Source organism: Dicentrarchus labrax, unplaced genomic scaffold (assembly GCF_905237075.1).
Source record: "Dicentrarchus labrax unplaced genomic scaffold, dlabrax2021, whole genome shotgun sequence".
Classification (NCBI taxonomy): Eukaryota; Metazoa; Chordata; class Actinopteri; family Moronidae; genus Dicentrarchus; species Dicentrarchus labrax.
In genome coordinates, this window is record NW_026136721.1 from 31158198 (window position 1) to 31298475 (window position 140278).

At 40.6% G+C, this 140278-nt stretch overlaps 5 protein-coding genes and 1 long non-coding RNA gene across 7 annotated transcripts; 4 read left to right on the top strand and 2 right to left on the bottom strand.

Moving 5' to 3' along the window:
• Nucleotides 1-2376: 2376 nt before the first annotated feature.
• Nucleotides 2377-8331, bottom strand: LOC127355585 (fascin). The gene is made up of 5 exons (XM_051386634.1): nt 7353-8331; nt 4727-4883; nt 4492-4613; nt 4127-4297; nt 2377-3827 (listed from the first exon to the last, which is right to left on the bottom strand). The coding sequence occupies exons 1-5, from the start codon at nt 8182-8184 to the stop codon at nt 3622-3624; spliced, it is 1488 nt and encodes a 495-aa protein (XP_051242594.1). The 5' UTR covers nt 8185-8331; the 3' UTR covers nt 2377-3621.
• A 28-nt stretch (nt 8332-8359) lies between these two features.
• On the top strand, nt 8360-10789 carry LOC127355620 (uncharacterized). Its single transcript, XR_007881791.1, has 2 exons — nt 8360-9312; nt 9427-10789. It is a non-coding gene; the product is annotated as an uncharacterized LOC127355620 (long non-coding RNA).
• A 4145-nt stretch (nt 10790-14934) lies between these two features.
• Nucleotides 14935-30911, top strand: iqce (IQ motif containing E). The gene is made up of 22 exons (XM_051386598.1): nt 14935-15388; nt 16808-16849; nt 17178-17220; nt 17323-17472; nt 18301-18402; nt 18555-18625; nt 19037-19150; nt 19234-19284; nt 19377-19447; nt 19535-19607; nt 19977-20017; nt 20668-20819; nt 21538-21593; nt 21707-21936; nt 22199-22306; nt 23170-23443; nt 23574-23660; nt 24505-24632; nt 24800-24891; nt 26086-26184; nt 26411-28516; nt 28653-30911. The coding sequence occupies exons 1-21, from the start codon at nt 15317-15319 to the stop codon at nt 26533-26535; spliced, it is 2181 nt and encodes a 726-aa protein (XP_051242558.1). The 5' UTR covers nt 14935-15316; the 3' UTR covers nt 26536-28516; nt 28653-30911.
• A 2203-nt stretch (nt 30912-33114) lies between these two features.
• ttyh3b (tweety family member 3b) lies at nt 33115-57779 on the top strand. 2 transcript variants are annotated; one of them, XM_051386622.1, is made up of 15 exons: nt 33115-33402; nt 34655-34842; nt 41566-41762; nt 45926-46037; nt 46148-46368; nt 46634-46729; nt 46885-46957; nt 47094-47169; nt 48087-48142; nt 48281-48373; nt 48568-48660; nt 48758-48894; nt 50771-50944; nt 52748-52823; nt 54587-57779. In XM_051386622.1, the coding sequence occupies exons 2-15, from the start codon at nt 34717-34719 to the stop codon at nt 54719-54721; spliced, it is 1665 nt and encodes a 554-aa protein (XP_051242582.1). In that variant the 5' UTR covers nt 33115-33402; nt 34655-34716; the 3' UTR covers nt 54722-57779. The 2 variants fall into 2 exon arrangements, with proteins under 2 accessions (XP_051242582.1, XP_051242583.1); XM_051386623.1 differs by lacking the exon at nt 33115-33402 and adding an exon at nt 33825-33907.
• Nucleotides 57780-61282: 3503 nt separating this feature from the next.
• LOC127355596 (beta-1,3-N-acetylglucosaminyltransferase lunatic fringe) lies at nt 61283-71183 on the bottom strand. Its single transcript, XM_051386647.1, has 8 exons — nt 70667-71183; nt 66837-66885; nt 65920-66022; nt 65680-65833; nt 65021-65106; nt 64775-64934; nt 64571-64656; nt 61283-63582 (listed from the first exon to the last, which is right to left on the bottom strand). Exons 1-8 carry the CDS (start codon nt 71033-71035, stop codon nt 63516-63518), a joined length of 1074 nt encoding a protein of 357 aa, XP_051242607.1. The 5' UTR covers nt 71036-71183; the 3' UTR covers nt 61283-63515.
• A 34208-nt stretch (nt 71184-105391) lies between these two features.
• LOC127355573 (neuropeptide Y receptor type 2-like) lies at nt 105392-111872 on the top strand. The gene is made up of 3 exons (XM_051386618.1): nt 105392-105876; nt 106483-107869; nt 109152-111872. The coding sequence occupies exons 2-3, from the start codon at nt 107001-107003 to the stop codon at nt 110146-110148; spliced, it is 1866 nt and encodes a 621-aa protein (XP_051242578.1). The 5' UTR covers nt 105392-105876; nt 106483-107000; the 3' UTR covers nt 110149-111872.
• The last annotated feature ends 28406 nt before the right edge of the window (nt 111873-140278 follow it).

Below are 140278 nucleotides of genomic sequence, written 5' to 3' on the forward strand. Positions count from 1 at the left end.
GCTACAGTCCATATGTACAACCCTGTAACCCACAAAAACAAAGAAAAAGTAGGAAGTTATTATGCCTAACGTATTTAATATGTGTCAATGAGTGACTGCCTCTAAGCCTAATCAAACTGGTTCGGTCATAACGGTTCATGACATTTGAAACAGTAATTTAACTTTATTTAATTTGTTCAGTGCTGAAGTTCATGATCAAATACCTGCAAAACTGATGACACTCATGAATTATAGCTGTCGCTTAGTGCTAATTAGCATATGTTAGTGTGCTAATCTTTGGTGCCCATTGAGCCTATTAGCTTCTAAACATCAGCATGTTAATGTTATGAGCATGGTGCCATAGTAGTATTAGTATTTAGCACACAACACCCCTGTGTCTAAATATAGCCTCTCAGAGCCGTCAGCGTGGCTGTAAACTCTTTTTAAATGGTTCATTTAGTCCAAGAAGAACAATTTTCACAACTCCTATATGAAATTACTGGTGTTATAACTGTTCCTCTGAGAAATTTTTAATCACCAAATTTGAAGGTTCATCAATGGTTTTCACTGGAGAGCGACAATATTCTCCTGCAAGTTGTGCCACATGAACTTTTACTTCCAAGCAGAGTTTGAATAAGCTCTTCTTTCACTCTTTAAACTGTCAGAGACTCACAACCTCGCTCAGGACTCTCCTCTCACATAGGGGGAAAAGATCTGCCCTACTTCTCATGCTCAGCATGAATCTTTTTGCTGCACATCTTCTTCATCATCTGTCTCATTCATTTCCCGCTTTCTTCCTCCTCTGCTCATTGTTCTTCCCTTCTTCCACTCAAGTACCATACTAAGCTTTTTCTGGCAGGGAGAGCTGGCAGATCTGGCAAGACACTGCCATGTGTTTTCTCTTACAGATGATAGGTTTTGCACACACAGCACACAAACACAGACTAACTGAAAAGACGTGGGAGTGGGAGTATTATTGTATCAGTGTGAGCACAGTGAAAGCTCCAATTCATTTAGGGCACTATCACATGTCTGCGCTTATCTGGAAGTTTTTATTTAGACCTCTTTCAGTCACTGAGTATCAGAAGTGCCAGAGAAACTGTATCTGTACTTACAGATTTACACAAATACAAGGTTTATTAAGATTATCGTGTGTCTGTTAACATCTCCAAACATTCATCCTCCTCAATCTTCATCCTTGCCATCACTTGTTACCATGGCAACACGCAGAAATCCTGCAGTGGAGAATGAAGGATGCTTGTTGGTCTGTCTGTATCAAAACACACATGTGAAGTTTAGCACACATTAGAATGACTGTGGGTTTTTTTTTTTATAAAGAGAGGAGTTGAGTTTCCTCTGCAGAAGGACGGAGAAAGTAGAGTAGGTTACCTCCCTCTACCCTCGCCTTCATTCTCTTGAACAGTTTTGGCTCAGTGAAATCTCTAGGGGACATGATGCATGCGCTTGCTTCCTTCTCCCACACAAAAACAGCATATTGCGAAAAATCATGACAATGGCTTTTCTTATCAGAGCAAGATAGTTGCCACGTTGGGTAAATTAAACAAATTGAGGTGATGCTGTGATGCTCAATTTCTATTCAGGTTTCAAGGGAAGGAACGTGACACCTAGTGCAATAGTGTGGCTCATTGATGTGTATTTAATAGTTTCTGGACAACAATGGAGCTCTATGGCACAGTGGAATAAGATACAATGAATTAAGCTTAATATACACAGACACTATTGTAGCATCAGCTCTTCATTGGTTTTAGTATTTTCATTCGATTTAATGACAATAAGGAAAATGTAAATTATCAGCAGAACCATAATTATTATGTCATTATTGTTTTATGTGTTGTCAGGTGACGCCAAGATGGCAATCAAAGAACCTCTGCAGCCTGATCATACTATAACAATACAACAGAGCCTTTTAAGTATCAGTTCACCCAAATTACAAACAAGAGTTTCCAGCCACGCCAGCAGCTCTGTGAGGCTCTACTTTGATTTAAATGTTAGTAAGTAATGTGTACCATCTTGGTAATTCATGGAAATCTATTAAATTGTATTCACTCAGAAACCATAATGTAAACCTCATGGTGGAGCTAGCAGAGACGTCTGGGGATAAAAATCAGTAGACTTTGTTCTCTGGGCACCATAGATATATCTGTTCTGTGCCGGTCCATTTGGATGAGATGTTTCAATCTTGATTAAAATGGTCGAGCAACTGACTGACTATCATTCCCATCCCTTGAGCCAAGTAGCTACTTAGGAGGTTACTCTGGATAACATAGTTTTCTTAGAACTCTTTATTCAGTAGAAAGTAGATCCAATGAACTTTTGCCAGGTCTGTGAAACATATAGTATGATAAATGAAAAATAAATGAAGGAGAAAATCCACTGTTGAGAGGGAAATCTTTATTGGGGGTTTGTACTTCATTCAGTTCAAATGTAAGGACATGAAAAAGACTAAAATGCTCTATGGAAGGCACAGCCACAGTAACAGCCAGAGAGATGACTGACTCCATCGTTGTGTTTACACACCAGCAGCAGCACCCAATCTAAGGCAGACATTTTGTCACAACAAACATGTGCTTTTAACTTCTTGCAGTTGGAAACTACATAATTGTGCAGATTTAGTATCACAGTTGGAATTCATGTATCTACGACTGCATATTTGTAATGTATTTATGTGCATCTGAATGTGTTGTAACTAGGCCTTACCCACCGCCTCCCTTTCACTTCTTGTAAAAGAAAGGATGGTCATAAACAAAGACAGCACCTTTGCTCTCCATTTTTGTTTGTTTCCTCCTGAAGTATAATTGAGAACCTTGCACTTATCGGAGGAACCAGAGAGAACTGAGTGAAACCTTTCTGTAGATGCATCTGTCTATATACAGATTTTGTCTAGCTGCACATCTAAGCACAAGGAGAGGAGCAGTGAGAAACATACAGGCAAAGAACTGGTTATATCAGCCACATCCCATTTCTTTCTTTACATCCTCGGCATACTTTTGCACTCAAAGTTTCCTATGATTACTATGTTTTTGAAGCATTCAGTGACAATGAAAGCCTTATTTACAGCAAAAAACATGTAAATCAGTAACATCCCTTTATCTGATGTGTGTTATGCTTTATAGTTCGAAAGAGAGCAGGAGATGAAAGCAGCGCAATAGAGCCAGCAGGACATTTAGCAGGAGAAGGTTAGATATTGTAAGTCATGAGTTATAGCATTCGACATGTTTGTTACACCAGTAGTTACCACAGATAGGCACAACTAATAACAGTAATCACCCTGATATTTCTCAGGTACAGCTTGTGTAAATTTGACTGGAAGTGAAACAAATAATGTGCAACCACACTATGATTCATTCAGTAAGCAACAGTCATTGTAAATCCTAATCTCCAGTAAAAAGCCCAGTAACAAGAGTTTTAATGATAATAATACAAAATAAAAACACCTGTAGTGCTTTGGTGCCATGACTTCCAGTTTTTCAGCTTCACTTTCCATCACACATCCATCCAGACAAATTCACAAGTACACACACACACAGGCACACATACATATGCAAAAAAAACCCAGCTACCTACAGTATCTATCAATAGTTTGAAGCTTTGTTACAGACAGTGAAGTCCAGCTGTGCTTTCTCAGTATTCCCAGAGGGTGGCGCTGTCCAGGGAGTCGGCGCTGGCCTTTAGCCCTCCAGCATGGTCTCCTTTAAGGTACTTCCCCCCCACAGCACAAATGGCCATCTTGTTGAGGTCACAGAACTCAAACAGGAACTGGACAGGCGTTGGGCTGCTGCACACCACCGCTGTGTCGTCTCCAACACACCAATACTTCCCCTGGGAGTCTGGACAAACAACACATACTTAATGAAGCCTGACTCACACACAGTGCATAAAGCGCTGGATGCCATGTTTATGTATTCAGTGTGACAGGTTAAAGGACCAGTGTGTGGGATTTAGTGGCATCTAGCGGTGAAGTTGCAGACTGCAACTAACTGAACACTGCTCACGTCTATATTTTACGACTTGGAAATGAGAACAGGGGAGGTGTGTTGGGGAGACTGCGGCAGCCTCAAGGGCTAGTATCATGCAATGACACCACAACAGTCCTGTAAACTCATTATCTTTTTCAACGATTGCCTACCTTTAAGGGAGTAAGCACCGTTGTTGAACTCCAGCTGGAAAACATCGTATGATGCTCGGTTGGAGTCCAGGGTCGCCATTCCGGCTTTACGAGCCCCGATGAAACCATGCTCCCCACGAAGGACGATGATTGGACGGTTGATCAGCTTCATCAGGAACTGTTCTGCCTCCCCTGATGAGACAGGCTGATTAGGGCTGTGTCAAACAGCTGTGGGCCTTGTTTCTAGAAAGTCTGGTTTAATCTTGAAGCTCAGATAATCATAGCCCAAAGACATACATGGGTTCTAGGATTATAAACTTAAAGATGATTTTGAGAAATTGGGTTCTTGCTGTGTTATTTTTCCTCTTTAGGGATGGACAGAGTACCTGCATTGTCAACAGTAGCGGCTAGCTGCCCGTTCTTCTTAGCGACCACATATTTGCCGTTAGCTGCACGCACACACACACGACCCTCATGCCACTCCAGTTCGAAGAAACAGTTGGCCGACCTGTGACACACACATTAACAAACTCAGTGACGGTGAAGAATGGGTGTGTGAAGTCAGGTGTGTGTGATTTTCAACGTGTGTGTGTGTGTGTGTGTGTGTGTGTGTGTGGTTACTTGGTGGAAGCAGTGGACTGAAGTCCTCCACTTGCTGACAGAGTCCAGTATTTGCCGGCAGCGGTTCTGAAGGCACACTTCCTGTCTTCACGGCTCATCTCCATCTGGAAGACTTCCTGGTCTCCTTCCTCGTCCTGATTGGCTGACAGGTCCATGCCTAGAAAAGTGGGGCAGTCTGCTGTCAGCTTTCATTTGTCTCTGGAGGTTTTCCTCCTTGTCTGAAACTCTGCAACCCTCTAATTTATGAAGTTCCCCAGATAGACTCTTAAAGGGACAGAACACCCTGAACTCTCTGTGCCCAGCTGTTAAAGGTGTGTATTATGATACCCACACACTGTAGAGGGGATGTTCCAGTCCTGAAAGGGACTGAGTAAGGGGAGGGGAGTTACGGTGAAAATAATAGCGGAACAGCAAAAATGATCAGTCAAAAACGCAACTTGTCCTGTGAGTGCATTGCATTCTGGTCTAATGAAGATACTGTGGACAAATTAACATCTCTGCTTCGCCCATGGTAAATATCTGAACTGTAGACTTGAGATTTCCCTCTATAAAGACTTGATATGAGACTTTAAACCATTTAAATCTCAAGTGTTAAACTGTGGAATGTAAAAATATAAATAACAAATAAGACTTGCATAACCAAATTTTTGGGGGGGCTTTTTGTAAATTTAAATATTTATTGTTAGGCCTATGCATTAAAATAAGAGAAACACTGACATATCATCACCTTATAAAAGTTTATAAAGTTAGCAAACAGTTGCCCTTTTACACATCCAGCAGATATGCAGCAACATTAACATTCATTTGGAGTCAGGTTTGAAATTCCCATCACTTTAAGCTCTGTTTTGGTCTACACCAACTCCTGAGGGAAATATCTTTAGCTGTTAAATACACCACTATATTCCGCAGCCATTTTTACATGTAATAGTAGGGTAAACACAGGTGTTACCAGTGATATTAATTAGTGTTCTGTTCCATTCAGGTCAGACAGAGTCAGGGTGCTGCTATTGTGCACGTTGGCTCACTGGAAAGACCGGAACAGAACCTTAATTAGCATCACTGGTAACACTTGTGTCTACCCTACTATCTCATGTAAAAATGGCTGCTGTGAAGAAGGTCTATAACTGTCTGTGTCCCTTTTGGTGCTGAACAGGTAGCGTACATCGGATTATCAGAGCTTTGTCACTAAAAACAGCTGCTTGCTGCCTCTGAAGACAACGCTGATGAAAAGATGTGGGCTCCCCCTTGTTCAAAACATATCAGGAAATCAATGAATGCCTGTAAGCTGGCGAGCTAGACGGCTTGTTCAAGTCAAGCCATGTGAGGATATTCATGATTATCCCGATTATCACCATCATGGAAATTCGCCATGATACATTTATCTTTGTGGTTTTCATCACGATAATGTTGTCCCATCCCTAACTACGAGACACACCTTTTACATTACATTCATACACTGATTACATTCATTTGACCCATTTTTTAACAAAATCAGAGACTGGAAAGCATCTTGATCTGAAATAAAGACTTGAAACTTGACTCAGACGTCTCACAATGACTTAAAATCAGCTATGGATTTCTCCACCGAGGAGTTCAGAAAAAAAGCTTTTGCTCTTCATTAAGAGGACACAAGACTGACACAAAGACCTAATTTTTACCGTTCAGCTACTGGCTAACAAAATGCCTGTGCAGACCAACACCGGGTGGTCTTTTAAAAATGTTTGAATGCATACATCTCCTTGCTCTACTCCATGTGTGTTACTCCTCTGTCTTAAATGGCCACAACTTCAATAAAAGACCAGGTCACATGTCAGGGCCCTACATTGACCTCATTTAAACAAAGATGATCTTCCTTCTGCTTCCACAATCTATCTGTCCTGGAATTCACGCACACACACACATGCTATTTCTGCATGATTAAACTATATTGACACTAAACTACTGTCAATGATCAGTCCCATGTGCCCAGCAGCACAGTGTGAGACAGAGTGGCAACTAGACAAAGAGGTTTCATGTGGCACAAAGATCCACATTCAGCAAGGACTGTCTGAGTCACACCTCCCTCTTTGTAGCCTATTTTCTCTGCCTCTCCTCCATTTTATGTCCTTTTGTCTCCTAAATAAATCCCTCCTCGTTTTCTGTGTATCCTCCGTCTATTCTGAGATAAATAATGATGGATAGCCTAACTGTAGACTGAAGCTGACCCTGAACCAGCAGCCACAATGCAGGGGTAGAATTACTGCAGAAAAATGTTAAGCTTAGGCAGAGACTGGCCAAAAAAGAGGGAGGAGGTGGGGGAGAGAAAGTGAGAGCATGATAATGAAAAACACATGGTGTGAGGAAAATGAAGTAACAGGAGTCTCTAATTCTGTTCTGCTCTCTGTCACACACACACACACACACACACACACACACACACACACACACACACACACACACACACACAATCACGCAACAGCTGCCTCTGGTGTGTGCCCAGTTATGCAGTGACTTCATCTGTACGGTGAAATGGGATTTTTCTCTCTCTCTCTCTCTCTCTCTCTCTCTCTCTCTCTCTCTCTCTCTCTCCCTCCCTCCCTCCCCTCCCTCCCTCCCTCTCTGGCTCTGTGTGACTGCAGAGCCTCACCTTGCCTCGTGGAGACGTTTCTCTCGTTGCCTGCAGTCAGCACGACCTGCGCGTGGCTGCGCTCCAGGCCAAACAGTTCATCCTTCCCCACCCGGGTGCTTTTCCCAGACTTCATTGTGCCGGTGGGGCCCACGGGCGCCAGGTAGCGGCCGTTGCAGTCGCGGAATGCCACTTTTCCGGAGCGGAACTCCAGCATGTAGCCGGTATCCTTGTCCGTGGTAGTGGACAGGCTGCCGTCATTGCGCAAGAAGCGGTTGTTCGAGGTCTCCAGGTGGTAGCGCTGGTCACGGTAGACCAGGGTCACGAGAGAGTCGAAGCCCCAGGGGATGTCGCGGTTTATGGACACCTCTTGCCGCTCCCCCTGCGCGCTCAGGTGGGCGAAGCGTTTGCGCGCAAAGCTGTACAGGTTGACCTGCGGGTGCACAGCCAGGTGCACGCTCCATTTCTCTGCCGGGGAGGCTGTCTGCGCAAAGCAGGTGATCCGGTCCTCGCTGCCGCCGAGGTACCGGCCATAGGGCTCGGACTGCAGAGACCACCGCCCGTCTTCGTGCGCGGTGATGACGAAGCGGCAGTCCCGGCCGCGCGTCTCGCTGTCCGCGGTAACGTTGCCGTCTTTGTCCGTGGCGAGGTAGCGGCCCAGGTGGGAGTGGAGGAACACGACGCTGCCGTCCTCCCCGGTCTGCTCCAGTGTCCAGGTCTGCTTCTTCTTCAGGCTGCTGGCCGAGGCGTTGATTTTGAAGCCGAAAGTCTCCGCAGTCAGATACTTCCCCGCGCTGTTGATGAGCCCCAAAGGGATCTGCAGCATGTCCCCGTCGGCACCGTTTGCGGACATGATTGCCGTGTGTCAAGAAAGGGGAAAAGAAGAGAGATGCTGTGCTTGTTTAGAGTAGGACAGAGGGAGTGAATGTGGGGGTGTCTGAGGGAGGGACAGAGAGAGAGAGAGAGAGAGAGAGGGAGAGAGAGCTGCTCTTTGCTGACTGATGATGATGAGTGTCCCCTGACTGCAAATCCAGACTGCCTCGCTGGAGCTGCAGGAGTTGCAGGACTGGGAGTTTTGTTTTATAACGGCAGCACACGCCCCAGATACAGGCAGAGGAGCTGGAGGGAGATAACTGCAATTTTGTCAAACCACCCCACCCCTGTTCACCTACACACACACACACACACACACACAGCCACACACACACACAGCCATTATATAGTATCATCCTGACCATTACTGTATTAAAATGATAGTAATAACTAATTCTCCTCCACATTTCCCCCTACTTTCCCTCCTTCTGCTCACCCCCAGTTCCACATGGATAGAGCCATTCACCAGCTGACAGAACAGTGTTTGTCCTCTGGGCTGTGTGTGTGTGTGTGTGTGTGTGTGTGTGTGTGTGTGTGTGTGTGTGTGTGCGTGCGCTGCGATGGCTATGAAGATATTGAGGTAAAGTTTATCAGATCTAGCTGATTTACATGAGGCCTAAAGCACTTTTGTGTACTTTTGTTCTGTGGGTTTTCCAGGTGTGTACTATAAGCCCCCTTACAATTGAGTTACATAGACAATAGTGTGCTTTCAACTTTGTGTGCAAGAGTTTAAGGAAGGCCCTTTACTTTTTTAACATAATGCCCTCATATACAATAAAGAAATAGTTCCCGAGTTTGGTGTGCGGAGAGTCCTTACCAATCCAACACCTCTGTGATGGAAGAGATAGAAATACACCAGACTACACAAGGTCTCCCCGCCTGCCTCTTGTCTCTTTCTCTCTCCTCTCTTTGCCTTTAATTGCCCCTGGTGACATCTTGTCATGGTAACGTATGTATGTTGTAGGGTGAGAGGGTATGTCTGTTATAACGTTTTTCTCCCTCCCCCCTTCTTTCTCTCTTTGCCTTACACACACAAACTCTACAGTGTATGATGATGCACACTATACCACCAACCACAAAACATGTCAGCATTGCATTAGAAGCCCCGGTGAGTTTTTCTATAGTTTTACTATATTCGCAGCAGTGCAAGCAATGAAAAATATTGTGTTTTGAAATACATGCATGGAAATCAGACGTCCACAGTGTGTGTTTCCGTTATTAGCTTCAGTTGTTTCCTGGCCTTGTGATTCTACCCGTTTCCACCTGCTGGTCTGGTCAGGCCTGCCTGCCTCTTCCGTCCTCCTCCCCTGGGCTCTGTCATGACTCCTGCCTGCACATCCACCTTTATTTATACTGGAGAGAGTATTACTGGGTGTGTGCTTATCCTTTCCTCACACCTAATACAATAATATTAGCAAGGTAATGAATATCCCCATGAGAAGCCAATTTATCCAGTTAAGCCTTTTAGAGCTGTTCTGTTTCTTCCCCCCGCGGCAGCTCTTAACAATGAATGTGATTATGTTGATATGGTGTTTTGACTGTACTGAAATATCTGATTAGGAGTTATCTGCCTCGTTGGAATAATGCAGGTGGAGTGGTGCTTAACATACTTAACCACACTGTTGTGTCCATCCTCCTCAACCTACAAACAAATTACTTTGTGTATTCTCTGGAGGGTCAGAACTCCTCCGTAAAACTAAAATAAGTTGCACACTGTGGAAACAAAGCATACTTTCTGCCTGTTTTTCTGTTAGTGGAAATGCTACACAGGTCAAAGATGGGAAGGTTCCTTCAGAGCAGGTTTATTTGCATAAGTTTGCATGTAAATGTTTTCATCAAGTTGTCAGTATATGCAAATTATTGTTTTAAAAAGCCAGACAGAGAAGAGGCCTGTTTAACGTACAGAGGCAGATCATTCCATAATTTAGGAGCAGACACAGCAAAGGCACGGTCCCCTCTGAGCTTCCGCTTAGTTTAGGCACACTCAGGAGCAGCTGATCATCTGACCTGAGAGAGCGGACGGGTATATTGGGGTGTAGAAGCTCAGAGAGGGATATGTGGAGAGTGTGTGTCAATCAACTGAAACTTCTTAAGCGACAATAGTGATGATTTACTAACTGTTTAAGTCACATATAAAGTGAAAATAACTAAAGCCTGGTAAGAGCTTAGTAACTTTTTGCTTTCAGGTCAGTGCAAATTGAACACTTTGTTTTTTTATGGTGGTCTAGAACGGCTGTGCTTGCAATTCTTTATTTGAATGCCTTTATCTCGAGATCACAAGTTCATTATTCGTATCTCAAGAAAACAAAGGGGGGATTTCTCGAGATAACAAGATAATTCATCACGAGAAAACAAGTTTCATTTATTCAAGAAGAGAAAAATGTGTGTCTGGTTTATTTGATCACACCTGATTTCAGCATTCAAGATCACTGTCATGACTGTTGGGGAAGATTCATAACTGAACTTAAAAGAGTTGTTACCAGAATGTACATCTACTGAGAGTTTAAAATGTTTATTTCCTGGCAATGTGATGCAATACTGACAAAATATATCAAAATGAGATTTATTAAATGAGCTCAAAGATCCCTGCAATGTCCAGATTCTTTTCATGCATTCTTTCCGTATGAAAATTTAACATTAACTGTCATTTTGAGGAATGTCATTCCTCCATGCAATGTCCATTATGTTGAACCAATGCAACAAATTCAGGCTCGCATAGCACTCCTAATCTCTGATAAACATTATAAGAAATAAGAGAAAACAACCTTTTGTTTTCTCGTGATAACGGGTTGATTATCTGGTTATCTTGAGATAACAAAGCTTGGATTCTTGAGATAACAAAATAATTAACTCATTATCTCGAGATAAAAGCATTTGAAAAAAATAATGGCATGGCCATTCTCAGCATCTGTAGTTTATGACCGCTATCCAGACAAAATAAACAATTCTACCTCATTGCTTTGGGCTCAGGTAAGATCAAGTATTTGACATTACTTCTGATGATTTGATTAATTATATTTTAAAAAGGTAATTTAATAATTCAAATACTTGTCAATTGCAGCCCTTGCATGTCAACTGGACAGTCCAAACTAGAAAAAGGGGTAGCAACAGAGAAAAGCATCCCATGACCCCAATTTGACCAAATCCTTGATGAATGAGTTTAAAGCCTGAATGCAAGAGCTGATTGAAACATTTAATTTGTCTTTATAGATCAGTGTATGGATAAAATATCACCTGTAGAGGAGCGATACAAAACACCTTGTAGCCTACAATTAGTCAGTGACGTAATGAGGAAGGACACGGGGGATGGAGGAGCATGTACTGAATAATAAAATGTTTTAATAAAACATGGACTAATTAATTTTAGAGAGAAGAATGATGGGTGTGGAACTGACAGCTCAAACAGGTCCGGGCTCTGAACAGGACTGGAGTTTGGGAGTAGGACTTGGCCTTTGCTTGGAGAATCTGGTGGCGGACAGGACATGAAGACTGGGCTGGGACTGAGATTGTGGAGGAAATGTGGAGGTGGGGCAAACAGCAAAGATTTGCTTTGGGCTGCTCGATGCTGGATACCACTGAACCCAGACAACATCGCCCCCACCTGGGCCTGCAGGGAACAACAGCAAGGATGTGGATCTTATGATAGGAGAGAAACTTGTTATCAAACCCAAATACAAACCGAGACTAAATGATAGACTTTGGGTGTTTTTCCTCACCAGCTCAAGAGGAGAGTCACACTCTGCCTTCCACCGCAGGCAGATTATCAGTGTGTAGGAACTTGGCTTGGGAACTGGACGGTTGCTAGTTCAAGTCCCACAAACCACAGTATTGAGTGTGGACTGGTAGCTGAAGAAGTGTGGGTTACCTCCTGTGAGCAAGACACCTAACCCCTAACTGTTCCCCGGGCACCTACAGCTGCCCACTACTCCTAATGTATATAGTACTGTATATAGGATGGCTCAAATGCAGAGGAGAAGTTTCATTTTTATGTTTGTAAAGGATGTATAAACTATGACAATGCCTTTATCCCTTGAGCAAGGCACATATTCCACTTCTTTGATGTCCTCAACACCATATAGGCCTTCTTCACAGCAGACATTTAGACTTGTCACAGAAGGAAAATGTTAAAATGTTAAGCTCATTAAGCTCTGTTTTATTCAGGTGTTCCAGTAAACCATGAAAGTGAACCAGCATGCACAATACCAGGACCAAGAAACTAAAGCAAATAATTCATTTTATTATTTACACCTGTGTTTTTTCTACTGTGACTGTGTCAAAGTGTCTTCCATGGAAAGTATCTGTCAATGTAAATGAACAGTGTTATGATTTTATGTAGTCTACTGACATCTTTATTGTATATATTCATTTAATGAATTGTGGTTTACATTATATTAATTCTGTAAGTTATATCATAGTTGTGATATAGTTTAATTGGTGGGTGTGGAGACAGGACTGTCAACCAGTGAAACCAGCAATAAAACTGTAAATAATACTTAAATAAAAGCAGTAAAAAAAAAGGGCAGGATGTTCACTGTGTTGTGTAAATATAAACATAATTTGCTCTAAATGGGCTAAAACAGCAACAAATCTGGCATTGACATTAAAAAATAATAATAATAATTCATTTTAGGAGTATTTGATTCTACCTCAGCCTTCCTCTAAATTTAAAGAGTTTAAATTACTGAAATTCAGTTATGACTAAAGTTATGGCACATCTGCAGACCACACTAAATCCTTGCTGCTGTCCTTCCAGGTTGTCTGACCTCTAGGAAACATGATGCAGTGCAGTTGAAGCTCACTAGGTGGCAGACATGGTGTCTTTGCAACATTTTACACACAACACATCCAGTACAGCATATGGCCTACATGCACAGACAAAGGCTTTCTTCCATATAGTCGGCAACAATGAAAAGAGAGACGTAACGCTGGGTAGGAGAGCACCTGAAGGAAGATTTTATGTGTGTGGTGATTGGGCTTGTGTGATTTTTCCACATTAGGTAAGTTACACAGAAATAGAAACCAAATCGACAATACAACTGAAACTCACACTTTCCACATTATTAGGTGTTGATTTTGCAGTAACAACTGAGGACACAAGCGTTGATTGGAGTGTTGTTTGGTAGGTGTGGACCTTTTATAAAACACTTTTTTTTTTTTACTGTGATGACAATGACAAGTTAAATTTGTATTAAAAGCTCATTGATGAAATCATGTTTGTTCAGTGTCATATTCCCATCATCTCTGTGGATATGGTCAAAAGAAATGATCGATTGTGTTCCAGTAAAGCGCTCTCTAGCCAGAAGTCACTTCTCTGGCATTAAAAAACAACAGTTAAACCAGTTAGAAGAAACTGTATGTCTTAGATGAGATCTGCGATGGGTTTGTTTGCCCATGAACAAAACTATGCTGGTTTGCCTGCTTTGCGGCTCTGGGGGTCCACCACCTGTGTAAACAGTGTGGATGAGAATATGATACAGTAACAACAGGCCACTGAGTTCTCTACAGAGTGTAGGAGAAGAGGAGAGTGTGAAGAACGATGCAAAAGGAGAGAATTAGAGAGTGGAAGAAGTTCATTCACATTTCTATTCATCCACATATACTGTACATGCCCGAATGTAAACAGCAATGCAGACCTTACCTGTGCTGACATCCCTTCTCTGACTTTATTTAACTCCCTGTTTCTACATGAAAAGGATGCTGCTACTTTATATTGGTTTTTAGGACAAGAGATCCATGCAGTCATAACATACTCTGAGTATCATTGCTTGAACCTCTCTTTATTAGTTTGTATTATGCTGCTATTTCTTACCTTCCAGAGGACCAAAAGGGAAGCTGGAGTGATGAGAAATGCAGCATGGAAAGCAAGATCCTGGAAGTAGAAATGAATGAGAACAGAAGATGAACATCAAGTAGCAGATAATCAGGAGGAAGGAAAAAACAGAGGGAAGATTTACACGCAGGAAATTTGATTCCAAACTCAAGCTTTGCTGAAAAATTATTAACTAACTATTACAATATGTCGAATAAGATACTGCATTTGATATGTATTTCAGAATATACTGAGATTATAAAATAGGGGGGAAAATGCAGGAAGATTTAAAGCTATTAGGATACGATCTTTGGTTTGGTAAATAAGTTGTCACCTATGTATACAAACTACTAAGTATTTTTTCCATGCAGGTTATGGTTTTTTTTATCATGTTATATAACGTTACTGTACAACATATCGATCTGCTGTGGTCAGAAGCCAACAAGCAGAATGGGGAAACACTGGATGAGTCCCAAAGTCTCCTTTACCTTCCCCTATGCTCGTCTCTTTCCGTGCTGCTCATTGGAGGAAAACACTTTAATGCCCTCCTTTTAGCACCGCTCCACCAATGAGCATAAGTGAGGAAATCAGTGAGACGCAAGGAGGGATGGGAACTCTTTACACTCATCCCTGTGCTGCAGCTGAGTTACCAGCTCTGTCAAGCTAATCAAAGCTGAAAATGCACAACCGGCTTACATTTTCAAAATAAGAATTTTATTGAAAAACGCCTGGTCATATTCTTTAAAATCATACATATATTTGCCCTATTTCGAAACACACTCGATGAAAAATATGTAATAAACTATAACATACCGAACTAAACGCAACTTGACACGTTTGTGTAGTTTTTTTATTTCCTCTTCATGCTTATATTTTGAAGGCGAACCTCACGTAGTTTCCGGTTCGACTGTGACTTTTTCCATCTAGCTTAACGCAGCTCATTAACAGCTGCCTGGTTGCTAGACGACTCTATCTGCAACACTGATGTGAAAACAGCAACCCCCCCCTTCTCCGTGGAAAGAAAACAACATTTTAACGGGGTTTTTTTTCGGAAGCTATGGTCAACAGTGTCTTTCTTTTTTAAAACGTGGAGAAGCCGCTTGTGTTGTGGGGCGGAAATACGAGTGGTGTGGCACACAGCTAGCGTCTCTTTTGTAGCCCCATGTTTTTGTTTTTCACCAAGTAACGTTAGGAAGAAAAAAGAGGGGGCAACCTGAAGTGCGCTGTGTGAAAAGAAAAATGAGAGGATTAAACACGGACAAAGTCAAGTTTTCCAACTTAACGTAACATTTGCTTGCCAGCTATGTTTAGTTCAGCGGCTAAGATGTCTCTGGAGGCGAGTGATGTTCAAACTGATGAAGACTATGAAGAGCTGGTGAGTCCTTTAGCTTTGGTGCACTGTGTCCCTTCATGCTGTAAGTTAGTTATTTATTTTTTAAGCCTGTTGTGGTGATATTTATCACAGCTTATGTCAGTTTTCTTTTCCTGATGTGTTTCATGGATATTTCATATTGTATTCAATGTATAACAATAACAGTACACAACAGCTGATAAACTGTACACAATGATAATAACTGCAGGAAGGTGATACATTTTGAGCAGATTATTTCCTGTGAATATTGATCAGAGGTTAGTTTTCCTGATATTTTGGGGAATTTTTACAATACTGTCTGTAATATGTAGTTTTTTCTATTTTTAGACAATCAAAATTCCTATAAATATTTGCTTTTTTTGGATAAATTATGTGTTTTCTTCTCATTGTTCTGTTTGTTTGAACTTTTCTTATGCAGGATAAGGTTGTTTAACAAAAGGTATACATATCTTGTGTTCAGATCATCTAAAATAAATATCTAAACTATAAAAATAATAATTTCTATTTAGTTTTATACACAGCACAGAATGAAATGCCAAACTATTGGCCCACTTTTCTGTTTGTAAAAAAGTTTTCTTACACCCCTTGAATTTAAAGAAGGTCTTGTGACCCCGTTTAAGTTTGGGCAATCCCTAGTGGGGGGGAACCAATGATTTATGGCAATTGTTCCCAACACTTTTACAACCATTAAAGGTGCGTAAGATAAAGTGATGTTTACTTGACTTAGTTTGAATGAGAACATATCAGTTAAATCCTTCTTGTGTATTTGTCTATTTTCTCATTTTAAAGACTTTCAGAGATTTGTCTTTTCACATGTATTAAACAAGAAAAAAACAATCATAAGAAAACAATTGAATTGTTTTATTTGCTAAAACTTATAAACTTATAAACTCTATATTCTGGCAGTAGTACAGGTGAGCTGTGAAAAAATCAGGTTCCTCTGGTTTGTTGTAGGGCTCATAATAGCATTTCCACCAGGTCTGGATAAAAAAAACCAACTAATTGAAACCAGGAAAGATAGTTAATTTTTGAGGCTGTAAGATACAGACACTTTGGGACTCTGGTAATGAGCCTTCAACCCTTTCTCTCCTCTGATTGGTTGCTTTTGTCCAGGCCCGGGGAATTCTTGTCGTTAGGAACGTTAGGACGAGCCAGTAACCCGAGTAACCGGATTTTTTTTTCACAGATGATCTGTCTCATGTACTTGTAAAAGTTAGCTGCAGCTTTAATCACTGTAATCATACATCCTCTTAGATTTATCAATGAACCCCTACAGGTTCAATCACTCAGGTTGGGAACAATTGGTTTATAAGGGTTAACTTAGTGGACACAAATTAAACATAGACTAAACATTTAAAACTCAAACTTGCATTTTTAAATCGCAGATAAATGTTTTTTCTCTCTCTCACTGACACACACTAGGTTGAGGATGGCTTCTCTTTCTCTGCCGATATTCTGGAAAAGGTAAACAAATGATCTGTTAATGATGAATTTCATCTGTGGCAATGCATGTAGTTTATTGTTATACCCTTGTTTTTCTGTTTGGGCTAATGTGTGATAGTTATTGACCGATATTGGTTGTTCAATAGCCGATGCTGATATTTCGAGAACAGGGCTGCCAATGGCCGTCATGTATAATTATGTTCTATTCTATAGCAATTACAGGCATATGTTTACAGCAGGATGCATGAGAGTTAAAGTACAGGACTCAAAACCAACTTTTGCCTTATGGATTTAGTTTGATTAATAAACCTTTGCTCTGCTTTATCGCCTTTTATTTGTTCAATATCAGAGTACAAGGAGAAAGAGACCTGGCAAACCTCCTCCCTCTCCAAGTAAGACATGCTCAACTGCTCTGTCGGAAACTTTTGCAGATACTGTAACAAATCCGCTTTCCAAATTCCACGATTGTTTATATGCAGTATGTATATTTGTAGGGTCTCCATACCTCTCCAGTATGAATGTGAACCCCAGAAGAGTAGCAGTGGCAGCCTGGAGACTTCCAAGGGCCTCCCTGGGGGACACCAGAGGGGACACACCTGGGGAGAGTGGTTCAGCTCGCCTCACATCCCTCAGTAACGGCCATGGTAGGCACCGTACAAACATACAGCTGAAGCTCTCCTCGGGAGGGATGGCTTTGTAGGTGTCCGGCTCAGCACTGCTGACTTTGGGAAACTGATGATAAGCAGCTCTGCAAGTGTTACAACAATATTACATTTGGCTTTGTCTTTCTGGGATTTCAGTAAAAGAAAATCAGTTCTCTACTTTTTAAAGGTACAACAACCTTGTACATATTTTGGTTTTACAAAGTTTTTATGCCATTACATTGTTATAACATGTTAGCAAATACACTTAGTCGCCAGTTTATTTTGCACACAGAGCTAAAACTAAGCAGTCTAATACAGCAGTTCTGCATTCAATTCTACCTTTATGAAGGTTATAATGTTAATGTTTTGTTGAAACTGTTTTAGAGGGGTGTTGATGGTGTATGATCACTATACATCATTGCATTATACTGACAGGTGTTTTTGTTATTTAGCCTGCGCTCATTGATATAAATGGGCTGGACAAAATAATAGAATCACTACAGTGTGTTTATTAGCGTTCATCACCTGCCTGCTTCTGGAAATTAATCATTAATAGTGGAATTTGCTGGCTGCTCAGATTAAAGAGCTGAAATATGCTTAAAAACTCCGTAGAGTTGTAGATGATCTATGGCTTTGTTACTTCATCATTTCTGTACTTCACTATTGCGTTATGCATTCTTGTTATTTTATCTTTTGTTATACCAAAAATTGGACTAGGGGAGCCTGAGGGAGCGTCTTCTCAAGGGGTGTTAAATTCACAAGTCAGATGGAGTATTGATTTTTTGTTGGGAAATATCTTGAACCTCTCCCTGTCTGCTTCTTTTTCAGATGCATCCCAGACGCTGAGATCAGAGTACGATGTCACACCAGAGCTTCTTAAACAGACCTTGAGCATGAAGAAACACAAACATCTCAACTCTGGATCCAATGGTGAGAGAATGTATAGGTGTGTCAGAAAGTGGAGACGGGCGAAGTTGGACGTCAGATTTTGTGCTAAACAGAGTGGATATGTTGATGAGAATGTGAGTGACTGTGTTTGTATGATTATGTACCATCTCCCTTCTTGTCCCTGTGTGTATCAGGGTTCACCTTCAGCACAGGTGACTGCAAAGGAAAGGAGGACATGTATGATGAGATCATTCGCCTCAAGAAGGTAAAAGAGATACAGAATGCATATTGTGTTCAGCTTGCTCACGAATTTATGTTAATGCATTCAGGAAGAAACCCCCACTGATGGATCACATTGTGCATCAGGGTAGTGCTGTCTGTCGTAGTGAGGCGGGAGATTTTTCTTCTGCAGGAGAGTGTAACATGACGTGTGCATTTCAGGTCTGCTTAAATGGCCTTGAACAAGGCATTGAATGTCTACCAGCTCCAGTGTGCTGTTCTGTCGCTGACTCAGATTTTTTTTTGTCTGCAGAAGGCAAAAGGGGGGTTTAGACACTTTTTTTCCCCCTACACAGATTAAAGCTTTATTTAGATTTGGCACCTCAGGATGTCCATATGCTCTCTGTATGTTGAACTTTCTTCATGTGTGATTAATCACTGGTGCTGTTCTGTGCAGAGTCTCCAGGCGCAGAAGTCTGACAACCAGCAAATGAAAGCCAAACTACGCCGCCTGGAGGAAGATAATGCTAAAAGAGAGAAACAGATAGAAGAACTGTTGGATCCCACTAAAGTATGATCACTTAATTGCTTTAATTTTTGTGTTAAGAACTTTGAACAATAGACATATTTTAAAACCCTTTTCCCCCCCTAAAGGGATCTGAATATACTCGTAGTTTGGTGGATAAGAAAAAAGAAGGGAGTGTGGTAAGTATATACAGTCTGTTGATGAACATACCAGAGATTATTTTTAGGTTTGATCTTAGACAGATTTTGTCAAATGGATTATTTCCATCAAGGTCCTCAATGGGTTGAAACAAAGAATCCTGAAGCTGGAGCAGCAGTGTAGAGAGAAAGAAAATGCCTTAAGGTAAAACACTCTCTCACCTTTTAATAAGTCCATTTTGATTCTGTGTGAAGCAGCATAATCTTCAGGTGATTCTCTCTTTTCTTCCAGTAAACTACAAAGTGAGCTGAGAACCACCAACCTGGAGGAGCTGAAGATCACAGTAGAAACCTACTTTGATGAGGTAAAATATATGCCTCCAGATACAAAATGCCTGCTTTTCCACCTGAATGTTAAAGTAAAACATATTTTGACATGTTACCAGATACAGATTTTATACGGATACAGGAGAACACCTGAAGCAACAACCAAAGGAATGAGAAAAAAAAACGTCTACTTTTATAGTTACAGTTACAGTTATACAGGAACTTAGTTGAAGTGACCATCCTATGAGACAACAATACCAGCATTGGGCCCAAGCCAATTTGAGTTTGAGACCCCTGTTGTTATAAAAGATGTTTTCATCACGTTTACTTTGGTTGCAGAGAACAAGCTCAGCTATGGAAAAGGAACTCAACTTGTAAAGTGTATGTTTGTGTGCCTCATCTTTCAGATCCAGAGGCTGAGGATGCTTCTAGAAGCTGCAGAGAAAAGGTATGCATCTGCTGCTACTGCTTTCAGCCGATACAGTAAGCTGGAATAAACTTGTGTTTGTGTCGGGTCATCAGATGTGGGTCCAGTCCAATGCTTAGGTATAAATGTGATCCTGGGCTTCTATCTTATACTGGTAATAGCTTTTTAATTACTATAGAGTTTCTATTGAATAATTATAGGATAACTGTATCCCTTTAGTTGATTTTGGCTGTAACTTCGTGTCCTCAACTGTTCTTTATCTTATGAGTACTTGAGTAGGTTGTTGGGTGACTCATGGTCTTTTCATGAGGCTACCAAATCATCAACAGAAATCCTGTAAATATATCGTCCCTTGCTTGCAATGTCACATTGGAATTACAGTGTAAATGTTGCAGATGTCACTTCACAGAACTGAAATTGGACAATGGTTTTTAACAAATATAGGTTTATTGATCAGGCACAAAGGATCAAATCAGTCACTTTCCTTCTCCTTCACCTACATTTAGGGAGGGAGAGTGGATTAAAGGAGTCCTTTAATCTGAAACGAGTTGTTAGAGACTTGGATGTCCTGGATGCCCACAGAGATCATTTAAAGGTTGCAGGATTTGTGGTGAATGTTCAAAAATACTCTCATCCCTGCATTTATTATCTCTGTCTTTCTCCCTCTACAGTAGCCGAGCAGAGAGTAAATGCTCCCAGAGACAGCAGAAAGCTTTAAACTCTGTGGTTCATCGTCTTTCTGAGAACCTGAAGCAGGTCCAACAGGAGAATACAGCGCTCAGAGAGGAGCTCAACACTGACAGTCCTGCAGGAGGAATCAAAGGTCTTTTCTCACACTACAAACCCACGCTGACACCCTTGTCCCAGTGCTCCTAAAACAGATTAAAAGACATTTACCTTATTTATTCCATTCATCAATTTCTAATGTTACTGCTGTACCTCTTCTAGATGTGACACTTTTTACTCAGGTCACTCCAGCATTATTGGTTTACTTTCTTCCTTGTTCTGCTGTGCATTTGCAGTGCATGTGCAGAGTTTGAGGTTAGGTTAAGTGTCATCTTACTTAGAGAAATATACTCACATTTATTGATTGAATGAGTTGATAGTTGATTTGTGATTTACCACATAACAATCTTGGTATAAACGGTATTAACTATTGCTAAATTTGTATTAATTTGTGTACAGTTCCTTGTGTTTACTCTCTCTCTCTCTCTCTCTCTCTCTCTCTCTCTATATATATATATATATAGAGTGCTATATAAAGAGCACTGCAAACTAAAATAAGAAAATAACATAAATGATGAAAATAAATATGTGGAATCAATTACAGAAATGAATGAAACATAATGACTAATCATTCATCAATAGCAAACAATAGCTAAATATGAGGAAATGTAGCGCTTTCAAAGTCCTATAACAGTCGTTTAATTAATTTTATATAGTTAAAATGGTTGTAAAGATTTATCATCTAAAGTTGCATTAATTCCAAACCCTGCAGTAAAGGATTAAACACCATTGTGTTATTGTATTCTCTCTCCAAGGTTACAGAGAGTGGAGTAAACAGAGACTGTTGAGAAGGCTGTTGGAGGTGGAGAAGGTGAGATAAAACTGTAACTAGTTGCCCATGTAAACACATGCAGTCATCTGTGTCGGATCGTCTTACACAGATAGCAGCTTCATCACAGACCAACTCCTCTCTCCTCCTATCAGAGGCTGGAGGGCAGCAGAAAACACACCCAGTCAGCAAAGAGCGGTGGACGGTTGGATCGGGAGGTCCAGGCCACTCCCACCGAGATTCTGGGCTTTACCATGGCAACAGAGGCAGTGGTCTCTGTGGGAACAGTCACTGAGGAAGGGGAGGAGGTTTCTGATCTGAGAGAACGCCTCAGCCAATTGGAGAAGGAGAGGGCGGAGCTTGAAGAGACTCTGTCAAGTAAAGAGTGAGTGAGCAGCAACCGGAGGCCACTCGGTTCACACACAGCCTTTATAAATAATACCCAGTGTATCCATCTTTTTAAGCTACAATAAATGTTCATTATCTAAATTCATGACATACACCAGAGGGAGAAAACAATTTAAAGTTGGTTTACCAGACTATAAGTGGAGCTGCACCTTATTATTACATCAGTGACTGTTGCTATAGGCATAAAGCCATTGCATTTTGTACTTGAGACTGAATCTGTGTTGTGTTTGTGTTTTCAGTTATGAGTTGAGACAGTTGAGGACAGAAAGAGAAGAACTGGAGAAAGAGACAGAACGGTGGAGAACTGAGCAGACAACAGTATGGGAAAAGGAGAGAGAGCAGCATAAGTATGTTTTAGTTTTGACGTGCCACTGAAATGATTCAACCTATCATCTATTTATAAACATATGTCTACTATTTATGAGCTTGAGATTTATAAGATTTTAAAAGTTCTGCTTGTTTTTACCAAAATGCATCCATATACATGTACATATTCTTTGAATGTATGGTGTCACTTAAAAGGACTGTCACTGACTGCTGTTGGATTTACATCTGAAACAGTCAATTTCTACTAGTTGTTCCAAATGCACAGATCACAGTTGATGCCTGTCATACAGATGCTTTGTAGTTGATTCAAAAATGTCCCAGCAAACACAGTTGGCATCATCATAAAGATTCACTGGAGAATTGTCTATATGTAAATAATAATCTATATCTATATCTATATCTAAATATATAACAGCCAGACAAGAAACAGTGAAAGAGATTTGGCAGTGTGGGCGATGGTCAAATAAGTATTATAAAGGAATTATTAAGAAGATGTAGTTTACAGATGTAGTTTGCTCTTACAGACTAACCACTAGTCTTCCAGTACTGCCAGCTGGAAAGACAGCTTTTTTTAACAGCTGGTTTAACCTAAACAAAATAACAAGTCTAGTCAGTTGGCAAAGAAACTGATATTAATTAATATCTAATATCCAAGATGTGTTAACTAGTGCTGTAACTACCTAAAATCAAATATGATGAGTGTGACAAATTAGCTCCCTCTCAGAAAATTAAATGTATATTCATCTCAAAACCGAAGTTATTGGTTTGGCAAGCCACAGATAACAATTGTTATTGTTAACTCCACTACCTCCGACTCAACTATGGCTGTCGAGTGTTTGCATTGTTTATGTATTATTCAGGCATGTGAGTTTGTGCTTCTTAGACAGGAGTTGGACCAGTTGTGGATGAGGATCCAAACTCTGGAAGATGGAAGTAAACCGGCACCAGCTGAGCTCTGCTCTCTCTCTGGAACATCACCAGAGGACAAGGACAGTCAGACTGGAGCATGTCTAGAAGAGGGAGGAGAGAGGGACGCTGGAGGTAAAGAACAGAGGGAGGGGGAAGGAGATGAAGAGTTGGGTACAGATGCTGAGCAGAAGGAAGAAGAGAAAGCAGCATTGGTCATCCAGACAAACTGGAGGGAGCACAGAAATAGGGTATGTAACACACTGCAGTTATGTAAAAGAAGCTATTTGTGTGTGAGGAAAAATATTATATAAAAAATGTCCAGACACTTTGTCTCAGGTTTCCTCTTTCTGTCTTCATCTCTCTGCATTCTATCTTAAGGACATTGTGATGTTGCAGTCAGCATTAAGGGGCCACCTCCTCAGACAATCACAGCTCAAGGACCTGCTGAAAGACACACAGAATAAGGTTACACACACACACACACACACACACACACACACACACACACACACTCATTCTCATCCTCAATCTGTAAAGCACCAAAAAACATATCAGAATCGCCATATTCAAGTGTTTTTTGTGCATCATTTGAATCTTAGTATCAATATCACATTCATTCTTTAAACTATTGGCACATGTTAAATAGAGAAAAAAAATATTAATAGATATGCTTAAATAATTCTTAAGACCAGTTTGTAATTCTGGGTTCACAGTATTACACAACAGTTTGCACTTACAGTCCACTAAGTAGTCAAGTCAATTTTATTTGTATAGCCCACTATCACAGGTCATACATTTGTCTTAAGGGGTTCTGCAATCTGTACAGCATATGACACCCTCTATCCTTAGACACTGTTTGAATAAAGAAAAACTACCCCCAAAACCCTTTAACATTGGAAAGACGGTGGATGAAACGGTGGTAGAGCCACAGAGGAGGGGTCCCTCTTCTAGGACTGAGTAGATGTTGAGGGTACAGAATATACCAAGATAGTGAATTTACAGTATGTATAATCAGGATAAAAATATGGATTGATTGTAAACGTGTAGAAAACATATACACGGGAAGCAGCGTCATGGCATTGAAAGAGAGTAAAGGATGTGAAAATGAAAATTTAATTGTACATTCACATGTATGCCCGGAACAATACTGCTAGACATCATTATAGACGGACTCAAGCTGAAATACACAAGATGACTAAAAAGCATTTTCTTCATCCCCATCTGTCTCATCTCATACATGTTTTCCTGCCTCGTCCCTTATACGTCTTTTTCCATTTTGCTTGGTCTTTTCCTCATCTCCTCTTTTCAGGCTGTAGAAGCGACAACCCGCAGTGATGTTGTGTCCTCTGTAGACGGGGAGGTGGATGTGGTTGCCTTGACGATGGTACAGTCTGCATTCAGGGGACACCTGGCTCGCTGTAGTCTTGCAATAGAGAGGTGACTTATGTTTACACAGAAAAATGTTAAAAGACCAGATCCAGTCAAACATACAGTGCATTCTGCTACATTATGTGTGTGTGTGTGTGTGTGTGTGTGTGTGTGTGTGTGTGTGTGTGTGTGTGTGTGTGTGTGTGTGTGTGTGTGTGTGTGTGTGTGTAAATTAGCTCAGGGTTCTCTGCGCCTTCTCTAATGGCAAACAATTTGCCCATGCTGGTACCAAGAAGAGCTCGCTCAACACACACACCCAGCAGAACAGGTGAGGTTCACACAGACTTTTTTAAAGTATACATGAACAAACAAACAAACAATGAGAAAACAAACAAACAACATGACTTACAGTCATTATGAACAGAATAGGGTCACTTGTGTTTTGGCTGCTGATAGGAGACTTCTTTACGCTATACAACCAGAGTGTTTGTTGAGTATGCAGCACTGTGGCATTGCCCCGCTCTCAACCTCAATATTGCTCGTTATGTCTACCCTGACGCCTTTTATGAGTAGTGATGGATCTCACTGGCACACTGATCTAATTCCAGGGTGCCTGTCTCCTGTGCCCCAGACAGAGCTTTGACAGCCTCTTATCAAAGACAGATGAGGATACTCCGCAGCCCTGTGATACCAGTAATGTTGCTGCCTCACATAACCCCTAAATTTGCCACTGTTCGAGAGCCCTGTCCTACGTTTCTGCGTAACCACCACCTTTCCACATCACTTTCCCCTCCATCTCGGTGACTTTCTAATAGGCTGACAGCTGATGGGTGCATTGAGCGGAGCAGCGTTGTCAGCGTTTTATTTTCCTGCATGCTTACAAGACTACCCCTGCATTTGATGTGCAGTGGGATTCACTGAGAGATTTTGGACTGTGCCAGTTTTAGCTTTTGTTCCTGATGTTTGGCTTTTCGGCTTCTTTCTTACGTTTTGCAAGAATACGTTTGTTACAGTTTGGGTTAAAAACATGCCAACACAAAAAGGATATATATGTGGAATATGAATTAAAATAATACTTTAATTCAAACATGACATGGCAAGGTCCACATTTTGGTGCTTACTGTTGAAGGTCCGGTGTGTAACATTAAGGAGGATCTATTAGCAGAAATGGAATAGAGCTATGTTTTCATTAGTGTATAATGACCTGAATATAGGAGTCGTTGTGGTTTTGTTTCCTTAAAATGAGCCGCCGGTCTCCTTTCATAGAAACTGCCATGTTAAACCGCCATGTTTCTACAGTATCCCAGAACTGACAAACCAAACACTTTGCCCCATAGTTTCTCCTGCACATTCCCAGGTCATCAAATGTAGACGATAGCTGTGTACAGTTCAACTTCACCACTAGACGCCACTAAATCCTACACACAGTACCATAGCTGCATTACCTATGCATATATTTGTGAGGATGTGTCTGAATTGTGCCTTAATGGCTGGTTACTGAATGTGTTATTTTGTTGCCAAGGTGCTGCATCCTTCCATAAAGATGATGAAAAGCAGGGTGAAGAAGAAGAACCCTGGCTCACCTCTAACACTCACTCCTCCAGGATGACACCCATAACAGGTTAGAGAGAGATGACACATGAAATTACAAAAACTCACCAGATCTTTGGTTCAGCCACAGTTTTATATGTATAAATACTTCATACTAAAAAACGATTTGTTCTACCTTGATGCAATAAAGGACTTCTAATTCTACTGAATGCACCTTCTATCACGTGTTGAATTAATTAATAAATTGAATGATGTCTATGCGATTAAGCACAATTATCCCTGTATATCTCCTGCAGACCAAACAGAGCTTCATTGCACAGCTGAGTCTGGTGGCACCGCTGCAGTTGATTCGGATGACTCTGATGACATAATCGTGTCTCCATCCCGTCCTCTAAGAAGCAGAGAAGTCTTAATCTTATAGACCTTCTGGGTTGTGTGTGTGTGTGTGTGTGTGTGTGTGTGTGTGTGTGTGTGTGTGTGTGTGTGTGCTGTGTAAGTGTGAGGGAAGAATTTCTGCCTGTGTTTCTACTCAGAGCCTGTATGTCAGAGACTTGCACAGTCATACGTACCAAATCATTATGGTTTGGGTTCTTACTGAACCTGCAAATGATAGCTGGGATATTCCAGTATTCGTCAGGATAACATTGAACATACACAATATTTGCTGTCTGCTGAATTGTCGCCTGTATAAGCGCATTTTGTTTCTACAGTAATAACCAGAATATTCTGGCAAGTTGGGTGCAGGGTATTTTATGACAGGAAGTTAAGAGGCACATAAACACCTCACTTTGATCATGCTCTTATTTAGGATAATGTCAAAATACAATATGTAGATGCAGTGACGTATTGACACGAGACTATAGGATATTCTCTTTCAGCGTAGAAGAAAGCACTCACTCAAACATGAAATGGACATCGCCTTTAATTCTAAGCTATTATTCTTGTGGTTTATCATTTCAGCCAAATTTGAATTAGTCCTATGTTTTCTCAATGATTGTTTTGTTTGCCAAAGTGCCTACTGCATGAATATTCAAATTAAAATTGTTAATAAATGTATTCATTTCTCTTAACCCAACTGGCCCAAGTGAGCCACATCACTATAAATTCCTCTGGACTTCACAGGCTTGAAATGATTAATGAAATATATTTCTACACGACTGATTTGTAACACTTAAATGTCATTACACTTAATTTTGTCATGTGTGCTTAAATGATGGCTGATTCCGAGATATGATTCTCAACCGATGCACTATTGAGTTAAACTGTGAATAAATTATAGATCAGTATGCTGCAATACTAAAACACACGGTCAGAACAGTGGAGGATACACAGGGAGTATGTCTAATGCCAATAATGTTTGTGCTCTGAACCAGACAAATGATAACCCAGAGGGAGGTCAATAAAGAGAATGGACGAGAGCAGTTTTCTCCACATGATGTGTGTAACTTAATTTCTGAGACATTCAATAAAATGCTGTTTTTATAATAAAACCTCTTGTGTCTGTTAAGAAAAGCGATGGTGGATATGTATATTTACTATACAGTGTACAATTCTGAGGAACATTTCCAAGGTTCATTTATCCTTTATACTTCACTACACTAACGCTTCAGAAGGAATTATTGTACTTTTTTACTCTACACGTATTGACAGCTATAGTTACTAGCTCCTCTTTAGATTATAAACGTTAGGTAAATCATAAACCTATGAAAAACAGTACACTGTTGAAGATTAAACAAGCTGTTTCCAACATTTACATATACTCCAAGCAACATCAACCCTAGTGTTAATAGTGCACACCATAATAACTTATTTTATCTATTTATTTAACAGAATACGGTGATAATATAAAAACACATTCACATTAAATCCTAAAGATAGAAGCAAATACCCATAATGGTGTGGGAGCATCCAGGTTTTCGTGATGAACTGCGCATGCGTACAGGTGAACATGTTAAACTTCTGGCATCCAGCTTTAAGTGAAAGGTGTCTCCATCTTATATATATATATATATATATACTGTCAATGGTCTCCACTGAAAAATTCTAATTCTTTTTTCTTTAAAAATGCCAAGCGGAACAAAACAAACCAACAATTCCACCGTCGGAACTTAACAGTGTAACACGTCGATCGGAAGTAAACAGCCGCCATTCGCGTTACCCGCATGGATTCATTCAGTTCACACAAAGTGGTTTTCGTCCATCAGTAGAACTTCTTTGTAAGTCAACAACAATGTATTCAGTCGAGCGTTTCAGAGGGTTTGTCAACGAGCGACTCGCCGCTGCTGTGGAGGAAATAATGGGAGTGTTTAAAAGAACAGTGTCAGAGTACGAGGAGGAGATCAGCCGGCAGAACAGACTGCTGCACATAGCCTGGAAACCCGAAATAAAGATACACAGGATAGGTGTGTACAGATTAATCACTGGAATTACAGAAAACAAAAGGAATAGATTCTAATCCTGATAATTAGTGCTAATTTGCTCGTATTGTTTCCCTTATAATCACAGTAGTATCTTATCCCTGTTGTTCTGTCCCTCCAGAGCTCCCACAGCAACATGTCTATGAGGAGGAGGAGGAGGAGGAGGAGGAGAAGGTTCAGCTCTGTCACCAAGAGAGGAGCTCCAGTCTGGACCCAGAGCCTCCACAGTTTAAAGAGGAGCAGGAGGAGCTCGTACTGAAGCAGGAGACTGATACCTTTATGTTGACTGCTACTTATGAAGAAGATGATCAGACTTTGTGCCTGCGTCCCGGTGAAACTGTGTGTGCAACCGAGAAGGAGTCCGTAGTCGTCACATCACTAAGAAGCAGCTCCGTGGTATCCGAAGGAAAAAGTGACTCTTGTGTAGCTGAGAGACGAAATCAGAAAGGGGGCAAGCGTGGAGATTCAGGATCGACTAGACACGGGGAACCAAAAGCAAAGAAAAAACGTAACAAAACAAGAAGTCACACTAACAATGTAAATAACTCTCAATGTAATATCCACACAGGTAAAAAGCCCATAGTATGCGACACGTGTGGGAGAACTTTTATGTTTAAGTCCCAATGGTACATACACCAGAGAATCCACACAGGTGAGAAGCCATATTCCTGCAGCTTCTGTGGCCGAGGATTCAGTCAGAAGAACTCACTGAACACTCACAGGAGAATGCACACAGGTGAGAAGCCATATTCCTGCAAAATCTGTGGGAGAACCTTCAGTGATCCATCAGGCGTGAGTTATCATAATAAACTGCACGCAGGGGAGAGGCCATATGCGTGCAAAGTGTGCGGGAGTGCTTTCATAAGTCGCTCGGACATGGTGATCCACCTTAGAGTACACACGGGTGAGAGGCCGTACATTTGCAACATATGCGGGAAAAGTTACGCCCGGAAGCCGTGCTTGAAAAGGCACAGCAGAACTCATGCGGGGGAAATGCAGCAGGTTTAATAGTGACTTGACAGTCTGATGTGTCTCGATTGGGAAAGCATGTAAGGTCACGTACGAGCAAGTAGCTTTGTTCTTTTGTGCGAGACCATTCAGTTATAGTGGTTCGATAGTCAAAACACAGAAGAAACCGCATAATTGAGCAGTTGTGGGAACTTGGGAGTTTTACTCAAATCACAAACCTGAAAGCAGGATCAATACACACAGCAGAGAAACCTTGAGCTTAAGTGTCCATCCATTCATTATCGCGGCGGCAGGTCGTGCCAGACGTATCCAGACGACCTTTCCCAGGCCAGATGAGATGTATGATCCTTCCAGCGGGTTCCGGGTGTCCTCCCAGTTGGACATGCCTGGACCAACCTCCTATGGAAGGCACCCAGGAGGCATCCTGATCAGATGGTGGAACCACCTCAGCTGGACCTCAGTTCCTTCTGGCTACGTTCAGGCTTCAGGCCAAAGCGAGCCGAATCTGGATCACATGTTTTCATTATAGTATGAACAGCATAAATCACATGGGATCTGATGTTTTCAATTCAGATTCAGGCCACTTTCATACGTGATCCAAGTCAAAATACAGATCTGATTTCTTTTACAGTGGGACCTCAGTGTGAACAGACATATCAGAACTCATGTAACTTATTGACTGACATTCATCATGCGGCCCACTTCGGGACACTGAAATCTGATATTGGCCACATTTAAAAAGCAAAGCGAACAACCAATCTGAGCAATAAATCTGAGTTGAGTGTTGAGGCTTGCAGTTTGAACAGAGCCTTTGATGCGGAGAAGCAGCAGCTCCCTCCGGATGTCCGAGCTCCTCACCCTGAGCCCGGCTGCCCTATGGAGCAAAGATGAGATGTCAATATTTTGATGTAAAGATATCCTTCATATAACTATAACAATAATAAGTTAACAATAACTGTTAACTTATATATTCTTGTGCTCTATGAACCTCCTAGAACCCTTAGTACATCTGGGACTAGCTTACTGATTTGTTCCAAGAACCAAATATGGTGAAACATCATTCTGTGATCATGCAACACAAGTAAACTCTGTCCACTTTAAAGTCAAAGCTAAAACAAATGTCCTATTTAACACTGCTTATTCTAGCCAGTAATGGCAAAAAAACTAGCTTAGTTTAGCTTGTAAGCAGCCTTAATGTGTGTTACATAAATTAGTTTTAAATAAAAAAATTTTAATTGTGCCTCTAAATGTGGGAATATTTAGTTTTTGTATTTTCAACAGATTAAAACTTCACTTGTTCTTCAAATTGGAAATCTTTTCTCTTTGCTGTACTTTTATTACCCTGTAAAAGCTAATTGAATTGCCCTGTTGTATGAAATGAGGTAAACAAATAAAGTTGCCTTGCCCATTATTACTTACTGTTATTCATATTTCCATGGCAACAGTATTAACTTGAAACAAGCAGATGTGAAATGTTAGTTGCACAGTGAAAGTAGTGGCTGTTCAAGTAACGGTGTGATGTTGATGGTGTTTGTCTCTTTATGAAGCATCTTGGAATCACAAGTTTAACAAGGAATTCATGTCCATGTACCTCAAGTAGTATTTGATAGTTTTATATGAAGCCTCCAACACATCATCTGAGTGAGTAACATCACTGCTTTACATTACCATAAGAACTCATATTAAAGGTCCAGTGTGTAACATTTGGTAGAAATTGAATGTAAGGTTTGTTTTCATTAGTGTAATAATCACCTGAAGATAGGAATCGTGAACCATATTTCTACAGTAGCTCAGAACGGACAAACACTGGCTCGAGTGTCACAGCCACCTTAGTTTCGGCTGAGTTGTATTCAAATGTTTGCAATCTGCAACTTCACCACTAAGATGACACTAAATCCTACACACTGGTCTTTTAAATGTGAACATGCCTTCTTTTTTCTATTTTTATTTTTGCTTGATAAATAATGACAAGGGTCCAGGTTGAGCTATATTTTGATACTGTATATAGCTGCTGGAGGTTAAGTAAATGTAAAAGTAATTGTAATCTGAACAGTGGAGAAAAATTGGGACGCATGTTGCAATACTCTTAGGCATTTGTTTGTTTAGGCATCCAGTGTGAATAAAACCACATTATTTGCAGTGTTCCAAGTAACTTTACCAAAAAGGCACAGGATTATAAGGCGTTAATTCAATGGTTGTGGAGTATACCTACTTATGGTATGACGGTCTTGGGTATCCACTAAAATATATTCTAGGTTTTTATGCCTTTATTAGATAGGACAGATACAGCTTGACAGGAAAGGGGAGATAAAGAGAGAAAGGGGATGACATACAGCAAAGGGCTGCAGGTTGGAATTGAACCCGGGGCTTCTGCAGCAAGGATTTACCCCAGGGTATTCGGTGGTGTTCTGCAAGCTGATTTCTCCCCCCTAGAATGGCGAAGGCATGACATAGTTGTTCAATTTTTCATGAGTGGATGAAAAAAGGAATACTGAACTCAAAATGCATAAATATGTAGTCGTATCAACCGTCTCTGGGCCAGTATTTATTGCCAAATCTGCACCTCTCCTGTGTCTAATGTTAGTTACATAATGATCTATCCTCCCTGAAGGCCAGCAGCAGAGGTTAAGCAACAGTGTGCAAATACTACTGGAATTAATGATTTATGTCCACCTGAGTACCCTTACTTCTTATTGAGTACAACTCTGATGTCACCAAGGTCTGGACCACAGTGTTTTTTTCCAAGGAATATACAATAAAAGATGTGAAATAATGGCCTAAAAATCACAACTCTAATGCGTTGATACCCCCCCAAACCCCTGTAGCAAGTTCAGTTTTTGCAGAAATACTGGTGAGGTACTTCTAAACGCCTGCGTCACTGCGCTTCCATGTAAACACATAACCACATTGTTATAATAATTAAAAAAAACATTAGGGGTTATGTTGTGTTTAAGGGTTAGGGCTGTGGTGCATTAGGGTGCTGGCACCTTTTTTTTTTGGTCCAACTCAGGCACTGTACTGGCCCATATTTTGGGTGAACTAAATATAATAATTATAATACATGGTGTTTAAAATATTTTGGGGGGAGCATAAATTAAAGAGTATACCCACTTAGCCAGACACCACCACACCACTGGGTACATTTCACTCTAACCACACAGCTTGAGAAAAAAGAAGCTCTCCAGCCTACATGTACTACCATCATTTCAACGTTAGGGGGCGCCCTCTTTGCGCGTTTGCTCTCCCTCCCTCCCTCTCTGTCTCCCTCTCTCTCTCTCTCCCTCACACACACACACACACACACACACACACATACATTTGCGGAGCCGGAGCTGCCGCAAAGCCCCGTCCTCCAGGGCTTTTTAAACACCGTGTTTGCTTCACGCTCCAACAATATCATCCAATTGAAGAGCCGCAGCGTTGGACGCACTGAACCGACGGTCATCGTGGGAACGGGCGCCGAGGAGCGCACACCCGTTATGGTCTAACGGAGGGAGAATAACGAACATCGTAGAAAACTGTGAATATATATATATAAATATATATGCAGATACTGGGTTGCGGGTCAACGAGTTTAACCCTTAATTTGCCTTAACGTCGTTGCTCTCGGGGGGGAGGTACTCAGTTAAAAAACAACAACAACAACAACAACAACGAGAACAACAACCAGGCGTCTCGGTGAAATGTGACCGTTATATTCCGTTACTTTCGATGTGGTTGGGGCTGCAGCCGAGTCGGTCGTTGCAGCTAGCAGCTCGGTGCGGCCGCGTTGATGCAGCAGGCTGTGGGGTTCAAATCCACCACCGGATCTGGGAAGACAATAGGTGAAATATACGCCGGCCCTGGACTCCCCAAGACTACACCGAAACGAGAGTCGTCTGCATCCGCTTTGGCTTCACTAGGTAGGTTGTAACACGGTTCCTACTAACCCCCCCACCACCACCTCCAAACACGGAGGCTTTGATGTCCACAGACACGAAGCCCCGAAGCGAATTCTTGCCGTTTCTCCTCCTCGTTGCCTTGACGACTGTGTGAGACTGCGGTAGTTTTTAACGGACAAAGCGGCGTTAATGCTAGCTAATCCGGGCAACAATTTATTGACTCTACGGATAAGAACAAACAAAAGCGTTGGGGCTTGAATATGTGAGGATATCACCCGCGACTGGGGTTGACCTACATGTGTTGGGTACAGTAAAGTGTAATAAATAATAATAATAAAGGAGTTGTGGCCGTGTGTGTGTGTGTGTGGGGGGGGGGGTTGATATAACGGCCATTTCTTCCTCCACAACCACAGTTTGTCTCACGAAGCCTGTGTTTTTGCCGTATGGGCGTAAATTGGGTGAAGCGAGGTAGCTGTCAGCCATGCTATTGTCGGGCTGTGCTTCGTGTACAGTATGTTCAGATACAGTAAGAGCTCACAGGTTTGATATCTGCTTCAATTTGGCGATTTAAAAATGACATTTTAGGACTAATATTCCCTCTGTAGCTATATTTAATGCTTTGTTTGTGATTGAGGTGGGAATGACAGCCAGGTGTGATGTTTAATGACACTAATGTTTTTATGATACATTGCATATTAGAAGGCAGTAGTTCTTAATACATCAGCAACTGTGAAGGGAAACAACCCAAAATGATCATATTTATCCAATTCATTATGAGAGACTGAATTTTTTAAAGCAAACTGAAGTGAATGTCATATTGCAGTATCCTTTTTGACCCCCACAAAAACAGCATAATGCACAGGTTTGTCACTGATAGGGTAAAGACAGATCTAAGTAATAAAAAAGGGAAATTACTATGTGAAAGTTATAGGACATGATCTTAATAAAAACAAGAGTGCGTTCTATGTATTGGCATGTTTTATGTCTCATCCCTGTTGGTGACTAATCACCGATAACTCATCACATCGGTCTTATGATAATGTCAGTCATCTGTAATTACTCCACTCAGTAGAAGGAGGTTTTTGAAGCTATGATGGTAAACAGTATCAGCAGGAAGGACTGCGGATACTGAATCATTTTGCTTAATTTGTTTGGTGAAAAGGCACCAATACGGCCGATTTCTTGCTCTGCCTGTCACGACAGGTAGTGTGAATTGTGCATTAAGTCATTGCCGTGCCCTGTTAACCCACAACGGTCGTGAATTTCTCTGCAGTGTCCGCGTGAGGAATCCGAGTTAAGAGAGTGAAGTGACAGCCGGCAGGTAGCTGTATCAGGATGGCGGCCGTAGTGAACTACTCTCCGCCTTGGTGGGTGAACCTGCTTCACCGGTTGCCCCATTTCAACTTGGAGTTCCAGGTTGTGAGCAGTGACTTTAGACCGGAGGATTCAGAGTACCAGAAGGTAAGACAAGTACGGGGGAATAATTACCTCCCACTCAGAATTCATCATCCCACCTCCTGCCACCTGCCCACACTGTAATTTCACAGCAGAGTGGCCAAGTGGTGACTGAGGCTGTCCTGCAACTAGAGTTGTGGATTCCCTCCCTGCATCGATCAATGCTGTGTGTGTGTGTGTGTGTGAGAGAGACTGTCATTGAATCAAGACACTGATCCACTCCATTATTGGTATGGATAAATGTTGTGCAGAAACTATTAATCGATTGGTCAGGTGGTTCCCAACCCTAGGAGGTCAGGACCCATTATGGCGGCAATATAAATCTGAGGAAATTGCAAGATTAATAGCAAGATGGGAAAGAAAAAAGAGCATTTCTTCTCCACAAAAGAGTCTTGCCTCTTAGGAAAATATTTAAAATATGAGAAGGAAACATCACTCCTTCCATAAACTGCTGCAACATCCTAGACATATGAAATCTGTGATGAGGGGTAGTGAGTAGGCATTGCTTGCCTGCCTTTCCAAAGGTCATAAGACAAGAAGCGTAGCAATCTGTGGTTTACTCAATTGACAGAAAATTATCTGCAAATATTTTGATAATAGATTACAAGTTTGAGTAATTTATAAAGCCAGAATGCCAAATATCCTCTGGTTCCCGTTCCCTAAATTTGAGGATTTTCTGCTTGTACATCATTAAAAATGTAATACCAACAGGCTCTGGACTGGATTGGTTGGAGAAAACAATCCATTTGAAGACACCTTCTTTGGAAACTTATGATGATGATTTTCATGTTCAGGCATGAAAACAATCAGAATCAGTTAAAAGAATAAAACTAATTGCAGTCGTTCTGTGATAAAACACTGTCTGAGTCAGCAGCGCTGCCTCAGAGAGGAGCTCAATCTCAAAGAGGGGCTTTGGCCCAGTTTTGCTGCATTTCATTTGAATCCTCAAACAAGGTGACTTTCAGGTCTCTGCACCAGAAAACACAGCGGACCCACATAAAACCAAGGCACCTCGTTTAGAGCCCCACATTTCATGCGCCGCAGTCAACCCCATAATGTAGTTTGCTGACATGTTCGGGGAGAGAAGGGAGGGCGTGCAAGTTCAAGAGCTGAGCGTGGGAAGGCACCCACGGCCATGGACAAGGGAGGGAGATGGGAACTGGAGAGAGAAGCAGGGAGGGAGGAGGAGTGAGTAAGATAAAAAGAGACTGATTGGAGGCGAAAGGAGAGAGAGAAGGCTCGATGAGCCATGGGAGGTGCTTCTAAATTGCCAAATAGCCACTTCCTGCGAGCTATTCAATGTTCAACTAAGGGCCTTTGTGTGTGTGTGTGTGTGTGTGTGTGTGTGTGTGTGTGTGTGTGTGTCAATGTGTGTTACCACTGGAATTTTAAGGACCCCTCTTTTTTAGACTAATTACATCCCGACATATTTTCGCAGACGGGGCTGTTTCTATGTCACTGAGCAATCTGCACTCTGATCATATGTTTGTTTGTACATTATTAATATGTACAGTAGCTGTGCATATTGTTCTGTATAGTATATATGTCACATGCAGCATATTCACATTCTGTGTCAGTGCGTATTTAGCACTTAGTGTTGTTTGTCGAGGTGAGGTCACAGATCTCCCCCAGGGGTTGTGTGTGTTATTGTGTGTGTATGTGAGGGAATATAGGGGTTCTATTCAGGGTGAAATTGTTAATTCTGGCTAGACGGGGGAAGGGATAGAGGGTGAGAAGAACAAGAAGAAGGAGGTTGAATTGGATTCGGGGAAGGAGGGAGGGAGGGAGGGAGTGAGTGAGGGAAAGAGGGGGTAGAGAGAGTGGGAAGGGGAGGGCTGTAGTCTGTTGTGAAAGAATGCTCTCTTTCTTTCTTTCACTCTTTCACTGAAGCCCGTCTTTAGATTGGCTCAGTATATCTGTCTCAAAGGCTTTCATGCATCCACTCATCCAGCTGAGAAACGCACAAACACACACACACACACACAAACAAGGTCCTCCACAGTGTCCTTTAGTCCGTCACCACAACACAACACACACTCACACTGTGTCACACACTCACAACACAATAGAGAGAGATTCTTCTGTGTAGTGTTTTTCTTTCTGATGTGATTTGGCACAGGTTCATTTGTATTCAGCTCTTGAGGTCTGAAGTTGCTCAGAACTTTCTTCTTGCACAGTGTCTTTCACTCACTCACTCACTCACTCACTCACTCATGTTCTTGTCCTCCCCTATTCAGAAGTTTTTTCTCTTACACAAACTAAATAAATACAACTGTTCAGCATTCATTCACAAGAGCAGTTGGTCTCTGATGACTTTGACTGTATCGGGGATGCTGACTCCGTGGCTTTCTGCAAGAAAACTTTTATTATTTTTTTTTCCTGAGGAGTTGAAATAGGAGCTCTTATCCTGAGGTTCTACAACGCATTGGGATAGCTTGTGTGTCTATCTGAGTGTGTGTGCGTGCGTTCTTCTGTTTGTATTATGGTAGAATCGCAGAGTCAGCTACCAGCCACAGTTAAACAGCTGCAGAACATTACAGAGGAATCATGTGACCTGTAATAACACACACATATATTCCCAGCTGTGGAAAGTAAGACCGTAATTGGTATTTTGAATAGTGTGCTACAGTTTGCACAGTGGAAGACATTATTGAATCATAGCATTTTGAAAAGGATCACAGTGGATCAAACACCAAAGGTGCCACTCTTGAATCTTTTTTTAAAGTGTTTAAAGATCAAAACACAAAGGCCGTTTTCTGAATATAGATTTTGCCGTTAGTGTTTTGGTTGCAGAATGAGCCTGAGGTCAGTCACCGCCGCAGGAAAGAAGTTGAGAGGATAGAAGGCAAGGCCAGACTAGAGAGGAGCACACAGGCAGGGAGAGTGCAAGGACAACTTACTGAAGTGGAAGTGATTGATCCTGTCAGCTTAGACACACATTCACAGGCGCGCGCACACACACACACACACACACACACACACACACACACACACACACACACACACACACTGAAATGGACAGATTGAAAGTAGATCACTGTGCCTGGGCGTTTAACATTTAGCCCCTCCTCCAGCCTGCAAGCTGATCTCCAGCAGCGTAGATGTGCACATACACACACTTACATCTAAGTACACACACACACACAGCGAAGCTCACCATGCTTATTAGTAGCTAATTGATCCATGCTTAATCTGCTCTGATGGTTTGTCAGCCCGACAGCTAAGCTAGGGACCATTATACGCAGAGGGAGAAGAGTGAAGTGGCTGCAGAGACCTGGTCCTCAGTCAGATTTAATATTAAGCCCATATACAGTTTAACATTAAGCCCGTATACCAGACATTAGCAGTCGTGACTCAGTTGTTCTTGCTTTATATGCACATGATTAGTTGAATTTTAGTGTCAAGTAGTTGTTAAAATCAAGCATAAATGAGAGACAGTCAGCTTCTCAAATGTAAGCATGCCCTGCTTGTCTTCATTTTTTGGTAGTCAGATAAAAAACAAGCAATCTGAAGACATCGTGTTTTTTTTTTTACGAAATTGTGATGGGAACTGTATTCACTCAAAGAATAAAAAAGTTTTGATTAATGGACTAAAACAGTCTTATAGGGCTGCAGCCAACAGTTCCATTATTGATTAATTAATTAGATTATTTTCTTGATGATCCATTTGAAATAATGCTGATTTTAATATCCCAAAGCTAAAAGTTATGTTGTTTTAACGAATCAGTTTAATTTCATATATGACAGAAAAAATGCTTGATTATCTAGGCTAGTGTCCAGTTAGTTTTCTGTTGATATACTTATCGATTGACAAACTGTTTCAGCTCTACAATTCAATTCATAATGCAAATATCACACTTTCTCTATCATATCACTTTCCTCGTTATCCCTGTATCTGTGTCATCCCGTCATCGTTGTTGTAGCGTGATTTATGATGGATGGCTGTCATGGAAACATCCATTGTTATATAGCGTGAGATTTCATTCTCATTCTGCAAAGCTTAATGCATCTTACTCTATATGGTTTAAGCCCTAACGATAAATTTAAAGGCACAAGAGATCAAACAATGCATTAGTGGACCACTGTACGCCTTAATCATAGCACAACGTCTCTAGCACTAAGCCAGCAGATAATAACATAGGATAATACCAGAGAAAAGGAATCTACAGAGCTTATCTCCCCCCCTCCTATCCCATCAGGATCTTTACCTCCCATCCTCTGCTCATCTTCTTTAACCTGTTGGAGAAAAGCAGTCTGGGAAAAAGCAATCAACTGATTTCCTCCCACTCAGCCCTGCTTTACCAACTGCTTTCCCATGAGAAAGCAATACCGCCGTATTCCTTTCTGATTGTTGTGAACATTGTAACTCAGGTTGTAATGGCAGAGAGCAAGAGTCACTTTAGTGTGAACATTTTAAGTTAATTGTAATTCTTGTAATTCACCTCACCTAGCTGTAGGCTTAGAGACCTCATACAATAGAAGCACACTGATGCCTCAGCAGGGACTCAGATTTGTAGTTTGAACTGCTGTTCAAAAATTAGCCCTCCTTTCTCCCTTCAGATGTCACATTACACCACTGCAGATCACATCCTATCATGTTTCATATTGTACTGTGGTGTTCTAGTGACCCACTGGCCTGCTCAGATTGGCCTCAGCCTTCCAGATCTGATACGGTGCCCTTTGCTGGCCTGGTTATACATCTGCCACAGTTCACACTTTACTTGGAAATGCTGACCTTATTAGGCTGCATTGTTTTTCATTGTGAAAAGAGATTTGTGCCTTTGAAGACAAGCTAGTGTCAGCGTATCAGCTGGCTCTGGTGTGACTGGTTACTCCGAACAATTATTTCTTTGATGTTTCTGCTTTTGGAGAATTTCCTTGGAAAAACAACAAGCAAAATCAGGCCACAGGGATAAGAAGACATTTCAGATAAACAACAGATTACATTCCCAAATTGTTGGAGATATATCAGTGTTTATGTTTTAGCTATTGTAGCAACAATCCTCTTGGGATCGCAGTGTGGGTCAGTTGGTTGGTTGGGTCCACCACTTCGGTCTGTTATAGCTCAACGACTATGAGATGGTCTCTACAGGATGCACGGTAACAACTTTGGTGATCCCTTTTGGTTTATGGCTAAATGCCTTGACAACTAATGACACCCCCATTAGCTTCAGCTGTACGATGTTTGCATGCTATCACACTGCAATGGTGAACCTGGGAAACATCATCATATTAGCATTTTTGTACATCCGGCTGTAGACTCTTAGTGTTGTTAATCCTAGAGCAGGGGTTCCCAACATTATTTGCTTGTGATCCTTCAAAATGAAATATTGTCAACCCATCATCAATGACTGTATATGTCTACTGACTGTGACCAGTTGACCAGTTCTGTTTAGCTTTTTCCCTCATTCCGTCCTCCCTAAATAAAGAATTAATAAAAGAACAAAAGATTAGTGGAAAATCTGAAAAAAATCTAAATGATTTTGTATGGCAGAAATGTTTTTCTTCATTAGCTAGCAACCCCACAGATTTATCTCGGTGTGTCCTGACCTTCAGGTTGCCCCAGAATATTAATGTTTACAAGATCACATTACTGATATATTTTAAGAAACAAAAATCATCATATTTAATGCGTTGTTAAAGATGATGTCAGTTTTGGCACATAGACACTATAATACATGTGCTTATTTACAGTAGAGGTGCATAAATTGCCTCAGGGTGAGGAAATTGTTGGCTGGCAGTGAGGAAAAATTGAGGTCAGCACAAGAAATCAGCAGTTAAGAAGCCTGAGAAGCCAGGAAGTCTGTGAGGATCTTAGAGGTGGAGACAGATTTTGTTATCATCCTCGGAGGAGTCCCCAGAATCACACTGTTGCTGTTTCTGACCGAGCAGAACTGCGGCAGAAATCCTTTGTCTATTGTAAGTAGTCCAGCAGGTGGAGATTTTGGTTCTCCAGGAACGTGCCTTTGTCTCTCCACGGTCCTGCAGTGCAATGACTTTTCCAGACACTCCAGAGGGGAAAAACTAACATTGCTCTGTGTGTGTGTGTGTGTGTGTCTGTGTGTGTGTGTGTGTGTGTGTGAGCTAAAAAAAGATTTCATCAGTTCCAGGCAAATTGCTGTAAGAGCCCCCATCTCTGTCTTTATCCATCTCTCCCTTTTTAGTGTTCAGTTCAGTCATCTTCTTTCACATCTTCTTCCTTTTCTTTCTCTCCGGTCTCTTTTTTTTGTTTCAAATTTACCCCACCCCCCCCCACTTCCTTCTGTCTGCCCCCAACACCCCTTCATTCTTTTACACTTCAAAGCTTTTAGAGGGTGTGTGATCTGTGTGGTGGGTCTCTAGCGCACACAGCTCCCCAACAGCATCGCTTCCGCTCACTCCATGGAGGTGTGCGTGTTTGATGGTGTGCAAATGTGTTTTTCATGGTATCCATCAAACACCCCTTTTAACAGACACTATTTTCCTGCCTCAAATAGCTGGAGAGAGGAACACAATTTGTGTATCTGCGTGCGTCTGTCTACACAGGAAAACCATGTGGTCTGTCTATGTATCTGGTTTCTGCTCCTATCAGCTAATTTGCTTCCTGTATATTTAACCCAGTTCCTAAATCTTCCCCTTCCCTGTGATAAGGACAACTCTCAAACTCAATACATTTGTGTACTGAATCAACCAAGTTCAAAGTATAACATAAATCCTGTTATGAAATCATACATTTCTTGTTCTCCCCAGTCCATTTTGCTGCTCGGCGCCGTGGCGTTGCTGTGTCTGGGCCTGGACCTCCTCTTCCTCCTGTTCTACTCATTCTGGCTTTGCTGCCGGCGACGCAAGAGTGACGATTCCTCGCACTCCCATTCGCACTCCCAGCAGCCCAGTGCTGACTGCTGCTGCACCGCCTGGTGCGTCATCATCGCCACACTTGTCTGCAGGTGAGAGGGTTATCCCCATAAGAGTAACACCTCCATATACTAATGATAAAGTCACGTGTATTTAAAGAAAGTTTAAGCCCCTTTTCCCCTGCAACCACAGGGGAAAATATTTGTGTTATTAAGAATGCTTGAGTGAGTAAATGTTGATATATTTAACCATTCTCCTCCAATTAAAGGATTTGCCCTCTAGCCTACACTGGAGACTGTAGCTATTTTCACTGGGGATTAATATGGGAGTTTTCTGGCTCTGTACATTAGAGCCTGTTGCTGTACATCTGTAGACCATCACTAAAAATACACAAGACAGACACTATGTTTGAGTCACACAATTACCCATGTTAACTGCATGTACGCTCATTGTACTGTAAATGTCTTTTAATTCATGGTCATGTTTCCTTCTACCTGTTTTTACGATTCTTTTTACCGTCGGCTATGGTTGAAATGTTGGTATGCTGAAAAATGTGATAAAGGCTGATGGAAAGAGCTTCTGCTTCTTCTGCTGCAGACAAAGCGCCCATTTCACTGTTACATGCTAGGCCCAGATGGGCACTATTGTTTTATGTCACTCCTGTCTCTATCACCATAGCAGCTGATAAAAAGACTGCATTTAAAGGTGGATTATGACAGACATATTCATTCTAGAAAAGGAAATGGCATAGCTTGGAAATAGCAATGAAATGCAATGATATTCTAGAGTTACTGGAGCTTAATTAATTAATGATTAACTTCCTGACCCCTTTTTCGTGCAAACATGCACTGATTCACATTTTATTCAACAGAAATGTGCTGAAAACCTGTCCAACATTTTAATAATTAACCATAACCAGTCTGTCTGATCTACTGTAAACTGCATATTGCAATTATGGTGTGAAACCATAATATTTTGAACTCAGTAAAAAGGTGATATACTCCTCTGTTAGTTTGGAGAAGAAGGGGATGATAAACAGTTTGATAATGTCAAAAATGTACTACAGGGTTTTCACTAAACAGCTGCCATATGTACCGTACATAATGACGACGAGGTAAATCTACCTACCTTCAGACCACTCGTTCTCGTTTGAACGAGAAAGCCCATGTGGTGTAATTGGGAGCCAGCCAGGTGGTTATGCTCCACTGTTTGTGTTTATCTGACCCTAAAAGGTGTGTGTACACTCGGAGATCTTTCCCCTAAGTGACCCAGCAGCTGGGTAGAGTGCATTTCGACCACAGATACTGAGGCTGTGTGGACTCTTTTTGGTACACGAATGCACACACTCTCTCAACACTTTTCTGCTTATCCTCTCCTGACATTTTGGACCTCTCTACCCCCTTTCCTCATCTCTGTTAGTCCCCCTCTGCTATTTATTATTTCTTTCTGTTCTGCCTTCTCCCTGTCCTAGAAAGGTTGCCATGGAGACAGAAGCAGATTTGATGCAGAGACGAGAAATGAATTATACAGTCAGGGGGAGCTATGTCTGTGTCTGTCTGTGTGTGTGTGTGTTCGCGTGACTCAGTGCTGAAGAGTGTTTTTGCAGGTTTTAATATTTTATGATTAGCTATAATATTTCTTATTGAATATTTGATCTGAGTGTATGTGTGTGTGGTGTGTGTGTGTGTGTGTGTGTGTGTGTGTCTGGGGGGGAGGGGAGGCGCGCTCTCGTGTTTCTTTGTCCACAATTTAATATGACATCATATGTTATTTTTGGAACAACCCCAACCACATGTGGACTTCCTCCATTTGTGTGCAGGTGCAGTGTGTTTTTAGAAGCTGTATCTTGTATTAGGTTGTTTACTATTGTGCTATGCGGTGCTGAAAGGATGAGTCAATTAATGGATTACTTAAGCTGCAGAGAATCAAATAATTTTTATAGTCAATTATTAAAAAAGCCCACATTCCAGCATTTGCCAGAATAAATAAAATATTTTCAGTACATAATTAGAAGATGTGACCAGGAGCATTTTTCTCAGTTTTTCGGACATTTCATAATAAGAATGATTCCTTTTTTAATCTAAAAAGTGATTGATTACTAAATAACAAACATAATTGTGGGTAAATCAATACAACTTTTTCCAATTCAGAGTATCTGCCATATCTGCTACTCCAACACCAGTGCTCACTCCCCAAATTTAAAATCTATACATCACACTGCTTTGAACTCATTGTAATACTCAGTAAGGTGAGATGAGGCCAGGGGATGTCTGTTGCACCAACAACTGACTCTGCAGACTGACAGCTCTAACACTGAATTTTATTATTACAATGATATAGAAACTAGTTCAAGTTATAATTCTTAAGATTTGGCGACCACTGTGATTACTGGTGGTGCAAGTAAGGAATAAATAATGAGTAGTGATCAAAGCACGGGAATGCTAATTAAAGTCAGTGTGAGAGCCAACACAGATTGGATTGGTGCATACCTAAAAATAATCATCAGTATGCTACCCTAGTCTTATATCGCTGGTAATATTTACATTTATATTTATATTTATATGGGACAGCAGGTTGTGTATTCAGGATGCACTATGTATAAAATAAGACATATCATATTGGCTGTACCATTAATTGGATGCATGTATTTTGGATTTAGGTGAATCATTTTGGTTTGGACTTGAACTCATCGTGGACCCGGTTTTGACTGAATACAGACAGACATTTACTATCTCATCTACTGAGCTCCAGCTGAGTGCATTTTAGTGTGCCCATCTAGGTTCTGCAAATCATTTTTAGTGTTAAGATGTCAGTCCATTTCAGCTGAAAATGGACTGAAGCAGTGACTAAACGGACACTCTTATCTTTCTGAGTTAGCATCCTTCAGAACAGGTTGCTGGTCCTAAAATAAAAAGATGTATCAGTAATTTACAGTACGCATGTTTTTCTATTTTGGAGCTTTTTTTTTAATCAGAGCTAAGCTGGCCAGTGTTTGCTGTCATTTATTTGACGTCTAAACTTTTGCCTCACTGTCTTTTATGTCTCATATCCTAAGCAGTTGCTTAATGAAGTTATGAAATCCCCTGATAGGAGCAGCAGGTATTAAACCAGCAAGATAAAACCCACTGGAGAGAGGAGGACAGAGGAGAGGATGGATGAAGGGAACTGGAGAGAAGAAGAGCATGAGTAAACAGGAGTGAAGGGAGATGATTTACAGTTAAAACTGAGATGACATGGAGTCTGGAGTAAGATGGTGAGGGGCAGGGATTGGTGGGGAAACAGATAAGAGAAGGTATTTTAATAAACATACAGATCACATACCAGTAAATGTGTCTCCGTTCCTGTATTCATCTTTATTTTATTCCTCTTGTCAAGCCTGTTTCCCTCTGTATCTGTTGTTTTATGTCACATGTACACATAAAGTCCACTGTAAAGCTCTAAACCACGCACACACATACTTACACAATGTGTGTGTAAACCCGCTGTAACATGGGGCTGCTCAAGATCTAATGGTCTAGAATGAATTGCCTTAACAATGGCCATAAATTTCCCTCTACAAATCTGTCTGGTGTTAGTGTGCAGACAGAGCCATCATCAATACAGTACAGTCATACACACACATGCACACATACAGTACACAAAGAGAAAGGCTTACAGGCTGAGGGTGAGGGAGGGGCTATGTGGAGGGGGGAGAAGGGGTTAGATGTTATGAAGAAGAAAGTGTTAAGGAGATTTCTTTGGAGGTGGTGGGGCTAGTGGTGGTGTTGGGTGGGCGATTTGTGATTTGAACATGATTAAGGAGGGTTGGGAATAAAGGGTGTTAGGGCAAAGAACCTCAGATATTGTAGCATGTGTCATGTGTGAATGTGGATGCAGGGCTGCAGAAGGATCATATTATGTGCGGTCTGGTGACCCAATTATTGTGTAGACTCTGTGTGTGTGTGTGTGTGTGTGTGTGTGTGTGTGTGTGTGTGTGTGTTAATCATTCCTAGTAGTCCTGTGCTTGCCTGAGGCCTGGGGGTGACACCAAATCAAAGAACATAGAGCTCAGCGCCGCCTGTTGCTGGTTAACAATGGAACTGCACTTAATAACTTCACTGTCTTAGCTGTGGTTTTGTTGTGTGTGTTTGTGTGTGACTGAGAGAAAGGCAGAAATCATTGAACTCATTCATCTATATTGATTAATTTGATGCCATCTGATGCTTGAATTAGTCATTGTGTTAACACTTGGCACTTCCTGTTTTCTGCCTCCCAGTGCTGGCATCGCTGTAGGATTCTATGGGAATGGGGAGTCGAGTGATGGAGCCAATCGTTTGGCATACTCCCTCCGTCATGCCAACCGCACCGTATCTGGGGTGGAGAAACTGGTGAGTTACCTGCATGGTTACCAAACACGCATGGTTACACTTTTTTCTCATAATCCAATAAAAAAATTCAAAAAATTCAAATGAATGTCTCTTTTTCTGTGAATGTGCAGGTGTCAGACAGCGCCTTAGCCTTAAACCAGACAGTGGAGGAGAGCTTGGTCCAGTTGGAGACAGCCTTCCAGGAGCAGACAGACTACGTGTCCATCGTCCAAAAGCTGCAGGGACAACTGGACGAGTTGGTGAGGCTGATGGTGGATGTTCCCTTCTGGACCAATACTGACATTTCCCTGGAGGACTTGGCCCGCAAAACGGAGGCTTTCGACTTTTACAGGTCGGTACTAACAAGTAATGGTGTGTGTTTTGTAATGCAAATGTGTTGGCTGGATCAAACTAAAACTGAGCTTTAGTAGAAGAGTCCAAAATGCTTTTAAAAAACGCAAGTGATCAGATTGTGGTATATGTGAAATGTCCTACATGGTGTATGTTAAAGGATTAATAAGCTCAGTCTCAAAAGACCTACCACCCTCTCTTGGTGTATTGAAAAATGGAATATCCTTTGTTTGTATGAAACATGAAGTCATTTTGTATATGTGCAGGTGGTTGGGGTACCTTGGCCTGCTGCTGTTTGATGTACTCATTTGTCTTCTGGTGCTCTTCGGCCTCATACGCAACTCTAGAGGCACTCTGATTGGGTAAGGTACTTCACGTCATAGCCCAAAAGTTGCTCCTATTGGACGAATCAAATCCTTTCTAGACTCTGAAACTGTGTCTGTTAACGCTGTGTAATGCATGCCATGTTGGTAAGCTGAGACTTGACATAAAAAATATGTAATTTTTTGTCCTTCAGAGTGTGTCTGCTTGGGGTTCTGACTCTGATAATCAGCTGGGGGTCTCTCGGTCTGGAACTGGCTGTCGCTGCTGTAAGTGTAACCATGGCAACATCGCAGAGCTCTCTGGCTCTGCAATGATGTAATCTTTTCCCCACTGCTCGAGCGAGCGTTTTCAGTGTGGATGTTACTGTAGCCCGATGTGTCATGTGTGCTTACCCTCTTACAGTCAGCCAGCGATTTCTGCGTTTCCCCGGATACCTATGTCACCAGGGTAACCAAGGAAAACGCTGTCATCAACCAAGGTACGCAGACAAGAACATACAGAACCAGTGAACTGGTAGAAGCCATTTTTCTGGTGTTTGTGCGTGAAAACAGTGTTTCCAAACCTTGTGGGCTTGTGAAAACAAAGCAGTGTCTACATGCAAACTCACAAGTTAAAGTCCATTTGTTGTGAGCAGCTCAACCAAAGACTATTTTTTACTTCTCAGGGTATTTTACTTTAATATCTTTAGAGGCTGAGATGATTGGTCAATGGACTGCTCCTAGGCAGATACTGTAGGTTGACAAATAAGCAGAAACGTCTTGAATAAACTGTAGTTTCCACCCTGACAGTTGAATCTCACCCTGACAATGTTGCTTCTATTTTAAGACACAAGTGTGTGCGTTTGTGTTTGTACGAGTGTGTATCCAAGGGGATTGTGTTTGACTGACACTCTGGTATCTAAAAGCTCTTCCCCTCTCTCTCTGCTGACTGCAATGCATCAGCAATCCCGCACCCCATCTCACTCTTCCTCCTGTCTGTCCCAGATGTAAAAAAAAAGAAAAATTCAGAGCACACTTTTGCTTTTTCACTTAGGATCATTATCTGATTTGTTCTCTCTCTTCATCCTTTTATATCCCTCTTTACCTCTCAATTGCTCCCTTTCTTCCTCTCCCTCCCTCGCTTCCCTCTTTTCACTCATCTAATGAGTTCTGTTGTCTGTCAGTTGTTTCCGCTCTGTAGAGCACAGATGTTGCCTCTGTAACACACACACACACACACACACACACACACACAGACACACACAGTAATGCTGCTAACATGCCTCCATAGAGAGATACTGGGCTTAGAAAGTCTTGTTATATACAGTCAGAGTGTTTGTCTTTCCTTCATTAAACTGCATATTTTCAGTGTGTGTATTATTATTCTGTTGATATGTATTCCTTGGTACATTCCCAGATATCCTGCAGTATTACCTGACGTGCAGCTCTGGCCAAATTAACCCCTTCCAGCAGGTAACATCACCCTCTTGTTGGAGTTCATCTTTTGCTTTTTATAGAATAGGCTTCTCCTGGTTTAAGCAATTAAATAACCAAAAGATGTGTTTGTGTTTGTGTGTTTCTTTCGCTGGTCTCTCTCTGTATGTTTGGTAGAGGCTGTCAGGGAGTCACAAAGCATTGGTGGAGATGCAAGATGATGTGGCAGAGCTACTGAGATCAGCAACACGTGATTATGCCAACACCAAGGTTTGTGTGCTTGTGTGTGCAATGATCTGTAGGTCTTTATCGTCACAGATGAGTGGATTTGCATTAGTGGGAGCGCGATAAAAGTGGCAGTTACAAAAGTGCCAGCGCAGACGTGTTTATCTGGTGCGTGTGGATGTACTAGAAGGTGGATATCTATATTTGAGCATGTGAAAACCTTTGCTTTGTGTGTGCAGGGGAGTCTCGAGCAAATCCAGTCTGTGCTGAATTCCACCGAGGTTGGTCTTCACCAGCTGACTGCTCTGGTCGACTGCCGCAGCCTACACATGGTGAGTCACTTTGTGTGCTGTGTTAGAGAGGAAAAAAGTCCTCAAATCCAAGACTTCCTTAACAACTGAACTCCTCTCCTCTTTCTTCTCCCCGTAGGACTATGTTCAGGCGTTGACTGGACTGTGTTATGACGGGGTGGAGGGTCTCATTTACCTGGTTCTCTTCTCCTTTGTCACTGCTCTGATGTTCTCCTCCATTGTGTGCAGTGTGCCACATACCTGGCCTGGCAAGAGGTAACACACACACACACAGTCTCTCTTACAAACACACACGAGACCTACACAAGCTTTTACATTCCTACACCTATCTTCTTAGTTAATCTGTACACTAACAGCTAACATGTTACTAGTTCTAACGTCTTAATTGTCTAACTAAATTCATCTTATGACCTGAACACAGTGGAAAGACCCATAAAGAATCTATTCGGTGCCCATGCATGTCATTCTTTAAGTGTATTTGCCTCCTGAGCTGTTGTATCCTACGTCTTCCTGCCTGTCTTTGCATCCATCCAGTTTTCTCTGCAAGTTTTGTTTATTTTATTGTTTGCCGTTAGCACTGCCAGTCTGGCTGATTGTTTGTTTCTATGTTTGTACATATCCCTCATTTTCTTTTCTCCGCTGTGGACTTGGAGCACCATTGTTGTGTTAGATTGTGTATCACCACGTTTTTTTTTCTGTGCCCCACTTCCTCCTTCTGTTCCGTCCCTTCCTCCTCTCTCCCTGTCCTGATTTGGAAATGCTTTGGGCTTCAGCGAATGATGGTGGATATTGAGGAAATTAAACGACCCTATGGTCTGATAAACGGCCCGCTCAAATAGCCAAACAACCAAATTATTTTTTGTTAAAATCAGTGGAAAAGAGCTCTAGAATGTACATGCAGTGACAGATTTCACTCCGGTGAATGATTTGAATAGTGAAACACTGCTGTGCCATAATAGTGGTGTTTTACGCTTGTTTGTTGGGTGTGAATTACCAGCAATGCTAAAGTATGGCCCAGCAGGTATTAAACAATAATCCATAACGTCCCCGAATTCAGCAAGAATAACTGCTCATGGGGTTGGTTGCTTACTCAGGCCGACTGTCCTGCAAGTGCTGAGTCTGTTTGATGGGCCACACAGTTTAGCTCTTTTTGGGTTGCCTGGGTGAAACACCTCCATCTGGTGGCCAGTCAATGAAGTAACCTCTCTTGTGCCTTTGGTCTCTGTTAACACCAGCTCCCTCTCTCTTTACTTCTTTGAAACCAGCTTGATGGGACTGCTAGCATGTTGACAGCTGGTATAGACTTTCCAAAAACAACAAAGAAAAAAACAAAAAAGTCACAATAATAGGGTCTGCATATGCACATTTACATGTACTTTGTGGTTGACATTGTAGAAGCCAGTACATTTCTGTAGCCAGAGATCCAACTTCCAAATCAGCACATATCTTATTTGATGCCTCATTCTGTTACGTTGCTGGCCGTTTTACATTTTTGACCATTTTATGTCTGAAAATGGTTTGCCCAAACCAGCCATATTATCTCCTTTTTTCCTGATGTTTTTGCTTTAAGTTTCATGGAGCACTCAGTGATGCATGAAGTACCTTAAAGAAAATAGATTTTTGAAAATTTGATTTTGTGAGGACAATTTTAAATGGACAGTAATTACCAGGTGTGAATCCTCTAGAGAGGTTGGCTGCATGAAGAAAAAATTACTGCATGTTTCTACGTATTAAGAGAACTCTAAGGAATATCGAAGAGTCTACTATCTTCATACAGTTTAATATTGTGTAACCTCACACAGCAACAAAAAACTGCTTCATGGGTCCACTCTGGGCTGTGTAGTAATATTAGAAACCTGTACTGTACTTGTAGTGGATCTGTATAATAGATGAATGCTGCCCATGTTCCTTTTCTTCTTGTTCAGCTGCTTTGGGGCTGACGGCATGGCCTTACCCAGTCTTTTGTATCAGGGGACGCCACATAGTACAAGTACACCTTCCCCTCTCCTAACCTCCTCTTCAACCACTTGTTTACACTCTGTTGTCTCTCTCGGATCTCCCTCCCCTCTACCTTTTCCCCTCCTATCCATCATGCCCTCTCGTGCCCTGCCCCTACCCTGACCAATTGAAGGACGGATGAGGAAGACGGAGAGGACGAGTCGGGTGCCTCACGGGGCGGTGTGCACGATAACCTGTACCGCGTTCACATGCCCAGTCTCTACAGCTGTGGCTCCAGCTACGGTAGCGAAGCTAGCCTGCCCGCTACAGCCCACACTGTCAGCAATGCCCCCGTCACTGAATACATGTGAGTTAGCACCCACCGCTAGCTAGAGGCTAGCAGGATCAATACACTGCCTGCCATAGGTAGCTGATGCTTGTCCCCCGTGACCCAGACTAGCCGCATAGCAACGCTCACTGCCTGCAATACGATAAGGTAGAATAGCTAGTGTTTTTGCTATGTATGGCTCGCATGTCCTTTGTGACCCTCTGTCAGCAATATTAGTTAGAACCCTTCACTAGCTTTCCCTTTGATGCTGATAGAAAAATGGCTACCTGCTGTATCAGCCAGCCTGCCTGTTTCAGTCCACAAAAACCCTATAATTCAGGTCTGCACTTGCCATATGTTAATAATTTCACCCTGCTTGCTACATGTTACAGTTTGCCACAGGACTGCTTGTTCTGAATACACTAAAAATATAGAAGAGAAATAAGCATATATTTCTCCAGTCTGCCACTGCTTGCTACTATTTTAGGCTACTCAAGTATGTGATTTTTGCTGCCAAGGAAATAACTGTAACTGCAGCAAGAAATAAGATAATAGACAAAACATGTATTCTGAAAGTTGTGGCATTTTGACTTTTTTGGACCATCAAAGGACCATGTGTTTCATGTTTTGGGCTAATCAACAAACCCTGTATGCTTAACAATAATGATGACAATTTGCCAAAGCATACATACATAGCTTTTTAGAGTGATTCATTTCCTTCCATGTAGCCAGAGAGTCAGTTTTGGTTCATACCAGAATGCTATTACACTTAGTCAGACACAAAATAAGTACTGCCCCACAGTGAGTGTTTGGTCATATTTGCTTTGTAGTCAAAGTTAAGCTGTCATTGAATGATTTTACAGTTTCTAGCATATATCTTTCCTTGTTGTGCTTGTGAAATTTCACATTCAAAAACAAGAGTCAGACTACCAGCTGCCTGTTTCAAGGACCAGTTTCATTTAATCCTAATAAATTAGTTCAGTAACTTGCAGTAGACCTATACTTAATAAATTAATGAACTTAATACATATGGCTGTAATGTAAACGATATATTTATAGTTAATGGACCAAAACATAGAAAACCATTTATTTGTCCTTCATGTATAAAGTGCTTATATTTTATTTTAAATGGAAACAGCTTTAAATACTACAATGATTAATGTGTTTATATCAAGCTACCTGGGTGAAATTACATAGTTTAAAAGCTTTGGACTGTTTCAGGTACTTTTGATTTATTTTTCTTGTGGGGACTATGGTGTTCTCCCATTCATATCTACCTAAGGTTTGTAGGTGTCTGACTGTTATCATTTATCATCAGTGATCATTTGCACTGTTGTAGTTAATATACCAGAGATCAAGGACATAGCTACTATTTGGCTTTCTATTAAATTGTGCTTCTAAGGGAAATTTAAAGCTTAATGAACTAATATTTTATGTTTAAAGTCTTATTTTTTTATCCTTTAATAGCTGAAATGTTGGTTTAAAAATCACCAATATATATTTTTTTAAATATGCACCTAAGGCTGGTTTCCTGTGGGCCCCCACACGGATAAAAGTACTATTTTATTGAGCCAGTGTCCCACTGTGGGACTAACTGTTTGTCTTTTGTGCATTGTTAAGAAAAAACATTAACTATGTTGGACTGTGGCAGAGGTGTTTAACCCCTGGCTCTATGGTACCATCAAGCTTAAGTCCCTGACTTGTTATTATTACTGAGGCCATTTGTCAGAGAGTCATTAAGTTGTAATCGAATAGGAGCAGACCACAGATCAGCAACAGATCAACAACTGAGCCCCAGTGGCAGGGTGACCACATGCAGTAACCTCTGATTCTATAATGCAGGAGCCAGAACGCAAACTTTCAGAACCCTCGGTGTGAGAACACCCCCCTGATTGGCAGGGAGTCCCCTCCACCCTCTGTAAGTGCACATTTTCTAGAACACACTCTCCCTCCACTATCTTCCAATACCCACAGTGCAGCTGGGAAATACTCAAAACCGCAGTACCCACAGAGATGGCATTTTACAATTTCAGAATGTAATGAAGGAAGCATGGTGTTGATAAATGTACTTGTATCTTATGTCTGATGCTAGTGTGGATATTGGAAGGTAGTCCCCTATCCCTACACCACTGCAAGTGTACTCTGTGCTCAAACTAGAGCGTGATCATGGATCGCCTTTTAAGAAGGTCATTTTGGCAGCCTGGGATACCTGGAAGTTTGAAGCCTGTTGTTAGTAGGATTTGCACTTGCATCAAAAGAGAGGCTTGTCTCTTTTGATAAGTGTAATTGTTTGGTCATGTTAGACACAAAGTTGTCCTCTATTTCTGATGTAAAAAGTCTGGTGTTGGTTTCTCTGTGGCTGTCACTGCCATGTGAGGAGAACTTGTAGACCAGCTCAGAGACATTATTGAGAGAACCTCAATATTTAGAACTGTAGTGAACCAAGCTTTTTCTTCAATACCAAAAGACATAATTCTGCCAGTCTTGCAGATGTCTGAACTGCACCTCTCGTTTTAACTATTTACCCTAAACAAGTTGACTATTCTGGCTTTGACAAGGTGCTGCTGGGCCTGTACTTGTGGATGTTGTACCATGAAGTATCAACTGTATACATTTGGGGCTACAATACCGTGGACTGACAAAATTAAACCAACAAATCCAGCATTATTACTTCTGAACACCTTTTAGGATACATCCCTTTCTGCGTACTTATGCAGTGAAGCTGAAAATGTTTGACAGTTCTGCCCCTGAGTAAACTCGAGCCCAAACCTCTAAAATTCCTGCTCCCCCTGTTCCCACAGTGTGTCTATGTGTGCATTTTCTTGTCGAGGTGTATGTGTCCTCTGTTTCTGTGCCCCTTCACCCTTCACCATTAAACAGTCACAGGAGCACATGTTTCCCACCTCCACTGTTGAACCGTAGCAGCCACCAAAATGGCCACGATTCATCATTCTTAGGCAGGGCTGTCGACGGGGCCGCCGTCCTGTGCCAGAGTGCTCACCTGTCATCAGCGTCTGCAGTGATGTGGAAACCGGAGAACCTCCGACAGTAACTAGCTAGACGCTCACAAGAGACCACTAACTCATACCAGGCTAACCTACTACATCAGAACTAGAGCACTAACTACAAACCACTGACAAAATGGACCACATCTGCTAATTTACAATAACATCATCCAGACTTAATCAGCTGTTATATAATGAATGACTGTTGTAATCAAACCCCCGGCTGTCCAAATGACTGGTCAAAGTATTTCTGCTGTAGCTATTTCTGTTTGTTTGCCCCATCTATCTATCTATCTATCTATCTATCTATCTATCTATCTATCTATCTATCTATCTATCTATCTATCTATCTATCTATCTATCTATCTATCTATCTATCTACCTATCTATCTATCTATCTATCTATCTATCTATCTATCTATCTATCTATCACATTTCCTGATATGATGTACATGATTTCACTGTTGTTTCTATATGACTCTCTCCTTATGTGTCAATACGGCTTGATTGTGATCCATACGTTTTCCTCTTGTTGTCTTTTTTTCCATATTCTAATTGTTTCCCACTTCAATTTCTCCCTCTGGTTCTCTTCTTTCCCGACATTTTTTCCCTCTTTGCTCTTTCTCTAAACCCCTTCGTCCTTTTTTTCCCCCCTCGCTGTCCTCCATCTCTCCAGTACACCTCCAGTATGAGAGCAAAGTACCTGGCCACCAACCGACCGGACCAGAACCGACGCTCCGTTCCCAACGACCAACTGGACCCGGCTAGCCGGCCTAACCCCGCAGCCCGACCACAGTCCTCAGTGCACTAGAAACCAGTTCCGCACCTGTCCACCCCAGTACTGCCTGAATCCAGTTCTCACAGCCAATAACAAGATCCAACGCGACGCTCACCAGAGCTTAAAAGCACCAACAGGACCACAGTTTGTCAAGGAACTACACCGACACCGACCGGTTCACCAGAAACAACACACCAAGCCAGGACTCATCAACCAAGCACCTCAACAAAGGACTGCACTTTGAAGGTCAACCTCTACTTCTCACCCACAATTACCAAAAAGGAAAAATCCCAGAAGATCATAAGTTCTACTCCTCTGCTTAGAGGACACACACCCCGAGCTGCTCGTTTCCACCACTGCCGTGATGGATCAGCCCATATACCCACAATGCACAGCAGTTAAAGCGCCTTGGCTCCGTCTCCAGTTTGTTCTTCCACTCTTCAATGCTCTCCTCCTCCACTGGGATCCACACAGTGCCCTCCAGTGGGATCAGCTACGCCACTCTCACAATCCAATCCCGTCACACTCTGACACTCAGACCACACACACACACACAGCCAAGCCCACACACACATGCATACACACACTGTACAGAGCTGTAAATAGTAAACATGTGCTTTACTCTGATTTCATGAAAAGTAGACTGTTGAATCATAACTTGTAAATGTGGTGTGCTGCGTGTTTATCATGGAAGTTTTTTGCTGTATCTCTCAAACACACGCACACACACACACACACACACACACACACACACACATACACATACACACACACGCACACACACACACACACACACACACACACACACACACACAAATCGGCGGACACATCTGTATAAATAATAAGCCAGTGAATCAGAAAGCCATGTTTATAGGTAGAAACAGTACCAACACATCCATATTCTCTTTAGCTTAACATTGTCGTCTAACTAAGACTTGAATCGTGAGCTTGAAAAGTGTGTCCATGTCTCTCTCCATATTTGTTTACGTGCACATACAGTACAGGCGTCGATTGATGCATTTCGAATATGAGCCAGGAATCCTGTTGGGGAATAACTGTTTGGAATTTTGGGGAATTGGAGCGTGAGACGAGGGGCATGAGAAGGCTCAACCTGTGCCAAAAAACTCTGAATAATGAGGGATGCCTGATTCTGTCCTCTTCTCCAACTGCCTCCAGATGTGTCGGAAAAAGGGAAGAAAAACTCACTTGGAATGTTTTCCCTCCGACTGTAAATACTATGGGAATGGGAAAGACACTTGAAAAAAACGGTGGACAGAAATGGAATAAGACTGAGTGAAAATTTGCGACCACACATTTGCCAGGTGCTATGTAAGCCAGTCGAGGTCACAGAAGACGATCAGGACTTGAGGAGGGACGGACGTTTTTAATTCCTTTAATATTTTGTTTTGTTTTCATTCAGGGATGTGATCAGGAATATTAAAAGCAGTAAAAAATAAAACAGCTTTCCATCATTACTGAGTGGAAGTTAGGTTCCCGAAAACCTGAAAAAAAAAAACATGTCCCTGATTAATAATGTTATGTAAAAGTGTTTAAATTCACAGAAAGTTGGTGTTTTTTATGTTTTATCATAAGCTGAAATTCTGGATGTGATACTGTGACCAACTGTAGTATTTTTTTTTTTCTTCTTCTGTACTGTTTCTTTCTTCCTGTGCTTTCATTTTCTTAACTGCTGACCTTGGATCAACCTTTAGCCACGAGTCTTTTTTTTTTCTTTCTTTTTCTTTTTTTTTTTTTTTTACCCACAAGCACAAATTCTCTTCAAGGTGACTTTGCGAGACGGAGAAGTAAAACACACTGCCTGGGACACTGCCAGTGGTTTTTCCTCCCACTCTAAAACTCTCTGTACAGTGTATAAAAACTGTATTCGTGAACCCGTGTGTGTGACATCACTGCAGCGTGATTGGCTATTGCTCTATCTCAGTGTTACTGTGTGTAAGTACAGTGATCGGTGTGTCTGACTGGCAGCAAGCAAAGGCCAGCTTATCTAGCCTGAGTCATTTCTACACAGACGCCACGCATGCCCTCATATACACACATTGAAACCTGAAACACACACACACACACACACACACACACACACACACACACACACAAATACATGCTGTACAGACATTCACTACACACGCCACAGTTTCTTATAAAAATCTATCTTTCCCTACTTTTTTCCTGTTTACATGCACTTCTAGAGCTGTAGTAACTACACACCCTGCCACAGCTTTGACATCACACTGAAACCATTTGCATTATGGGTGATGTAGTAGGTAGAAACCTGGAATCTAGTAATTAGCTGAGTGAGCAGAGCCCTAACATTCAAACACCCTCCAACCACCCTTCCTGTACAGCATTTTAATATGTTATTATTAATCAATGACCACTTCTCGTATTAGCGAGACAATCTTACATGTGTGATTTTACTAGAATGAAAATGTCCATGTTATGGTAACAATGCTACCTATGGTCTAGTACTTTACAGTGTTTTTTGCACGATCGATGCAAACGATGTTAAGATCTGTGGGACTAGTCACTGATTAATGGCCTTTCATAATGTTTTTAAACTCTTACAACACTCTTCATATCACAACATGTTTTTTTATTTTTCTCTGTCTTGTAAAAATCAGACTTTAAAGATAAAATAATAGCTAGCTGTTTTGTAGGAGAATAAAGGCAAGAGCAGCGTTTTTCCTCTCTTATTAATGGTGAATGACTCTCTGTCTTGCAATGTTTTAATAAAACTATTCCAGTGTAGTTTGCACACCTGACCTAAAGTTGTATTTGAATTCCTGTGCAGTGCTTTCTGCGATTTGACCAATCTAATACGGTATGTCTTGATGGAAAAAGGTCCACGCTCATGTTTAAGAGTCAGTAATGTTTGCGTGTATGTGTGGTATTTACAGGACTTCAAATACACCTCTGTCCAGATGTGACGGACAAACAATGTTTTCTATGGCTGTTTTTATTTTCTGATGGTTTAACTAAGATATTAATGATGTACATGTCAAAACTGTGGTAATGATATCATTCAGCCTGGAATAAATGTTTTAAAAAAATAAATTAAAGCAACTTTAACGTACTGAATAAGACTGTGGGTTCTTTTCGATGTGAATGAAGGAAACAGAAACAGAGAGGTGTCTGTGTTGTGTTAATGGTTTCCTTGACACAACTGGCAGTGTCTTATCAAGGCCTAGTGCACTTAAATGTTCTAGAAAATAAACAGTAACAAATACTGTATGTTTTCACTGTCGCTTGATAGATTATGAAGCAATATCCGAATCTGTCAGGTCTGCAACATCTCAGCTCTCAGAAACTGAAAACACAGCACAATGTCAATATACGAATACATGATACGTCAAAGTACAATATTACCAACAAAATGTGCTTAAATCCTTGTGCGAAGGCATATATACATATATATACATACACATGCACACACCCACCCACACACACACACACACGTATGTCAGCTGTGAAACTGATGTGTTTTACTTAATAAGTTGTGTTTTATAAGTATTGTTTTTCATTATAACCTCTAGATGCTCATAGTTTATTAATAAAGTTTCAACAGATTTCATGGGGAAAAAAGTCAAGGTGACCAAAGACAGTATATGTGGTATATGTTTTGGACTCTTCAGCCTTCAGTCTTCAGCCTTTGTCTGTTTCACATAAGTACTGTATTACGTTTTGAAGCACAGTCAAAAGGGAAAGCATTAAAATGAACCCCTAGCTGACAGAAAGACGTCACGTTTGATCAGAAGAACATCAAACCTATGTGGAATTCCTCCTAGGAAAGATCTTCTATAATTGACTGTCACTAACTCACTAATGCTATGTAGCTATGTTATAATTGGAAGTGTGATACCAGGAATTTATATCATCAACCAACGCAGGACTTCACTATATGAACTGTCGTTTATCATTTCCACCTCGTGGTCTTTTAGTGCAAGTACACAATTCCAGAACGAAGCTCTACTGTACACCCAGACTTCTGTAATGTGTGCATAAGTAATGGATCTAATGAGGATCAAGTTAATGAATATGTGAATCCAGGTGATGCAGGTTACTGCCAGTGAAAATAGGAGTCTCAGTTATATCTGACTATCGATCCAACCACAACACCAACAACACAACAGTGAAAACCAGAACACTACATCTTTCACCTAAATGCACTTTTTCATGGGTGGATATAGATTTTTCAATATTAGAAATATAAATACATTCTGTATTCTTTCAATCAAAATATTCAGATTACTCCTCCAAAGACAGTATATTTAAATTTCCTCTATCACTGAACATTGACAAAAAACCCTAACTAATGTCAAAGTATATCTAGCTTTAAGTTACATCCATTCAAAAACTACACATCCAACTGTTCTCAAAGAAATCCTGTTAATGGAGAACAAATATAATCCAGTAGACTCTACTGGAATGGTCTAATCTTACAGTTTTTATATTAACTAAGAACAATGACATTTTGGAAATTGTATTTTTTGAGGAAAAAGATGACTAAAGTTTTGTTTATGTGGTATCTGTGCTGATATATCAGTTGAGCTGATATATCATCTAGCTGAGCTAGAACAAATATCAAAGGGGGGCATGAGGCTTTTAGCAGGAAAGCACTAAATTACTGACAAGTGTCAATATAGTTGTGCATAGTGAGAGTGAATTCACAAAAACACCGCATTCTCGTCGCTTTCCCAATAATTTCACTGAAAATACAAAGACAAATCACTTAGGTGTTAACAAATGCAAAGACACACACATTTTACATTGACCAAAATCATTCCACAAGCAGCTCATCTTAGGTACAAGGCAGCAAAAAAACATCTCTTCTTACTCCAAAACAGGTTCATGGGGTAGGCGTGGGGACTCACCTGTTTAGGCCCATCTACTAAATCATGGCTCAACAGCACCTTCAGCCCAGCAGGATGTTGCATGACCCCATTCTAGCTTTACATTGGATTTATATTTACCACAGTCATGAGCAAACATTGACATGCTTTTATAGAAGTGAGGGGGCACAGTGAATGAAGATAGCTGAAAACATTTGGTGTAAATGGTGTACTGGAAAAGAGTTGTGTGACATGTCACCCGTGGAAGATCTGTGAAACTTCAAATGGATGCTTTAAAGATGTAATTTCCAGTAAAAAAAAAGTGTGCAGATTCATGTTAGACTCCCATCTAGAAGTTGTCAAAAAAGTCACACATGCAGCGCTTCTACTATAACTAATACACTGATACAAATGTCCCAAAAGAGCAAATTTTGCCACATATTGAAAATGTGTTTCATTCGGTCTTTGCTGTCAAAACTGCACCTCTGGCAGCACATGTGTTGTTGTGCTGTTTAAAGGCAACAGAGTCAGACATAACTCAGACACTCATGTATCACAGCAGCTGTCTGGAAACACACACACACACACACACACACACACACACACACACACACACACACACACACACACACACACACACACACACACACACACACACACACACACACACACACACACACACACACACACACACACAGCAAATGGGCTCAGTCAAATAAAAATATGTTAAGCAAGTGCAACTCTTCAAATTATGAGCTGGCTTTCTGTGCACCATGAGTCAGCATTCAAAGCTTTTCACAGCGCTAATCATGCCCGTCATGCTATTTCTGGAGGTGGTAACCTACTTTTTATATGTGCAGAAACAACATTAAGAAAAAGAGGGCAGGTGGTTAAGCAATTAATTATCTACAGTACATTTATGTTGTTATGAGTTAAAAATAAAAAGACAAGCATGGAAAATTATGTATTCTAGATATGAGGGATACTGGATATCACAGGTCAGATGTTGCACTTTCACCTGTTTTTAGTTTGGTTTATTGACAATTTTCTTATATATTTATTAAAAACAATAGCTCCAACTTTGTTAGGGATAGGATGATAAAGTCCTGGGTGTATTTCAATCTTTGTCCTTGGTGTTTACACAGTCCACGGGCCTTTACAAAGAACACTGAAATAAAATCTGAACAAGCATTATAATAGGGGTGTAAGTCTGTCAACACTTCAATATGCTACTAAATAAACCAGTTTGAATAAACCAAACTATTTTTCACTCTTTGCAGTAACACGTGCAGCCAGCAGGTGTCACAGTCCACTCAGAATCATGTTCTCACAGATTCACCACTGTGCATTAGTTTGTGGTCCCCATGGTGCACACAGTCCGACATCTCTCAGTTCACAGTGGGAGGGAGGCCATGACACACACACACACACACACACACACACACACACACACACACACACACACACACACACACACACACACACACACACACACTCTGAGGCATGCAGTGGGCTAATGTTTTTCCTTTATCTCTCCAGGGCCATGTGTATGGCTCGATCAGATAAGAGGACTGCTGTTGTTTCTGTGTCTGTGTGTGTTTGTAGGCGGTTGAGTTTTGTGGGGTTACCGGTTGCAGGAGGGGGGGTCTCCAGACAGGAGCCCACCAGCTCATTACACAAGGTCTGAGGTGAAAGGGCTCTTACATTTAAAATCCCAGAAAATGTCCATCTCAGAAACACAATCAAGTATTTGACTAAAAACTGTTTTTATTAGGTTCAACCATAATGTCTACATACAGTCCAGATACTGGAGAAAGCATGTACGCTTCAGAAGCAACGGTTCATCATATACATTCGTTTAACAAGGGACAGAATTTAACTTAATGACTTTCAGTCAGTTGTAACAACTGCTTTCAATGCACAGAAAGATAGAAGACGACCCAACATGAGTCATTTGTCAATAAAACCTCAATGGGGATATCTTTGTTACACCGCTACTGTATAACGTTTCAAATCCTTAACAATGGTAATCCACCCATTTAAATGGATACAACCAGGTGATCGCCACCTTTTAGGAAAAATATTTGGTATAACAGAGGCCTTACTAGATGAGGAAACGGCAAGCCTCGTTTTGTATGAGGGTAACTAAGTCTGCACCTCTAAAGCTACCTAATTAACATGTTATGGCTTCTTTGTTTAACCTGTACACAAACTGAAGTTTAAAAACCACGTAAAAGTGTAAAAAGTGGTTTTACAAAGGAGTTATATCGGATAGAAAGACATGGTTAGCTGTTTCCCGTTGGCTAAACTAACTGGTAGCTCCATATATAGCGTACAGTGGTATCACTCATCTCATCTAACTCTAATCAAGAAAATCAATGAGTGCATTTCCCAAAACGTGGATTTTCTTCTTCTAATATCTTGTTTGTGTCATATGATGAATTGCAAACAGCAGAAATAAAACAATGCGAGAGAGAGAAAAGATAATACTGAACACAGAAGAGAACTTCAGATAAAGAGTCTGGAGTCTCTAAAACCATCGAAATCCTTCCTGATGCTTTTTGCCACATCATGCTGAAATTAATGTTCCTTCTGCATTTCTGTGTTGATCACTTCATGTTTTGAATCCAAACTGTTTAACACTGGAGCCTGTAGGGGTGCAGATGGGCAATCAAATAACATATTTCATATATCACATCTTTCACAGCTGAGAAATTGGAGCCAAGACACAGGAAATGTACAAGATTGTGAGGGAAAAGCATTGAACAGCATCAGTTTAGAGTCTCTTTGAGCGGATCCAACTCCTGTACTATTAATATAGGACTGTATGTGATGGTGGAAAAGTGGGATTACAGCAATAAATCTACATTCAAATCCGTCTCATCTTTAGCCATGGCGGTTCACATTCACGGCCTTTGGTCCTTCTCTGACTTTCCATCCAGCACCACAAACATGTCAGTATTTCCACTTATCCAACACTGCAGTTAAGGATAATTCCGATTTATTACAACTTGGCCATCATTTGTCTTCTCTATAATAACACTGCACTCAACAGGTTAATTGCTACGATGGAGGTAATCGTACGAATGTGGTAAGATCTCTTAAAAAAAAAAAAGACGTTTCGAAGGGGCAAGAAACTCCCCGATTAGTCAAACAGTGAGTTTATGGTGGTTTAGAGATGACTTACTGGTTCAACTTTGACGAGAGATGGATGAAAAGATTATTACCACTCTCATGTCTGTTCTTTAAACATGAAGCTACAGCTGGTTGGCTTAACTTAGCACAAAGATGGGGACGGCGACACGTCTAGCTTTGCTCTTTGAAAAAAGGTAACAACATGTATCTTGTAGCCACTCTAAAGCTCTCTAATTTAACATGTTACATCTTATTTGTTTAAGTCCTTACAAAAACAGTCAGGTGGTCTGACTGCCACGCCCCATCTGACTTAGCTGTAGCTATGTTGCTGTGTTCCCGGTTAGGTTGGGGAGTACAGTGTTATCAAAACTGAAAGAAAATGATGAAACAAGCTACAGAAAGCTGATGGATGTTGAGCTTAGACAGCTGAGCCTTAGATAGAGACTCTGCTCTACATTTGGAGCTGTCCACCGCACAGAGGATGAACCCTTTTGCCACCCTCAGGTCAAACTTTAGATCTTCAGGATCTAAGAACAGCAAAGTTGTCTCTCCATTTTTCCATCCATCGAGGAAGTTTGGTCTCTTTCTCTTGCTGCCTTTTGACACCAAACAGAGTTCAGGTGTCAAACTAATAAAACTGTAGTTCTACCTAAAAAGTCAGTCTGCTACTCAGACCGCTGTTGGATGGAGGAAAACGTTTACGTCCACGTTTCAGAGCCAGAAGAGGGCAGCAGTAAGACTCTTGGATGTCTGCAATGATTTCCTCCTCGAACAGAGAACATTGAGTTTAGTCACACGTTTACTCTTTCTCCTCCATCAGTCTCCCTGTGTCCCTGGATGGGTTGTTAAAGCCGCCGGGGGCTGGGGCACCAAGGAGTGTCTGGGTACAGCAGACAATGGACCGACCTGAACCTGAGAAGGAGAGGGAAATGAGTGTCACAATGCCTGGAAGCTGTCCACTGGGGATTTCAAAATAAGACTGTGAATACGACACACACACACACACACACACACACACACACACACACACACACACACACACACACACACACACACACACACACACACACACACACACACACACACACACACACACACACACACACACACACACACACACACACACACACAATGAACAAAGCCAGGAAACTTGTCGTAGTAGTAAAACATTCACAACAAGAAGTGCTTACATAAAGGAGAATTGTAGTACACATGTTTTAAACTAAAGCTTTTCCTGGAACAGACAAAAAATACAATATACAGTGTGTACTATTGATTGTTTGAAAAGATCTTTTACAATTAACCCATCAAGCTTATCTCATTACCTCTAGCCCTCCCTCCCACCCTCTAGGCACACTGCCATCACTGTCTATTGACAAGGTACAGAAATAATGACAATTAGCCCAATTCAATACACAATGACACCATTACTGACTGAAGGAAGCAGAAGCAAAAGAAAGAAGGGAAGGGGATATATAAAAAATAAACCCCCTTATTGTCAGGAAGATAAGATTAGTTTGTGTTTTATCCTTTGTATTGTGATGTAATATGACTCCTGTACTGTAAATATTCACAGAAGAAAGAACATTTTGTGACAGAAAACCCCCAAAAGACCGCTTTTATTTTGGCCTGCAGACAATGGCTAAATCAAAGTTTTGATTTTTTTTCTTCATTAGCTACTCAGTGGTGAGGATTTGCTGCTTTTCTTTGTCTTATGTGATAATAAAGTGAATGTCTTTGCTTTCTGGTTAGTGGTAAAAACACAACAAACAATTTGATGGCATCCCCTCAGGCTACAACAGTCATTTCTCACCATTTCATGACCAAACAATGAATGGGTTAATCATAAAATAATAGTTAGCCCCAGATGTTCCTTCCTACATACACACAGATATTTTACCTCGTGGGATCTTCGTTTATTGAAAATGCTCCTTTCAGGTTGACAGTGTTTCTGCTGCTTTCCACTGTGCCGTAGCTGAGCGTCACCTAAAGAGGGGACAGCAAAAAGAAAACACAGCTGTTTAGACAGCTGGCAGATCAGTATGTCTGTTTGTGGGTGTGGGTGTGTAAGTGTGTGTGTGTGTGTGTGGGTGTGTGTGTGTACCTGGCTGTGTATGTCTGACACTAGCCCCAGGTTCTCCAGGTGAGAGTGGAACAACGCTGAACGGATGAGGCTCACGCCCAGCAGCGCCTCCACGATGTAACCAACGGTGCAGTCGTCCGGGAGACGAATGTGCTCAGCTGTCACCATGAAAGTGCCATCACTAGACAGAGAAAGAAGTAAAGAGCATAAGAAAGGAGGAGGTCTGACGATATGACTAACATGTCATTTATCTAAGTGAAGATTTACCTCGCCCAGGGTTTCATCTTGAGAGCGAGGCCGTGGCTCAGACAGAATCCTGCTCCTCCTGTGGCGAACCAGAAACGCACCTGCTTCTGCACCCAAACACACATAAATTATGAATAAAGGAGCTGTAATACATCACTGTATGTTGTGCTGCAGCGCTGGGACCAGTAAGGGAAAAACCAGTGTAGATCTCACTCTGTGGGTAGCTGATCCCAGGAGACAAGTGAACATTTCTTTAATCACATTTAATGTTTCTTGTGCAACTTAAAGAATATTTTTTAAGAAGCTAGAGGCTATCCAGGGACTGAGATCAAGATGCATATTTTAGCAGCGGAGCAGGGAGTATATATGTTATTATTTATTCATTATCATTTTTTTACTGGTGCAATAGCCCAACCGGTCAAGGCAGACGGCCGCCCACATAGAGCCGGGGTCTGCCCGAGGTCTCTGCCTCGTAGAAGTTTTTTTCTTGCCACCGCCGCCAAGAGCTTGGTCATGGTGGGAACTGTTGGGCCTCTGTAAATCATATTATAAAAAAGGAGTACGGTGTGACCTGCTCTATTTAAAAAGCATCCTGAGAACCATTTTTAACAATCAAAAATTAAAACGGCAATAAAAGACTATTTTAATTAATAATTAATAATAAATAGGGGAATGTTTACCATGTCAGTGGTTCCGAGCCTCTCCGTGGCCTCTATTGGGCGCTCGAGGCTCGGCCGGCCAATGTAAACGTCCTGTGTGTGACTGAACTGAGACAAGAGCTTCAGGAGGGAGCCGACGTTCACGTAGTTATCATCGTCGACGTGACAGAACCACCTACAACAGACGAGGAGGAGAGTTAGTAAAAAGTTGTTTGTGTGTGTTTGTAACAAGAGTGTGTGTGTGTGTGGAGTGTGTCTTACTTCTTGCCGGAGTTAATAAAGGTGTCATATTCCAGAGCCATTTTACAGGAGAGGGCCTGACGATTGTGGGCTGCTGAACAGTTGGTGTTGATCAGGTGAGCTCCTGATAAACAATAACAAAACAAAAAAATCAATGACCAACCCGGACGCAGAAACACTTTAAAAGAAGTAAAGAAATATGTAGGATATGTATATGTATATGTATGTAGGAAAGTAACAATATATGGTGAGACGGTTAAATCACGATACAAATATGTGAAGATTAAAAATGGTGAAATGAAAAATGAATTGTGGTATCAAGGGTTAAAAAGGAAATATACATTGTTTTGTTTTCATTGTTTGTTTATGCCCTAACGTCATACATTCAAAAGTTCCAAAAACAAAATTACATAACTCAATAAAGAAAATATATTTTGTAGATTTTTGTCTAAGAAATAAAGGAATCTTATATTTTGTCTTCAATCTCATTTTGTTCAAACAAATAGCGAGAAAATGTTATCGAATCCTGTACCGTGAACTGTATTGAATCATGAGTTTAATGTGTATTGTTAGATCCCTAGGAAGATGTTTATTTGATTAACCTACTTTGACTCAAAGCAGTTTCATTCCCATTACAACCCGACTGCATGAAAACACCCTAATAAATATCCTCATTACACATTTTTATTGCACTGAGTTGTACAGTGTGTCCGACAGTGAGAAGAATACCTCATTGAAAGTAAAACAATTCCATGAGTAAGATGAGGAACAGCCTGTTGACTGAACTGAAATGACTTCCTGCGTTTCATGGAAACACAGTATTGCCCAGTCAGCAGCCTGGTTCCTGGTTTCCTGCTCGCAGACTGCAGATAACACTGCTGCTACTCAGCGAAACTGCTCTGTGAGTGCGTGTGTGTACGTGTGTGTGTGCAACTCACCCATCCTTTCCCTCAGCTTCTCGTCCTCTCCATCAGTGAACACGTACGTCTGTGGAAAAAAATCACAAACACACACAGTTCTTGTTATTCCAGCAGCCTGCAGTGGCCAGCAGGGGGGAAAAAACACCATCATACAGAAGCTTTCACTGCTCCACCATCATTGTTCATGGATTATTGTTTATGATCTCAGGTGAGACTACACCTGTTTCCTCAGGCCACACACACACACACACACACACACACACACACACCCCCAACACGCACAGCAGCAGCAAGCAAGGCTGATGTTGGATGGAGGCCAAGACAAAGGTTAGCCTCTTGTCTATCAGCAGCAGAGCAGCTGGTCTCAACCCTGTAACTGTGTGTGTGTGTCTGTGTGTGTGTGTGTGTGTGTGTGTGTGTGTGTGTGTGTGTGTGTGTGTGTGTGTGTGTGTACGTGAGTGTTTATGTGATGAGTGACAGGGTTGAGGGTCACTGCGCACTCAGGAAGCCGTGCAGACCCCTCAACTTTCCACAGGAAGTAAATACAGGCCCTGGGTGCACATACTGAGCAGTCTGTAAATATTGCCTTGGCTCTGACAATGAGGTTAAACTGCTGAATCTCAGCTTCCATTTTGGGCTGTTTACATCCACACTGGGTGAAGACTGTAGGAGTTGCTGTCCTTTTTTATACATAGTCCCCAGATTTAAGGATAGTGCAGCAGGACAACATACATCACATACATATAGATAAAGTATCCAAAGAATTATAATAAGAATTAAAGTTGAGGCTTATGAGTCACTAGTTTTGTTTGTATTTGTAAGACCCAGTAAAATTGCAATTAAATTTAAAGCAATCAGTGACTGTTTGTGTTTTTGAAGTCTGTACAACGCTCCAACATAGATGCCAAGATGACTTCTGACTTGCAAATCAGCAGATCAATACTTAATGGCTCGCTGCAGTGCAGGCCTGGCAGAACATCAGCTGAGAAGATGCCAAACGTCTGCTTATGTTTGTGTACTTTAGCCTTCAATAACTGACTGCAAAGGACTTCACACTTGAATAAATATGACTTTTAAAGTTGTTTATTTACTTTCTGTCCCTTAAAAGGTGCTGTGTGTAACATTTAGGAGAATCTATTGGCAAAAATATTATATTTATAGGTATGTTTTCATTAGTGTATAATCACCTGAATATAGAAATTGCTGTGTTTTTGTGTTACCTCAGAATGAGCTATTAATATAGACGCCACGGTTCTCCTTCCATGTAGTCTGCCATATTTTTAGAGTAGCCCAGACGAGACAAACACTGGCTCTAGCAAGTCACGTTTTTCACGCAGTTCTCCTTCACCCTTGGAAGGGGAAGGTGGGAGTTGCGATCTGCAGCTACACTGGTAGATACCACAAAATCCTACACCGGACCTTTAACCTCATAGTCGTTTTATTTCGAATCCAATGTGCTTTAGTTCAGGAAAAATAACACAAAATGTGTCCTGGCACTTTCAGATTTCACTGAACACACTCCCTGAGTGTATAGACCCGCCACAGAGGGATTCCACTTTGCAACCTTCCTGCCAGGCAGCACAAATTCAATAATAAATCTTTGGTCCCAGTACACTGCCTGGTAGAAAAAACACAGAGTCCAGCCAGCTGTGAGTTTTTGTCAGTCTTTTTTTTTTTTTAAACTCTGAGCCTCTTAAACCTCTAGAGAGCGGTCAGCTTCTTGTTAGAGTGTGTGCCTGTGTCATACCAGTGTAGCTTGAGCCAAGCTGGGGAGGCAGGAGGAAGAGGGTGGGGGTGGGGGGACAGTGAGAAGAGAAAATGTGTTTTTTAGGGGGGTGGGTCGGTGGATTGCCAGGAGTTGAGCTTTACAACACAGGAAACAAAGACAACAACAACAAGTGAGGCTGAAGAAAGTTGTGTGTGTGTGTGTGTGTGTGTGTGTGTGTTCACTCTTGTGATCAGACACATTTTTAACTTCCCATGAGATATCTGGTGAGTTCCCAGGGCATCTGTGTTTGTAAAAGGTAACACTGTGAGAATGTGTGTGTGTAGCTGTATTTCCATTACTCAGCAGTCTTACAGTATAGAGGTGTGTCTGGGAAACAGGTAGAGTTACACACACCTGACCGTGAGAGCATAGGCAGGAATGCGTCAGACACACACACACACGCACACACACCAGCTGATTTCCCCTCCATAAGCTCTATTTACATGTCAACAGTCTCTGTGCAGCATGAGATGAGACTTGAACGAGTCCACTGAGGTTTAAATGGAAATCAGAACGACCACTATACGCTCCACAGCCGTGTCTGCATTCGATTACGAGCTTTGAAGCCGCTGGGTGCAGTTCACCACAGCCCCATGTGTTTTATAGCAACAGATACATCTTTGACTCACTCACCACTGTGATTCAGACCAAAACGCTGTCTGTTCATGCCATTTGATCTCAAATATTTATCTATGGAGGCTCTACAGATGAAACTCCCCCCCCCCAGTGCCCAACAGCTTTCTTTCAAATCCAGTAGTCATGTTAAAACTGCTCCAGATCACAGGACTGGTGCCTTAATAACAACAATCAGGGGCAGAAGAAGTAGTCAGATTTACAGCTGCTGTGATTAGTCGATTAATCAGAAAGTGTGCAAATAGTAATATTTTCTGGTTTTCTTACTCTTCTATGGGACTAAACTGAATATCTTTGGGTTTTAGGATAATAAAAAAAAAAGACATCTGAAGAGAGCACTTTGGACTCTGGGAACTTAACAGGCATTTTTAATGTGAGCCTACAGTTGATGTAAAATCTTTACAGCACAAATAACTACAGCTGTCTCATACATGTAGTAGTGTCTAAAAGTCAACATATCACTGTTTGTGGAATAGAAGTAGAAAGACTCTACAATTGTACTTTCCATCTCTGAAACAGCAAAGTGCTTTGAAATTTAACTTCAGCTATTATTTCAAAGCCATGACCAATCAGTTTTTATGATGCCTGAAGCTTTTATAATGCAGACTATAAGTCTCTGCATGGTGATGATAGCCCAAACTACAATTGAACAATTGTTTTGTGGCAGTCTCGAAACAAATCTGCATCTCATTGAGACTACTTGACGAAATCCAGGGCTCATTCATCCATCTGCAGTATAGCGTTTCCCCTTCATGTCCCCTGCCTGTATTATGTCAACACATTAACAGCAGTGTGGTCGGCCTGTTAGCCCTCAGATCTCCCTCTCATACATTACAAAGGCCTCTATCTCTGTTTTACGATTCACAGGCAGGCTGGATCAAAGAACCAGTGGAAACCAGTCACATTTCAGGGGGTCTATAACTTGCTTGCAGTTGCAGCAGGAGACGAGGGAAACCTTAATGCATGCCCAATTATTATTATTAGCCAGATAATGTGCATTTGAGTTGCTCTGACCTTAAATTATCAGCAAGGATTTGACATGAAAGAGACAGATTTCCCCTGCATGTGACCCTTCAGCAGCTAATAAAATCACACAAACACAAAATATCAATGATTTAAATTCAAAGTAGTCCTACAATATAGCACCCTGTTTATTCTCCTGTCTTATGGAGATGACTTAGATTTTCACATAATAACAATGTAAGGACATTTTTTGTTTACTTTCTGAAAAGTTTGGACCCACATTAACACTTAATATTGAAGCACGTGTCCTAACATAAACAAAAGTAGTGTTTTTGTTTATTTATTTAAGGTAAAATCTAATTTCTATGATTTTAACTGAATAAAATCCCGTAATTGTTCTGATCTCTATAGTTTTCCTCCTAAATAATTCTGCTGAATTGCTTCCAAGTATCATGCACCCTCTAATACCACGCCACTGGCTCACCTGTTGCATGTTTCTGGAGATCCAGGTGTCCAGCAGGAGCTCCAGTCTCTGCCGGTGATATCTCCCGGTGGTTTTCACCGCTATGAACAGGTCGGCCGGAGAGAGATGCTCTACCGGCCCGGGGGGAGCGCTTCCCCGCGGGGGGGCGCTTATCGCTCTCCTCTCCCGGGTCAGTTTCCTGAAATACGCCGAGAAAACTTTCCCGTTACCCGCTGCGGCTGGAGGCTCCACCGGGTCGCCGCTGCTCGGGTGCCCGACGGTGACGACCAGCATCCCGGTCACAAGCAGACAGGTGACCGCGGCGGCAGCAGCGCGGGGTCCTGCTGCTGGGCTGAAGGTGGTTATTGATCCGCCGGCGGGTTTCCACATTGTGACGGTGTGGAGGGTTTTACAGCTGCATTCATGGGCTGAGGAAAGTCTCACAAAGTGTTTACAACATCTCCACGGAGCAGACACAAGTATAAGCCGCCTAGTTTAGACTCCTTCCGTGGTTGACCTCCCACTGTGCCACCGGCTGCTTTATTGCACTGTGAAGTTATAAACTCCACCAGTGGGCCGGACGGTGCCTCGTTGAACCAATGGCCGGTTTGAGCGCTCGGTGTGGGCGGGGTTAACCAGAAAAAGAGGCGGCGAGGCCACTGGATGAACATCCACATGGCCGGTGACCTCTGGAAAACATGCAAACTAGTTTTTACTGTCTGTGTATATAGCTATAGCAATTTATGAAACAGAAGTTTTATAGGGTTTTACAGCAAGAAGAAAGGGGAAAAAAGGAGACAGTAAGACAATTTATAAAACAAAGATCATTTATGAGAAGCTGCAGAGGTCATAACTGAACACATACATGCATACTCTGATGCTTATAAACTGAAAGTAAAAGTTAAAAATCAAGATTTACCAGATTATCTTCTCTTTTCACCTTTAATATGTAAGATGCACTGAAAAATAATTTCCTTGGTGTAAACATGTAGCCTATGTGTGTGTGTGTATATATATATATAACTGTATTGTATTGGTTTGTTTTATTTTACTTATCATTTTCTATGGTATTCTATACATTTAATTATCTTTGGATTTGGATTTTATTGATGGGTGAACAATTAAAGTAAAAAAAAAAAAAACTTTAGTGTTTCTTAGCCTCTTGTACTCTACTGTAGGGATGAACACCATTCTTCCACAATAAATCTCCTCATTGGTTGTTCGGATTATGGTGCTGGAGAGTAGTGTCTAACATCTGGGCCCAAAATCTTTCATAGGACATTCAAAGCCACGGTTCACATCGTTTTCATACTCATTAAACTTCATTCAGTGAGCCCTCTCACCCTGTATGGAAGCAGCATTTGTTATGTTTATCAACTCATTTATTGTTGTTATTTTATGATTTGTCTGTATTTGTGTGTAATTTGGTGTGGTGGTATTATAAAGGCATCATTTTGAATCAGAGGGAGTCAACAGCATAGAAAACTATGATTCTTAAAGCATACACAGTGGTTATACTAGCCTATACTTCACTGCTAATGATGCACTCACAACCTTAATGATACTAAGATGATAAAATATGACTGAGATTGCAGGTTTTTAATGTAATATGTCAGATAATCCAGCACATCACAGATGTTTGGAGTTGCTGAAGATGAGAGCAGCAGTTTTCCTCGCTGGAAAGCAACGTGACTGCAGTTCCTCTGTGTGGAAGCCTGGCGGGTTATTCTCCAAGTGGACAGATGTTGAAGACGACCGTGACATCGGAGTGTGTGTAGTGGTGCCAACTGCACACACACACACACACACACACACACACACACACACACACACACACACACACACACACACACACACACAGAAGACAGACATGCCAAGCAGCCAGGTTGCCAGATCCACCAACAATCTGAGGAATGTTTCCTCTCTAATAATGTGCAGTTTGTCTGTGTTGTATAATCTGTGCTTATCCCTCCAGCAATGTCAGTCTAAAATTACATTTCAGACATTAAAATGCCACAACACAACTATGAGTCCATTTACAGCTTCCAGAGAGAACAAAATGCCATGAAGGCAGATAAGGATATTAAAGAGTAACTTGACACGTGGATGAAAGCCAGTTTTTATACCCTCTCAGGTTGAACCTGTAACCACACCCAACAGTGAAGTGAGTTTGTCTTTAAAGAATCACTAAAGACAGCATGAAGTCCTCCCAAAGGCTGTCATTCTTTATTCAAAATTCAAACTTTTGATCCAAAGAGGGAAAACATGAAATATTAAAACTGCAATGACCTGTTTGAACTTTTCAGTCTATAAGAGCAGCAGATGGTTTAAAGTAGTTTCCCTTGAGGTCCAGCAGAGGGCATTCTTAAAAATCACTATGAGTTTGACCTATTGGATGCCCTATTAACCTATCAGTTATAAATATAAACGGAGGAGGACACTAGTAAGCTGATCTGATAATCGCAACACAGAAGCATCTGAGAAGCATTGTGTGGATGTAGTTTGTGTTTAATATCGTAGATGGCAATATCACCAACAAAGACAAGGCTGTCTGGTGACTTTGTAAAAAGCAGCTGCCGTCTGCAACAACAGCAAATCTGAGGACTCATCTGCCAGCTTACCACGCAGTTAAAACCTTGTATACAACTTGCTATACAAGAAGCTTGTAAAATGACCATCGATGATATGATAGTAAGATTTACGTAATCCGCTGTTGTGGTTTTATGAAGAAGTTTTTCAGATTAATGACAGCAATGGAGCCACAACATAAAATCTCTCTCTGACCCTGGGTAGGGGTTAGATTTCATCCACAGAACTTTTCCATATTGGCTTATAATTCAGGCATGAAAGTTCATTCTTGGTGTAAGTGGACCGTGAATTGAACTAGAGAAATCCTAAAAGTGCTTTGAATTGAATCATAACCATTACTAAGCTTGCATGAAAGCAGTTCCCATTACAAATGAGCTAAATACACACGGATGAAGACCTTAAATGGTTTAAAGCTCTGGAAAATGTGAACCTTGAGTTTGTCAAACTATTTCCAAGATGAAGAGGGGTTTTTAATTCTTAAAATGTAAGCAAGTATGTATCGCTAGTTATCGTGAAACACCTTAAAGTGAAGTATCCAGGCATCATAACACATAGACAAGTGTATTAGCATGCTTCTCATTTTGTATCACAGCACACTAAATCTTCTCAATACTGAAACTCAGCACATACCAATATGACTCAACACTCATTCATCGTTTCCCCCTGAAACTGACTTATATTTGTGCAACAGACAGGAAAATTATGTGGTTTTTTTTGTTGTTTTTTTTGGTTAGGGGAATTTTCTGATCACATTATCTCACACAATCTAATCATCAGTTAGGCTGGAGCATCCTGTTGATCACAAAAAACAATCCAAAACAAAAAGACACGTTGAAGAAGATGAAAAAAGTATAGTTAAAAGTGCTTTTCCTGCAGATTTACTCAAAATGTTGCTGAGCTGGTGTGTTGCTTTTGGTTTATCTTTGTTTTACTTTGTTTTAAAAGTGCTGCTGCTTCTAGCAGTGAAACTTTTTTTTCTATTTCCCTACATATAAAACAACTGAATTCAAGTCTGTTTGGCTGAATCTGATGCGAAATAAATCTCCACAAGCAACCTGTTGCACAATTTTAAACATTTAGTATGAACAAGAGTCTACAGCCGCATCACTGGTTCTGTTTGTACTAAGGCATGGTGGAACTAAATGCTAACATTAGCATGCCAAAATGTTCACAGTGACAAATGTGCTAACATATGCTAATTAGCACAGCTGAATTACAAGTTATAATCCGTCTCTGTCGAGGACAAAACTTGTTTTGGTCAACAGACTCACTCACTCCAATGTATAGGTTTTGTACGGTGGCCATAAGAGCACAACACACTGCAATTTAAGAAAAAAATATGCAAATAGACCAAAAACAAGCAAATTAAGAAAACGTCTTGTGCAGAGGAGAGAGATAAGCCCCCTGCAGAGAAGCGCTCCCCTTTTACCTAAATCTCACAAATGCCCAGTATTTAGGTAAAATTATGCAAAGTGAAGCAGTTTCCATCTGTCTCTTGTGCTACTTGCTGCACTTCTGTATTTGGTTGTTTTCTCACTTTGCACTGCCGAACTCATGTAGCCTTTCAATAATCTACCACAACATTAACTGCAGCACCTATAGTTGCAATGCTCCCAGACCAGTACCACAGAACAAGTATTCAAAATGTCGAAATATCACAACATTTGTCTGAATTCTGCTTTTGTTAGAACACATTTCCAGTAATAGTGGTAAGATTAATCTGAATTGTGGCCCCCAAAAAAGGTTTTACATCTGTATTTCAGATGTCCTGCTCTGAATGACACATAGCAGAAACACTGCTGATAACTTAAGGAAACAGACACATATTCTGAATAAACAGGAGAAGAGAAAATCCAGACCTCTCATTGTTTCTCCTTCTCTCTGTCCTCCTCCTGTCTGTCTTTTTGTCATGAACATGTCTTTATTCCATCCCTTCAAAGACAAGAGCGGCTTACTGTGTTCACTTGCATCCTACTGGAGATCATGTGAAGCACAACAGCTGAACTGCACATGCACTTACACACAAGTTCCCCATGGCTTAAATTTCCTCTCAAACTATATCAGTGGAGCCACAGTGTGAGCTGAAGCTGTGTGTGTATCTGGAGAATGTTGTGGTTGTTGAATAGATGATTGAAGAATCTCTATTTATAGCCCTGTCAGAAGCTTTGTGTGTATGTGTGTTCTGCTCTTTCCCCCCTTTTGTCTGTGTGTTTAGAGCAAAATAATGGTCCTCTTTTGAGTCTGTGTGTGTGATACGTGCAACAGTAACATACAAGGACAGTCAAGCTCTTAATCCCCCTCTCTTTGATTTCTGCTACTCAAACCTCCGTCTTCTCCCCCGTTCGTCCTTTGTTTTCCCTCCCTCTTTGTGTTCTCCCCTCTTGTTTCATTTTGTCGTCAATATGTTGAAGGATTCAGAGTGCAAGGTCACAGTTTTCCAAGCCTGAAGTTGGGACTTTTCCCCCGGTTTCCTCTCACTCTCCAAACTGCACAAACAGGCAGAAAAAAGCTACGCATTCTTGAGTCCCTTTCAACTCAACGTTGAAATTAATCGAAGATCAACTGCTGCTTAAATGTGGTCTACCCTATGAAAGATGGAACTGTATCAGTGTGATTGCGAGTGGGAAGGAGAACAAACAACAAGGTTGTTTTCTTCTTTTCTTTTTGCCAGAGTGAGGGATCACTCTCAGACCACATCTAGAGGAGAGGAGGATGTAGTGGTGAGAGGGGTAAATTTTTTTATTGTGGCGTCAGTCACTGTTTCAGGGGATTCTGGTCCACAATGTGACATTGATTAAAGCTTTTCTGAGGATCAAGAAACAATTCATCTGCTTGTGCATTTGTTCTTGTGTTAAAAGGAATACTTAATTGAAAAGCTGTCTTTTTAGTAGACTTTAAAGGTTTCTTTGTAGCTTGTTTGCTTTGTGGAGGACAGAGTCAACTTGGATTCGCAGCCGCCTCAATCTATAATTTCACTACATGACTCATTTTTGTGATGTCATGTAGTGAATTTTAATCCAGAAGGTGGCGGTAATGCAGTTTGCCACCATGCCGCCATTAACCAATCTAAAGAAGCTATTTTGCAGCATAGACTGCAGGCCAGACGCAGACATCGAAGCTAGGTGTAGGATGCAACCTGGAGAGTATCATCATTTGGTCCATGAGTGGCTTATATGATTAGCCTCTGCAGTGTGATGTTGGGTTGCATTTGTCCAAAAGTTGATTCTGTTTCAACTTTTAGGCCGCAGAGTCGCTGAGGTTTTTTTCGGCATCCCCTGTGGCGTAAATGCACTACCCACATTCACATGAACTGGAGAACTGGCGTTTACATTGCAAAGCAGCTGGACTTGTGAGAATCCATCTTGCAATGCTTCAGGCTATGCGCCTTTGAGGAACTATGGTAGTTATGGCATGAGGTACGGGCGTGGTTTAATGCTAGGTACATGTGATAACGTGTGGGAGAAGTGTTTGCTCTAAAATAACTTTGGCAACTGCTAAACAGGTGAGCATAGATGCTGCTAACATCCATTATATCAGAGTATTTCTTCCTTACAAGAAGAGCAAAAAATGGCACTAAAGGCTTTTCTCGATTGAAAAGATGTTTATGATCTTCTCCCGACCAACTTCGGTCGAGTTTGACGACTCTATACGGTTTGTGGATCTCACTGGTTGAAGTTCGCCTCCAAACCACCTTTCAGCTTTAAGTGCCAACCTACTTAAAAGAGAGCTTTGTGCTGAAATATTACTTTATGACATGACTCCTTATGCTGCACAATGATGGAAAAAGGCAGCATAGATGGAGCCAAACAGACACCCACACTCATCAGACTGCAATCACTAATGTATTATTGATGATGGAAAAACCTGCACAGCCTTTGTGTGTGTGTGAGACAGAAAGACAGAAAGAGTGAGAAGGAAAGAAAATAAGATTAACATTTAACAGAAGGCAGTTGGTCGGTCTCAAGGACAGGCAATGAAAAACAGAGATCTTTTATAGACAACAATCTGGATGGATCACTTTTTTCATTCTCTCATTTCTCTATTTTTATCCATCCTGCTCTTTTGTCTTGATTGTCTCCATCCACTCACTTTAGTTCAGGGCATTCATTATCATCATCCCGTGTCTGTGCTTCACCCTCTCTCTGATTCGGTGCCATGGTGGGTGTTTTCCACTGTGAACAGAGGAGGGATTCTGTGTGGTCAATCCAAAACGTTCCCTGTTCACTGCTTGTGTTTCACATCATTTGCCTGTTTTTATACTGTAATGCAATTAAAACCCCATTAACAGTGAATTATGTGTGTGTTTTTAATCTATCGGAGACCTTCTGTTTCTTCTCCCGAATAAATAAACCCACAGTCAAGAGAAATTTCCTTTCACTGTACAGGATGCTTGACAATTTCCAGCATGTGTGCGGGGGTGTCTTTGCAGCCTGTGTGTGTGTGTGTGTGTGTGTGTGTGTGTGTGTGTGTGTGTGTGTGTGTGTGTGTGTGTGTGTGTGTGTGTGTGTGTGTGTGTGTGTGTGCAACTACAACAAGAGGTCTTGTCATCTTAACCAGGATTGTACAGTCATGTGCTTCTCATTAAAATACTTCCCTCAGTTTTGGATGAAAGGACTGATACTGCACAGTCAATATGTTAATGACAACTAGTGCTCTGTGTGTGTGTGTGTGTGTGTGTGTGTGGTCTTTGTATTATCTTACTGTTACTGTTGGTTAAAGTCCTAATGAAGAGTCTTGAAGAGCTAGGCTGGAATAATGAACTGTGTCAATAATACTCAAGCCTAACATGGTGTTACATGGTAGATAATAATGTTGTAAGGCTATTGCTGCTGCTGCTGATGATGATGATAATAGCAGAAACCCTCAGAGCCACATAAGTTTAAAAAAAAAGTCTATAAAAGAAGGCGAGTCATAATCATATGATTAATCAAAAACAGGAATAAATCTTCATGGGTGACCTAGCAGCTACTTACGCAAAGCTGATTAACTTGGGCCATGTGAGTCCATTAAATGATATCGTAACTGCACATACCACCCAGTGTGTGTGTGTTTCTGTGTGTGACTCCCTATGTGTGTGTGTGTGTGTGTGTCTGTGTGTGTGTGTGGGTCAAAGGTGCCTCCCAGGAGCAGTCGGAGACAGTGTATGATCCCTGGGAAATTGAAGCCCCAGAATCCGGCCTGATCACAAGATTTCACAGCAGTTACTTTAATGAGTCTGCTGTGTACATCGTGTGAGTTACATTGTGTGTGTGTGTGTGTGTGTGTGTGTGTGTGTGTGTGTTTGCTAGAGAGGCTGTGAAATGTAGTGAAATGGACACAGGTAGATGATGATGTGAGAGATTGACAGATGTGACTTTAAAACAACATTATGTAACTTTTCTACCTTAAAGTAACAGCAAGACATTTTGCCACACTGAGTTATAATATGGTGTGTGTACGTCTGTTATAATAGTTATAATATGGTGTGTGTACGTCTGTTATAATAGTTATAATATGGTGTGTGAACGTCTGTTATAATAGTTATAATATGGTGTGTGTACGTCTGTTCTCGCACTATGTAACTTTTGGCTCTGGGTCGAGACGTGAAGTCACACACTGTTAACTATGTCACTGACTTTGGCAAAATTAGATCATATTTTATGGAGAAAATGTCTTGTGGTTTTCCCTCTGATGTTTTCCGGCTGCTCCCTCTCAACTCTCCGTGATTTACACTGATGGACAGTAAAGTATCATGTTGGTAATTGTAGCTGCTCTTAGCTAGTTAGCTTAGCCAGCAGTGCATGTTTACAACGGCGGTATTACCACTGGGGGCGCCAGATCGCAACATATACCAAATTGTACATAATGTTGCTTTAACAGGCTTTCTGATGTGTTTGTCCGTTGAAATTTGAGTAATAAAGACAGATGTAACGATAGATCGAGATGTAGAGATATGGACAGAGAGAGAGAGAGAGAGAGAGAGAGAGAGAGAGAGAGAGACAGAGAGAGAGACAGAGAGAGAGAGAGAGAGAGAGAGAGAGAGAGAATCCCCAATCCTCTGTTGTTTTTTTTGTCCAGATTTTCAGATATTCAATTCTGAGATTTCTCTTGACACCTCAATACAATAGAGTTCTGTTTGCCTCTCTAGCAAAGCTGAAAAGCACTTCCCAGAAACAGTGAGTGCATTGACATATTATCACTTTATAAAGTTGATATGAAAAACATTTTAGCAAACTGTTGCATATTTACACCTTCGGCAGATACAAAGCAACATTAGCATTCATTTGGAGTTGTGTTTCTGGCCACCTGGCAAATGTTGAGTCCAATATTCTCTCTCCCTTTAGATCTGTTTTGGTCTCCACCAACTCTTCAGGGAAATATCTGGCTTTTAGCTGCTAAACACTCCACTTTGTTCACCAGCTGTGTCTGTCTGCCGTTTGGTGCTGGGCAGGTGGCGTACAGTGGGGTTTTACAGCTTTTTTTCCTAACAGCTGCCTGCTGTGGCTGGAAATGACATTGATGAAAAGGTAAATGGTAAGTGGAAGGCATTAATATAGCACTTTTCTTAGTGGACAAGGTGATTTGCACCCATTCACACACCGATGATGATGGAGTTGCTATGCAAAGCGCTGGCCTGTCCATCAGAAACAACTTCCTTCCCAAGGACACTTTGACATGTGGACAGGAGCTGGGGATTGAACCACCAACACAGAGGTTCATGGATGACCTGCTTTACCTACTGAGCCACAGGCTGAACATCACCATTAAAGATGAGGGAAACTCGCCATAAAGCTCTGTAAAAAAACGAGGGCAGCTGCAGATTCAGGTGATAATTGCAGGTCAATCGCTACGAGTGACCCCTCTCACATTGTCACATTGTTTTCATATTGTTTTGTTTGCTTGGTTGGCACATCCTAATCCATCAACTTCAGTTATTTTCACAGCAGCTGCTTGGAGCATCTCACCTCCAGTCACAGTAGATTAGAAACTGCTGAGGTAAACCCAAAATCCAAGCTTCCTTGGTGATGTGAGAGATGCTGCAGTATCTTTTGTATCTTATCAAGCTCATTTACATATTACTTCTAAAGGTGTCTCTCTCTCTGAATATGTGTATGAGGCTTGAATGATTCTGAACAGTGTGTGTGATCCAATAAAGGAAGCCATTGTGAGTTATGAAAATGGAAACACTGTCTGAGAAATGTAGTAGAGGAGACGACAAGGCTGTTTGAGGCCAAGTTTGATTCATTCAGTGGTGCAGTAATAGTTAGACTGATGACCCTGCAATGCAGTACATGACACCAGAGAGAGTCAGATATGATTTTATTTTCTCTCATCACCTTTTTCACTTCCTGCCATCACCTCTCCCACGATCGTACCACAGGCTGCACTGAACTCCCACTGAATATCAACTCCACTCTATCCCTCACATCAAAGGCAGCGACATGATGATAAAGCCCAGCATGTGTGTGTGTGTGTGTGTGTGTGTGTGTGTGTGTGTGTGTGTGTGTTTCAGTCAAACAGTGAGGGTGGGAGACAAATAGGGATGAGGAAGAAAAATAATGTAGGGAAGAAGGGGGGAAAATAACGGCTGTTTCATTTGGGTCTGAGCCAAAAGACATCTAATCATTCTAGATTAATCTCACCGCTCACATGTGCACATACACACACACACACACAAAGGGGAAAGGGTGAAGGGAAAATAACAAATGAATGAAAAGAAAACAGATGAATATGAAGGCGAGAGGTTCATGTGTCTGGCGGTGAACGCAAACACATTCCCAGGACTCAGATAGATAGATAGATGATAGATGGATCAAATTGATTATCCACAGTTTTCCTGGGATAATAAGTGGTGACAACACAGCTGTATGCCAACATGAGAAATCTATAGTTATTTGCAAAAAGGAACTAAAGCATTATGGAACAGACCACAGCAATTGAGTTGAGGAATTAAAGTCAATTTGGACTAATTGTATTGCACACTGTGACACTATCTATTCTTGGACCCTCAATTAGATAAAAAAAAATCTTTATCAGGATTCCTAACTGCATTTCCAAGTGAGTCTCAAGTTGGGTTGCACATATTGGTTAGTGAATGTACTGCATGAATGAGTAAGAATGGTTCAATCTTATGTAAAATAACCATTTAATGTAAGGCCTAATTTGTAAAATAAACATGGAGTCAGTTAATTAAGTCTGAGAATGACCAATAATAAGACTTGCTTTAACTAAACAGTATGCTTTAGATAAAAAAGTGCCTTCATCATCTTTAAAAAATTTTAAAAGCTCACTTGACCACTGAAACAGCCCTAGGCTTTGCTTTATTCATCAGCATGTGATAACCCATTTTTAACTTCTTTTCTGCTGTTCCCTCTGATGAGCTTTTGAGTGTGAGTGAGTGTGTGAGAGCAACATTTAGGCTAGAGCTAGAGGTGCTGGGTGCAACGTCTGTGGAAAGACATTTCATTAAAAGATCAAGTTAATGTTTAATTAATTCCACAGTGTGACAGTATAAGATTTTGCATTAGCTTGTTCAAATTCTCAACCCAAGACCCCTAACGGCTGCTCCATTACATCAAATGTAAATATTCTAGATACTTTGTGCATTGCTTTATATAGATTTACCCCAAATTCAAACTTTGGCATCTTTAGAAACCTTCGCCCCTCCGCGAGAAATAAAGTTCTTTGGGTTTGAACAATGTTTGGCTGCAAACCATACATTTGTATTGACCCACCAGTTGGTCAGTTAAGAGGTTAAACTTGTTTTCGTCACCTCGAACTAAAAACTTCACCCTGTTGCCTTTACTTCAGCCAGCTGCTGCCCTCAGCGTTCTCCTGCCAACCCTTGAAATCTAACGGCTGATTTGCTTTCCCTCCCCTGGTGAGTCACCCTTAACCCCTGCTTTCCTGGTCCCTGAAATCCATACCGTCTGTCCTGACCTCCTTCACCACACACTGACTTTTCACACACACACATTCAACAAATTTAACCCCATCATCAGGCTCTGTGAAATATAGCTAACCAACTCTAAGCCATGACAAATGCAGAGGAGCCACTGGTCTGTGTGTGGAGCCTCAGCGTGGTCACGGTGTCACTGTTATCGTTTGAAACTGGAAAGTGAATCTGCTGAACTGATATGAAATTGAAACAGGTAAAAGCCTGATTCAACCTCTGAGGTTGTGCGATGTCTCTGCTTTCTTACAGCTTTAATTTGATTGGCAGAAACAAAATCTTTCTAAAGTGATATTTTCTTTTAAAATGGGAATGGACCTTTATGTAGAAATCGAAGGCTAAATTGAGTGAGAGGCAAAAGGATGTTGGTGGGGGGAAAAGGGGAAAATGAAGCAGCAGATCAGGTTTTGTTTGCCTCCACAGACTGATAAATCTACAGCTGTTATTCAATCTTAAACATACATATCTGGTTAAACTGTCTGCTGGCCCAGAGTGTGTGAGAACTAAATTTTACTTGCTAAAAGAGACTTTCTATTTTACAACACATGACACTTATGGCAACTGGTGACCTCCATGTGAGCGTGTGTGTATGTTGTAAATGTGGCTGCATGGGAACATGGATTCATATACATCTATATGTCATGCTATAAAAATGTGATGCCATAAAAACTCGCCCAACAAATCACCCAGCTCAGGATGTAAAAACAGAAACAACACAAGAAACAAAACTATGCATCTGCAAACAAACTATAATTCACACTCATAACAGCTGGAGCCTCAAGTCAAATCCTCTTGACATCTGTGTTCTGCAGAAAAGTAAAAAAAAGAAAAATTAAATTAAATCACTTAATTATTAAAATGTGTTCAATGCTGAGATCTGCCTTTTGGACAAAGCCACAGTCAATGATATATTGCATTAATGTAAACAATAATTAAATGAGCTTTAGAGTCAGAGTCAGTGATAAATTCAGTGCTTAGTCTGGGGTACAGTTCTATTTTCACTGGAAAGCTGAATCTGAAGTGAACTGAGAGATATAATGTTGAGTGAATGATGATAAGGATGCGAGAGGTGTTTTGCAATTCGTATACAGGGTCCAGCATTAGTATTTGAGAAACAAGCATGAAGTGTGCAAAGCTACTTTTTATAGCACAAAATTCCAGCATAACTTCTTTAATGGTATGAAGGGTTGTTAGATAGGACAGCTGAAGATAGACAGGAAAGAGGATGACACACAGCAAAGGGCCACAGGTTGGACTTCAACCAATGGCTGCTGCAGCAAGGACTCAGCCTTGGTAGGTGGGGCACCAGCTTTATCAGGAGCTATCCAGGCGCCTCACACTGACGTTTATTTTGAGTCAATCCCACATACACTATTCTGCTGCTGTAAATATTGTATATTAATCCGTGCCTGAAAATAGTCCCCAACAAATGCACTATTTACTCCTGTATCAGTTTGTCTCAGTGCCCAGCTGTTTTAGGGAATTATTAAGTTCTTTTTAAAAAGGATATTATATATATTTGTCCCCCATTTTTAAAACTGTACGTTTTCAGTAGGAATGAATGGGCTAAGAGCCACAGACAGGAAGGGGAAGTGTTGATCTTTTCATAGGATTTGTTGAGAGTAACAAAAATATAGAATAATGACTTGATTTATCTTATAAATGGGCTCTGGTCAGTGTGCAACTGACATCAATTAGAAAGACATTTTAAGCTACAAAGCCTGTTACTCCTTGAAACAAAATGATTATGGTATCAGATTAACTGATTGCAAAAACACCCTCTTTTGTAATGACTCCAAATAACTATTTTGGTCTTTGGGCAAAATTAGCTAAAACCCACTGTGAGGAAGAAAATCAATGCAAGGTCCTCACAAGCATAGCCAAACGAGAACGCGTTTATGTGTTTGAGGTCTGGTAGCAATAATAGCGCTTCAAATAAGGCAATGCATTAATCTGTCGGGATGAAAGGAGCTGACACCTTTCAGTTTGTGTGAATGTGATAGTGACAGCCACTGAGTCTTATCTTATCAGCGAGGTACAAACAGGCCTGCAGCAGAAATGTGTTGCATCAGTCTGACACCTGCAAATCTCCACCAAGACACTGCCAATTACATCCTCGTTATGGGCTGATCTGTCACACACACACGCACACACACACACACACACGCACACACACACACGCTCACCACGCACATACCACGCACACACAACCATACACAAACTCAAACATGTAAAAAATACACACACATATTAGAGCCCACTTATTCTTTTTCTGTCGATCTTTAAAGACCAATTTATACATTTCTCTGAATTACATTCTCTTTTTCACTGTATTGTACTACTCTAGTCATCATTATACATACATAACAGCATATGTGACAGAAGAAAGAAAGAAAGTTACTTGCTAAATCTATCTTTTGAATATCAAATATGGCTGTAGAAAGTTTGTCTTTTGCTTCTATACACAACCTGGTGACTATGGTTGTGTCAAAGGTCTCTAAAGCTGCAAAGTGCTTCAGGTTCTTCAGAGCCGCAATTTTTTATGGCAGCTATATTACAGTTTGACATTTTGGGAAATATGCTCCTGGTTTTCTTGCAGACAGACAGTTATATGAGAAGATCAACACCACTCTCATGACTGTTAGTATGAAGTGTAAAAACCACACATTGTGATTGCTAGACGTATTTCTTGGTCGGGCCAAGGACTTTCCTGGAGTCTTGTTGTCACCATGAGGTTGCCAGACAATCAGATGAGGCTCTAGGGCTGTATCTGAATTCACTCTCTTGTTCACTTATTCGCCCCTCTCCATGTAATAAAGACAACAAATAAATTATGGACTTTGCATACACAAAAAAATCATTGTCCTTTTGTGTCATCACTTATAGCTGTACAGTTGCACTACAGCAATTTTCACATTTTGCAAAATACAATGCGAAGATCAGTGTTTGGCCATGAAAATGTAGATGTTCTGAAAATACAGAGTGAAAAGATTAGTTATCCTCATTCTTCAGGAAAGTCTCAACATCCACCTACAACCTGTAGGGTGAGTGATTGCTATTCTGAAGTTTAAGTGGAGAGTCAGTCTTTAGAAAGGTCTGAGACCTGCTAGTTCCCTTGTAGGATTTAGAAGAGAACTCAAAAATCTAGGTATTTTTAATTGATTTGTGATCCCTTTAATTATTTAACGTGTGGCATATTAAAAATCTTCAACTATTCATTGAAGCTGCTTGAAGTGTTTTTATTGAATTTAACTTGTAACAACTGTTTTTCCAATGTCGTGGGATAACAGATACGGTAGGTTATTTGTACTGAAATGTTGAGTGAAACATTTATGAGTCCTCTAATGCATGAGGGAGTGAATGGGAGAGCGTGACAGTATTGCTTGTGTATGTGTGTGTGTGTGTGTGTGTGTGTTTGTGCAATCTCCTAGAGAGACCAAATCAAATCAAGGATAAGCGATACCAAAATAAGACAGAACAGCGTCTGTTGTCACCAATGAGTCATCACAGTGTGAGAAGAACGGCTCTTTCTCTCTCTCACACAAGATCACACTCACACAAACACACACGCACAAAATCAGCTGCCCTTACAGTGCAACACTTTCCACTGACATCGATAAGCAAACAGCCCAAGGGACACGTAGAATCATTTTTAGCATTGCTTTAGCATTCTGTGCATGTTTGCATGTTTAATTGACTATCTCTGTATAATCCCTAAAATTCTTCACGGTAACAAAGCAAAGTTTCTCCCAAGAGTCCAAGTCTAAGACCTAAAGCCCTCCAAATGTAGCCATGTATGGGTTTAATTCTCCTCAGGACTCAAACATGACAAGGCGAATCAGTGGAAACCAATCAAAGGATGACTTTGAGCTTCAGACCAGATCTACAGGCAAACCTCTGGTCAGATTAAACTAATCCACACTGACCCTGAGACCATATCTGGAGTTTGTTCCAGGCACTTTACAGTCCTTTAGTCAAAAGCTGCACTAATCCTCTGAAATACTTTGAGTGTTTTCATTCGAGCTGGCCTTAAGAGAGCAACATGGTTTTCGCTGCTGACTCCTTCAAGCTGGAGCTAAAGACAAATTTATCAATCTACCGTACAAGACAAACAGTGTTATTTGTACAGCTCTCCTGCTTTTTTTTTTTTTTTTTTGGCCTTTTATTGGCTTTATTGGATAGTGATAGCTGTAGATAGACAGGAAAGGTGGGTAGAGAGAGAGGTGATGACACGCAGCAAAAGGCCGCAGGTCGGATTCGGTTAGCAACCCTAAAGGCCTCACTATGCTTCAAACAAATATAGTCTAAAAGTGTCTGTAACCGCCTGTCAACACACTGAACAGACCATCCAACCATCAGGCTCTCTTCAACATACATCTGGTGTGCAGAGTTTCTGTATTTTCATTCTTCATCATAACCTCATTTTATATATATGTGTGTATATATGAATATATGTAGAGGTAAAGTTTATAATTTATTTGATAAGAAGCGGAGAAGAGGTAGGAATAAATAAGTGTATACTTCGTCCTACTTATTTTTTAACATGATTTAATTTTGGGTTGTGTATAAGTTCATTGTTCATTTCATTTTAATATTCTTTTGTCTTCTGCGAAATAAACAATAATCTGTACGATTTATTTTCATCTTGCCCCTCGCTATGCCTGGTAGCATGTCCGTTCCGAACTGCTATTACGTTTGGCCGATGGCGCAAATAAATTTGCTTTTTTTTGGGGGGGGGTTTGTTCTTTTATTTTGCTAATTTTGAGAAGAACAAGTGAGAGCTGCTGCTCAGTGACACACTGAGCCGAAGAACAAGTGAGAGGAAAAACAGCTGTAGAGACATCTGACTCTGTGAATAAACAGTGTATTTCAACTGTTTCAAGATGTGGTTGGACAACACGGCATAGAAACCTGTTAATTTGAAGCACACAAAGACCTTAAATGTTGGATTTTAATTACCTAAAAACACATGCATGATTTAGTACGTAGAAACCACCTGCCACTGTATCAAAGAACTGACACAATGGCTGCTTACATATGTTTAATGTTACTGTATCAAACCAAGATGAGACTTTTCTCATTGTTCGATTGGTATTGTGATGGGATCAGCCAAAAACATGAAAAAGTATTTTTTATCTTGATTCACTTTCAGCCAAAATGGACTTAGTCCACTTCTTGAATTCATTTATGTAATTTGCAATTCCCCTAAGGCAATTCCAGCTTCTTCCATGAAACTCTAACAGGGACCTTTCTCACAGACAAGTATATATATTTATTAATATTGGTTTTTTTAGCTTTAACCACTGCTGCTTGACACATGTAGAACAAGTTTAAATGTGACGGAGCATTTCTCTCCACTAGATGGGGCTGTAGCCTCTTTCTGTAACACGTCACACTCTTGCATTCATGTACACAAATCTTCAACTGCATGTTTAGTTTTCTTTTAGTTCCTTCAGACACTATGCAAACACACACTCACACACAAACAAATGCATGTATGGTAGGGCATTGGTAGATCCATTCTTATTACTCTGAATATCCAACAGAAAGATGGTGGTTCACACAGGCTGGGAAGGTGGACATTGCAGCTGATGTCATTTTACTCATCATGCAGCTCCATATATCTTCCCCATGAAATGGACAGGGACTCATCGACGTGTCAATGTGTGACAGAAACTCTCCAGTAATGAATTCATCTTGAGTTGCCATGGGGAATTACACTGGCACAGTTAGCCTATTCTGCTTCCCCCCTCCTCCTTTTCCACACATGTGCATGCACATCTATATTCTCCTCCCTCCCTCTCTTCCATCTTCCCTCCATCCTTTCTCTTGTAACTACGCCCCCTGGCTGTTTGTGTCAGTGTTCTTCCAGAAACTGCCTGGTGAAACGAGGGTGGAAAAACCTATAGCCTGTAGCTAACAGATAAAAGAGGCCTTTGCTTTTCTTGTGACGTCATTGGTAACTTGTCTTATGTACTGTAGGACAGGATGAGGAGGTATAGAGTTCAAAGATGAGTAAGAGCAGAAGATGAAGCTCCTTGTTTTTGCATATTACCCTCATTATTGCACAGCAAGTGTCCGCACAGTGTGAAACGGGACAGTAATGCATGTAGAATGATCACCTTGCAGAATCACAAGTGATCCAGCTTATAGTTTCATTTCATATTTTTAGAATCTGCAAATGAATGTATTCATATATTCACTTTAACACCAAGTCAAGATGTAAAACCCATTTTGGTTCCACCTGTGTTATTATTATATATCACAGAGAGTTGTCGCAATGCATTTTATGTACAGATGGTTTAATTCTTATGGTGTACTGATGAAGATTTTATTTTCTGTTAGATAATTTGACTAAAGACTTTTAGGTCCAACAAATGAAATCTGAAATCTGAACCAACTATAATAAAATGACCCAAAGAGATACAATGAGTGTAAGCAAAGCTCGTAACTTGCAGTTTTTGGTGTGTAGAAATCACAAGAGGACAAAATAAAGGGGAGAAGAAGGCAGACAATTTAGTCCATTGGGACTCACTGACATCACAGATCTGGAATGAGAAATGTTTTGAGGCCCCACTCTGCCAAAATCTATGAGCTCAGATTGATTTATCGCCAAAAGTTTGTTTGACAATCAAACTAGCTGTGAGCCCATTTAAGTTTTGTTTACGAGGTTTGCATGTAAATGCAGTGTGAACAGTGACTGAACCAAACTGCAAAAGATGGCTCTCATAACTTGATAACTTGTAGATGAACTTCATCTGAATCAAGCATCTTACCAAGTGTTCAGACCCAAAAAAGTCCTATGTTCAGAACATAAGAGCAATTGGTGTTGGTGTGTTGCTTCAGGCACCGGTGAGACAATAAAATATGAGCCAGGAAATCGAGTTTGAGTAACAGTTTCTGTTACTACACCGACGGCAAAAACCTGAAGACAAGGGTCACTCTGATACTGTCACACAGGATTTTACAACTCAACAAGTTATCATGGCGACAGAAATCTTACCTTTCATCACAGTGATTTCAATGTAAATATTAGAAATGTGAAGTCCATGTCACATGGTCTCATGCAAATGAATGAGGAGGCTGTGTCACTTTATGGGTGATGTATGCTGTACTAATTATAAAGCCCTTTGAGGCAAATTTGGCAAATTTTGTCATAAAAATAAAAATGACTTGACATGGCAGACAACAATATTTCCAGTTCATGTAAGTAAAAAGCAAGAGGAAAGCCGTGCAGACTAAGCCCCAAATAGCAGTCGTAATTAAAAACGAAAACAAAAAATCTTCATTTTAAAAGTGTATATAATGTTGGTTAAACCAGGATTAAAACATTTCAGGACTGAGGCAAAGACAATTAAATAAAACAAATTAAAAATAATATAGAACTAAAATAAAATATATCCCCTATTAAATAAAGATACATATAATAAGACATACAATGTACTAGATTTAATAAAAGTATTTTTCTTAAAAAGATGTCACTGATTCAGGCAACCTCAGATTCTCAGGCAGGGAGTTCCAGAGCTGCGAGGCCTTGACTGCCAAAGCCCTGTCATCTTTAGTCCTGAGCTGGGACTCAAGCAGCCAGCAGAGCCCTGCCTGAGGATCTGAGGCTGTGCCCTGAATCATTGGGGGGGAGCAGCCATTCAGCAATGTAGCTGAACCATGAAACACTTTAAAGGTGATCAGTACAATCAATTAATCAAATTAACTGGTAACCAGCGAAGAGAGGCTAAAAGGAGGTTGATATGATCTTATCTTCTAGTATTTGTTAAAAGCCGAGCAGTTGCATTTTATACCAGCTGAAGGAAAGAATAACAAAAATGTAAATGAGATGAAATAAAAGGATGAATGACCTTTTTGAGACCAGGCCGGAGAGAGAAAGGACCTGATCTTTGATGCTCCCTAACTGATAAAAACATGATCGAACAATGGTTGTAATTTGTTTTTCAAACGAAAGGTCACTGTCAACTATCACACCCATGTTTCTGGCTGCAGGTTTGATATTTGAAGACTGAGAGCCAAGATGTTTCTGTATAAAACAGGGATGGACCCTGAAAATCCCTTGAAAAGAATTGTTCCAACAATTTGTTTTTGTTTAGTTTGAGAATGTTTGACAGTCAGGACAAAATAAGCCTTCTTCACTGGTTTCAGTGGGACATAAATGTGTGTCATCTGCATAACAATGGAGGACAGGAACAGATTGTGTGGCAACTTTGGCATCGTGCCACAGTCAGAATTATGGGTCATGTGGTGCAAAAAGAAACAGCTGTAAAACAAGAAAGAAAACGTACTGAGCATCGAAAACAACCATTGGAGTCAGTGGGGCTCCATGTATTCCTTGATTTCTTTAATACGGATAACATACACACTCCACGCAGAAAGACCCCCATCTGCTATTAGATTCCCGTGAGCAAACCAGAGAGCATCTATAACTGACTAATTGAAACCCAGATTTTGTTATAATCTTGTTAAAAATTCAAGAGTTATTGATTCCAGCAATCCATCATGATACTTTATATGACTGTGGTAACCGCAGCATAGGGCAGCCTTTCTCACAGTCTCTTGCAAGGCTGAAATTCCACATTCACACCGTCAGTGTTCTCTGCTTTTCCTCAATGACACCATTTCTGTGCTTCGCTCAATATTTCCAAAATACCTGCGTCACAAACTTCAGACCACATACCGTGTCTGTGGCTTGAACTGAACTCATATGTGACCGCAAGTGGGGGAAAGTTGGATGAAGGAAATAGGGGAATATAAATCATGTGAGAGGAGGAGGTGAAAGCTTGCTTGAAGAAATTATTTTTTATTGCTGCAGATACATCAGCTGGAGGGAGAAAGATAAAGGCCAAACTGAGGGATGACTAGGTCGCCACAGAGAAGGCACTGCAAAGTGTGCATGTCTGGCATGTAACGCTGGAATACGTACTGGATGTATGAGAATCACTTCGTAGTCTTGTATGCCAGCCGCCGGGTTTTGAATCTGATATGAGTGACTCTGTCATCTCACGTTTGTCATCTCTGATTTTCTTGTAGCGCTGACTGCACATGCTTTCAGCTCTGTACTCCTTCGTATCAATTCCAGAGGAAAGATGATTTAAACATGAATTTTTCTCTACTGTAGTCCAATTAGGACTAGCAAAAGGTAATTCAAGAGTCATACTCACACTCGCTCTCAGGAACCCACACATGCAGAAGTGGGCAAGAACAAAGGTGACTTTATGAAAAAATGAAATATGCATGATGCAAAACAGAGGGTTGGAAGTGAGGAATTGCCCCAGGCTCTTTGAGTAGCCACACTTAATTTCAAGTGCATCCATTCGCTCTGTAACCCTTACACAAAAACACATCTACACTTTTATGCACAGGTGGACATGGAATAACATGTCCAGCAGTCAAAGTTGAAGACGACTTACAAGGTGTCTCTGCAAGAAATTGGATTTGTGATGAGGAGGACAGGTCATTTTGCCTGTTCATAAGGCAGAAAATGAGACAGAGAATGTAAAATTACACTTTGCTGAGCACACGTTGATACTGGGGGAGAGGTAAAGTGTGAAACATCAACTACGAAAGGCAAAACTTACCACATTGGGGACTACTGTATAAATTGCATTGATATTATTCTATAAATATTCAATGTTTGAGCATCATTAAGCAGTGCATAAGGTCTTCTATATGTGATAAGTGGCAGAATCTCTTTGAGCCGGGGCGAGCCATGTTTTTTACATGAAGAAAGCTAAGATGCAGATGCAGCGCTTTCTTAACTATTGCATTTCCACTTAGATTCTATGTCTCTCTGGTGTACTCAAAGATCAATCAGTTTCAGCTGTGACCTTGTTTATCAGTGCCCTTCAATGCAAAATCAATGAGACGTCAGTTATCTGGGATGAAAATGACTTGTGATGGATGATGGCCAAACTGTTCATTAATTCCTAACCAGTTCTTCAGTTTTTTTTCTTTTTTTTGGACGCTTCATGCCTGATTCTTGTTGTAGAACAAACAGTGAGGCACAAAGGATGTAATTTACCAGTCTGATAAGAACAAATAGTACAAGAGGGGGAACATTTTACTACATACTCCTACATAGACACCTCCTTGGGAAAGCAAAATAAGAAGATAATAATAAAATAAGATAATAAAATGTAAGAAAAACAGCTATAATGCCTTTATCTTTGTTTTCACTGTAGACTAAACTGACTTTACTAAATCACAAGTCACTGACTGAATAACATAACTTTTACCAGTGGGGATCCATTTACTGGTAAAATAGAGCTGTTCATTCATTGTTAGAAGCCGGCAAAGAACAATCATAATTTTATAACTCTGTTGTAAATAACTGACTAACAAAGGCTTTTTTGTATAAACTAGTTTTGTACTGAACTGAATGTGACAGCTTGGACTAGCAACAGACTGAACGTATTACACAACTGAAGACAGTCAGTGCTGAAGGTCGAGCGTGGGATTCATGTATTGAAGTGATTCACCTTTTTAACATAAGGAAGAAAACAAACCAGCTCCACCTCTATATCTCTGTTTGTGAATATTGCAACCAGTTTTGATGCACATTTCAGCAAGATCACACTCTAAGGGTTTTACCCAAATTGCAGTTCTTGACATGGGTGATGAAAGGTTTCCAGGCTTCATAAAGTTCATCAGTACATTTCTCTAAATCTAACTTTCTGTAATTACAAAAATTGCATTAGATGTTGCATTCAGATGAAACATAGCACTCAAGAGGGCAACAGACAAACATTAAACATAAAGATGTGTGAGACGTTTGGCTTCAGTATGGTCAAAGAAGAAGATGTAATGTCTTCAACAATAGTTATCTTATGTTGTTCATTCATTTCCATAAGGCATCAAAAGATACTCTTGCAGTAGTGAAAACATCTTCAGCTTCTTATCTTACATTGCAGACAATGTCCTCTGTTCAGGTTCTACAAATACAAAGTAAAGATAGAAATGTTCCCTTCCCAAAAAAATAGTTTTTTTTAATAATGATTCTTCCAGAAGAACTCATCCGAAACTGACATTTTACAAAAAGAATGTATATATAATGAGCAATAAAACATGAAATGGACTTTATATTAAATCTCCTGAATCACATAACAAAGTATTTTCTCCTCAGGGAGACCATTAAACCTGTCTGTTTCTGCAGCTAATGTACCTGAACACCACCGTGCACGTCTTTGACTTTTCGTTAAATTCTGTTTCTCAGAAGCCTCTGCACTGCAGATGTTTGTTGTGATTTATATTTTTTACCAAACATCATCAGACCATCTTTCCTGGCACATTAGCACTGAGAATCATGACCATTACTAAAATATGTAAAAATCATACAAAATAAATATATCACCTTACTTATCCAGGGATACGTAAAAAATATCTGAGCATATTCACAAGTGTGCTTCACAGCTAATTAAGCTTAAATACTCAGATTCTTTTCTCCGTTTTTTCTAAAAAATAAATCTAATGATGTCCTTCACGAAAGAAAACCAGCCCTCAACCTTAAGATGTGTTAGGATGTTGATTTAGCGTTGTTTAGAATTTTCTTCGACATTTAGTTTTGCTGTGGTAGCACATGCTAAAGGTCATGAAAACATTGTACTAAATCACCTATATTAAACGGAGGAAGTGGCCAGGAAAAAGGTACAGCAGTAAATGGATTTATAAGGAACGTGCTGTCTCTAAATACGTGTAGCTTGTCAAGTAAGTCATTTTGAATTGAAGCTAATTGCAAGTTTAAATTCATTGTAGTGTTGACAAGTTTGTGAGATGATTAAAAGAAAAGGGTTCAGTGGCAGCTGTGAACGGTCATTATGAGGCTGTATGCACATGGAGAGAGAGAGAGTGGGGGTGACATGTGTACTTTGTAAGTGTGTGTATGTGGACTTGGGTTGGCAATGCCTCAGGAAACTGATTGTCCTCATACACACATCCTGATGGCTGAGATGGTTCGTTAAACGCTTCCAGAGATTCAATTAATAGCAGAAATTAGATCATACTGTGTGGATGTGCATATACAGTATATGTATGCTTGTGCATGTGTGTGTGTGTGTGTGTGTGTGTGTGTGTGTATGGATGTAGAACATGATTCATGTGTGCCTTCAGCAGGGATCCCAGCATTACCACAGAGAGAGAAGCTCAAATGATTTATGATAATCACTTCCTGTCCCCAAAGGAAGAGCAACATAAAATATGATGTCAGAAGGAGAAAAGAAGAGAACAACAGAGAGAGAGAGAGAGAGAGAGAGAGGGGGAAAGTGTGGTACTGAACTCAAGTTGCGTTCCTGGTCCAGGCCAATCTTCATTTCAGGGACATATCGACCTGCCACAGCTGCAGAGAACAAGGACATGACGAAGACGTTATCATAATTACAACAGAGTGGCTCTCAGTCTCGGGTCTGCGTGTTCAAGGTTCAAGTAAAACAAAGCAGTGATTGTTTGAGCGGCAACTGGTAGTCTATTTCTATTCTGAATTATCTTCAGATTAACAGCAAAACTTCACTCGTAAAAACCAAATCAAATCACACAAAACACTGACTGGTTTGGTTTTATATATTCACCACGAAAACACGAACAAAAGCGCCCAGATTCAAACCAACAGAAAATATGGACACGCAGAAACACAACATGAACAAAACATAACAAAACAAAGTGTTGATCATAAAAACAACAAAACAAATTCTAATTAGATATGTTTTTTTGTATGTTGTTTTTTCAACCAAGCTCTTCCTTCTTCCCTTCTTAAGACTCACGCAGCACGAGGAAGGGTATTTGAAAATTCATTCCAGTGGAGTGGATTCACTCATAGGGCCGAAGGAAATCTGTGCAAATTGCAAGCCGTCTTGACAATGCTGACCTTTGAGGGAACAGAGAGCCCAAAATGTAAAGTCCAAAATGGAGGAAGCTATTGTGGTTCACCACCCGCTTTACTTTATTTATCTAACTCGCAGCTGTTGCATGGTTTGTAGACATTTATGAGAGTCGATGGTACAAACGTTCTTTCAGCAAAGTGTGAACTTTTACCATTCACGTCTGAGCTAACAAGCTTAATTGATAACTGACACTTAGGAAGATAGAGAGCTCGGAGAGAGCTATTGTGACCATGGTGCAGAACCTGTGGTTCGAGTGCCACAAGAATACCAAGGGGAAAATTAGGACAGGAACACATTAAGTAGAGGAATCCATGGCATTTTACCTCAAATCCAATTAGCGCCATATGTTCCTTGTTGGCTAATCCCTGGAGGCAAACTCCACATACAGAGAAGGTCGTGGTGGATGAATGAGTCTAAGACAGGGCTTTCACCCAGCAGACTGAAACCGAAAGTCACTGCTGATTTATGAATTTTAGACTTTAGATTTTCAGTCTCAGTTAAGTTTAGACAGCCCAATTACTTGTTTAGAAACCATGGTTTGGGTTAAAACTTTCTCCACTGAAACAATGTTAGAAAGACTTTCTGGCAGAAGCTAAACTGATACTTTCTGGCATTTGAGGCTTTATAATTAAGAATTATGTCAAGAATAAAGTTCCCATGAAGTCAAAATTGTTGTCTCTGTGTTTTTATCCTATACTATGTCTATACGTCATCTATACACCAGCATCTGGCCCAACAATGACATTACAACACAACAACATACATTCACTGCGCGCTACTGTTTCTGTAAATGCTGATCAGTATCTGCAACAAGTGCATGTGTTTAATCCCCTGCTGCAAACATTTTTCTTTTTGGTAAAACAACAAAACAAACAAACAAAAAAAAAAAACCCCAGACTGAGCTTTCAGATGTTGTTTCAGTAATTACACTTTTAAATGTTGACCTCACCCACCCAGATTTTGTTGTGTTGTCTCCGAGTAATGGTGTGCACTGGAGTGTTTTTGCATCCAACAGTGAGAGTTCAGAAATCTCTGTGTTAGATGTCTATGACACACTGTGTTGGTTTGGGCTGGACACAGGCCAATTTTTTAATAGACTGGGCTCGGGTCAGACACAGGCTCATAAAACTTTCATTATGCCCATATAGCACACATAGGCCACTGTGTGAAATATTATTAAAAAATGTTCTCTATTAAATTTTAGTAGTTTGTGAATACATTTACCTGTGTGTGTGTTAGTGTGTCTTTTTGCACATATCAGAGAGAGTGTGAATCAGAGAAAGCTCAAAGTTAAACGTGTCGGTCTCAGGCCGGGGTTGGACATTGTCGGGCGGGTTTGGGCCAGGCCTGGAGTTGCAGGACTCTACTCTGTGTGATATGATTCCTCCAAGACATCATGTGAACAACGCAGCATTTGTGTCTGTGTGAGCGAAGTATCAGTATTCTTTTGTCCACAATCTATTAGTTTGTGCTGTGTGAAAACGGTTTACAATAACTGGAGTGATCGACTTGATCAATAAACCAACAGGAGGAAGGAAGCGTTGTTTACTCACTCCCTCATCGAATCCAACCAATTTGGTTTTTACAAACATTCTGCCATGTTGAATCTGTGTTATTTTGCATGATTCATATTATATTTGCAACCTTCAACACAACAGTTGGTGCACAGACACACACTGAAAATCAAATTCTGCCATCATTGTGCTTTCAGCAAGCCAGACAAACTGATGATGGAAAACAGACTGAAATACAAAATAGAGTGCCACGCTGGCTGGACTCTGACAAACTCATAACAGTGTCTGTCTGTGCATGTGTGTGTGCGAGTGGGTGTGGGTGTGGATGGGTGCACATCTATATCCTTTTCTTTGGCAACTTCAGAAGCATGTATTCATGTTAACAGATGAATGTCATTGCAGTTACAAAAGGATTCAGGTCATTACACACATGTAAAGAAACCGTTTATCAGACACACACACACACACACACACACACACACACACACACACACACACACACACACACACACACACACCATTTGAATTGGCCCTTAGAGAAAATAAAAGTCCACTCAGAATGAAAATGTGCCACTTAGAGGACATTACCAGCCTTTTTTTATTTTCTTATTTTTGCCTCATTTAAATTATCACCTCTTTGTTTCAATAAATCCGTGAGCCACATGAGTGAATCTACAGTCCCTTAAAAAAACCCATTACCCACTTCGTAGAAACCCTCGGCACACTTGCTGTTGGGGTGAAAGTTATTAAATGAAACAATCCAGTCAGCTTGTTTCAGCTGCACAGAGAATGAACACAGCTTCATTCTCAGTGATGGATTATGCTTTTGGCAGGATTTTGACTCTCAAACTGAATTTACATTTATCTACGTTACAATTACGGTTAGGAACTAGCGTTGCTCAGCTGCCATATCTGTTTTACTTAAACTAAATCAATCACCAAACTCACCTCAACCCATTTTTCAAATTGCAAATATGGCCTACAAAATTTGTTTGTGCATGTCACTGCAAATTGTACTGTACTATTTCAAAAGTAGTACATGGTTGGGGTTCACATTTGTCTGCTGCTCTCCTTTATAACAATAGCTGTTCCACTGAACTGTGTTATCTAAAACCCAGTTTGCTGTAGAAGTAATAGTTCCAAGCTTTCACCTGTAAACTGTATTTATAGTTAAGGGGTTATGGCGTAGCTACCACATGGGCACTGCAACGAGTTTCTGATGCTGGTACAGACCAGAGATTGTGGAGTAAATAAAGCAGCTGAAGAAAGACTCAGTAGGATCACTGGACCATTTGTGCAACCTGTGTTGTATAAGCCCTTCACCAAGCACAAAGATGTAAAAAAAACTCCACAGTGCAACATTTGCATTCACACACTTTTACACCACACGTTAAATTACTTAACAGCTCTTAGTCAAGGCAGGGAGAACAATTAGACAGTGGACAATGTCCTCCTCCATTTGCACCATTTGCACTGTTTTAATTTGAATGTTAATTCTAATTTTAACAGTGTTTAATGTATGTCTAATGTTTGTATGTATCTAGCATATCCTGCTACTGGATACTTGAATCTATCTATCTATCTATCTATCTATCTATCTATCTATCTATCTATCTATCTATCTATCTATCTATCTATCTATCTAAGTGCAGCTAAATGAGCAAATATGAGTTTTTTGGATACTGGAGAATATGACATATTAACCTTTAATGACACTGCATGGAAACATTGTATAGCCCTTAACTGTCATTATAGCTTAAAAGTAGATTTTATGGGAGCAAAACCACTGAGCACCTGCAACACAGTAGCCTACCTCGCCCATACAGCGTGTGTCAATGTTGATGGATAACCACACAGTTTAAGGATTTTAATCTCAAACAGATACAGGAGGTGTTGAGTTCATGTCTACATATTCTACAGATACAGACAATGAAACAGTAGTGAAAAGTGTATAACAGTATGTTGCTGGTATAATTTTGATGTGACTATGAACAGTTAAAATGGGCGCTTAAATAAAAGATAAGACACTCACGCACTGCTCACGCCTACTGTGTGGACCGGGCTTAAGCGTGACCTAAAAGTCCAAAGCTGACAGTGTTTGTGGTTGCTGATGCCTCTGTGTGTTTGTGTGTCTCACTCTTTGAGTTCTTTCTGTTATTTTCCTCCAGTCTCTCTCCTTTTTCCTCTTGTCTCTGAGCCTGAGAAAGTAATGCTAGCTTCATAAAGCCCCAAGTGTGAATTTTTCATTCAAGTTGAAACATTTTCAACTCTTCGCCTCAGTTCACACAGCCCCGGGCAAATTTGCGTCCACTTGCATCTCCACTGCAAACCTTCTGCTCACCGCAATTGATGTTCTCCCCAGTGAATGAAAGAACTAAAACACGGCAGTAGCAGTCTTTTCCAGCAGTGGGTCAATAAGAAATAGAAGTGAGTAGAAATAGAAGATGTAACTCTAGTTAGTACTGTATGGATGCTGAAGCACTGTTGCCATACTGTATCACACCCTAATGGAAAAATGTTGCTGGCCCATCCACATACAATACATTCATGAAGTGTTGCTGTGCTGCTATCAACGGATAAACTCTCCAAACTAATCAAAACTTAGACTGTAGGTATCTGACGGGACTGTTGTTAATCCCATGCAGTATGAATCTTAAATTGGACCTGTATCAAAATGTACTGCATCTAAAACTTCTGGTCACTTCCTCCCATCTCTCTGTTTTAAGTTTATAAAGATGGTCCTCACCAAAAGGCTTTTGAACGTTGCAGAGAAGATTCTCACCCAGCAGCTTCCCTCTTTGAGGAAAAGCCCTCTGGGAGGAGGAATACACAACTCAGTTTTGAATCCAAGAGGTTCAAAAGAAGTACGTTCCCTGAGGCTATTCAACCCTTGAATGGTGAACCTTTGGCACATTAAGGTAATTTTTTGGGGGGTTTTAGCTTGTTTTCTTTGTAACTATTTGAGGTATTTAGCATTTTTTGGGTGTTTAGGTTATTTGACTTGTAAAACTTTGGCATGTTATGGAATATTTAGATTTCATTTATTTCTATTTATCTACTTTATATATGATCCTTATCTTAATATGTTTTATTTACAGAAGGTGATGGTTTTACATTAAACACTAATGCTGTGTTTAACGTCCTGTCATGCACTATTAGTTTTCAAGGCTCACAAACTCACTCCCTTAGTACGTGATAGTCACTACAACGTGAGAATCAATTTATTACAAAGATAATCTCAAATCCATCTGTCATTAGTTGCTTTGGCATCAAGACAGTAACAGATTATTGACATTCTGAATATTTTACATGCCGCAGTTTGCACACTGAGCACGTTGGTAAATGACTCATAGTAACACAATTCAATTCAAAAGAAAAGAAATCCCTTTTGATCACCAAGGCTTACTCAGTGCGTCACTGGGCGTAGTGAAGATAATGGTACATTTAAACCTTGTGAGTAAGCAATGAATGAAAATCACATTGTGAGGAATTTTTCATCATAGGGAATATTTTTCTTCAGTTTAAAGAAGTTTTTTTTATGAGCACCACAAACAATTGTTGGGTTGAAGGCAGAAAGACTCAAAAGAAGATATTTAAAAAATTATGGCATCAAAATTATTGAAATTCAAAACAGTTATTCAGTTGGAATGATCATATTTACAAAATGAGAAACAAAAACATGTCCTTGGGACCTTGTTCGTACTGTGTTTGATTCAGAATGGCCCTGATATATAAAGGTGCGTGTCATGACAAACTATAACTGAACTCACAGGTATGCATGATGAGGTGGGTGAATGCTGCTGCCCTTTTGTTTTGCTGCCCTTTTCAGGCTGAAACACAGAGACAGAGTCTCTAAACAAGGTGCTGCTAACACTCATCACCAGAGGAGGTACAAAGGGGCCAAATGGCATTTACTCTGCAGCACTTCCACTATCTGAAGTGTATTCAAACCTGGCACACTCCTCCAGTTCTTCCAGTCAGCAACTCAAGGTCACAGGAGTAATTTCATTCTCTTAATAAAAGTAGACACTCTTATGAAAAACAAATTTGCAGCTCATTTAACTGGAAACAACATGTCAAAGTTGTGAAACCTTAATACACACAGAGAAGGCTAGAAACAGTTTAAACCCACAATAAACTTAAACAGACTTTGTCTTTAAGGTGCTATAGAAAACCATTGTTAATAGTGACACCTGTGGCCGTTAATTGAACTGCAGTCAGCGTCCTGTTAAGCAGTCCTTGGCCAGATATTGAACGCTGGAAAATAAATTACAATCATATTTAGAATAATATTAGTATCTGCAATGTCGATACTTTATACGGACCATTAAGCTAAGCAGTTGCCATTTACAAATCACCCCATCAGCACCGACACCACAGAGCAACCACTGCCAGACCCACACCGTGCAGCCAAGCCACAACCAGCCGGCAAACCCCAACTGAGCTCAGGAGAATTTACAGTCAGTTGGATGTCCCTGCCTCGCATCGCACATCGAGTAGAAAGCGTTTGCTCTGTACCATTTATTGTTGGCTGAAATCAACACTATTTCTCATTAGTTAGTATCATGGATCACATTAGCTGGGGAGTTATTCTGTGTGTTGTGTTGGCTGCTCATTTGTAGACGCTGGCGGACTCCATTTACAGGCTAACGTTACCTAGTGTTACAAAGTGTCGACACTGTAGCCAAGCGGAGGGTCAAATAATATGTATAATGCTTCAGAATCTTACATATTGAACCTTTAATAATAGACACGTTTACAAAAGTATAATTTCCAGAGTGGAGAAATGTCTTAGGGCGTTGTACCGCAAAAGAGTATCGACTATTACTCACAGTTTCCAACTTGATCTTGTGGATAAATGTGTAATTGAACAACACTGTTTAAACCTTGTGGGGGGGGGGAAACTGAATCATGGGGTTTAATTACAAAATGTTATATGAACCTGTCTGTATTGGATACAGATCTGAGATTCACCAGGGGAGTATAAATGATTCAGTCTTTAAAATGGAACTAAATAATAAATATCTTCAGCTGAGTCATAACTTCAGTACCAACTTTCGCTCCAGCTGTCAATATTGCAGTGGGTGTCTCTTTATTTTTAGTGGCTATCCAAAATTAAATTTAGCAACAACATTTCTTCACTGTGAATGGTGGAATGATGGAAATTAAAACAAATATGGGAGTAAGTTTCCTATTTGGTATTAATAAAAAGAAAATCTGATATTTCATAATGTTTTAAACCTGTGGCAGGATATAACAAAGATGCTTAAAAACACCACTATGCTGCATTTAAAGTTAAATTTACCATCTAGGCTGCTCAGACAGGCCAAAGAAAATGTGCTGCTTGGTTTCGCCCACATTAAATATGTGAGAACTGGTTATTTCGCCATCAGCCATAAACTCACTGTTTATAAATGGACAAGAGACGCAACCTGTGAGACAAAATACCCACTGGTCCACTGTGGAGAGGATGACAGCAGGGTTCACATAAATTGGAACTCAGGCGATTTGATCAAAACGCTACTTGACAGGGAATTATTAATTCACTAATACCGGGCTCAGGCCTAGTGATTCTGATCCATGCCATTTTAATCTAACTTTCCAAGTTAATTAGATGAATATAAATTTTCTCTGTATGATCCAGTCTTACATTACACAGGGGAAAGCTTCTGTTCCAACGTTTGTACATCTGCAGTCATCGGGGAACTCTGAACTCAATACTGGTGACCTATCCAATTATTCCAGCCCATTTGATTAATTTAAATGCATTTTCTATTGTACCAACAGTAGTTAATATAATGGAACTGGTGTCGCAGTCTGAACTGTAGCCGCTCAGGAACAGAGGAATATGTTTTATATATATACATATATAATGTTTTGCCTTTTTGCATTTTTGTAGTACTCTCTCGAATGATATACAGAGCACACGGTACATATCAACAATGTATATACACATATGAGTCACGTATGAATACTGTATTACCGTTACACCACAGATCCATCCTATGCGCTTTCATCGCCCCCATTCACTTCTATTGAAACCTATTTCAGTGGACAAATTCAAGTACATGTTTCCTGTTTCGGTGCAACCTTCAGTCAAGTTCTTATTTGTTCAACTTTGCCTGAGTGGATGTGTTCAGTCAGCCAATAGCATTGTGCATTGTGGTTAGAAATGTTGTTATTCTAGTGTTTTTCCTCATTATTTTTAGCACATCATCACTCCACCAGTCTATGAGCTGTAGCGTCGCAGTCATACACTGTTTGTGATCCATCACAATGTTTATTTATTACCCGCATCGGAGCCGTGACATGACATCCTCTTTCGGGGCTGAGTGTGGGGAAATTTGTTGAGTGGAAATATAATGTGACCAGACAAACAGGCTGCAATACACAGTGATAGAAGAGCTTTTTAAATTTGTTATCACTATATTTTCCAACAATGTTACCGTAATAATAATAATTTATTTACAGGTAATTTGGATTTCATTGATTTTTAAATGAATCATTTATTTATCACTAAAATCCTGAAAGCCAGAACATGAGGAGGGACACGACATCGGGTTAGATGCAAAAAAATACAATATTTCTTTATAAAAAAGACACAAAGGACCAAATAAGAAAGCAAAGGAAAATCTGGGTCTTGTGTGAGGCCGTGAGAGAGAGTGTGTGGGCACTTACACAAAGCCTGCATCTTCACAGTCAATCAGTCATCAGTAAGCTGCACATACAACACAAAGACGTATAATGGACACTCAGACAATAATAACATGATACAGAATAGTACTTTAATGTTTCAGTTCAAGCCATATGTAATTGCATTAACTGATTTTTCTTTTTATGGCATTTGTACTTTTTAAGTACAATATTAACTAAGACTTTGATACATAAAGTTTTATAACTAGGTTATGGAACAACGACCACGCTTCACATTCATTTCATTTCCACTCAAAATATACTTAAGCACACCTTATCTGTTCTCTTCCCCCCCAAACCCTTTCTTTTTCTCCCCCTTCTCTCTCTTATTCAGATACAGGAACCACTGGGGCTCTAAAGAAAAATAGATAAGAAGAGACGGTTCCACCACTCAGAGTCTCATCACCCACTTCCCTCCCACCATCTCGCCCAAACTTCTCCGTCTATCCATTCATCCATCCGTTCACAAACCTGACTTCTCCTCCATCCGTTCATCCCTCACCCTTCCTACCCAAACCCCTTCATCCCTCATCCCTTCATCCCTCAACACTTTACCCATTCATTCATCCCTCCTACAGTTTATCACATTGGTTCACATTCATCCATCATGTGCAATAAACCGTTCTAATTCCATACGTGTGTTGGTGTGGTCTTTGTTAGTGAACTAATCTTGTAGTGCTGGTCCCGTAGACATAGGGTAAAAAAATATATATATATATACCTAAATAAAGTTGAGTTTTAGTTAGAGTTTTTCTTCCAGCATTGGATTACTGGTTGGTTATGAAGCTGACAATGTATAGTTGGATTACTGAAGCAGAGAACGGCTGTGCTTACAATAATTTTTTTAAATGCTGTAATTTAGAGATCACAAGTTAATTTATCTCACAAAACAAAAGGTCTATTTCTCGAAGAACAAGATCATTTATCACAAGAAAACAACTTTTGTTTTTTCGAGGTTGCAGGATAATAATACAGAACTCGAAAATGAGTGTCTGGGTTATTTGATCACAACGGATTTCAGCCTTCAAGATCACTATCATAGCTGTCAGGGAGGATTCATAACTGAACTTTAAAAGAGTTGCTACCAGAACTGAGATTTAATTTGAGCAGTTCATTTCATGGTGCTACAATACTGACAAACATATCAGGATAAAAAGTAAGATTTATTGCAGTAAATAAGCTCAAAGTTCCTTGCACTGCCCAGATTCTTTTGATGCACTTTTTCCTGACTGCTGCCTCACTTCAGTCAGTAAAATGAATATTAACTGGCACGCTGCACGTTATTCCCCCATGCATTATCCATTATGTTGAACCAGTACTAATCCGCCATTGATGCGTGCTGGCATGGCACTCGATGCATTCTGGCATGGTGCTCCTGATCTCTAATAAAGCTTAGAAGTAACAAGAGGAAATGACCTTTTGTTTTCTTGTGATAACCGGTTGATTATCTTGTTATCTCAGGATAACAACGCTTGTTTTCTCGAGATAACAAAATAATTAAACCGTGCTCTTGAGATAAAGGAAATTAAAAAAATAAAATTTGATTGCAGGCACGGCTGTTCTCAGTTTCCGGACACTGGGGGCCTGACAACAAATATTTTCTCTAGGGCCTCAGAAGGTTAAATCCGGCCCTGCTGGAATGACAAGAGGAAAGTTAAAGAAGCAGCACATAGTCAATTAAATACTTTAGAACTGCAGTCAGTAAATGTACTCTTTCTCCATCAATGTCAGTACAGAACATACACAATGTATTTTGTGTATGTTCTGTACTTGTGTATGTATGTTTTATGTGTATTTCTGCAGTACATATGGGTAGTCAATATGACCATGTTTTACTACAATACAGAGACACATGTTTATTTGTCTTTCCTGACATATTGATAACCTGTATCATTAAATCTTTTGCATTAAGAGCACTATTGGTACTGTAGCCAGATAGAGAAAAAAAAGCCAGATTGGTCCTAAAATCGTTGTTGTTGTCAAAAAACGATGGCTTTTTGAGTCCCACAATCAATCGGAGGAGAGAGAGAGAGAGAGAGAGAGAGAGAGAGAGAGAGAGAGAGAGAGAATCCCAGTTATCCATATATTTTTTTGAGAGGAGGCAAGCATCGGTTCTTTCGGGTTGTAAAGAGAAACATAAAGTCAGAGAGAAGCCTGCAGCGTGAAGTCACTTTTTGATTGATTACAGGGTTTAAGAAGTGACATAGGTGCTGTGCTTATGTGTGTGTCCGTGTGTGTGTGTGTGTGTGTGTGTGTGTGTGTGTGTGGCAGCAGCTGCTCCCTCCCTGACTTTATTCCTCGCTCATATTCAGTCCTGCAGTGGCGGATGGGTTCGGTGCTCCCGCCGGCAGGAGCGCAGACATCTGAGGAGCCTGTTAGTGTCAAAGAAAAACTGACGGAAAACACAAAGAGCTTCTCCCAACAACAAATCCCTCTGTAGCGTTGGGACTCAAAGGCGGATTATAAAGCGTATTTACCGGCTGGAAGCGATTCCGGGGCAACTTTGCCACTGTCTCCGTTTATTTTCCTTTCCCATTCTTCTTTTGGTGCAGATCTTCAGTCAGCACCTTGCTGCCTCTTTAACATCTTCAGGCTCTCGGCATCAGACAGGATCCGCACACGGTCAGTGAAGAATAACTCTAATTTGGCTAATTTCAGAGATCATTTTTATTTTTATTTTTATTTTTATTTTCTTTACTCGCAGCTTCTCCTCTTCGAATTTTACCCATTTAGGATTAAAATATATGCTTTGTAGGGGTAGATTTTTAAGTTTATATATTGCAACTTCCATCCCTTTTTAATAAATAAATAAATAAATAAATAAATAAATTGATGTTGACTGTGACTGGTGCGACTCCCTTTGTTCATTAATGGAAAAAAATTATCTACAAAATGAGTATTAAATGTCCAGAGTGACAGTGTGCCATCTTTATGAAATGAATAATTTATATTCAGGGTATACTGCAAATATTTTACTTTAGCATGTCATGCATGTAACTACATTAATTAAAATAACAGTAAATATAAAATATTCTCCTCACTGTGTTCTTTACTGAATGTTTCTAAGACCTAACTGGGAGCAGCTCCAAAGGAGAGGAGATGTTAAAAGCTTTTTAGTGTTTCTCTCTCCAGGAATGTGTTATTTGCTGTTGTTTGGTTTGCTACAGAGCTGTTAATACAGCTGCAGGTGGGAGCAGACTGTGATATTTGTGCTGTTTCTCTAAACAGATCTGATTGCATCCCTGTGATGGACTAAAGGTGTGAGGAGGAAGAAAGATTGAAGAGGAGGGAGGTCTGCATGAGGTTTGCTTAGCTTGAAGGTGAGAAAGTCTATTAACAGCTGGTGGTGGATTATCAGGTTCAGGCAGCCACTCCCTGGAGGAATGAATGTACATATGTTACATAAAAACTGCACTGGGACCAGCGCTGAACAGCATCATGACTCCAGCTGACTCATAGGATGTGGTTTTAGGATGGGGGACCATGATTTACATTTGTCTACAAAGATTTTTATCCACACAGAACAGGAGGAGCTGCAGAGACTGGAACCTGACGTGAGGGTTTTGGTAAGGATTTCCCGCCTTCTTGGAATCTGATTTTGGTGTTTTGCTTTTCCTCGGTCCTGTCTGTGAATGGATCTTAATGAGGACCAAGGGAAACCAGTACAGTAAGCCTTACCGTTGAGAGATTTTTATACCTCTATACTGCCTCTCTTCCTGTGGTTTTGTTCCTGCCGGGAAAGCAGCATGGATCTGTCCCAGGACCAGCCTTCGGACTGGAGCTCAGTCCAACCCAGCTTCTCTCCACTGCTGCAATACGATGGCTCTCAGGAAAGACTCAACCACAACCACACTTCTATTGTGTTGTCCTCCACTTTTAGCTTACCCACTGCCTCCCTCCATCAACCTCTACCCTCTCTGCTGCCCTCCTCCCACATCTCCTCTCCTTTATTCTCCACCTCCTCGACCTCATCCTTTCCGCAAGCATCCACTTTTGTCTACCAACCCTCGTCCTCCAACTTTCCTTTGTCCCTGCCCACCTTTTCTGCTAATGACCTGGCAGACCTGGAGAGCATGCTGCTCTGGACCCTCCAAGAGCCCAGCACAATCGCTCTGACCATCATGTACTGTCTGTCTTTCATTTTGGGATTTGTTGGGAATTTAATGTCCCTGCGCGTCCTCACCAACAGGCGGAGCCGGCGTCTAGCTGGCGTCAGCGCCACGCGCAGTCTCCTGGTGAACTTGGCGGTATGTGACCTTGCCGTGGTGTGTGTGTGCATGCCCATCACCCTGGGAAACCAGATCTACACTGCCTGGGTCTACGGTGATCTCCTGTGTCGAGCCGTGCCCTTCACGCAGGCTGTTTCGGTCTCAGCCAGTGTGCTAACACTGACGGTGATCAGTGTGAATCGTTACTACAGTGTTCGTTCACCACTGCGAGCCCGCTCCATGTTTACCCGACGTCGAATCTTGGCGACCGTCGCAGTGGTGTGGACAGTTTCTTCGATTATGTGTGCTCCTATTGCAGTGATGAACAGGCGACGAGAGATCAGCTTTGGGACATTTGCCATCTTGGTCTGTCAGGAGGAGTGGCCTCAGCATCGCCTTAAACAAGGGTAGGTACTCCGACAGATTACCATGGTTGTATTATCTAGTCTGTGATCTAATCTATGCAGATTCTCCACTCTCCAACTAATTTTCAGATCTGTCATAAATCACGATGCAGCCTGAGGCCAGACATTGATTGGACCAAGGTTTATGTTTCATGGCCATCAATCACCAGCGGTTTTTGTGGTGTCCGGCTGTGTTGGCAGTAATTGGCTCTTAATGGCCAATTGAGCATGTGGAATCAGAGGACTGTCAAAGAAAAGAGACATCTTTGATTGACTGTTCAGCCCAGCAAATCAGTGATTTCACAGCTTTAAAGTGCTTTCTCCTCCCTCATTTTCCCTCATTAGAAGAAAGACCACGGACAGACAAAAGTTATAGTTGCAACTTTTTGTCAGAACTGATGCAATTGGTGTTTATAATAAGACATATTAACTACTTTTAAATTGGGTTTTTTTTATATCATGAACAGGTGCATAACTCGGCTGTGTGGTTGTTGTCTGTAGTCTTTGCAGTGTGTAAAAGACAAACTTGCGGCAATGTCAGGGAATGTGAGGAGACGCACAACATGTGATCGTTTGGCGTTTGGATGTGCTAGTTCTTAAAGTTTGATTTGGTGTCTCAAGGGGCTTTAGATTCTCATACAGGGACCCACTTTCTGTTAAGACCTGCAAGGCTTTTAAATGTTGTACTTGAGTTGCACTATTTTGTACTTACTGTAAAACACAGGTTCAGTGACTTGAGAGACTTCGTCTTTTAGAATTTCTGTCTTATTTTCCTTAATCATGAGCTGTGAAATGGCTTAGAATGACCTCTATTGTGCACACTCTGTACTTTTATCTTTTTGACTGATGTGCCATTATTGCTTTATTGTTTGTTCAATCACTTTACGAATAGTGTTGATTATCCAGAGATACTCTCAAATCTAATTTTCTCAAGAGTTCTAATAGAGTGCTGCTGGTTATATAATGTTTCCACATTGATTCTTGTGTCTCGTTGATGGAAAAGGGAGCACATTAAAAAGTACTGAAAGGAATCCACTGTGGTCCTGCTAACTATACTTACTATTGTTGTAATAATAACACCCTTGACACAATTTCTACATAGTGTGAAAAGTATGGAGAGTGTCTCCAATAACGTAAAATATCCCTTTTAGTTGGTTTTACCACATTTACAAATGGACATAATAAATATATTTTAAGTAAAAGCATTACAGATTTCAGCCTTTAGTAATGAATGTAGTTTCAAAAACAAAATGTAATCAGTATCTCATTTTTAATTCTTCCACAGATACAATGTGCTGCTGTTTGTGATGCTGTACTGCCTCCCCGTGACCTTTAACCTCACCATAGGCTTCCTAACTGGAAGGCGGCTTTGGGGAGGGAGGAAAACCACTTTCGCTGATCTTGATCCACGCAGCCAAGCTCTGCATGTCTCGCGCCTCAAGACACGCCAGAAGATCGCCAAGATGGTTGTGTGTCTGGTGCTGCTGTTTGCAGTGTCCTGGCTACCACTGTACTTGGCTGACCTTTGGATCGACTGTGAGGAAAGGCCACCATCTTGGCTCCTGCAGACGCGACCATTTGCCCAGTGGCTGGGCCTGACAAACTCCAGCCTTAACCCCATCTGTTACTGTTTCATAGGCGATCTGTACCGATCAGCAAAGGTTATACGGACGCGATACTACCAGAAAGTCGCCGCTCTCTTTGGCTCCTCCTCATTCTCCAGCTCAGCTGCAGTGGCGTCTCCTGTGTCAGTGATTACAGACACCAAAGTGACTTCTGTTGAGCGCCACCATATTGCCGCTGCTGCTGTGGCAGCATCTGCATCCATTGTTACAATCCCAAGGCTGTTGAGCTTGGCTAGAGGCAAAGGACTGGGGCAGAAGGTCAGAGACAGTTCAGACAGCCGAGCAGGATCCGACCACAGTATCTCAGACTGGTGTCGGTCCAGTCCCAGTGTGTGTGACAGCTCCTTGTTCCCCTGCCAGCTCCACACACTCCAGCACTCCATACAAAGAGTGGACTTCCTTCCCACAAGAAGACACTCTCTGAATGAGAACGCTGGACCATTACCTTTAAGAATTGAGTCTGTGGAAATAGGCGTGCTGCCGTTGAGGAGGCATTCAGGGGACAGAATATATGGTCTGTCAGCTGATAAGAGAGACATCATTACGATGGGCAGAGACGCTCTCTGTTACACTGGACAGCACAGAAGAAAAAGATCACAAACCAACTCTCTGGTAGGAGACAGGGAGGATGAAAGAACTGATATGACCAGCCTCTGAGACCTGCAGATTATTTGATGTATCAGCAGGGAGGAATTCTTTCTTTTTTTGTCACCTAAAGCTTCTGAGTCGCAGTTTGCAGTTGACAGTGTGAGTTAATCCCTTGCAAAAGCCATTGTTTGTCTTGAGGCTAAACTGACCTGGTCTACACTTTCCATCTTTCTCTGTGTAGTATTCTCTGTGTGTCATCGAAAGCATGGGATCCAGGACTGATGTTTACAACGACAAGATCAGGACTTTGAAGGCAAGCGGAGGGGGCAATGATGGAGAACCCTGCAGGGATAGAGTGGAGTGTTATTTAGCCCTGGGCTTGAAAGCCAGTTATCATAAAAAAGGGTGGATTGCAGCAGTGCGGAATCACATGTTAGTCATATCATAAGTGATTCAGCTGCCAGTCATGGTTGTGTCTAACATCTGCTTAAGACAGTAAACCAGTAGGATGTAACTGTGTGAGAAATTGTTTGGTTCAGATTCTTCTCTTTCTTTCATATTGCTTTGCTAATGGCTTCGATTGTATTTGACAGAAAAGGCCAAACCCTTTGTTAGAGTGCCAAGTAGGAATAATACACAGATACAGTATGTATGGAGGGTTTCTGACAGGTCTTTACAGGATATTGTCACCATCAATGTCTGCAGTCTGTGAAAGATAAGTACAGTAGCAGCCGCCGTTCATGTGTGCAGTGATACAGGTAATATACAGCGGATATGAGATATGTTGTATATGAAGCAGAAAATGAAAAATACGGTGAATGATTTTGTTTTGCACATAGTAACGCTGATAGTGATATTAAGCATGAAATAACTTTTCAGGTTCATCTGATTTTTGAAAGCTAGACCAGGTCGTCTAAAATGAGCCCAAAACAAGCAGGGTTACTTCATTCAGAGGAAATTTAAAGGGTCAGTTTACCCAAATCAAACATTACAAAAAAAACATTATATTTTTCTTGCTCTGGTGTTGAGATGACTGTCTAACCATCTGTTTGGCACACATATCTCAAAAACAAGACAAATGAAACCAAAACTGCATGTCTAGATACTGCTAACGATCAGAGAAAATCTTAATGATTTGCGGTGAGCTGACCTTAAAAAGACCTAATATTACATTGACTGCACTGTGGATAGGTACAGAAAAATACAAGATAATCTGTTTTAATATTTGACAACAGGAGAGTTTTGGCCCAACCAGAGACACTGCCTGTTAAACCAGCACATGCCTTGTTGAGTAAAGGACTGAAACAAGGTGCAGAAATAGCTTTAAAGGTTAAAGAAATAAAAACACAGACACGCACTCTCACACATACACAGATTCATGCACACAGACAACAGAATCTAATCTACCCTCAGGCTGCTTCCAGTTGTGTGTAAGACAGAGGTGGTGAATAGCATGAACTGCTGTGACATTAAGCTGCTAATCACACTTGTCCTTGCAGCAAAAGTGAAGCGGTGCAACACTCAAGGCATCAAACTGTGTTGAAACTGTCCTATTTATGTCATTGGGTAAGGTTGCTTTGTACCTTAGAAAATCTTTATGCCATTATGCTGTAACTGTGTCTGTCATCTCTCCTTCTCTCTTTACTTTCATCTACCTCTCTCTTTCTCAGTTTTGCACTGTGTTAATGGAGGGTATGTGTAATGCGCATTTGGTGTTTCATTAAAAAAGCAAGCAGAGTTTGTCCGTGGTCACATGTAACTGTGTCTGCGACTGAAATGTCCCAGGATTTGCACACTTTTTAAAACTCCCTGCACAAAGCTGTTCTTAGAAAAACTTCAGTTTGAGGATTTTACAAGTTTTCTTTGGCTAATAGGGACATAATAAATGGTGGGAGGCCTGGAATATACAGATAAAAGGTTTGCGGATCCTTTGTCCAATCCTCTCTTGTTCCCTCAGGCTTGATTAAATCTTAATGGGATCTGAATTTAGTTATGAGTAACCCTTATTCGTTTATCAAATGAGTTGCAAAGAAGTTGAAGGAGGGAGCGACTCAAAGACAGTCTCATCAAACTTGGACGTCGCTCCACCACGAATATGATTAGTGATTGTAGAAGAAGTTGGCCATGGTAATTTTACTTCATCATGTAGACACGTTAGCTAGCATATTAAAGACTTTGGTGAAAGTTTAAGTTAGGGCTGCTTCCAAAAATGCCTGCCTCAGAATTATTTCCTGGGTGTGTACGTGTGTGTATATATGTATGTAAAAGACTGTATATATTGCTTTTTTTAATGCTATTCTATGAATTTAATTATCTTTTTCTATGTGTGTAGCATGAAGTACCTGCAAATTTCATTATACAACCATGTGTTGTATAGTGATAATACATTTCCTTGATTGATTGTTTGAAATCTGATGGTTTGAATCATCAGTCACACCAAAAAATGTCATTATCAACAGACAGGTGAAAAAGTAAAGGAAAAGCCTGAATAAATGAGTTGAATAACGAATGCTGATGCTTCCATACAGCTGTGCTGTGTGAGGCACTTATCCTCTGGACATGTATAAAGTATATGTGTATTCAATTTGAGTTAAATTTGATTTTAGATCAAGATGGCAGGAGGAAAAATATCTAAGTTATTTAGAAAGGGGATTTCTAATTAGGGCACAGATGGCAGGAGCTTCAGTCACAAATAAAAAAGTCATGCCATCAGCAGAGTCATCTTTCACCATAATCTTGACAAGTGGGTGAGTACATGTGTGGCCAACAAGTCCTCCAGATTAAATGACAAAACACAATCGCATCAGAACTCCGGAACGAAACATAAAAGGTTTTTTAATTGGATGCCCCTCTCTGCAGAATGACATAATTTGTCTGTGGCTTTCAGACCTGTTACAAATCACTTGTGTAAAAATAATTGTGACACAGCTTTGGTTAGTTTATGGCTACTCAGCCAATCACTAATGAGGTTTTATTTTTTTTATTAGTTTTAGGGCGCTGTCGTCTGCATCATTTTTACATCCATTTACTTGCATTATTTAATGGCAGGATCAGGATTAACTATAAATTATTGCTATGACAGCACCATTTAGGGAAGAGGTTACAAAATAGATTAATTTCATTCTGCTTCATTTTATTAAATATTGAAGTGTCTAAAAAGTAAAAAAAAAAAAAAACATGCTCAAATATTTAATAATAATCTATTACGGTTTCCGACTCCGTCGCAACTTATTTGTCATCATGGTTATAATAACAACATGGTTTTTGGCCAGGGAATTGTCATGGTGAAAAGAAACCAATGCCAACTGTTGACTAATAGGAAAAAAGGAAGCGAGCAGTTAACTCCCATCAAGTCAGTCTGACTTTGGGCTCATTCAAGATGAACTGCGCGTCGCTGGGAAAGTGGATGAGGTCAGACAGCAGCCAGGTTTTTTTCATCATGCCTTGGGTCTTGCACCCGTGGCACCTGGCTGTAAGAAGCGGTAGCCTCGATCTTGTGAGGTTGTTTTTGCCCACCTGTGCACGACGTCAGCATGCATTGTGCAGCGATTGCCAGTGATTGATTCTGCTCAGGTGTGGCTCATAACCCTAACCCTTTTTTGTTGACCCACCGAACCACTGCAACCTCCTTCCCCTGTGGACTTTGCTTCATATGAAACATATGCGATGGCCTTCACATTCATCAGATCTCGACCTAGTTGAACAACTGGTTAGACAGTACTCACCACCACCACCATCGTCAAAACACCAAATGAGAGATTCTCTTTTGAAAGAATGGTGTTCATCCGTTCAGGATGTGCAGAAATACACACACACACACACACAATTTCAGATATCCCCAGGACTCATGATGAGGCACTTCAACTCATGATTGCTTTCATTTCTTCAGATATCCAGCCATTGTGACTCTCGCAGATCTTTTCATCACATTCTCTCATCACACTGTATTTTTGTCCTCTCTCTCCCTTTTCCTTCTCTACTTCTTTCCCCACCTATCTGTCTCTCCTTCTTTTATTGTTTCTCTCCCTTTTGGTCATCTACTTTCTCCTTGCGTCATTGCTGTACCAGTGTCAGAAACCTGTGCTAACAATAGCCTGCTTTTCTTTCTCTTCCTCTTCCTTCATTACCATCTTCATATTTCCTTTTTTGTCAACAAGACAAGGACCATTTAACACTAGAGATCATATCCGGAGGGGCACACTGCACACTCAAGGCACAGAAACAGTGAACTAAAATGCTGTGAAGTAATATACATAATGATGAGGCTTCTGTTGCAAAGCCAAAAACACCACTTATATTTTATTGAAGAAGTTGATTACAGGCGGGAAATTTTTATACAGAAACTATGTTCTGCTGTTGACATGATATCAAATTGCTTTTACTTAAAAATAAACATTGATAGCAGACTGTGAAAATGTCTCACCAGTGTTCATGTTTTGTTTTTTACTGGTATGTTGCCTTAAGAGAAGACAATTTCTGCATGTTTTTTAATGCTACACCAGTCTGCTCCTGCTCATTTTTGCACTGAAAATACTGGTACAAGAAGAATTGACTGCACACTTATGTAACCTATTTTTAAAAAGACTGGACCTACCGTACCTACCAGCCCTGATAATATTCTACAGAATGAAACACTGACGTAAATGCTGATTCAGTGTCAAAAATACATTAGCTTTATTTTAGAAACTGTTGCATTTTGTAGTAAATATTTCAGTTTGGCAGCTTGGGGTGAGTGTAGGAAGAGATAGGTCTTTCTAACAGCAGAATTGTTGCACAAAGCACAGGTGGCACGGTGTCTCTGTTCTATTTAAGTGTCCCATGACAGTGTGACAGTGAGTCAGCATGCACAATACCAGGACTCTGAAACTGGACTTGTTATTAGCCACTGATGCACTACATCTGAGATGATACTGAAAGGGTGAATAGTTTTTTTGGACTGTGTAGCAATTTGGACGTTTGCCAGGCTCTCAGGTCGCAGCCATGACAGGTAGGAGGTAGGTCACAAAATAATACAAATTTCCCATAGTAACTAAAAATGTTCCCTTGTGGCAATATGGTATGCCACAGTGTGCAAACAATAGACTGCCCTGCCTGCATTATGACTATAAATCACAATTACACTGCTCATGCACCTGCAGTCCTGGAGGAAATCTGCACCATTACAGTGTCTGATAGCAGGACCTGCAGGTGGGCTACCCCCACGCAGACCAATTTAAACATTTTCACTGTACAGATTTTACTGTAGTTCACCCAAATCTAAACATTTTCCCTCTACTGTTTTTACCCCTCTATTCATACTTTGCACGTGACGTCACAACTACTAGATGGCGGGCAAGAACATCGTTCTCCAGCAACGAAACCTAGTAAACTAATCAAGGATCTTGCCTGGACGTCGCCAGTTTTACTATACAAAAGTATATATATATAATATGTAAGTGATTTGATATGATATGATGAGAAGAAGAATACATGTTACAGTACACAGGTTACTGTTGTACTGCGTCTGCTAACTTAGCTATCCGTACTTTTGTAGGCTTTCATTTTTTGTGCGGTGTAAAGTGACGGATTTATGTAAATATATATGTTTCTTGCCCGCCAGGTAACCATGGTAATCACGTGACTGCAAAGTATGAATTAATATGAGTGGAGAGAGATGGGGAATGAAATGCAACAAACGTCCCTGGCCAGATTCAAACTTGGGACATCGCCCTTCATGGTCAGGGCGACCCTCTCTACTAACTGGGGATGTTTCAAAAGAAATTATAGTTTTTACTTGTAGTTTCTAGTTTCTACCATTATGTAGTGTTTCTCCCCTTCAATAACAGCTTCAAAATCATTTTGATACTACACTGAGTTGTAGTAGGGCGTCTGTCTGCCTGTCCTGTATGTAACTTTAGACTTTGGGTCACACACCACCAACTATACCGCCGATTTTGGTGAGACTGGATGGTATTTTATAGAGAAGATGTTTCCCTCTGGTGTCTCTGGCTGCTCTTCCTTAACTTCCTCCGAGTTCTAATTTTCCTGATGTACAGAAAGCTTTACTTGTTGCTAAGCTAAATAGCTCAGGACTGGGGAGCTCAAAGCAACGGGGGAGTGTTGGTATATTTACACCACTACCAAAGGAGCTTTGGAAGGCAGGGAGGAGAAGGTTTTCTGCCCGGGGCGAGGGGGAGCCAGTGGGGAATACTGACAGGGAGCGATGACGAAGAGACATAAGAGGACGTTGATGGAGGAAGCTAAGAAGAGAAAAGGAGAGAGAAGCCGTCGGATAAGAGCAAATCTCAGACTGACTTTTAGTCGTTGGCGAGAGCTTCGTGAAATAAAAGGCTGCAGACAGACGGCAAGCTGGCCTTCTTGCTGTTGGACTAGTTAGTGATATTAGCTGGATGGCTATGTCTTGCATTGTTGCACTTGCTTGATGTTTGGTTGCTGTAAGTAATGTAATCAGAACAAATGCTTGTGTACAGCTGTCCATATTTATGACAGTGGTATTTCACTCACGGCGGCTCCAAGTCGCAACAAATGCCAAATATTACATGCTTTCATTATCAGTTAACCTTTTTTTATTTTTTTTTATTTTCTTGCTTATTGTTTGTTCTATAAAACGTCAGAAAATAGTGAAATATCACAGTTCCTTGGAGCCCAAGTTGACATACATTTTTTATTCTGACGAACAGTTAATACCTAAGGATAGTTGCTGATTCATTTTCTATCAGTTGACTAATTATTCAGTTGTTTAATTGTTTCAGCTCCATACTTAAGTGTTAAAATATTGGGGTGGTATATGAAAACAATAAAGCTTAGTTTTGCAACTAAGGCATCAAATATTCAAATATTTGTGTTTTTGCCTGAAGCAGAAGTTACTGTTCTCCTCAAACATAAACATTTCAGGACTAAGTTTTGTTATTCATGGCTCGACGGTAATGTGTATCGTTGCTGTGGGCAACTAGATATGGACTACTGTCAATCATTTGTTTGGTTCTGCTGCCTCTGTTGCTTTTAGTTGTTTTTACCCTCACTCTTACACCAAGGCATAAGCTGCTGTGATATTGATGTACTCTGCTGGATAAAGCGCTGTTACTGAGTGAAACAGCTGAGGCACCAGATTTAAAGAGCACTTCATCAAACCTTGAGAGGCTCAGCAGGCTGATAAACCTGGCAGGACTGTGAATTGGCCTCACGAGGCATGAATACAGCAAAGGCGGGAGGAACTCCTTAATGCTTTCTGTAAGAAGAAAGACAGAAGCCTGCCTTTCTTCAATCACATAATCTCCCAAAAACATATTTCCTTAAGCCACTAGGCCTACTGAGACACTGGAGATCTGACCAGACGAGCAGGAGGTCATTGTTCTACCAAATGTAATTAAGCCAAATAAACAGATTACATTATCCTGCTAAATTTAGGAAGCTTGCGTAAGTCTGGCACAGTTTAAATCTTTGTAACCATTTTATTTTGGCTAATTGTTGAATCTGAGCCAATTGTGAAATCCTTTGTGTGTGTGTGTGTGTGTGTGAGAGAGTGTAAAACAAAGTGTGAAAAAAGTAAAACAAATCAAACTAAAATCAAATAAAAATATACGGGAATATATAAAATATATAGTCTTTGTGAATTTGGTCAAATATGTCACCGCATCAAGCATGAGGAGGCATTGGTGCATATTGAGACTGGGATGTCTACATGACTGCGAGTCAATGCGTTTGTACTGTAATACCTATTCTGAATGCTTAAATCTTGCCCCTGATAAATAACACCTATATTATTATTTAAAAACTATAACACTGAAACTACTTACACAACATTTTTAAACAAAAAAATAAATAAAGTGAAACAAGTGAACCAACTCTGAAAGATAACAAACTAAACAGAAGAAAAAAACGTTACAAATGATATAAAAATGTGTGTGTGTGTGTGTGTGTGTGTGTGTAGAGAATGAGGGAAGCATGTGTTCAACCATATTGATATCACTTTTTTATTGCTGAAAAGTGGGCTATAATTACACAGGACTATTATGACTGTAATTATAAACAATTAAAATATGGAAAGCATTCTGTCAGCTTTGGCTAGATGTCAGCCGTGCAGCCAGCTCTTAAATGGCCGGGCTCTGTTGCAGCTTGTGATAATGGCTTCAGCTTGGCATCCATCATCCTCAAGAAATGGTTTGTTTTATTTAAAGCAATCGTAAACTCAGGATCTTGAATTTAAGGGATTATACATGTTAGCTGTTTTGGTGAGCCGTCCATGGTCAGCGTTACTTCCCGTAGCTCCTTTCAGTTTTTAATGTTTATTTCGTAATTCAAACAGATTATCCTCAACAGTCACAAACACTTGGGTGCTGCTGTAGAATGATTGACAAGTTCAGCAATTAGCTAGTTATTCCTTTACTTTCTACAGCTGGCAACCCAGCTGTAAGCAAAAGCAGAGCCAAAACACCCTTGTTAGAGTCCCTCACTGCCTGTAAACTAACATTTGCTAAATTCTTGGAACTAACAAGCTGTGATGGAATTCATCTGAATATTCTTGACAGACTGGGATGGAAATTTAGTGAAACTTTACTGATTTGGAGTCTGCTGTCTCGGCACCACAAGGTCAGCAGTAGCCGATGCTAATCCAGTGACTAATCAGTTAAGTGAATCCCTCTTTTGTGTAACTAACTGGTGTACATAACAGGTGACGAGGCGTCAAGAACCAAACAGTACTAAGAGCCTACAGCCATGCCATTTTTTCAAAAAGCTGTTGTGAAATAAGGATCAATCCCCAAAAAGGTCAGCGAAAATCCCAAAGGGACTGTTTAGGGCTCATTCTCTGTGCACCATGAATATCTGCATCAGATGTCGTGGAAATCCATCCAATAGTTGTTGAGATATTTCAGTCTGGACCAAAGTGGTGGACCAACAAACAAAGGCCACCTTCTAGAGCATGTTGTATAAAGTCCCTCCTTTGTTGTGCAACACAAAATGTGTGTTTCTAGTTTAGGTGTTTTACTTTGAATCCCTGATGATGTCCTGGATTGATGTGTCCTCAAGTAAATGCAGGTTATTGTCCCTTCTTAACATTTTATGGGTCTGACTTTAGGGCAGATAAGGTAACCCTTTCTATTTTTTTTCTATGTGAGAAAAGTGATTTGCAAGCTGCTTTAAGTTTGCTGGGCCATGCACTTTTCTGCTCCAGTTCGGAAGCATTTTTGCTAACGTGATGTTACTGAGCAATTAACTATATATACTATCATATATATATATATATATGATAGTATATATATAAAACAACAAACCCACAGTCTGAACTACATTTGTATCACTCACCTCTTTATTCTCTTCTTCCCCTGATGACATAAAATCAGATGTCTGTCACCTTGTTGCCTTACAGCAACCCAAAGGGGACTAAAGGCTCAGTCAGACTTTCACCATCTCTTTGTCTTCGAAAAATGATGTGTACATACATTACAACTCTGCAAGATACAACTAAACCTTTAACACTGGACCTTTAAATATTGAAAAACTACACACATCTTATCACGTCATTACTGACTTTTCAATATTTCAAGATCTAGTGTGTAATATTTGGGATCTATTGGCAGACATGGAATAAAATTGTCATAGCTATTATTTCATTACACCTGAAAAAAAGAATCATTGTATTCTTGTTACCTTACACTGAGACACTACAGACTACCTTCTTCGGAGTCTGCCATGTTGAACCAGCATTTTTTAAGTAGCCCAGAATAGACTAACCAGAAACTATCTATAGATAGGGCAGATGGGGTGTTTCCTGCACTTTGTGCGGCCATCTTTTTGGAAATGGAAGGTGAAGCGAGTGAGATGTGATACTACATTAAATCCTACACACTGTATCTTTAATCAAGATGATGATCAAAAGCAATAGAAATTAAATATGTTCTCAGTGAGCAATTCACTGATCACTAATTAATTCACTCATGAATACTTCTCCTATTATGTTATTCAAAAAACTATCATCCCTGCGGCTTTGCATTTATTTCAAAATGCATTTGCAGTTGCAAATTAAAATGATAGGAATGTCATTTTTAGGAGACGGGCTCTGCAAATATTCACTCTTCCTCTTTTACTCTTCCACTGAACAGACAAACGTGGCTCGAGATCCATCTGGCTCAAAATTCTCCCACTAAGGTGTGAAACAATGGCTTGAGGTGAATTTGATTGAACATGGAGGAGCCATGTTCAATCAGCCTGTTTTGTACCACACTGTAGCTCAGTGTTTCCTGATTGCCCGTGTCAGATCGCTGAGATTTCATTCTGTAAGTGCTGGGAAATTTCGTTAGACTTTTGGCAAATCTGAACTTGAAACTCCCCAGCGACTTAACAAGACACTGACTGACTGAAACAGCTTATGTCTCACACTCTGGGGGTGAAAAAAAAGTGCACTTTAAATAAGAGGTCTGTTTTGTTTCCCTTGCTGTTCAATTGATTGAAAGGAGCCAGAGCGTAAAGGTTTACCTTGAGCTTTACAGATACACAAACTGGAGTTAAGAGACGTTACTCTTGACCATAAAAAGGTTTTTGTTTTTAACTGGTGGGTAAATCTGCACGGTAATTATTATACCCATACACACACATGCTGTGATCCTCTGAGCCCTCCCAGGTGTACAAACTGCTTCACCACAAAAACACACATTCACACTTATTTTACCTCAGGTGTCAAAAAAGAAAAACTGCGTACTACCATAATTATCCTCTTTCTCACTTAATTTTCACTATTCCCTTTTCTTCCACCCACTGTCAGGCCTTCATCCACTTCATCCGAAGCTAATCTGTTCTTTACACCATCAGGAGAGCCAACAGTCAACCTTTAAGCTTTCTCTTTGTTGCTCTCTGTAATTTATTGTCTGGACAAACATACACGGGCCCCAAGTGGACTTGGCGGGAGTTAAATGATTACATAAAGTGTACAGACCAAGCTTGTACAAAGAGGACATGAGTGGTCAGCAAAGAAAACCCTGCCAATGCATGCATCAGCACAAACAGACAAACATACACACATACACACACACACACACACACACACACACACACACACACACACACACACACACACAAACAAACACAGACAGACAGACACACATTCAATCAGAAATTAATCTTAAAATGTACTTCCAGCGGGACAGTATTATTCTGAGAGAAGCAGATAAGGTTTTCTTATTTTCTAAAATGCAACAACCGAGATGGAAACTGTGCATTTGTCAGAGTGTGTGTGTGTGTGTGTGTGTATGTGTGTGTGTTTGTCTGTTTGTGCTTGTATCTGAGGATCAAGGGGGCCACTATGAATGATAAAAATCTGAGTTTTTTTTCAAACTTTTCACAGCTTTTCCTTGTTGATGGACTCACCCTAGCCTGAAGTGAAGGCCAGTGGTCCCCAGATGGCGGAGGCTCTGTCAGAACACTGTTGTGTGTGTGTCGCCTCCTTCACTGATTTCCAATACTCAATACCCAAATGAAGTGAAGCGGAAACCACAAAACTTTCTGACTTGGCGCCAAAAGAAAAAGACAACCTGGTGAAATTGGCTCATTGAGCTGCAGTCAATCCCCAGAATACAGTAATGCAGACTAATGAGCTCCAAAAATAGCTGTTTCCTGTTTTCAGCTAAAAAACAGAGTGAGGAATATTTTCCTGCAGCAGTAATTCAGTAACATTGGCTTTATTGGAAAAATCCTCAAAAATGTGACTTAGGGACTGGAATGGTAGATTAAATGAGCATATTTGAAACTTTAATGTAAGAGATTTTGTGTACTTATATTGTTTCCTTTAGTAGTTGGAGCCCAAATGCTTTACATTATGACAAATCAATAACACATGACAATCAAAAAAACATGCAGAACGATATACGATATAAACTGTACAATGTTGATGGAGCATATTTTCAGTCCTACTGAAAGAAAGTGCAAACAATACTTTTCCACAATGACCTTATAGGCCTAAGTGGATTTAGTGAATAAGTAGATATATGTCTGACTCTAGTTCTCAAGACAGATTTGTCTGACTCATAATCAGTTCTCGTTTACTACAAATACTGAACACACACACACACACACGCACGCACACACACACACACACACACTGGTACTTTGAAAGCTTATAGGTCAAACATAGGGTCTATGTGTGTCTGTTTGTTTGTGTCTTTGTCCAGTGTCCTGTACAGTGTTGCTGCATGAACTCACCACTGAGTCACAGAATGTGACACAATGGGATGAGACTTCACCAGTGTGTGAGAGTCTGTGTGTTTGTATTAATCACACTCTAGGGACAAAAACCTGTTCACAGTCACATTGTAGGGACTCTCATCCCATGTCCTGTTTATTAACCAGTCTCACTTTAATAGCGATGTCTCTAGACTCTATCAGCTGTAACATTATGACCACCTGGGCTTCCCTGGTGGTAACAGTGTTATGTAGCCCAATACACAACGTAAACACAGTGATGCCCTGTGTGTTCTGACACCTTTTTCTATCAGAACCAGCATTAACGTTTTCAGCGGTTTGAGCTACAGTAGCTCGTCTGTTGGATCTGACCACACAGGCCACATTGATCCTTGGCCGCCCATGACCCTGTCTCTGGTTCACTGCTTTGCCTTCCTTGGACCACTATTGATAGGTACTGAACACTGCAGACCGGGAACACCCCACAAGTACTGTAGTTTTGGGAGACACTCTGACCCAGTTGTGTAGCCATCAAAATTTGGAAATCCTCACACTGCCCATTTTTCCTGCTTCTAACACATCAACTTGTGACGTCAAATGTTCAACAAAATGTTCACTTGCCCACTGACAGGTGCCATGATATCAATGAAACATGGCAGTGGAAATATACACAGCGGCCACCAGAATTAACAAAAAAGGAGTTCTTTGTTTCTGCTTCAATTATAAAAGGTCTTTGCACTTGAGTATTTGCAAAATTATTGACAGGACACCTCAAATGGCACACTGGGTTACTATTATTCTTTGTATTATCGACTATATGAAAAACAAATTTTCTATCAGTGACTTCATCTCTGTGTACAAGCAATGAACCAAGGTGTACCACTTTTGCCAGGGGAACAGCAACTCTACATTACAGGTGGAAGGGAAAGTGAGAATGTGTTTGTCCATGTGTGCCAACCCTGTGATGTCTTGCCTCTTGCCCAGTGTACTCTGGATCTGGCTCAAACCCCCTGTGAGCCTAAACAGCACCAGCAGTTTGAAAGATGGATGAATGGATGTAAAAGGAAAGAACCAGGGGGCTGGGGCCTGTTGTTATATAGACTGGCTCCTTATAGTTGAGTAGCTGGAAAGATTTTTGGCACTTGTAGCACAAGTTTTTAACAGAGATCTTCACTTGCCAAAGAAAAGTGGCTGCCCAAGTGTCTGGAAAAATAGAAGGAGGTCTCTGTTTTGTTAAATTGCCCCGTCCATGCTTATACCAGATTATCCTGAAAATGCAGTAACGCGATGCAGAGAATGAATGTCTCCTGAAGAAATATATCTGCACTTACACAGAACAGACATTTATTCATCAGTCTTTTGTCTTCTCTACTCTTCCTACAGAAAATGATTCTCTCCGAAAAAAGCGGATTTCTAATTCTAGGAAAGCACAAGTTGCAGCTCATTGTTTATTGACATCCTTCATCCTTGCTGCCATAATTTTAAGTCTCTGGTAGAAGCAGGTGAGCGTGAATAGACCTTGATGCCCTGAAACCAGCAGTATAAGGAAGCTGGCAACACATTCCATAAGCATGTATCTGTATGAGGCTATATATTCAAAGTCTGTGACTGTAGCCAGCTTGTTAAATTTTAAGGAGATCCTTAAAAAGGTGTCTTAGAATAATCCTGGCCTGGGTTCAGTGCTACCAGCCCTCTGGCTTGGCTGCAGACAGTTATTCATTCAAAGAACACACTTCTGTTCAGAAAACCAATGGCAGCTGCCTGTTTCTGTATCTCCCCTTAAGTCCTCCACTCTTTCTCCCTAAGGCAGTATTCAGACCAAAAATAGCACTATTAAAAAAATCACAAAAGAATGTCCAGGTGTGGGTGTGTTGCTATGGGCGAGAAAATGTTATACAAACCAGGAAGTCCAGTTTGAAGTCTTATCAGAAGCCGAGACTATGACGCATAATATGTAAGGATTTTACAACTATAGAGAGTAATTATAGCAGAAAAAATGTGCGCCTTCATCATGACATTTGTGAGGAAAATAACACATTTAGTGCTATTACAACAAGGTAATCTAACTGAAACGTGGATGACATTTGTCTGAAAAAAGTTCAAATGTTGCTGCCAGACAAACCTGTGTTGGTTTTCCTGAACCGTCAGTGTCGGCACTCCTGCTATGTCAGAACAGTGGGTTTTGTTGGCTGTGGTTTTTTTTGCAGCAGTGCTAATTGTTTGTCTGAACACAGTCCTAATGTCTTCCTTCTTGTCGTTTCAAATGCACACTGGCCCTGCACAGGCCTGGAAAGGGGGTCTGGCAGCTCAGCCAACAGATGTCTGTTGATGGAGGTAGCCAGGTTGTATGGGTGGCCAGTATATCAGCGCTTTTTCCTATTGTGTATTCAAGTACAGTATTCAAGTACACTTCTACTTGTGGTAGATTCAGACAGAATCGTACCTGGAGCTCCGTGTTCCTGACTAGACACTGGATCCTAAAAGACTTTTTGTTCCCCTTCATCATCCTTTCTGCACCCATCTCTTTTTCATTGTCCTGTATTTTGTCTCTTCCGTTATTGCAATTTACCTTGCTTTTATTATGAAAATCTTTCATTATAAAAAATCTTATTATTATCTTATTATGTGCTCCTCCAAAACTGCTCAATTATCCTCCCATTTATTCTGCTCTTTGTTACTGCCACTGGGCATGTAAGTTATTTTTGTGTGCATATCTGAAGGTGTAAACACCCTCAACGTGAGAGATATTGAACCATATCTCAACATTAAAAGGCCCTCAACACAGTAAACAAAGCACCTTAGTACACATAGATCATAATCAATAGGATGTAGCTGGCATAATTGTATTATTTTGTCCGAGCTCTTTTCAGTTCGAAAGCTTCTCGTTCACTCTTGATGCGCGTTATAAACAAGAGACATGAATTGGCGAACTCCTGCTCTCTGGGCACTCCACATGAAAAGCAGAGGCTATTGAAGTCGACACGGGCCTTGAATCGTAAACACACATCAAAAACAGAACACCCTCTCCTCCTCCTAAACATGGGGAGATAGATTAATACTTTATTTATAATAGGGGATAGGAGTTTTGACTTTGATGCACACTATAACTTTTCAGAGAAGACATAACACATTATTCCTCTTACTAATAAAACGCTGGATTCATAGGCAATAAAATGCACCTTACTCATTTCAATACACTCAGAGGTGTTGCTGCTACAGCCTAGCCGGTCTGGCATGACCAGAGGCTTATGCTGGCCTGACTTCTTTTTGTACAATGGACATTACTTAATCAGTTTGCTGACTTTATGAGTCTTCTCCCCCTGTTAAAGTAGTTTTGCATTTTAGCTTAAGGCTGAGCAATAGTTTAGCTAAATAGTAGTTTAGCATTTAGCATTAGGCCTATCTCATAAATTGTTACCTCATTGGCTGCTGTTGTGCAAAAGTTACATAGTGGCACTTTCATCTGTTTCTGGAGCATTTGTATTACTGATGGAACAAAAATGTCCTCCAAAATCTTGACAAACTGACTCACATACAAGAATATATGTCCGTCTAATTGCTTACACTAGGCTACATTTAGTGAACATGTCATTTTATATATAAACAATATATGTTCATGACTGTAATAAGATGCTGATTGTCAGATTATTAAACTTTAGAGAGACGGGCTAGCTGTTTCCCCCTGTTTTTAGTCTTTATGCTAAGCTAAACAACCTGTCTCCTGGCTCCACACATATCAATATACAATGTGTTTAATATACAAAGGTATATTAGAGTGGTATCGAAATTCTCATCTAACTCTTGATAAAAAATAGCTACTTTTCCCAAATGTCACCAAGTAGTCAGCATTGACATTTGAATTATTTAACAACGACAGCAATCTTTCCCTGCTTTGAAGTGGTTCTCTCTGCAACCTTCACTTCTCATAATGAGGAAGAATTAACTATATTAAGAATTAAATTAATTCAAACATACAGTAGGCTTTGTAATTCTTCCGCTAGGGGGTCTCTCACATCAAAACAATAACAAAAGATGTAGTTTGATGACATGGTGAAGTAGTGTGGGTTTATGGGAGATTAAAATCTATCTTAAATTAGTCACATTCGCCGACTGCCTTCTTCACTCTCTGACGTATCCAATGTATCCGGTGTTTACCAGGAAGTTATAGCAGCTAGAGGCAAGCAAGGAAACTCACCGTTACTGCAATATCATTTGGGATAATGTAAATTGACAACTCAACAAAAGTATTACATAAACAGACTAAAACACTAACACTCAAACTCTGATTATCTTTGCAGTCATACCTTTTTGTTCAATTTGCTGACACTTTCTTTAACTGAAAGTTTAATTAAAGAGCTTTGTGCCAGCTTGCCTTGTTTCACGGAGCTTTAAAGCTTCTGGTTACAATATTCAGTACAGTACTGTAGGTGTCTGAGACCCGATAAGAAACACTGGTGGACAAGCAAAAAGCTTTCCAGGCCAGATTTAAACCCCAGAAGCACATCACCAGAATGTTCCAACAATAGTCACTTATAGTTTCCAACTGAGGGATCTATGAAAGGCTCACTTAAAAGAATAAAATTATAGGTATTAAGTTGAAAATAATCAAGCCTCTTTCACATTTTTAGTTAATAACATTGAGGTAATTTCACACTCCAGTGGGCGTCTGCATTAATCATCCCATGTGTTTGCTGTTGGTATAAGAGCAATTGTGATTTCCTATAATCCTGTATTAGAATATTTAGCAGCCTTTGAAGTTAGGGGAGAAAACAATAATAAGTGTGAGTAGGAAGGACAGTATAAAAAGCAATAAGCCGAAAAAAAATCTTGGTAAAATTAACCAATTTAGACAATGACCATCATGAACTGGAATTTCCTCAGAGGTTGGTTTGGAGGGAATTGGCTTTCATTCAAACCAATCTTCTAAAAGCTCTCCGCAGTTGGCAACATGCCTTTAGCTTTGTCAGCTTGTGATTCTTTATTTAGAAAAAAGAGCCTTTATGTTAGGTTAAATGTTGGTCCTCTAAATTGTATTAGTTGTTCCATATGGTCCGTAACAGTTTTATTTAATGTAATTTGTTAATGATGGAATGATATTTAAAAAATCACTTACCATATTGTACCAATTATGTATTTATTTAATATTTATAATATTTTTTAGGCCCTTTATTTGACAGGACAGGTGAAGATAGACAGGAAAGTCGGGGGGAAAGGGAGAGGGGGGACAACATGCAACCGCAGTACTTATAAGAAGTATTTTCTATAAAGTATTTATATGTAAATATATGCATAGAATTGACATACTGTTGATGTACGTGAACATGTTAGCAAACAGTTGCTTGTTTACACATCCAGCAGGCATGGACCATCTTTAGCATTCATTCTGAGTTGTGTTTCTGTCCACTTGGTGAAAGTAAGTCCAATATTCACTCTTCTTTTTACTCTGTTTTTGTTGGAAAAACCTGGTTCTTTACCTGCTAAATGCTCCACAATGTCTGCCAGCTCGTTGCTAAAACTGTGTCTGCTGTTTGGTATTGGACAAGCAGCCCACAGTTGGTTTATCAGAGATTGTTTGCAACACATACAACATACCTGCTGCAGCTTGAGACAGGGTTGATGAGAGTCCTGAGAGTGAACTAGACAGTCCACTAGTTTATTGCAGCTTCTTACACAATGTAAGTTTATAGGAAAGGTCTTTTTTGTATTGCTGTAATCACACATCTTGGCCACTATTTCAAATTGGCTTTAAAACGATCCTACTGGGGACTTGGGCAAACACTGAAACACAGAGCCGAGGGGAACAGCAGAGTCCAATGATGTTCTTGCTGGGTTTGTTACTACGAGTGACCCTTTTCACATCATATACATTTGATTCATTGGTAATATAAAAATGTTGATCAGTGCAGCATTAATATTTACAGTGAAGTCTGAAGATCTCTGATAATTCTGTATATTATGTAAGACCATGAAGATTATGAAGACTATAAAGATCACTGTGTTTCAATTGCCTGCTCAAAAAGCTTTTCTGTCTGCTCCTATCTGAATTAACCGTCTCTCCATATATATCACAAGGCGAGACACATCTGCCTTACCAGGCTGGAGCATGCTGCAACCACTTACTGTCTGGTAAATAAAACTATGTTCTGCGCCGCAGGCTTTGTGCGCAAATTCATACATCCCCAAATATACCACGGAAAACTGTCACCATCATACAGCTTCTCCCCACAGTTTACCTGGAAAATCAGATTTGTCTTATGAACTTGTGCAGACCTGAAATTTTTGGTACATTGTATACGAGTGTAAAACTATAAGTGAGATTAATGTTTAATAACATCTGATGTAAGTTTGGTTATAAATGAGTTATAGTCTAGTTCTGAATGTTTACCGCTTTTCCAAATGTACATACTGATTCTAACCAGATTGTGTGTGTGTACTGCTTCCACCCTGGAAAAGTGACTAAATTAATTATACTCCAGTATTGACTGACTCTACTATCCCTTAAGGCAGTGCTCGAAGCAGAGAAACAGAAGCTAGGAGAAGACCACTGAGTATCTTTCTTCAGCTTCCCTAATATTGTCTTCATGCTCGACAAACTCCACCAGCATCAGTGAAACCACCAGTTTCCAATCACAGCTCTTGCAGTCCCCATATAGTATCTTGCCCTATTGTATAGTCACATTTTTGAGGTGTGTGTCAACTATATCATATCCTAAGGCATAATCTCGGAGCCTATGCACTTAGTTGCTGCAGGTATGACATAGCAGAAGAGTAAACACACTAATTACAGATGGGGAGACAGCTTCAACAAAACAAACAGTGGACTATTTTGTTAGGTTTAATTGGCAGTAGCTTTTCACAGTTGTACTTTGACAGTTTGCTGAACAGAATTTGTGTATAAGAGATTTGGGGATTGTTACCGGTTTAATTTGCTCTGCTCAAGCCATAGAAAGCTGAGAGAGCACACAATTTAGGGGGTTGTGTCACAAATGGCCCATGCAACCTCTGAGGCCTACTGTAGCACACTGGGAACAATGATTAGAAAAAGAGAAGGCCCAAAAGGCATGCTGGTGTTCTTTGGGGATGGAGATGATGGATTCAACTCAGGGATAGCAGGGGATGATAAGACAGAGGTGCTGATGGAACAGGTGACCCTCTATGATAGAGACTCTGAACCCATTCTATAATCGTGACTGTCTCCTTTAAGTAAGTTTATCTTTACTCCTCCACAATTCCCAAGACTCCCAGCCCAGGTCATCCTCCTGGTTGCCTGTGCCCTCAGAGATCTCTCCTACTCAAGCTTCCAATGCAGCATTGAAGGACACCAGATAATAGTTAATAGTTAGTGACCTCTGGAAAAGGCTCTTCCTTTCCTTACTCTACCTTTTCTTGTATCTTTCTTTGTGACTGACAAGGCTGGGTTACCAACCAGACCAGAACATAGACCCCCAGGTTTACTACATATCAGTTGGTTTTTGATAATTTGACTACATACACTATATACCTTTTGCATTGCATTCTTATGTAATCTTAAAGCCTTGTCTTGTAGAAGGGAACTGTGATAAAGTCAAGTTTTAGGACCTCACACCTGCATTACCTGATCTTTTTGTCACTTTTGGCAGCATGTTGTAAACACAACACTGTCATGTAATCATGTTTTAAGTTGATATAGAGAATAGAGTTGCAACCAGTGGTTTATTTACACATCCAGTAAACACAGAGCAACATCACCGTTAATTTGGAGTCCGGTTTGTGTCAGCATGATGAATGTAAGTCCAGTATTAACTCCCCTTTTAGGTCTGTTTCTGTCTCCATCAATTTCTGAGACTAAATTCTCCACTATTGTCTACTGATAGCTGCTGGGCATGTAGTGTTTTCAACTGAATACAGCTGACTGGGTCTGAAAGCAATGCTGGTGAGAGTGTTGCATGAACTATAAGTACTTTTGCCTAAAAATTAGAGTCTGCAGGTTCGTCACTACAAGCAACCTCCTTCACACACATTGTCATTTGATCCAATCTAAAAATAACAGCTTTAATTATTATGGTTGATATTGTGCTCACCTGGTGCATGTTCCTATATTAAAGTGCTTAATCACCACAATCAGACACACAGAAAACCTGGGGCCTGGTCATTTTCCAGCACAGGAGCACTGGTTAGTTTCAAATTTTCAAATTTTCAAGCTGCTGTTTTTAATGAGATCTTGGAGACATACATCTTGGAGGGTACATATGCATAGTGTTTGGGAAATGTCAGTGAGGGGTCAATAGGTGACCCCCAACAAGTTAATCCAGCCTTGCTGACTGATCAGGGCCGAAAGGGCATCAGGTCATCCATCACTGCAGCCTGAGTCATGCATGAAATCTTCTGTTAAACACTTCAGGGCATAAATAGGTCAGTGTTATTAGTGGTGGTATTGATGTCCATTTCTCGGACGAGAGAGAGAGAGAGAGAGAGAGAAAATGTTAGCTTACTGTCCTGTACACTTTGATTTCACTTAGGTTCTGAGAGAGAACTCACATTTCTGAATTTGATATTAAAGTCTCTCGAGTGTAACTAGAATTATTGCTTTGCTTGTGCATTTACTGACTTGCTAATGCACAGCACCAGTTTACAACACAGCACAGCTTGAATAAAGACAACATAAACGCTCAAAGCATATGCAGTAGATTGACTGACACCAGTTTGTGCCAGTTTGTCCTTAGCGCTGACTAGCTATCCCTACTGAGGCAAGAACCTGTTGCTATTTTTGCAAGTAATGTCACTGACTGATAAAGATGAATCTGCATTTAAACTAAGCACAGATGGCAGCTCATAGAAAAATAACACACACAACAAATAAGGACATAAAACACATTTACACATTGCAGTCATTGTGCTGTAGAGTCATTGTTGGAAATGGCTTCTGACTGTGGGTGAATGTGACAAAAGCAAGCTGGGAATAATAGTCTGTACATTTCACCCCTTTCTGCCTCTCAGAATCGATTTTCTAGTTAACCAGACACATAGGTCACGTTTCAATGATCTCCATGACCTTTCAATGTACCATATGATACCAAATAATGGCTTCATGTTGCTTTCATACTGATATTATTCTCTGTGAGCCAAGAATGTGTACAGTAACACACAAAAACTAACCTGCGCACGCACATAGACATATTGGAGGAGGATGCCTAAAAGTCCATTCAGGAGGCTCTATTGGCATTAATGGAATATAATATTCATTATATATTAAGTATGTTTTCATTAGTGTATAATCACCTGAATATAAGAATTGTTCTGTTTTCGTTACCTTAGACACCTTTTGTGGAGTCCACCATGTTTCTACAGTAGCCCAGAATGGACAAACCAATTACTTTTTATCACCTTTTGTATTTTCCATGGGTTTTGCAGCCACCTTGGTTTCTCCTACACGCTTCAGCAACCTGTTGTCAGGTTGTCAGATAAAGAAACAAATGGTGTTCAGTTAGTTGCATTTGCATCTTCACCGCTTGATTGCTACTAAAAGTTACACACTGGTCCTTTAAATACTACGAGACATATAATACAACAGCACATCTTCTGTGTAGCATCCATGTTGTTTCCACATTATGCCTTAAAGCTCAAGTGGGGGGAAATGGGACCATTTGAGGAGCATGTGAATGCACCTTGTGCCCACCCATGTGCACCCATGTTAAAAAAAAAACATCTTGGAATCCCCTTTGGTCGACAAAACAGGATAATAAACATGATAAACCCTCCAAGGTGCTAATCCTAACCCTGACTAAGATGTTTCACAATAAATGTATCACAACTTTCTGCTTGTTAGTGCCCTTTTATTTTTTTTTTCTGCCCCTGCTCCTCAAACAGCCTGAGTCTACCACTGACCAAACTTGTTGTTTGACTAGCGCCCTTTGAGTATTCATTGTTTGAAGTACAGAGGGCGACTGCTGACAGGACTATAGAGAACAGATTTCAAAAGCTGGCTGCTAGAAATAATCAGCGAGAAACTGATGAGCTGGACCTTTTGGCTGAAGAGAACAGAAGCTGGTTCATGTGTGAATCAGTGCATGTTTGATAACGACAGAGAATAATCGAAATGGAATGAACACTAATGACAAAAAAAAAAAAAAACTGTCATAACATTTTACGGGAGACATTTGCAAGAGATAAAATCCACATTTAGACAGGGAATTCATGAAACGCTCCCTCTCGCTCTCTTTCACACACACACACACACACACACACACACACACACACACACACACACACACACACACACACACACACACACACAAACACACCCCTCTGCTAATGTTAGAGGCCTTTTATGTGAGATAGGTCGAACGATCAGACAAGGCTTTTTATATTTCTCTGATTTATTTTTCCCTTCGCTCTGTGTCTTTCACATTCAAAGACTGGGTGGAGTATTTAAAGCTACAAAATCAGGGAACATGTTTGTTGTGGACTGATACTGGTTCTTTGTGTTTGCAATCTGTAAATATAGCAATATTATAAAAATATGAGCTGTAAATATAGAAGCAAATAAATCTGTTGTCATCCATAATTGCTTTCTAGATTAGTTTGTGTATTGTGACCTATAATATCATGTGACAATTTTGGGATTTTTATAGGCTGATAAACTTGAACAGCTACAACCATCAATATATCTGTGTGTATTTATATTTGCTTTTGACTCAAATTGACTTAATAATATCACCTAATTAGAAAACAGTGAGGCAAAAAGGCATCACACATTGCACCTTGATGTATAGCCACAGGCCACTGGCTTCCATAATGTGTGTTGTGGTCTCCTGATAGGTAATAATTAATTCTCACAGGCATGACTGCTCTGTGTGGGTTCATGATGCTGGAGGTGGAGTGAGAAGGTGAAAATGCACCTGGTGAATCAACACCCGTGGCTCATTCTAAGATAATGAAAACACAACATATATTTAGGGGATAATAACTAATGAAAACCACAATGAAAAGTAGCCTATATTCAATTTCTGCCAATAGAGCCTCCTAGATTTACACAGTGGACCTTCAAATTCAAGAATTTGTTATTTTATTGTCATTCTGCCATGACAACGGTAGCGTTAGCAACAGCAACCTCATGGTGGTAGTAGAGGAAACAGCTGATCACAAAAGTGCTTTGAATGCATTGTCTGGGAACTATGTATGTTTGTATAAAAATCTGTGGCAATCCATCTTGTAGATGTTGAGATATTTTACAGGGTAACTGAAAACTTTGATGCTGGTGCCTAAAACCAGAGGGACTAATCCTGTGGAGACCTTCGACGCTGTACAAATTTTCACGGCAATCTATCCAATAATTGTTCAGGTATTTCAGTATGGATCAAAGTGGTGCACAGACAGATTCACTTTGCCATCCCAAGAGTTACACACACACATACACACACACACACACAGGAAAACACCCTTTACAATTATCTTGACCTATATTTGATTTCTCAAAAAAGATTCATTTAAGAGCACACGCTCATGTCTGACCTATATTTAAAAAACGATTTCCAGCCTTCAGATGATGCAGAACTATATCACAACTTATCATTGTTTCCAGCCTTTTATCTGACAAGGAAGGTAATGAGAAAAGTCGGAAATTATCATCACTGTGTTGAGAGAAAAGGGAGACGGAGGCAGGGTATCTTGGGATACGAAAGGACATATTTCATTTGTTGAGGTTTCAGATAATCTCTCCTACTGTATTTTTCTCTGTGTTTGTGTGTGTGTGTGTGTGTGTGTGTGTGTGTATGTGTGTGTGTGTGTGAAGGACTTTGAAGAGAAACTGTCATTCGCTGAAGCTCTCAACACTCCTCTATGCTAGAGTGGCCTGATGATAAATGAACAGACTATTGTTGGCCAGTACATTACTCAGATATAAAGCAACAAAAACGCATGCAAAAAAATAGCACAAGCTTTTTATAATCTAAATCTGCAGTTCCTCAGTTTTCCTCCAGGCCTCCCTCCAAACTGGGTTTAATTACCTTCCCAGGAGATACAAAATGTAAGTGGAAAGACGGATTTTTCATTTGTATAACCATATTTTACTTAGTTCACAACTGATTGATTGATTAATATGTATTGTGCCATGCTGTGTCAGAAATGGAATATGAAGAATGATGAATGATTGCTCTTTCTGATGTATTCCTCTGTGCTTTATGCGCTGTGATTTGTAGTATTTTTTCTTGCACAGACAAAACCATCCATCCATATTGATTCATTTCAAATAAACCGTTGAAACAGCTGCTGGATCCCTGTGTTTTAATGTGCATCCAATTCCAGATGTTCTGTGAACCAGTGGCATCATTATATCATTATAATTTTTCATTGCCTTTGTAAGGACTGTGACCACGGCAGCTGTTTGTTTTATACAAGTAAAGCGCATCCACACATGAAGTTTCACCACGATGGCAACTGTTATGCTGAGGGTCTTCACTGTGGATGAAGGAGGAGTAGGAAAGACAAAAATCAATAGGGCAAAAGTGTTGATTGATGAACTGACTGCCTGAGATACGAGGGGCATCACTTCTATTAGAAATCAGTCCCTCCCACATTAACCCACTCCTCTTCCCTGTTGTGAGACTCTGAGACATGTGAACCTCCATGATTTGCACCTAATCCAGCCAAAGCTATCAGATCTGCAAAGGTCATGGAGGAAAGAGTAATTTTCTATGTAGTGTCACACAGATCACAGAGCACCGTGGAAGCAATTTTTGAAGCTTCACTGATTACCAAGGACAGTCCAGGCAAGTCTGTGTTTCAAGTGCAGTAACATTAGTATTCAGCGTAAAGCTACAAGACAGAAGAGAAGAATGTAAATTAGAGATCTACATCATGTTTTATATCAGTGTATTACATCTTGAGGTAAAATTGTTTGTGAAATACGTCATATCGTCTTACCCAATGCTTGACATATCAGTTTACTAACCTGCCCGACCAGTATAATATATATAATCACCACAGATGAATATTGAAGATCATACAGAAGTGCCTTCTTAAGCTCTTACTCAAATTGCTGCTAGCTCCATGGCAAGCATTGACATTCCCCTAATAAAAGCGCATTGAGAATGACCTAGTAGCAAAATGGCTAAACTGCATAACCACACTGTCCCTTCTTCAATCCTGCTGAGGGCTCTTTTTTGCACCCCACATTTCATGTGTCTCAATACTTGTCAGCTACCAAATAAATGCCAACAAAATTCAAACAACAATTGCGAACCCTGCACACTCCAAATCTTCCTCAAATGGGTTTGAAATGGGCTGAGAGAATAGTTAGATTTATTTAGATTTAGATCTATTTAGAATAGATTGCCCTGCTGATTCTAATTTGCTTGTTCATGTAACAGGCAAGTTGTTCCCCAAAATCATTCTACCTCAGGGGCAGAGGTCTCTCCATCCATTTTCTCTCCCGCTTATCTGGGGCTTGGTTGCTGTCGAAGTGGGCAAAGTAAAGATTGTGTCCAGACGTCCCTCTCTTCAGCAACGTTTTGCAGCTCTTCCAAGGGGATCCCGAGGCATTCCCAGGCCAGATGATGTACGTAATTCCTGCAGCCTGTTCTGTGTCAACCCCACAGTCTCCTGCAAGTCCTGCTTGCTCCCTGCAGAACTTTATTGGTGACGTCAGGTTTCAAACACTATATTCTACAGTCTCTGGTAACAATCCGTTAACAATTGTTTTAGTTAAGGTGAAGATACAAACAATATAAACAGACAGACAAAACACATTTACAATTTACACCGAGCTAACTTAATTTGTGTGCAGGCATTATATTATGCAATCAAAATAAATGTGTGTATGAGATTCAGATATTTTACTTTAAATATTGGCTTATATGAGTTTGAAGTCAGTTGAAACTGAACACATTTTGACAATAAAAAGAGTCACCAACATGCTTCATAGACAGCAGTCAAACAAGTTTGTCACACAAATACAACATGCCTCCTTGAATAAGTGGATCACGACATTGTAAACAGCTGCAAACCTTTAATTAAACCAGGGTTGTTGATGATGATATCATATTGACTGTATATTGGCATTCGCATTAGCCTTTAAAATCCAATATGAGTGGAATTGCAATATCAGCATTCACAACACACGTCACTCCTTATCTGACTGTTGGTTGCAGCTCTTTTTCCATGTCTTGCTCTCACCCAGCACCACTCGTCTCCACATATCCTCTTCCACCTCTTCAATACTTCCCTACCTCCTCAGTTTATTCCTTGTCTCTCTCCATCCCACATTCTTAGTAACACGATCACACATCCTTCTCCTCCCATTGTGTGTGTGTGTGTGTATGTGTGTTTGTTGTCATTCTCCTCCCATTCACCCAACTCACCTGCAGCAACGCCTTGATGCTTCTTATTTTCATGTGTCAATCAAGCCACCCCACGGATAAAACGCATCTGTGCAATTGGTCTTACTCCAGCTGATGGCTCACATGAGCGGGCACGCACGCACACACACACACACACACACACGTTTTTTTCCTGTTATATAACTACACACACCAACACAAACACATAGTCCTATATGTTTCATAACACAACAGGTAACTCCCAAAGGAATGCTGCTGGGCAGATTAACAGGTGAGTGACAGCAGTTCATGGAAAAATAATGCAGGCCACACATAAACATACAAACTCTCACACAATCATAGAGAATATAATACACGCTCTTACGTTTAAAAAGATGACTGTGTATTAGATATACCTTATATAAATGTAGGGTTCTGCAGGAGAAAAACGCTTTTGTGATGTGTTCTGCGCTGATAATATTGACGCAGTCTGGAGGGCTGCCCTGCGGACTGCAATACTGGCAACCCATAGGGAGAAGAATTTTTTTTTAAATCATGCGACGCACACACACATCTATTCCCCATCTTGACCGCTCCACTGAGTTTGCTTATTTTATTAATTAGAAAGTGCGATTTATTTTTAATTCCTCCTCTGATTGTGGTTTTTTTATGCATCATCGGGTGCTTTTGCGTCCCTCTTGCACTCTGTGTGTGTGTGTGTGTGTGTGTGTGTATTTGTGCATGAGCGTATGATCATGCACGTCACCCATAAACTAATATTGTTAACGTATTCCCTAGGGCTTGAGAACACAGGAAGCCTGAATTAGCCATTGACTCTGTCCTCCTTGATTAGAAGAGTACAAAATCACTACTTTATTGATTCCTCCCTTTAACCTTTGCCTCATTTGATCTCTTAACATTGTTTTCTGTTCCTCTCTCCACTTTTTTCTCCAATTTCTGTCTTTTTGCCTCCCATTTCTTTCTTTTCCATCCCTCCATACCCTCCACTTTATGGACCCATCATGACTGCAAATTCCTCTTTCTAGGTCTTCACCTTCTGCTCCCTCTCATATATATAATATCCTTTTTTTCTCCTATTTGTCAATTTTCGACCTCAGTCTCCCCCTTATAGATTTATAGTTACAATAGTTTCTGGGATAACAAATTGTGTCTGGGTGACCTTGAAGTGACCTCTCTCTCTGTCTGTCTACTGTGAGTGAAACATGATTTGACTGACTTCATTTCTATTTCAGGTCCTCACACAGCAGTTCCCATGAGAGGTATATTTTCAGCATCTTGACTCAGTAATTTTACCCGTGAAGCCTCGCGGTTTATGACTACGAGATGTGAATATGAGCCCAGTCTGGAAGTAAAGACCATTTAAATGCACTGAAGCGATGAAAAAAAGTGTAAAAAAGACTTAATAGTCTGTAGTAATTATATGTCACGTGAGTTAAATTACTTTACTAATGCTCCTCAAATGACTGGTAATGTTAAAAGCCTTTTTGATGGCTATTTGAATGATTATTAGTTCTCACCATTCAGCAGTTAATTAAAAGGTAAAAGTCGATATTGCTCCTAAGAAGACACAGTGACAAAATATAAAACAGATTTTTCTGGCCCTGGCCCGCTCCTTACAACTTCTATAGAAGTGGAGTATTTATATTTGTGGTGATGTTTACATGCTGTGGGTGGAAAAGCAACTGAATGTAAGATGGCTTTTTGTGAGCTGCTTTCACATTTTTCACAACAGATGGCAATGAAGGGCACATCTGCAGGCACTTCTGCTGATTTACTTCTTATGGTGTGTGCGTGTACATGTGTATGTGCATCTGAATGTGAGTTTTTTTGTGAATTTACGTCATCTTACAGAGATCTCTGCATTCAGGCCAACCTCAGGAGGGCGAGGGCAGGTGGAGACGGTGAGGAGGGCGACAGAATACCCGAGAGAGAGAGAGAGAGAGAGAGAGAGAGGAGGGGGCAACAACTGAGTCAGACTGTGACGGATAAAGAAAGACAGTGAGGAAAAAAGTGTTATTAGCCAGTAAGCGAGGGAGATAGGGGGTCCAAGTAAAGGAGACAAGAGAGGCGGGAGGGGCAAGGGGTGTGAGGACAGCGGACCGAAACAGGCAGAATACTCTTGGGGGTGAAAGGATGAGAAAGAAAGAGACAGTGACAGAGAGAACGGAAGCTCTTGTGTCATTCTGAAGAGGACATGTCTTCTGTCTGACCTTTTCAGATGAATTCACACCCCTCCACCCTCTCCCATCTTGGAACTCATCCAATTTTGGAAAAAAAAATTGCTTCTGTGGCTCCCCCTAGCTTTTATTTTATGCTCTCCAGCTCTTTTCCTGCACAAGAATTTGTGAACGGCTCAGACCTCATCAGCTGCTGCTCTCCACTGGGAACTTGGTGCGGTAATTTAGCAATTATAATTGTAATTTCTACTTTTGCTACAAATCACTCTGGATTATACCCTCAGCTAATGCCCAAGATGCGAAAGTGTCTAACAGTTTGTCACAACCACTGAGCTGGAAGCTGAGGAGGTGGTGTGACCATTTCCTGTTAACAGCAATACAATTAAATACTGTAAAAAGAAATCCCTGGATGATTTGTCTACTCCATTTTGAGTACTTCTATGTGTGTCTATGTACTTTATGATTTCGCTGTGTATTCCGTACTCTCATTTTACAGGTGGGGCTGTATTGGAAAAGGAGGTTGCTCTTCAACAATGGTATTCTCAGTGGAGTCCTAAACCCAAAATCCAGGGTTCCAAAAAACATAAAAATGTAGTATCTCTCAAATTTCCAAATCAAGGAAGACAAAATACTCACATTTCTGTTGTTTATTTGGCTCACATAACAATAGAAAAATGTCTTACAGGTTGGTCCTTTCTGAGCATTTTCCTTCCCTATATTCACACAAATCCTCTATGCCTTCCAGTTTCTTCCTACATCAGAATACATACATGTATGCTATGGATAAGAAATACTCTGGGTATTGCCTCAGACCACGGCACTTGTCACAGAATTGAGTTGTGGTCCTTGGGCGCTATGCTGTGGCTGTCAAATGCAGAGGATAATTTTTCCTTGTGGGAATGAATTAAGTATTTATGTTGAAGCAAACTGGATGTGAATGAGAGTCATATATGGTTACAAGGTTCGGTAGCCTTGGCTCTTTGTGACTAAAAGGTCAGATCGGGAGCACCATTTGTGGTAGCTGTGTTGATTCAATTCATTGATTTTAATGCTTCTGGCCATAACAATATGGCCCAAATTGTCTTATTTCATCATGTCAATGACAACATCACTGCTATCAACAGTCAGCACATAGCCTACCCTGTATGCCATCTTAAAGCAGGTGCCATCAGAGTCAAACCTGGGCCCATATGCTTTATTACAGTGCCTAATGAATGCCATCACCATCAGCTATGTGGGTGCAATATCCATATCCACCTGATTACACTAAAGAATAGCATCCCTCACCACGCTGTGAAATACAGACTGATGAATATAGCAGTACTGCTCTCTGTGGGACAAACTATGCAATTACATTTTTTTTTCTTGTCAATGAAGTCACACACATGCAAGAAGGCCTGCAGTACATACAGGTGGCAGACTGATGGAAACCCCAATGAAAATACTAAATAATAGATTTTTTTTCCAGGGTGTGTTTCTCAGTTTTATTAAACCAGTTGTGCTGATGATGATGTTGGTGATCTTTACTACTTTAGT

Coding starts and splice junctions, on each gene's coding strand:
- LOC127355596 (XM_051386647.1), bottom strand. CDS start 71,035: ATGTGGAAACCCGCCGGCGGATCAATAACCACCTTCAGCCCAGCAGCA. Junction 64,657..64,774: donor TGTCAGACATACACAGCCAG/GTACACACACAC, acceptor TCCCCTCTTTAG/GTGACGCTCAGCTACGGCAC. Junction 63,583..64,570: donor ATAAACGAAGATCCCACGAG/GTAAAATATCTG, acceptor TCTCCTTCTCAG/GTTCAGGTCGGTCCATTGTC.
- ttyh3b (XM_051386622.1), top strand. CDS start 34,717: ATGGCGGCCGTAGTGAACTACTCTCCGCCTTGGTGGGTGAACCTGCTT. Junction 46,958..47,093: donor TGGAACTGGCTGTCGCTGCT/GTAAGTGTAACC, acceptor ACCCTCTTACAG/TCAGCCAGCGATTTCTGCGT. Junction 47,170..48,086: donor AAACGCTGTCATCAACCAAG/GTACGCAGACAA, acceptor GTACATTCCCAG/ATATCCTGCAGTATTACCTG.
- LOC127355585 (XM_051386634.1), bottom strand. CDS start 8,184: ATGTCCGCAAACGGTGCCGACGGGGACATGCTGCAGATCCCTTTGGGG. Junction 4,614..4,726: donor CAGTCCACTGCTTCCACCAA/GTAACCACACAC, acceptor TGTGTGTCACAG/GTCGGCCAACTGTTTCTTCG. Junction 4,298..4,491: donor CGCTACTGTTGACAATGCAG/GTACTCTGTCCA, acceptor CTGTCTCATCAG/GGGAGGCAGAACAGTTCCTG.
- LOC127355573 (XM_051386618.1), top strand. CDS start 107,001: ATGGATCTGTCCCAGGACCAGCCTTCGGACTGGAGCTCAGTCCAACCC. Junction 107,870..109,151: donor CAGCATCGCCTTAAACAAGG/GTAGGTACTCCG, acceptor ATTCTTCCACAG/ATACAATGTGCTGCTGTTTG.
- iqce (XM_051386598.1), top strand. CDS start 15,317: ATGTTTAGTTCAGCGGCTAAGATGTCTCTGGAGGCGAGTGATGTTCAA. Junction 17,221..17,322: donor CAAACCTCCTCCCTCTCCAA/GTAAGACATGCT, acceptor GTATATTTGTAG/GGTCTCCATACCTCTCCAGT. Junction 19,608..19,976: donor TAGAAACCTACTTTGATGAG/GTAAAATATATG, acceptor CTCATCTTTCAG/ATCCAGAGGCTGAGGATGCT.